This window comes from Dromiciops gliroides, chromosome 5 (genome assembly GCF_019393635.1).
Source record: "Dromiciops gliroides isolate mDroGli1 chromosome 5, mDroGli1.pri, whole genome shotgun sequence".
NCBI lineage: Eukaryota > Metazoa > Chordata > Mammalia > Microbiotheria > Microbiotheriidae > Dromiciops > Dromiciops gliroides.
In genome coordinates, this window is record NC_057865.1 from 5,438,874 (window position 1) to 5,572,034 (window position 133,161).

Below are 133,161 nucleotides of genomic sequence, written 5' to 3' on the forward strand. Positions count from 1 at the left end.
GGCAACAGCTTGTTTTCCATATTGATCTGCCCAGGCCAGCGCCCTGGAGAGGACACTCCAGCTCCTCCTCATGGGGTAGATACAACACAGGAGGCAGCAGTTACCGGTTATAAGTCACTCAGGAGATGCGGCTCCCGTATCGGACTGCACAGTCACACTGTGTCCTGTGACTCTTCAAGGTGCTGATCCATGGTCATCCTCGACTGGTGGAGGCCTTCTACTGGAGGGTATTAGGTCTTCTGAGGGGGCAGCCCTTGAACAGAGCCCTGCAGGAAGCGGGGAATGAGAGGAGGGCTTGGGAAGGGAGGGAGGAGGGAGAGTGCCTCCTGAGCCAAGCACAGGGACAGTAGAGACAGGGCAGCCAGTGGGATGAAGTCCTTGCTTCATGAAAAGGAATCATCTGGATGATGAGAATCTGAGCGGGGGCAGCAGCCCAGGATGGGGGGGGGAGAGGAGGGAGGAGGGGGGCACATGGAGGGATGAGACTCGGCGGCTTGGCCATGGGGAGGGAGGGAGGATTGGATGATGATTCTGAGGTCAGCGTGACCTTCGGCCACATCAAAGGAGAAATGGGCACTAGAGAGGCCGTGCTCAGTCTGAATGTAGCTGAGCCTGCTTCTGACTTCTGCCCTTGACCGGCGTCCAGGCAGCCTGACCAGAGCTTCACTCTTTCTGATAGGTAGGATTGTAGGCCCTGCTTGGACCTGGGATTCCTGCCATGATTATTCCTCTACAGGCTTCTGACTGGCTAGAACCTGGGATGGAGGCCTCCCTCTGCTCTGGGGGTCACAGTCATGCAACTTCTGAATTTGCACCCATTCAGGCCTCAGCCAAGGGCTCATGACTGGTTCTCCCCCTCGTCAATCCCCCCCTTGCCTATCACCCCCTCGTTGGTCCCCCCCTCATCGGTTCCCCCTGGATCTGTGACCCCAGGACTGCTGGGTGGCAGCTATTCCTGTGCCCCACACAAGTCGAGGCCCCTTTGACCTGGACCTGGGGGTTCTTCTCTCCATGGTACCTGGCTTTTCCCTCTTCTCAAATGTCCTGAGCAGTCACTCTTGGGGATGCATCATCTCTAGGGTCCACAGACTCCACTGGCTGTCTCCTGTTGGACAAATGACACTGCCAATTTTTTCTTCAATTTCCCACTCAGGACTCAGTCTGGTGCATTGTCTAGATCTCTTTGGAAGAAGTATGGAGTAGAATACAGCCGTACTGTCTTGGCCCTCCACCCTGCCCTCAGCCAACTCTATTCTTGATCATCCATTGTGCTTCAAGTGGTTTGTTTCATGGAAATCAGGCAAAACAGGAAGGTCAGAGTAGAGTCGTGTGAATGAGGGCAGCGTTAGCCAAGAAAAAAGTGCATGGGAAGAGTTGCAAAAGTCTCCTTATTTGGGATTAATTAATTTCTTGGATTTTAAATTAATCCTTCATCTCTGACTTCTCTGACTTTTTCCCCAAAGACCATGGGGGAATGTTGACAGTGAAATGAAACTACTTCTTGGCTAATGGCCATATTCTCAAGCAATGTTGAAGGGAAAAAAACAGCTTGGTTTTCCTCATCAGGGATGGAGTCGTGCCTGTAGAAATGGTCCTCACACTGAGGATATGACGTGAGCCCTAGGAGTTTGCAAGAAAGAAGAGCTTTGAGTCGCCCTCATTTTCTGTTGTGACATTTATGGCCTTGGACATTAGAGCCAGGGGTCAGCACACTTCCACCAAGGCACCCCCTCCCCTCAGCTTCCAAGGGCTGCTAGTTACCCAGGGCCTGGAGATGGGGACTTAAGGGCTGCGTGGACACATCTTTGTCCCCCTATAAATCTCTTAACTAACTCAAGCACTGCACTGAGGAGTGTTTTCCCCATAAGCCTTAAAGAATAGAACAAGGAATCCCGTTTAGTCACAACAATGTCATGAGAATAAAGTCTAATTATTTTGATCGTCAATTACATTTTGCCTCACGGTTCCATGAATTCTTGTTCATCCTAAAACCTCAGTGCAGAATTCTCATTGGCTGTTTCTCATCTTCTCCCATTAATTTACTTTAAGTCTATCAGTTACCCAATGATTGTTTGTTTTTGTTTTTTGCAGGGCAATGAGGATTAAATGACTTGGCCAGGGTCACACAGCTAGTAAGTGTCAAGTGTCTGAGGCCGGATTTGAACTCAGGTCTTTCTGAATTCAGGGCCGGTGCTTTATCCACTGCGCCACCTAGCTGCCCCCAGTTACCCAATTATTAATTCATGTCAGTGGCTGAACACTGTAGCGTACAACTGAGTTGGTGCCCGAGGTACCCCGGCCATCTTTGACAGGGAAAGCAAAGAGCCCTTGGTGAAGTGGGAGGAGGTCATCAGGAGTCTCTCTCTGTGGCTGTGGCCAGGCCAGCCCACCCTGCCTTGCTCAGCCTTAGTTTTCATCTGTTGGATGAGATGCCCACTAAGCACCCTTCGAGCTATCCAGTTCTACTTGTCTCCTGAGGCAGCATGGTATAGTGGGTGTCAGGAAGAACTGGGTTTGAATCCTGTTTCAGACACTGCTGGCCGGGTAACCCAGGGTAGTCGCTTCATGCCTCTGGGCCTCAGTTTCTCATCTGTAAAATGAAGAGGCCGACGCCACGGCACTTAAGTTTCCTTCTGTAATTCTCTAGTCCTGTGATCTTGCTCCATCTATAAAGCATGAACTAGGAATGACAAAAGATAGCCATAATTATATGTTCACATGGGTCTCCGGTCTCCTTATTTGGGAGGTTCTCCAACAGGGCAGGTCCCAACTAGCCCATATCCACCCAGCCTGTGTCTCTGTGTGTCCATCTTCTCCCATCAGCTTGTCCTGTGGGACCCATCCACCTGTTGGGGATGGGGTGGGGCTCCCTTCCTCTTGGAAAGACTCTAGCCCTTCGTCTGCCATCTGATCAGCCTGTCTTCTCTTCCTGCCTTAATGCTCCCTGGTCACATCTTTTGCTTCCATTCAGTGCTGACATGTTGCAGCCTGCTTACACAGTTCTGATTTCAGATTCAATTACATTAGGCTTAAGCTATAACTTTTAGAAATCTCTTTGAAAAAGCTTCAAGCTATATCTCAGTTCCTGTGATCTTATTAATGTATTAATTATTAATGGCCAAGGAATATAAAGTCATCTTTCTGGTTCTAACTATCCGAGAAGCTGGAAGAATGTGCTAAATGCACCAAATGCTCATGCGGCCAGTGGCATTAAAAAAAAAAATTCTGGGCCAAGGTGACCCAGCTCCATTCCTTCATCCTTCTGCCAGGCCATTGACTATGGGATGTACCCTGCTTTTCATGGAATGTAAAGTCAGGTAGAGTCCCCTCTGGGCAGGGCAAGAGATGAGGGGGAAGGTTGGAGGTCTTCTTGCCCATATTATTGCACAGGTTTTATTTTATAGAAACTGTGTAGTTAGAACTAGGACATTTCCATCCAATTCACTTTATGAATTCATTAAGCATTTGCTTTATTAAGGACTCAAGACAAAAAGCATCCTGGCATAGGACACAGCTCTATGACCTCAAGGCTGTGACAACAGGCAAGTCGTCTGAGCAGCCTCTGGAGGGGCTGAGTCACAGATGAGCCATTCATTTGTAAAATGGGGCACTGACCCTCCCCTGGTTCCTCAAAGCTCATTCTAAATGGAAGGGGTGGATGGTTGTGGCATCTGGAAGCAGCATCATGGCCCTTGCGTTCGTCATTAAGAAGTCTGGAATGGGATTTCTTTTGCAAGCTTAAGTAGAAGCTGAGCACAAACTTGCTCTGGGGGCCTGGTATGTCCACCACAAAAGGCCTGTTGTTCGAGGTGGTCCGGTTGTCATCAGCATCCCTGGAGCAGGATGTGCTTCTGAAAGGAGACCATTTTTCATAAATAGAACCTGTTGTCAACAAGAATGGTTCTGAGGAGGGGAGCCAAAGGCCCTCATCACCCCCAGGGTTTTGTTTCCATCCAGCGTGTTCAGGAGAAGAAAACTCCAAGGGCCCTGAGGAGGGGGAGTTCAAAAAGTATTTGTGAAAATCTTCTCAGGCATGATTCCTATCGACAAACCAAGCAAACAGCAAAACCAAAAGCAACGGCTTCACCCATGAGGATGGGATTCTGGGATTGGGCAGGCAGTGAACCTGGGGAGAAGCAGGGGAGGGGGCTCCAGGAGGGGTCCAGACTCGTGAATTTCTGAAGTGAAGAGGACTTCTGCTGTGGAAACTCCATTCACTGACAGAGCTCAACTCCAGCCCTGCAGCCCCTAGTCTTAGAGAATTGCTGTGAGCCTTGGGACATTAGGAGAAGTGAAGTCAGTAGGTATCAGAAATGAGACTAGAACCCGGGACTTTCTCATTCCAAGGTTGCCCATGATCGGCAATCACCCTGCCACTCTCTCCAAACATGAGCTTGGCTTTTTCCATTGTATTTGTATGTGTTGTTTTGACCCCTTTTGTGTTTAAATCACAGTCATCCTCACCCTAACCCCTGTAGAATAGACAAAATAAAACAAGTAAGCAAAAACATCGGATACAAAAGCCAGGCAGGGCTGCACACAAGATATTCTCTTTTAGTGACTGTCGATTTCTACATTTCATCATCTTTTCCCTGGGAACATCAATTTTTTTTTTCCATTACTAAAACTCATTTCCATTTTTTGTTTCAATAAGTGCATGAGTTAAAGGGCTCTGTTCTATCTCTTTGCCGGTAGAGTTCAATCTGCCAAAGAAGGTAACTTATGGTCTTGTAAACCAGTGGTTAAGTGTCAGGCAGCTTCTACGGGGCCCACCCAGGGGTGCCTGGGGCAAGCTCCAGGGGCACAGGTTATAGAAGCCTTGCCCAGGTTTCTTCCTGGCCCATTGGTGCCCCAAGACCATCAGTGATCTCCCGTTGCATCCAGGATCAAATACAAGCCCCCTGCGGGGCATTGACGGCACTGCCTTCCTAGCCCTGACACACCCCACTGATGGCAGGCTCCTGGCCCTTCTCTCCTCTTGTGTTCATCGTCTCCCACTCGTGTGTTTCCAACTGGCTCTCCCCTCTGCTTACTGCTTCAAAGTACAGCTCACCTCCACTGATAAGCCTTCCCTGATTCCCTCAGCTTAAAATGTTCTCCCCCTCCTCGAAAGGTCTTGGATCATTAGCCCTCCTCCTCCTCTTTATCTCTTAGCTGTTCCCCATTTTGTGTTTGTAAGGAAACTCTCGAGATATGCCCTAACCTCACACATAGCTGTATGCAGCCAGGGGATCTTATATTTTTAATGGGCACATCTTTGGAATACTCAATCGCAAGGAATATTTCTATTCACTAAAGAAGCTAGAACTTAAGTGTTGTTGAGACATTAGGATGTGCCTGAGTGCACGCATGCACACACGTGCACGCACACACATGTGCACGCACACACGTGACCACGCCGGTAAGCATGCCTAGGTGCTTTCTGGTCAAGCAGGTTATCCTCCTTTGCAGACCTGGCCACGAGGGGGAGCCACCTCCCTGGTGCCCTCCTCCGTGGATGGGTTCTGTGCACTTCCCTCTGTCTCAAACCCTATAGGCCTCCCCATGTCTCCTTGAGATCATCTTCTTTATCTCCTGCATCATGGCAGCGGTCCAGCACTTTCATGCACAACAGCCATTCCCCAGGGATGGGCATCCCCTGAGTTTCCAGCTCTTGGCCACCACAAAAAGAGGTGATCTAAGTGTATTTATATTTATAGGACCTTTCCTATTTCTTTGATTTATCCTGGGTATAAACCTGGTAGGGATGTAGCTGCCTCAAAGGGCCTGAACTGGTTAACATTTGGGAGGCATAAACCCAATCGCTTTCCATAATGGTATCGCCATTCATCTGCCCACCAGCGGTGCATGGACACAACTCTTCCTATAGCCCTTCCAGCAGCGATCATCTTCCTTTTTTGTTGGCTTTGACGCTGCTGAGTGGGAGGTTGGATCTCAGAAGGACTTTAATTTGTGTTTCTTTAATTAGAACTCTGTCCATGTATTAGATTGTGAATTGGGCAATGTCTCTTATTCTTGCTAATTTGAATCCGTTCCTTAAACAACTTGGAAATGAGAGACTTATTGGAGAAACAAACTTGTCTCAAAGGTTCTTCCCATTTGATTGTTTCTCTTTGTCGGCTTTGTACAAAAACTTTTTAATTTTTGTTTTTGTTTTTTGTTTTGTGGGGCAATGAGAATTGAGTGACTTGCCCAGGGTCACACAGCTAGTAAGTGTCAAGTGTCTAAGTCCAGATTTGAACTCGGGTCCTCCTGAATCCAGGGCCGGTACTTTATCCAGTGTGCCACCTAGCTTCCCCCTTAATTATTTATAATTACACACAGTGAGGTGGCACCATAGTGCATAAAGTGCTGGGTCTGGAGTCAGGAAGAGTCCTTTTCTCAGACACTTACTAGCTGTGTGACCCTGGGCAAGTCACTCCACATTTGTCTGTCTCAGTTTCCTCAGCTGTAAAGTAGAGGATAGAGCCTACCTCCCAGGGTTATTGTGAGGATCAAATGAGATAATATCTGTAAAACACAGAGCACGGTGCCTGGCACATGGGAGGTGATTGTGTCTGTCCTTTAGGGGACTCTCTAGGATTCTTTAAGTATATCATGATTTCATTCTGCAGCAAAAGCAGTTCTTAGGGGAGGTTTTCTATCTCTTCGCTTTCCGATGTCCTTTTCCTGAGCGTCTCCCTTGTCTCTTTCTAGTTCATTCACCCCTGGCCTCTTATTTGGTGACCCAGTCTGCACACTGTGGGTCTCGTCTCATCAAAGGGCGGCTTAAGATGAAAACACCAGAGACCCTCTAGTGACTCTCCAGTGTCAATATCATGCATGACAGAGCTCTGTGACGGAGGGAATGACGTCAGCCTGGACCTGCACCATCCTACCCTCCGATTCTGGCTTTCTAGGTCAATAGGCAGAGGCTGGGTGGCCACTTGTTGGGTCTCTTGTAAAAAGCATCCTTGTTCAGCACGAGTGACATCAGATGATGAGATCTGTGCAGATGTGGGTGAGGAGGGTAGAATCCACAATGTTCCATGAAGCCCAGTAACCTCCCTGACCCTCAGTCTCTTCATCTTTAAAAGAAGGGGGTTGGAGAGATTGTTCCTTCCCACTCTCAATCACTTGGAAGAGCAAGGAACGGGGATAAATTTGGTTCTCACTTGGGGTGATGGTGAATCAAGGTCCAGATGAAGGAAAGGGGCAGTCGGGGCCTCACAGAGGAGATGCTGACATTTGCAGGCACAAGTGCAGTCGGTGTCAGAGGAGTCATTCCTCATCTGGGACCCTGACTCTTCCTGGGCTCATCAGTCTCTTTCTCACCACTGCCTCTCGGCTGCCCCAACTCCCTTCCAGACTCCCTGCATAGCCCAGCCCTCCTCCCGATCTCGTTGCCCCCTTCTGCCTATGTCTTGTAGCGACCTAGCTGTCTACATGTTACTGCTCCCATGAGAATATGCTTTCCTGCCTTTCTTCATCCCCTTAGCTCTTAGCATGGAGCCTGGTGCATAGCAGTAAGTGCTTAATGAAGGCTCTTGATTGATTGATTGAATGAATGATTGATTGATTGAGATCAGGAAAGAGCAGTGAGTAGATGTGGAGAGTAGGAAGCTGTTGGACTGAAGACATTCAGAAAGGAAGGAATGTCAGCATCTGCTGACACATTGGAATGTAAAGGAGCAAGGGCCAGCCATGAGATAAAATGAATTCCAAGCCTTTTTGCTGGCAGGGACAGAGAAGAGGGCATCGCCCTTGGCTCTCAGTGGAAAGCTAGAGGGAAGGTGAGAAGCCACGACCTCCTCTAGACCATCTTCCTCTAGACCGAGGCTATCGTGACATGCAGGAAGACATAAGACAGGTGCAGAGAGAGGCTGGGGGGCAACAACACAGATAGGGTGCTGCCGTGTGGGCTCGATCATTGCGCCGTGGCTCAAGTCTGTGGTATTTGTGTTAGGATGAAGACACCAAGTTTCCAGGTCTGTCAGGACAGCACAAAGCAAATGATTTCTAAGGGCAGGTCCCCGGGACCTAGAAATGAGTGGGTGGGACCTAGAAATCCCCTGGTCTGCCCTCCTTGTGTGGACAAAGGACTGGATCATGGTCACACTCTGGGAAGCCAGAGCAGAACCAGCCTCGTGCCCGGGGAATGCTCTGTGACCTCCCTTGGCCCAAAGGGAAGACTGTACAACTCGGCCATCTGGATCCAAAACTTTAAAGTTGCCCTCGCCAGAACCAGACCAATACAGCACAGAGAAGAATGCACAGTGATCTGAGTGGCTGAACCTCAGGCTCCTGCAGGCAGACTTGCGCTGCCTGCCTCTGCCCGCCTCTGCTTTAGGGTAGAGGGGGCGCTGCCCAAGACTCCAGAGAGCTGCCATTCTTGGATCCAGTGTCCTTGAGAGAGTCACCCCCTCCCCCCGAATCCATGGGCACACGTGAGTGTAAAATGAATCCACTTCTGCCTGCTGACTCTTGCTCCAAGGTGAAGGGTTCATTAATTCATTGCATGGTGCTTAACTCAGTACCCTAAAGCCTGTTACATTAAAGTCCTTCTGTGAGACATGGACATGCCCCATATCTGGCTACACAGGTAATAGTGCACTTGCGTGGGGGGCAATAAAAAGCTTTTTTTCTGAATTATTCAGATGATGACTCCAATCCTTTAGAGACCAGACCTATGGATAGGAGGATGAGTGCCAAGATGTCAGGTCATTTCCCTGAGCAGCAGAACTTTTCTCCCAGTAACATGAAAAGAATATTATCTGCTAATGAGGAACAAGTTAATGACATTAGGCATGACTGATTACCTGTCCAGTTTGGCTGAATAGGGGAGACTTTGAGGAATGAATGCTAATGCCCTGATTACACCCTTGGGAGCACAAACAACCGTCCCCCCCACAGCCCAACCCTACTTTAAATACAGGAGTCCTTGACTTCAAACGTGAGGACAGTAATGAGATGATAAAACATTCCCCTTGGTCATTAGGCATAGGATAGCAGGAAGACCATGGCTTTGAGTTTTAATCGAATTTCCGTGGTAATTTCATTCTTAATTTTCATACTTGATACCTAATTTCAAACTGTCTTTAAATAAAGGAATGCATTTGATTGCATTACATTAAAAAGGGTTTATACAAATTAAAACCAATGTAGCCAAGATTAGAAGGAAATCAGAAAATTGAAAAAAAATTCTTTAGACAGTTTCTCAGATAAATGCCTGATCTCAACTGAGTCAAATTTATAAGACGAGTCATTCCCCAATTGATAAATGGTAAAAGGAGATGAACAGGCCTTTTTTGGAAGAAGAAATCAAAGCTATATATAGTTATAGAAAAGAATGTTCTAAATCATTATTGATGAAGAGAAATTAAAATTAAAACAATTATGAGATACCATCTCATACCTATCAGATGGGATAAAATGATGAAAAGGGGGAAATGAGAAATGTTGGAAGGGATGGGAAAAAATTGGGACAGTAATACACTATTGGTGGAACTGTGAACTGATTTCACCATTGTGAGAGTAATCTGTAATTATGCCCAAAAAATTACAAAACTGTGGCTACCCTTTGATCCAGCATTACCACTATCATTTCCCAAGGTGATCAGGAAAAAGGGAAAAGAACTTATATGTTCTAAAATAGTTATAAACAGCTCTCTTTGTAGTTGCAAAGAACTAGAAATCGAGGGGATGCTCATCAATTAGGGAATGGCTGAACAAGTTGTGATATATGATAGTGATGGAATGCTACTGTGCTATAAGAAGTGATGAGTGCAATGATCTAGAAAGACATGGAAAGACTTGCATGAAATAACACAGTGCAATAAGCAGAACCAAGAGAATGTTGTAGACAATAACATCAGTGTTTTTCAAAGAAAACCATGAGTGACTAAGCTATTCTGAGTATTCTATGAAAATCAACTACAAAGGACCTGTGAAGGAAAAGGCTACCCACCTCCAGAGAAAGAACAGATATGTGGAAGGATGGATTGTATTTCCAGTTCCACATATCTTTATCCAATGTTGGCCTTCTCTACTGCAGGCTGGGGAGAGAGAGACAAAGACAAGTTACATTCAGCGGTTTGTACAGTCTCAGTTCCTGGGGATGAAGGGTACGAATGTCCTTGGTGACGGTGACCAGATGTTCTTGGGGCACAGAGAGAATTGGTTTTGCCTTTGGGGCATTTTCCAGATCTCTTCCTTGGCCCCTCCCTGCCTATGTCCTTTGATCCTGGGCCTGAGGCAGATCAATGGCCTTTCTTGCTGCCTCCCTGGCACGCAGAATTCCTGACAATTGCCTCCAGACAAGGGCTCCCATAGCAAGCTTCAGGAGTTGGGGAATGGATGCAGGGAGCCCAGAGCTCTTGCCTGATCCTCGTCAAAGTCATTGGGATCTGGAGCTTTGGGATCAAGGACAGGATCAGGTGACTTCACATGACTTTGCTTGTGAAAGAGATGAAGCCTGCTTGGCACATTTCTAACAAGACCTGGGGTCAGAGTGGACATCTGAAGAAATCAGACTTTGGTCCATTTTGTATTTACTGTCAGAACACATGAGTGATTCTTTCTGCAGATGGCACCTGTCCTCAGTTTGGGTGTCTGCATTTGAAACACCTTCTGCTGCCATTGGGAGACCAACATTCTGTCTTCTGAAAGATAAAGAGAAAATTCCCAATGGTGAATTAGCATTTCTCAACCACATGATCTTAATTCTTTTAAGAACAAGTTCAGAGTCACAGAATCTCCACAGAGATTCAGAGACCAAGCACAGAGACCAACTCTACCTGAACAACAGTGCCCCCCACCTCTGAGGCTTATCCAGCCTCTTGCTTAAAGCCTTCAGAGGATGGGGAGCTCACTGTCTCTGGAACTAGCCCCCTCCACTGCTTGGAGAGTGGATTGTGGGGGAGCTCTCTCTCCAGAGGACCCTGATGCTTCACCTCATTAGCTTTTCATAGGATGTCAGTAGCATCCTACTGACATAAAAACATGGATACTTTGCATTCTCAAAGTCTTTGTTGTGAGCCATTCACTACTTTGAACAGTTTACAGATGTCTTTTTAACAAGATAATTCATGTTCGATGAAGCGATACAACAATATCATTGAGTCATAACCAGTGATCTAATTCTATCCCTTGCAGTTCTAAAGCACCCCAGGGCATCCAAAGAATTGTTTTCCCTTTCCCCATTAGTCCCGTAGGACCTATGAAACCAACCACCTTCCAACTCATACTGTGGGTCCACTCAGATCCAGATACCACCCAGCGCCATCTTTTTGGTCTCTCTTGGGAGGTGGGTATGGATCTTTGAAAAGGTTATGAACAGTTTGCCACACTTGCTCAAGCCTCCCAAAATACATCCCTTCTTCAGCAATTCTTACATTTTTAACTGCAAAAAGTGCAAGCTATACACATATAATTTCGAAAGCCTGGCTAGATTGCAAGCTTGGCATCAGGCAAGCCTCCTGAATCAAAGCTGCAAACGAGACGGAAGTCACAGAAATATCATCGTGGCCTGACCTTAATCCACACAAAGCATTTATTCTTAGAGGGGTATTTGTTGTTCTTGTGGGCTTATCAAGGCTCTTGTTTCTCAATAACTAGAAGGGGCATTAATAGGCAAAGTTCTTTAGCTTATTGAGGGCTTGTATTTCAGAATCCTCGGGGATTTAAATGAAAACCATTTAGAGTCCTTCTATGTTCATCAAAAGGCTTCTTAGAAATCTGGTGGGCTGGTGTCGAGCAAGGGGGCTTCGACTTGGGCTCAGAAGAGCCTAGGCTGAGTCCCAGTCCAAAGGGCCATTGAGACGCTAGAAGTCACCCAATCGGATCACCAGATTCTCTTCATGGGAAAACCGAGGCCCATGGAGGTCGAGGGGTTTGCTCAGGGCCAGAGTCAAGAGTGGCAGGGCTGGTCTGAGGCCTTTGGTGCCTCCCTGGGACTCGCTGCCTCTGCATAGGCGGCTTCCCCCAAAAGATGAAAGCCGGGGAGTGGAGGATGACTCAGGTCCTCGCCGGCTTTCATATGCCAGGCCACAGGACCTGCGATGGCAACAGAGGTGTGAGCAGCCACGAGGTGTGAGCCGGTGATTCCCAGACAGGCTTGTGAGAACTTTGCCCCAACGACCGCACAAGAGAGAATCGTTTGCTTTGTCTGGACACCATCTGTGACAACTCTCCTGGTAAAACGAAGTCACAGAAAGTGCTGGGGAGCTGGAGTCAGGAGAGCCGGGCTTGACTCCAGGCTCTTCCACTTACTGGCGGGGTGACATGGAGATGCCGTGGACACTCTCTGTGCCTCGGTTTCCCTCCCTGTATAATGCAGTGATGCTATCTGCACTGCTGACCTCCCAGGGCTGCCCAGAAGACTAAGTGAGGTCCTGATGTAGAAGATGGGATGACCAAGGACACTGAGGTACAGAGGGGTGAGGTAACTTGCCCAGGGTCACCCAGTGAGGGCTTGAATTCAAGTGATGGGGCACCTAAAGCCTCCTGGGAGAGTGAAGAGAACCTGGGCAGATCCGAGAAGGCCCCTTTTCATTGCCGCTGTCACCCCCGAGGTCCGTGATGACCACATTATCTACAGCTCAGAGATGCTCAGCCACCCTCCCTGGAGCCTGACCGGCCCTGGTGGACACACTGGCTTCTGCCATCGCTCCAGCAGAAACAGGGGACCCAGAGTGCCGATGCTCCCTTTGTGTCCACAGGCTCCCCTCCTCATTCTCCTGCCCTTGCTTAGGCCCATCACTACTGCTGAGCTCAGGGTGGTGCTGGCCAGAAAGAAGGCGTGAGGGGAGGAGACGGCCGGCGAGGCTGGAGTTGGCCTATCACGGAACAAATCCTCCACAAGATTTTGTTCCCAGAAGGGCATATTTTATTTCTTCAATTTTTGTTTGTTTGTTTTGGTGGGGTAATGAGGGTGAAGTGACTTTCCTAGGGTCACACAGCTAGTAAGTGTCAAGTGTCTGAGGCCGGATTTGAACTCAGGTCCTCTTGAATCCAGGGCCGGTGCTTTATCCACCGTGCCCCCTAGCTGCCCCCGCATCCCCTATTTTAAAAGGCAAATGCGAAGACGGATGCCAAAGCACACCCACCACCCACTGCCCCTCCCCAAAGTGCTTCGAGATCATTCTGTGGATCCCTGTGGCCCCAGGTCCCCTTATGAGCATGCATGACTGGGAGCTGCGTGTCCAGCGAGAAGGCTCAGGCCTCCTTGTGTCCCTGCTCTTTAGCACAGAACAATTTAAGACGCTTCAGCCCAAGTTCAGGCGGGTCTCAGGCTGGTCCGTAAAGTCTTTGACTCTCGGCCCTCCAAGTCTGCGGTTTTTATCGTGGGCCTTGAAGCTGCCTCAGGCCTGTAGTAAGAGGCAGAAAACAAGGGAAAGTCAGAAACTGGACATGCCTCCGCTGCGAGCATCCAGTGACGGCTTTGGAGGCCCTAGGGCCAGAGTCTGGACAAAGCTCCGCCTCCGGGGCCCCGAGGGAGGGGCCGCCCTCCGCGGACCCGCCTTTCCTGCAGATCTCGTCCTGTTTCCCTTGCGTTCCCGGTCTGATCCCAGGCCCCAGAGCAGCAGCTGCAGCAGCAGCAGCAAAGGAGCCCCCACCCCCACCCCAGGCCCAGCAGGGAAGGGAGAAGCCGAGGGAAGGGCCGGAGTTCCCAGAGGCCCGAGCGCGCTCAGGATTCAGCAAGGACTGGAGGCTGGGCGGCCCCTTGGGCTTTCAGCGCCTTCTGCCCAGACAAGGGCTTTGGTTCCCAGCTTTGGATCTTTCCCCCGGCACCTGCCCCTATCCGTGCTCTTGTGTCTCCGAGAAGGCGCCAGTGAGGAGGCGGCCTGGGCCCCGTCCTCCTGCCCTGAGGAGCTGGGGGCTCCCTGTAGAACGCGGAGTCCTGGGAATCCGGCCCGAGAGCCGGGACGCGCCGTCTGCATCCTGATGCTGCCCGTCGTGGCTGCCATGTGTTGTTCAGCCTCCTCAGCCCTGTCCGCCTCTTTGGGACCCCCTTTGGGGCTTTCTCATGGAGCCACTTCCTTCTCCCGCTCATTTGACAGATGGGGAAACTGAGGCAAACAGGGAGAAGGGACTTGCCCAGGGTCACCCAGCCAGGAAGGGCCGGAGGCCAGACTGGAACGCGGGGAGATGAGTCTTCCTGGCTCCGGCCCGGCGCTCGAGCTGCTGCACCATCCAGCTGCCCCAGTGCCTGTGGTTGCAACAGCTTCCTGAGCACATGGCTTGGAACGATTCCGGAGCCTTCACTTGGAAGGCCAGACAGAGTGCCCAGAATTCCTCTGGCCGCATCGGCAGCCATTCTCAGCCCCTGCTCTGACCAGGCGGGACCTCCCAGAGGAGGAGACGTTCAGGACACAACCACAACAAATGCACTTTCGGGAGCCGTCCCCGTCACGGACGCCCCAAAGCTCAGCATCCCAGGTGGAACCTGGTCACTACTACCCAACTGTGGAAGAGAGGATGAAACTTGGGGCCCACAGTCAGGCCCAGAGAGTGCTGTGGTGGTTAGGGCACTAGGTGACCCGGCCTGGGTTTGAATCCCAGCTTTGTCATTTGCTGCCGTGTGACCCTGGGCAAGTCACTTGATTTTGTGGGCCTCAGTTTCCTCAAGTTTAAAATGAGAGTGTGGCACTAACGGATCTCTAAGGTCCGTTTGTGGTGTTAGATCCTGGGGCAATGAGAAGTAAATATACTGAGAGACACAATGGAGACACCTTTGCCTTTGGCATGGTTGCCTACCTGGGCCTTTCTTCTCACACCGGGCTCCCGTGTGGCCAAGCCGGCAGGCGCAGGTGTTGGGGAGGACACACCTCCCTCCATGCAGACACATTGGATCACAAAGGGCTGCAAAACACAAGGTTCTCCCATCATCGCAGTGTGAGGGGGGCCCAGAGAGGCTTGGAGTGCTCAACCAAGGTCCCTAGCAGTGGGCCCCCACACACCTCCAGTCCACCTTCCCCTCACCTGCCCCAAGAAAAGATCCCCATCTCAATCCCCACGTATTTAATGGCATACCCACTGCAGGGGCTTAGAGGACAAGGAAAGGGGAAGACAAGTCTCTGCCATTAAGGAGTTCACACTAATGGGAGAGAGACCTGCAGGCGCCAGGCACAGACAGGGTGTGTGGGGAGGAGATGGAGCTTTCTCTGTGGCATTCACTATCGGTCTGTGGAGGGCTCGAGGACAGCCCAAGGTGGAGCCACCCCCAGAGGTTGCCCCACTTTTAGGGGAGAGAGGACATGGCTCCCCATTTCTGGTAATGGTGCTGGAAAATAAAAGTTGAACATTGGGAGTTTGATCGTTTGTCCCTCACGCTTGAAATAAGGGTGTTTTAAAAGCTGAAGGATTTGGCGCAGTTCAATAAACATTGACCAAGTACCCACTGTGCGCACTAGATAAGCGGTGAAGGGAATGCTCCTTTGGGTTCTAGAAGGAGTCCCCAAAGGGCCCCTCTTACGTGAGCTGCATCTCCTCCCTCGCCACCCGGATGGACAGGAGCAGACGTTGGGCCTCACACACCTGCCTCCGTTCATGCATGCAGGTTCACACATGCCTGAAGGCAAAAGCATGAGTCGTTGAGTCATTGGCGTCAGGCAGTGCCCAAGGACTGTTTCCCCTTCACCTCTTCACTGGCCCAGCCCCAGCTTACTTTTCTGGCATCTCTGTCCGGTGAACCCTTCAGGGCACGAGCAGATGTTATTTCTCATGCAGTGGCCGCCATTTTTACAGGGAGGACTGCAGATTGCTAAAGGAGCCAATAGAAAATGAGCAAGTGGTGAGCCTGACAGCCGGATGTGATATTCATCAGTCTGCCCCCCTAAGATCCAGGAAGAAAGAACTCCCAGCGTCCAGCCGGCCAGGAGGGACCCAGGCATCATCTAGCTGTGTAGCCATGGACTAGTCATTTCACCTCTCTGAGTCAGCTTCCTCATCTGTGTAATGGGCACAGGGGTCTCTCTAGTCCCGCAGTCTCAGGGATATGGTGAGGCTCCAATGAGAGTGTGCCTGCAATGGGTTTTCAAATGGCCAAGAGCCTAGTAATGTTGGTTATCATCACTAGGAAGCAGGATGGTATGGCCAGTGTCCTCACCAAGCAGAGACTGTGGTGCATGTGGAGAGCAGACCCTGCACAATCCATGTTTACTCTTTACCACTCATTCTTCAGAGAAAACTGTATAGGAGGCCCAGTGAAAAAGTCTTCCTTTCACTCAGCCGATTTTAGCTCATTTCTCCATAAATCAGGGCATTCATTGGGAATTCTAATCCCAGGGAAGGGTCAGATTCCTCAGCAGATCAGCAGTTGGAAATGGGCCATTCAGAGGGGAGGGCATCATAAAAGGCAACACCCGAAGTCCCCATTTTAAAAGTCACTAAAAATTCACATTCTTCGTTAGAGAAATGGATGTGGGCACCTTGAGACTAAGAACCCAGCTTTTAATTAAATTTTGCCAGTCATTGAGAGGCTCCCTTTTCAATGTTACAGCTCTCCCACCATGAAAGGGGACATTTTCAGTACTAAAGCATGTGGCAGAAGCCAGTTAAATGAAAAACTTGTGGCCATTAGCCCAGTTCCAGACTCATCCCATTGCATCAGCGCTTGGGGGCTTTCCAGGGAAGCCCAGAATCTCACATGGCCAGGGGCCTCAGGGGAGCAGAGGCCAGACTGTTCCTAACCAGGAAAGTTAAATTTGTCACGTTGTCCCAGAATCCCTAAATCTGACAGAACGTCAAAGACCCTGGTGTCCAACCCCGGCGCTGTCCCTCTCCACAGTGTTGGGTCGGATTGCTTGTGTTTGAACCTGACTTGGTTCATACTTCTAAAAAAAAGTAAAAGTAAGGATTACTGTTCTGACACCTCAAACCAAAGAATCCGGGTGGGCAGAGGCAGGTGCTTGGCTTGTGGCAGATGCCGCCGTTGAGGCACACTGGCTCACACAAGGCTGGAGAAGAGTAAGAGAGAAAGAGATGATCAGAGAGCTCTTTCATGGAAAAAAATAAAAAGGAAAAAGCAAGCTGAACAGACATATCTTGCAGCAGATAATGAAATACTTCATTTTTACCACAAGTAAAGCCCATAACTGATAATTAATTTGACTTTACTGAACATAAAAGACAACGAATGAAATAACTAGATAATGGTATAGGAAGTTTGCTCATTAATTTTATAGATAATGCTATACTAGGAACGTGGAGGATGGGATTAGAATTCCAAATGACCTTGTTTAATTGGAGAAATGATCACAAAGCAACAGAATGGAATTCAGTAGGGAGATGACCAGGGTAATACAGAGATAACTGAAATATATAGAGGAATCCCAGGTCTATAGTTAATAGATGTCACGGGGCCCCAGTGGTCCTTAAATTGAACATAAGCCAATAAGGTAGCACAGCAATCAAGAAAATATGATACCCTGAGGTGTGAAGAGAATCACATCATGGAAGAGCTGTGTGTGCACTTCCACTCAATTCCACACTGAGCAAACTACAGTCCACTGTGAAATCTGAAATTTAAGGGGGCCATGCAAAATGTAGAGAGCGTAAAGAAGAGTGTCATAAATGTATGAAAGTGTAAATAAGACCTATGAAAATCATTATGGGAATCTTGGGGAATCTAGACTGTACGATAGACAATTCAGGAAAGAACTGACTTAAAGACAAGGTATGGTGATGCATAAAAGAGACCAAAGATCTCCATGTCTACTGAAGAGGGCAGCTAGGTGGCACAATGGATTCATCTTCATGAGTTCAAATCCAGCCTCAGACACTTGCTAGCTCTGTGACCCTGGGCAAGTCATTTAGCTCTGTGTTTGTCTTAGTTTTCTCATCTGTAAAATGAACTGGAGCAGGAAATGGCAAACCCCGCCAGTATCTTTGCCACGAAAACCCCAGAAGGAGTCATGAAGAGTCAGACTGGACTGAAAAACGACTGAACAAAACCAGAACTGATGAAACAATCAAAGGGGGGAGACAGACATGGCAGCATCAAGGATTCAGTGAAGAGAGAAGCCCAGTGATGAGTGGGGTGAAGAATCCGAGTGGCTTAGCGGGGAGGCCGAGATCCCTTGTCTGGGGGTCTTGGCTTCCAGTTCCTCAGCTATAATAAGACTCCACAAATACTTGGGGGATGTTTCTGTCCGTTCCTATTTTCACACTCACTTACACACGCACACAGATGCACACTCATACACATGCACGCACGGTCTGTCTCAATCTTGGTCTCTCTCTTCTCTTACCCCCTGGCCTTTGTGGTGGGCCCTGAACATTCTGGAAGGGAAAGAGAGAGCAGGATAGCCGGTAAGGACATGAGGGTGTCCTCTGGTCTAAAACAGGCTCAGGCCCCCAGGAAATGGGCTCCTTTTCAGTCTGTCCTTCCCGATGGGGCGTCGCCAGAGGACCTAGCTTTACCTGTAGCACAGGTCGGGCCGAACCATCCATGGGGACACTGGCAGACATCTGGGGTGAGGCACCGCCCTCCGTGCTCACAGTGCCTGTGACAGACCACTGGGACGAGAAGGAAATGAGAAAGAGAAGGGTAACAGACGTGGAAACAGCCCAGCTTGGGGGCTTGGGCTACATTCCAGGACTGGCCAACACTTGTGCTCCTGAAGGATTCTGAAGGCCCCTCACGTCCAGCCTTGGCGTGCCACGGGACACTCGTTTCTCCGGTGTCACTACACTTGGTGCAGACCACCTGTCCCTCTGAGCACTTCCGTGGGCATCCTGGAGAGGCCTCTCAAAGATAGTCAAGCACTAGCAGACCCCGTGAGGCTAGGGGCTCCTCTTGGCACAGGTCCTGGCACATACAGGGGGCTTGATGGTCAGTGACTGACTTGGGGGAACCACGGGCAACAGATAAAAAGCGAGTGTGTCCTTAGACCCCGGGCTACACAAACAGAGCATGAGGTGGGGGTGCTCTCTGTGTAGACTTCTTCTATTCTCCAAGAGGTAGAACACTCTGAGCCCCTTTTGGTCTGATCAGCCATAGTCGGACACTAACTAGTGATGTCATTTCGGTCCTCTGAGAACAAAGAACAACCACTGACCGAACGACCCACTGATATCCAAGAGGGGATCCAGGGCAGTGACAGGAAGATGCCAAATGAGAGTGGGTGCAAGACATCCCTGCAATGACCTGGTGATCATCGACTTTGGACATCAAATATAAAACTCTCTGGGTTATCAATAGTACGGAGGGATGATTCATTATGAAATGGTTCTCACGGAGGCCACTTACTTGTCTCACACCTTGGTCCTACAAAGCCGTAGGGACACGTGCAGAGATTTCGAGCCAAGCATGTCCCACCATGCTGACAAGGGGGGCTGCAGTGAGCTGTCAACAGATATGCCCTTTATTATCAGATCGATTTTCATAGGGATTTTAAAAGCTTATTTTTTCATACAAGACCCACAATGCCCTTCCCTCAGGGATGGGATGGGGCTTGTGGTCAAAGAGCAGAACAGTGCCTGAGGACAGAGAAACAGCACATTGTGGGGGGAAGAGAAAAGCAGGGACTGAGGTGACCCAGTGTGGACTGTACCTTCCTCACAAGTCACTCCACCAAGGCCTGGAAGACACTGGCAGAGCCCGGGCTTGACACATTTCCCATTGTTCTTACAGCTGGGGTGACACAGAGCTGTGTTAAAGGGAGGCGAGGATTTAGAAATGGGGTGCCCCCTCCCGAGGAGTCAGGCAAAATCGCCACCCACCCCGCTCACCTGTCTGGCAGCTGGGGCCAGAAAAGCCAGTTTTGCACCTGCAGACATTGGGCCTGACGCACTCCATGCTCCTGCCACAGGGGTGCCTGCAGGTGGCTGAGGAGGAGAGAGGATGTGGCAGAAAGAACAGGGCTTTGGGGGCTGGCGAGGCAGGCACAAGACTGGACCTGGCACTGGGGAGCTGTGGGACTCTGAGCAAACGGCTGCCCCTTTCCCACTTTCCTTACAGTGAAATGGGGCTTTGTACCAGGGGTGCCAGGTGGGGCCTCCGCTCTCAGATGTGGCCCCTGCGTTGGTTGGGAGGGAATTGGGGAGGAGCACGCCATCAGTGAGGGCGATCAAAGATGAAAAGCATCCCCTTGTCTAAGGAAGCAGGCCAGGTTTGGAATCAGAGGGCCCGAGTTCAAATCCCATCCTGCCCCATTGCTTCCTATGTCACTTCTCTGGCCTCGGTGTCCTCTTCTATAAAAGGAGGAGGTAGACAAGATGACCGAGGGCAATGTAGGAGCCTCTGGCCTTTGTACACCGCTATTGACAGAGCAGTGAGACCTAGAAGCTGGGGTCAGGGCACTGTGGTGGTCAGTCCTGGCTAGATTTTCCAAGGAGTCTCCAAGGCCGTAGGGGTAGTGACTCTAGGTACCTTGCCTTGGCCACCAAAGGCTTAGACCAGACAGAACACCCAATTTTAGATTGTATTTCCATTCTTACAGACAAGCAAAAAAGGGATTGCTGCTGGTTAGCAGATGGGCATCAAGGGGCCACATACCACATCCATGCCCCCGTACTCTTGAGTTAAGGCTGCATGAATACAGCCAGCAGAAAAGAGTGTGTGCCCCATGTGAGCAAAGGCGAACATGAAGATGGAAACAGCTCCCCCAAAATGGCGGTCATTGAGTCCCATGTGTCAATGAGGGATGTGTCATAGGGATGACCTGTTATTGAGCCTGACCCTGGCATCTGGGAGGAGAGGGATGAAGGATGACAATAGTAACAACAGCTTCTGGCGCTTCACATGTATCTTCTCATTTGAATTATGTAAAGCAGTCCCCATGTGGCCTTAGGTCAGCATTGGGAGGCCATGGGGTACAGTGGGAAGTCGGCTAGACTTGGTGCCAGAAGAAATGGGAGCTCTAATCCTGCCTTTAGCCCTTCCTAGCTGGGGGATCAGGACCCAGCCACATAATCCTCTGGAAACTCAGCTTCCTCCCCTATAAAATGGGGGTGCTGTCACCTCAAGAGCTTGCCTCAGCAGGGATCTGGGATGCTCCAAGAAGAGGGTGCTGTGTGACTGTCATCACTGAGGAGGAGGGGAAGGTGCCAGTGGTTCCATCCAGAGTCCCAGAAGGGCACCCCTGCATTGCAGATTCTGTGGGTGCTTAATAAGGGGGGAAGGTGGATCAAATGATGCCCAGCCTACCTTTGCAGGCCACCCCATCTCCATAGTAACCGAAGGGGCAGCGGCCACACCGGAAGCTTCCATCGGGGGCTGGTGCACAGGACACGCCCCGAAAGCAGGGGGAGTTGGCACAGGTGAACAGCTTGGCTGGGCCCAGGCTAGTGGAGCTCTGGCCACTCGTGGGCATGACTGCTGGCGTGGAGATCATGCCGGCCCCCAAAAACGCCCTCTGGAGGCTGCCTGAAGGCCAGGAAGCCGGAGAGCTGGAGCGTCCAGGCTGAGTTTGGATGGGGCTCGCTCTGCCCGGGGAAGGGTCTGGGCCTGTTCTCAGAGCGCCACCATCCTCAGCGGGCGTTGGGCTCAGGGCCAGGCTGGCAAGCGGGGTGGGATCTGCAGCTGTGCTCACTGAGGGCCGGGCAGCCTTCAGAGTCACAAAGGACTGATCCTGAAGGCCCCCCGAAGGGCGGCTTGCCACGGCCACGGGTTCCTCAGCAGATGGTGGGACAGGAGCGAAGTCTGTGGCACCGGGTGCCTGGGGCTGCTCGGGGGACAGTCGCTGAGCTGCTGCGTCTAAAATGACAGGAAAAGCAGGCCCACAGGCAAGTCTCGGTGGACGGCCACCGAGCTGGGCAGCTAACATTCTGTGACTCAGCCGGACACTTCGGGGGTCCCTGTTATTTAAGGAAAGTGGGCATTTCCCAAAGCCTTTAGGGTCTGCAAAGTTCTTTTTTTTTTTTTTTTTTTTTTTTTTTTTTACGGGGCAATGGGGTTAAGTGACTTGCCCAGGGTCACACAGCTAGTAAGTGTCAAGTGTCTGAGGCCGGATTTGAACTCAGGAACTCCTGAATCCAGGGCTGGTGCTTTATCCACTGCGCCACCTAGCCGCCCCTGCAAAGTTCTTGACAGACATTCTCTCCTCTGGACTGCACAAGAACACTGCAGCAGAGCAGCTGGAGGCCAAATTATCCTCAAACCGGGGCTCAGCAACAGGCAGGAACGCCCGGCCTTTGGGGGGGTGTTGAGCCCATTGGCCCTTGCTAAGGGCAATGTTCTTACACCACAACACGCGATATTTCACCCATGATTTCCTGAGTGTGGCTGCTGAACACAGACTTAACCCCACAGGTGAGTAAGTCAAGGCCACAAGCGTTTGTTAACCACCTGCGATGTGCCAGGCATTGTGTTGGGAGGTGACAAATGAGTTAAGGTCTGGAAAACACTGCAAACAGCAAAGGACGTTATTGTTGTTGTTGTTAGACAGATTTTTAGAATTGTCACAGCCAAAAAATCACACCCCACCCTGCCCTGCCGCCATGCTGAGCATGAGCCCTGAGGCATCAGCGAAGCTGGTCTGACACCCCCTGCCATGGTAGCCCTGCTGTTCTCCACATGGTAGGTCCTTGCTACTCTACTGGCAGAGCCTGGGAGGGACCGGGGCACCTCCCTGCGACCGTGAGGCATCCATGAGAAGGGACCATCCACAGAGGGGGGGCGATCAGACGTATAAAATGTGAGCCCCACCCTCAAAGACCTTCGACTCTCTTTGGGGAGAAAACGAACACAGGAAAAGATGACAAGGGTTAGTAACAGGACGAGGCCACCCCAGAAAATGTCAGTGAGGATGTGGGATGAAGAGCTGGCAGGAGGAGCCTGGGCACCGGGGAGGGGCAAGAACTCCCCTAAGTCCTCTCGGGAGCTCCTTCCTGTGGGCCTGGGCAGTGTCAGCACTGGGAGTGCTCCCCCTGTGACAGGTCAGGTGCTGCTGGGTCTGTGGTCAGAGAGAGCATCAGGCGGCAGATTTCTACATCGCTTAAAGGTTCGCCCAGTGCTGGGCTTGAGTATTAGGAAGAGTTGGGTGCAGATCCTGCCTCAAATACTTAGGAGCTGCCTCAGCCCGGGCAAGTCACTTACTCTCTTCCAGCCCCCTGGGAAAGGGATAGCATAGGATGTTAGAGCTGAAGGTGGAAGGAACCTTTGAGGCCTGATCCTGGACCCTCTGAGGAAGAACGGGAGACTGCAGGAGGCGAAGGCCTTCCCCAAGGTCAGAGCTAGAAAGTGTCAGGGGCAAGATTCAAACCCAGCCTTCCAGCCCTTTGTGCTGTGATGTGCCAAAGGCACAGGCTCCCATGGGATAAACTCCCAAGCTCTGGTTCTCTTATTTTCCAGGCCTTACTTTCTCTTGAAACAGCTCCAAAAACCACCACTTTCAGGTCACTAGGGGGCGCCGTGGAGTCAGGAGGACCTAAGTTCAAATCCAGCCTCAGACACTTGACACTTAGTAGCTGTGTGACCCTGGGCAAGTCACTTAACCCCAACTGCCTCACCAAAAAAACCCCCAAAAAGATAATGAAAACACCACTTCCCTTCCCATCCCTGTCACCTGGGATTAGTGTAATCACTCATCAGGATGCACTGGGAAACTGCCCCTCCGCCATTTCTTTTCCCCTCGTCTCTGCTCCCATTCCCCCTTGAGTTTCTCTGTCCCTCATTGCATACTCCACAGGCACACCCAGCATGCCTTAACCCAGGATGGTTAAAATGCCCGAAGAGCCCCAAGGAGACACGTTCTGCAACCAAGCCCAGCTTGGAGGGCGGCTCTGCTTCTATAGGGGAATGGTCAGGAAAGTTCTCCCTATGGCCGGCTCACAACACCCAGCCTGAGAGTCAGCGTCCACGAGTTCTGGCTGTTTTCATTGCCTGTGCATCCTTCTAGTCAGGCCCCACACCCCAAGAATCAGGATGGGCTGAAAGGGCAGCCGTGCTGGGTTTGGAGGAGGGGGGGTCCATCCAGAAGAGTTTAGAGATGGGGATAAAGGACCTCAGGAGGAAATGGGGGCACTCTAGGTAGTAGTGTGTGTGTGTATGATGTATGATACAGGTATTGGGTGTTGTGTATGTGTGTATATGCATGTATTGTATGAGTATGCATGCTGCATTCTTGTGTGTATTATGCATGCATGTGTTGTGAGCTGTGTCTGCATGCATGTGTGCATTATGCATGTGTATGTATGCATTATGTATGTATTGTGTGATGGAGTGTGGGTGTGTGATGCATGTATTATCTATTATGTTTGCGTGGTGTTTTTTGTGCATGTGAGTATCATGTGTGTGCTGTGTGCACATGTGTATGCATTTATGTATTCTGTATGTGTGTATGGGGGGACAGAATATTCCCACTTCTCTTTCAGAGAGATTCCATGTGCTTGTGGCTAATGCCATCTTACTCCTCATTCTCAGACACCAGACTCAGCAACACAAGCTACCCAAAGCTGAGAGGAAACAGCGAGCGAGCGTGGGAGGCAGTGGGAGGGTCTTGCATCTGCCCTTGGAATTCTTGGGATCAGCCCCATTCCTTGGGGCCTCCCTGGAGCCCTGAGAGGGTGGACTTGTTGATGTCTGTGGAGGGTCCCCGGAAGCTCTAGGTTCTAGACCAAACCTTTCCGTTTGTAGAAGAGGAAAGGTGGCCCAGGGATGCTGGGGGTAAGAGGAAGAGCCCCCAGACCCCCAGACCCCCAGACCAGCCTTCCTCACCCTGCCAGGGTCAAATCCTGCCTGGCCACTAAGGACGGGTCCTGAAGCCTCGAAGCCTCAGTTTCCTTGCGTGTAAATAACGCCTTGCCACCTACAGCACTTTGCCAGCGCTAAAGCTCTGCAGAAATGGGTAAAGACCCACCTTTTGGGTTTCTATGTAAACCCCAACCAGGGAGATTTCTTGGTGGACAACTGCCCTCTTGTGGCACTTTGGGGAACATGCTTCTTTTTATTTTTCCCTAACGCTAAGAAGAAGCTGCCGACAGCCTTATTCAAGACTCAGAGGAGACCCCCGGGCAGCACCGAGGCAGAGGAAGATGCAGAAAGCACTGAGTACTGGTGAGCCAACCCACCAGTACCACCCTACTGGCCACACCACCTCTGAGCCCCCTTCCCCAGCTTGGCGTCCTCGAACTCTCTATGCTCCCCCAACTGCCCCAGCCCCTGCACCCCTAAGGGCTCTGCACACAGCACTATAGACTGTGCCAGATGAGGAAATGCCTTGAAACAACACTGGCATCATACTGGGACAGCGGGTGCTCTGCCTTCGGCTGGTTGCCCTGCCTGCCTTCCTCTGCAGTGACCCCCACTGGCCACTGGCTGGGTGGGGTCCCAGGGGGCTGTCAGCACTCCAGGAGTGTCTAGTCTCTACTTTCACACCTTCTCAGACAAAAGGCGGCTTTGGGATTAAAAAGAGAACGCTGGTGTCAGAGGTGCTGGGTTTGGACAGTGCCTGGTATACCGAAAGCACCTAATAAATGCTTGTTTATGTGACAGAGGATGTGTCACTTCCCTCCCTGGGCCTCAGTTCTCCCCTCTGTAAAAGGGGGCAGTCAGACTCTAGGACCGCCACAGTCCCTTCCAACGGTCTCTGTAACCCTGTGATTTCTAAGTTCTGTTCCTGCTCAAAGATTCTTTAAAATCACCACAGATATTCCCGTTCCCGCTCAGCCACAACATCCGGGTGAGCAGCAAGGGAGCCGGGGCACAGTCAAGAGAGCCCTGAGCTTGGAATCAGGAAGACCCGAGTTCAGATTCAGCCTCAGACACTCACTAGCTGTGTGACTGGCAAGTCACTTCACCTCTGTCTGCCTCAGTTTCCTCAATGGTGAAATGGGGATAATACCAGCACCTCCCCGCCACCAGGGCTTTTGTGGGGATCCCTCCAGGGAGATCACTTGTAAAGTGCTTAGCACAGTGCCTGACACGTGTAGGTGCTTAATCAATGCTTGTCTCCTTCTCCCCCCCCCCCAAGAGAGAGCCTGAGGCTTGTCTCGGACAGTCAAGGGGCAGAGGAAAGCCCAGGGCGCCTTCTCTCCCGGGTGGGCAGAGCCGTTCTTTAGACGCCGGCCCCGTGGGCCTTGCTGACCAGCACTGAACACTCCATGGCGACTTAGGATTGAGAAGAAACCTCACCAGTGCCCGCGTCAGCCGGGCGCTTTCCGGTCACTTCTTTCTGCCCTTCTTTGGACTCCTTCTCTTCAGAGTCCTTGGGGACCGCGGGGTGGGAGGGCAGCTCACCGGTCAATGTGGCTTCACCTGTGACAGAAAGCACACGGCCCCAGGGGCACTTGTTCAGTTTAGCCCAATCCCGACCGCCTGCCGGGTGCTGCGTCGTAGCCTCTGCCCGGGAGCCCACATTCCCTTAGTGGGGGGCACCCCCACGTATGCAGATAGATCTGCCCCTAAATCTGACGACCTGCGTGGGCCACACAGACAGAAGATTCTGGGATTCTGAAGCTGCCACGAGGTCACTGGCCTGAGGGTCCAACGTCATCTGAACAAGAAAACCCCCCTCCCCAGTGAAGGGGAGGTCCCACAAACTCCAGATCTCGCTACATAAAGTCACGTCGTCTCCGAGTGATTCCCACTGTTTCCACTGTATCGTGTGCAGCTCCGACATAAAATGAGGGCTGTGTTCAATTAGTGGACAGTGGTGGATTTGTAGCCAGGAGGACATGAGTTCAAATCCTGACTCTGACCCCTACAGACTGTGTTGCCTTGGGCAAGTCATCAAACCTAAGAAAGGGGATGATAACAGCACCTGCTTCCCAGGGTGCCTTCAGTGGTCAAATGAGTCCATATCTGCAGGGCTCTTAGGGGACATGGAAGGCCCATCTACAGGATGGGCATTATTTTTGTCATTGTTCCCTTAGACACAGGACGTTCTTGCCTTTATCCCTGGCACAGCTGGCCTGGGAAGGAGAGGGATCTGGGGAGGCCCAATGCATGTGGTGGGCACAAATGCCCGGGGGCACTGCAGAGATCGACCCCCCGCCCCTGCCTACAGCCACTTGAAGGCTGGCTGGTGGACACCCCCCAAGACCTCCCAGCATGGAGGGGACAGGAAAACATCCACAGGGAAAGGTGGCCAAGAGACAGAGGCAGCGCCATCAGACAGCACCGCGTGAGGGCTGAACATGAGGAGTTGACCTGGGCATCTAATGACGGAGCCACTGCCTGTGGTGGATGAGTAGGGGGCACATGGGGGAGGCATTAGATGGGGGAGAGTGGAGTGCCTGGGCAGGCTGGAGCCACAGGGTCAGGCACATGGTGAAGGAGGACTAGACACCTGAATGACAGGAGGCCTTGAATGCCGTGCTAAGGAGCAGTGGCTTAAACCTGCAGGGGGTGGGTGGCTCTGAGACGCTGCCAGGCTGCTCGGTCTCTGGACAAGTCCTAGGGAAGCTGTTTTGTCTCTTCCTAAGAGATTCGCCAGCAGTGGAGGAAGGTGCCAGGGATGGATGGTGCTGGCATCCAGGTCTATGCCCTTGGATGGGCCTAAAAGGAGCTCCGTCAGGCCTCATCCCCTCCTTGTGTTTCCAAGCAGGCCTGATCTCTGTCACTGAGCAATGAAATGTTGGTTATAAGATACCCAAACCAGTTCCCTCACTCAGTGAGAAAGAGCCCACGGAGACAAAGGTCAACACAAAAGAGCGTCTATACCATCACATTCTATAGCACCCTAAAATCCGCCAAACACCTTTCGACCCTTAGTTGCAGCTGAGCCCCTCCCCCCAACCCCTGCAGGGCAGTGCTACGGGTATCATTATTCTCATTTGACAGAGGAGGAAACTGAGGCTGAGATGCCCACAGTCACACAGAGAAGCAGTGTCAGGGGCGCTATTTGAAACCTGGTCTGCTGAGTCTCAGTCCACACACTGCCCACTATGACGCACCATCTCTAAGTGCCTATTTCACAGACTCACTGAAGAACTGAAGTGACATGTTCATAGAAACGGGTTTTGACAAAGAAGCCACAGCTCACCCGGCCGGTCCGTGGGGAGAGCAGTGTTAAAATGGAGGGTTTTACCCAGGCCTGCTTCCCCAGCGCCGTGCAGGTCTTTGGGACACGGGTCACAGCGATAGGAACCAGAAACGTTGACGCAGCGTCCTCCGGGGACCCGGGGGCTGAATCCGCATTCGTCCGCATCTTCCTGACAATTCGTGCCTGAGTGGAAACATTGAGTGTCAAGGGGCCAAGCTCTGAGAAGCAGGATGGCCTGCTCATCACGTGCCACCTCGCCTTACATTTATGGGTAGGGGTGTTACTGGCTTCCACAAGTTTGGAAACTCCCTGAGAACAAGGACGCCCCATTCTGTCCTTGAGTCTCCGGCCCGAGCCCAGAGCCACATGGGGAGCGTTAGCTCGCTCAGTGCCCACTGACTGAATTGTCATCTTTGCCTCGCCGGCCCCTTTCCTGGGGGATCGGGACTTGCCGCTTCTCTACACACATCAACAGCTCTGGACTCGTCTGGATGGTCACTGGCATCGTGTTCATGCAGCCCCTGCTTGGAAGCCCAGAGCAGAGGGCGCCCACCGCCTCTGAAGACCACCCGCTCCACTCAGGGATGGCTCTCATGGCCAAGAGTCCCTGAAACCTCCACCTGCCCCGTGGCATCTTCCGCCCCTGCTCCTGGTTCTGAGTCTGAGATTCCCCTTCCAACACGTGAAGAGGGTTCTCTTCACCCCCCTGACCTCCCGCCTTAGTGGGAATGGATGTGGTTTAGTTAATGGCCACGCTCCACAGAAGACACATCACCATCTGCCTTGCTGCTGCTACCGCTGGGCCTTCCTGTGGCACCTGTGGCAGACCCCTCCGTCATGCTCTCTCCCTGTCAGAATGATGGCGAGAGCCAGCATCCCTAAAGCGCTGGAAGGTTTGTGAAAGCATTCTGCCTGCGTGGTCTCATTTGACCCTCACCACCAAGCTATGGGTAGCCGGGTCATTATCCCCATCTTACAGGTGGAGAGACCAAGGCAGGGAGAACCTGCCCAAGGCCACAGCTCATAAACGTCTCCTCCGGGATTCAAACCTGCCTTCCCGACTCCCAGCCCCGCACTCTCCACTGCACCATTGAGTCGCCAGGTGAGTGGGCGCTCCCAGAGAGCAGGGGCCACCCTACTTCCCTCTCTGTATCCTCAGTGGCGGCTGGGTGGTGCAGTGGGTAGAGCCCCGGCCCTGAGGTCGGGAGGAACTGAGTTAAAATCTCACCTCAGACTAGCTGTGTGACCCTGAGCAAGTCACTTAACCCCAATTGCCTCAAACATCCGGGGTCTTCTCCAGTCTTCCTGAGGTCTATCTTGCCACTGGCCTCAGAGGACTCTGGAGGAGAGAGTGGGCCAGGTGACCTCGCACCGCCCTCCCTCCAGTAGGTCCAGTTCGGTGTAAGTCATGACGTCTCCTCCCCAGGTCTTGGTCCTCTCTGAGAATGCAGGACAAACAGCTTCCCACACAGTAAGAGCTGGATGGAGGCTTCTTGGTTCACGTGGGCATTTCTTCTGAACATCCCCGCCCCTTCCAGTGATTCTCCCACACAGAAGCTCAGGCCCTCGAGCGTCCTGGCTCCTGCCCAATGAGAGCTCCCCCATGGGCCTGTTCAGTCGTGTCTGACTCTCCTTATCTCGGCAAAGACACTGGGCTGGTTCCATCTCCTTCAGGGTGGCCCCATTTTCCAGATGAGGAACTGAGGCAATGCCCCAAGTCACATGGCTCATTAGTGTCTGAGGCTCCATTTGAACTCAGGTCCTCCTGAATCCAGGGCTGGTGCTCTATCCACTGCACCACCCAGCTGCACCCCATCCCTGCCACCCCAGTTCAGTCCCTGACGTGTTCATGCAGGAATCATGGCAATCAGAGATGTTCCTCCAGGATGTTTAGATTTCCAAAGCTGCCCCTGTGTGTGGTCATTCTTGATGCTCACAATTCTGTAAAGTCCTGGCATCATCTCAATTTGATGGGTGAAGAAACTGAGGCAAGGTGATCCCTCCCTCCCAAGTGTCTGAGGTGGGAGTCAGACTGGTCTTCCTGCTTCCTACTCCAGCCTCTGCCCACTAAGCTACCCTGCCCCTCCAAGAAGACAGGATGATTGAGCACTGACCTGTCCACCCCACTGGGCATTCACAGGAGTAATTCCCAGCCATGTCCCTGCATCGGCCAGGACCACAGGGGTGAGGCTCACACTCATCGATGTCCACGTCACACCGGGTACCTTCAAACCCAGGCGGGCAAGAACACCAGTGTGGCCTGTCTCCTAGGGAGATGTCACCCCAGGGCACACAGGACCCTCCATTCAGGCAATCACAGGGCTTCACAAACACCTGAGGAAGAAGGCAAAGGAAAGCGTCTTCATTGAAAACAACCACATCTTGGGAAGCTAGGTGGCGCAGTGGATAGAGCACCAGCCCTGGATTCAGGAGGACCTGAGTTCAAATCCGACTGCTGACACTTGAACCTTACTAGCTGTGTGACCTTGGGCAAGTCACTTAACCCTCATTGCCCCACCAGAAGAAAAAGAAGAACAGAAAAGAAACAGTCACGTCTCCTTAGGTCCAGAAAAAGTCTTGGGGACATGTATTAGCTGGGAGTGTGGGGACACCTCTGACCCATGAGCTAGTCACTCACAGGGTTTATCTTTTTAAATGTCCCCCTCAAAAAGAGAGCCCATGTTAAGTGGAGTGAGTGGAGTCCGGGGCACCGGGCCTGCCTAGAGTCACAGACGAGGCTGCTTGCAAGGTCCCCTGGGCACGCTGAGCCTCAGCATTCTCACCTGATCGCTGGAGGACCTTAAGCCGTTTGGCAGCTGGGACGAGATCGCCTTTGGGAGGTGTCTTACAGACTCAGAGGACTCTAGAAAACCCTCCATCACCCTCACTGAGGAGAGACAAGAGCCATCTCTGGGGCACTACCTCCATGGTCACTCTGGCCTCGGCCTTGCAGTCATCCACGGCGCTGATGGTAAACGTCTGTGCGCTCCAGGACAGCACTTTCCATCGCAGGACGCCCCCAGGAGAGACACTCGCTCCCTCCGGGCCCGAGGTCAGGCTGAAGAAGACGGCAGAGCCTTCTGGGTCCAAGGCCACCAATGGGTACACAAAGATTTCCCCATAAGACGTCTGCAGCCTTTCCTGTGGTTCCTGGAACTCTGGGGGTCGGTTGTCTGGGACGGAGCAGACACAGACTTACTTCTGTAGAAGCCAGGTGAAGGCCAAGCCTGACGGATCTCGCCCAAAAGAGTCTCCGGATTCTGCCGTGTGGCGCCCACTGGATTCTCCTGTGAGTCGTTGGAGTCAACACCCCCTTCCCACCCCACCAGATTTTTTCCCAGGTCTCCAGACCCCTCAGGAGGGGGGAAGGAGTGAAATATCCAGCTCTTTGTACCCTCCCCCAGGATTTCCTGGGGTCCACCAGGAGCAGGGAAGGGGGAAGCCTGGACATTGTTTCCCCTCCCACTTCCTGTCCCCCTGTCCTGCTTTCCCTGCCCTCTGACCTCCTGAGCCAGAAGAGAAAGGGCAGCTTTGCTGGCATCCGACTGCTCCAGCATGGAGGCCAGGGAGCCTCGGAGAGATAGCGCGGCATTGACTTAGCAAATGTGGAAGCGGGAAGTTTGTTGTCAGCATGTCAGCGGCCGGCAGGCCAGATGAAGACAGACATCTGCTATTCTCAGCATAAGCCCTGGATGCCTTTGGGACTGCACATTGCACACGGGCCGCCCTCTGGCCTCCTGGGGAATGGTTCCGGCTGAAGCAGGCACCGAATGCCGGACCTTCCTTACCTTCAGAGACTGACCAAGTCCTTTGGGAAAGGCCACTTCTGCAGAGCAGGCAAGGGCTCGTCGGGCTGGGCTCCCCGTCTCCATAGCAGACGCCATCCAGGTAGCAATGCTTTTCCTAAACAGAAATGAAAAACCCTCAGCACAGAGGCGGTTGTCCATCACCGATGGCCGTGGGCTATTAGGGCTAGGAAGCCATGCGCGCCTTAGGCAGGTAACATGCCTGTCAACCTCCCAGTGCCATTTCCAAGGGGAAAAAATCCAATTATCATCTGGGTTTGGAAATATCTTCCACTAATGATCCGCCCTAATGATCACTTTGTCCTAGAAAACCAGGTATTTCCAATCAATAGGAATTTCTGCAGAGCTGGGCAATAAGAGGGGACCTTTCTTAAACAGGTGGAGATATTTAAAGAAATAAAGAGGCAAATGTGCAAATACCAGAAGAAAATCATCATGGGTTTGTTCTTCCCCTTAAAAACCCTGCATGCCGCCTCCCTCCCTCTTCCATGTATCCCAGGGAGCCGAGAGACACTGGCTCTCATCTGTAGCGTGTCCGTGGTCAGTCATGGCTGGTGATGTGGGGGAGGAGTGGTGTGGGGAACTGCAACTCGTGGGGAGCCAGTGGGGTCAGAGCTGTCCTTGGGGTCACAGTGCTTAGAGCTAGATGGAACCTGAGGGGTCAGCCAGGTCACCCCCAGTGCCCTTGACAGAGTGAAGCGATGAAGTAAAGACCCCCGTGAAGGAGATGCTGGGGACATGATGACCATCCGCAAACACAGGAAAGGGGGATGTGATTCATTCTGCTTGACCCCAAAAGGAAGAACCAAGGGCAGTGAGGAGAAGCAGCAGGGGCAGAAGTCAGTAGAGGGTCCCTGGAAGCCAGTGCCCACCCAGTCTGAGGAAGGACCCATCCCTTCTCTCGGCCTCTCCCAAGCCGGAAGCAGAGGAACCAGGGGGTCAATGAAGAAGCCGGAGACTGGGCCCCATTGCTCAGGGAGGGGCCGGGGAGCGAATGATCCAGCCTGCTCCTGACACCCTTGGGAGCAGGGGGGTCCCTCCCAGGCATGGCAGGAGGAAACAGCCAGGAAAATGTGCCGGTGGAGCCAGGCTCTCCCTGCCTCAGGTGCGGGGCTTCAGACACAGGCTCTGTCCTGCCTGCGGTTCCTCCTTTCTCATCTGTCCGTGGGGAGAATGCACCCACCAGTGGGAGGCCCAGCCCCCAGAGCCCCCGGTCAGACTGCAGGAGCTGCCCGGGAGCAGGAGGCTTGGTGAGGCATCTTTCTGCAGCCAGACACACCCCACATAAGAATCTCGGTGTGGGAGCCTGCTGTTCACTTCCTCTCTGGGCACCTTCCTTAGGCTCATGCTGGAGCATACTAATGGCATGGATGGTACGTAAGAGCATAACAGCCAGTGAGGCGACACCCTGGGTTCAGAGGACCTGGGTTCAAATCCTCTCTGCTCCTTACAGCCTCTGTGTCCTTGGATTACTCCCTTTGTCTTGTCTTCAGTTTACTCAGCTACAGAAGGAGGACAATAGCAGCTCGGTGGTCAGTGGGCAGAGGGTTGGGCCTGGAGTCAAGGAGACCTGACAGTGAGTCAGTCAAGAAGCATTTCTGAAGTGCTTCCTACCTGTCAGGCACTGTGCTAAGTCCTAAGACCCAAGTTCATACCTGGTTTTAAACACTCACTAGCAGTGGGACCCTGTGCGAGTCACTTAGCTCTTCTTGCCTCAGTTTCCTGAATGTAAAACAAGGGTAAAAACAGCACCTGCCTCCCAGACTTGTGAGGATGGAATATTTGCAAAGATCTGAGCATAGTGCCCAGCACATAGTAGGCAGTATATCAAGGCCAGCCATTAGCACAATGCCAGCACATAGTAGGCAGTATATCAAATCCAGCCATGAGCACAGTGCCAGCACATAGTAGGTAGTATATCAAAGCCAGCCATTAGCACAGTGCCAGCACATAGTAGGCAGTATATCAAAGCCAGCCATTAGCACAGTGCCAGCACATAGTAGGCAGTATATCAAGGCCAGCTATTATAATCAGATAGTCCCAGTTACAGCACTAGCTGTCTGAGCCCACATATGACTCCAGTGGGCCGTCCCCCAAGTCCTGAGAGTAGCATGGTGCATGCTCAGCTGGACCAAGGTACAAGAAGGGTCTGTGACACAAGACTCCCTGGGCCCTGGCATTTTGCTAGTGAAGCTAAGTTTACATCTGCCCACTCAATCATCTGAGCTGTCTGTGCTTAGCAGCGAGGATGCCTCTGGGCAAAGCCATTGATCCTCTCTCGCCAGTCCATCATGAAAGCTGGGGGTCTGGGGGTGAGAAAAGAGCCAGACTGGGGTGCTAGGCTCCCATCAGAGTAGCTTAGCCTCCAGAGAGGTAGAAGGAGGGGCTGCAGACAGGACACAGTGGCCGTGTTCACGCATCTGAAGGACTGTCCATCAGAAGAGGGAGGACATTTGTCCTGCCTGCTGCTGGGGCAGAGTTGGGATTCTGAGCAGAAGCCACAGAGAAGGAGACTGCACTGAAGTTCAGGAAAAGCTCCGGAGTGAGGGGACTGTGATAAAATAATGGAATCTGGCAGAGCCCAGGGGCCCCACCTGATAGACTTAGTATTGTTTGAACTGGGTGAGAATGAGAAACCAACTAAGTGCCTACTTGGGGATGATTAGATTAGGCCACACCTGGCCTGCCCTGAGTGACAAGTACTGCTGACATCAGCAGGGGGGGACCACTCTCAGCCATGCAACTTGAAGGACCTCCCTTTGGGGGAGAGAGAGTAAAAGTAGAAAAGGGAATGCTCGCTCAGAGGAGCTCTCTCTTTCCTGTTGGTGAGCTTCTGAGAGCAGACTGGCGAGGGGCTGCACAGCTGACCCCCATAGAAACTACGGACCCCAGGTGATGAGTTAATAGAAACGAAGCCAGCTCTTCGAATTAGCTGAGCTGGAAGCAAGTTTGGGAATTGAGTCAGTCTTTGCTAGAGCCAGGGAGCTTATCCATTTTTCTCTTCCCCTATTCCCTTGTCCCTGGCTTTATTAACTTCACCTTTGTTGTATGTTTTATCCCTATGAATAAAACCTGGTTTGATGGTAGAAAAGAGACTGTTAATCTCCTTTCTTATTAGCCTGGGAGAAATAGCTAAAAAAGGCAGTTTGGAAGAGAGAAAACTTTGGACCTAGGGGTCCCTCATTATTTTCTGAACTCCGATATTATGTCGAGTCACCCAATTAACTCTCCACATATTAAATTTGGCCCTTACAGGACCCTCTCTAGCAGGGCTGGCTGCCTAGAGCACTGAGTAGGCAGGTGACCTGGGCAGGGTCACTCAGTATGTGTCGGAGAGCAGACCTGAGCCGGGCCTTCTTCTTCTGAGGCCAGTGTGCAGACATTGCTCCACAGCTGCCCCAGAATCAAGGAGCCCAGCTCCTTTCTATGCAGGGGGTTTCCTTTAATAGAGGTCTCTAGGGGGAGGCTGTGTGAGGATTCCTGCTCAGGTTTACATGCTTACGGGATTAAAGGAGTTGGCCTCCTAGGCCCCCCTGGCCAAACCCAAACCATAAAGGGGATACCTTTAATGTGCAGTGTCCCTCGGAATGGGGCTCACACGTCTGACAGGAACCATCATAGATCATCAGAATCTGGGGGTTACTGAAGCGAGAGCCATCATTAGAAACCTATAAAAAGGAATGACAGTATATGAAAAAGTGCTCCAAATTAAAACAACCCTGAGGTACCACCTCTCGACCATCAGAATGGCTAATGTGACAGAAAAAGGAAACAACAAATGTTGGAGGGGATGTGGGAAAACTTGGACACCAATGCACTGTTCGTAGAGTTGTGAACTGATCCAGCCATTCTGGAGAGCCCTTTGGCAAAGGGCTAGAAAACCATGTGTATGCTTTGACCCAGCGATACATTACTAAGTTTGTATCTGAAAGAAATTAAAAAGGGGCGGTGGAAGGACCTATTTGTGAGCAGTATTTATAGCAACTCTGTGATGGCAAAGAATTGGAAATTGAGGGGATGCCCATAAACTGGGGAATAGCTGAACAAGATATAGTCTATGATTGTAATGGAATACTGTTGTGCAATGAGAATTGACAAGAGGATGCTCTCAGAAAAAAAAAAAAACTGGACTTACATAAACTGATGCAAAGCAAAATGAGCAGAACCAGGAAAACATTGTACACAGTAACAACAACATTGTACTATGATCAACTGTGAATGACTTAGCTATTCCTAGCAATATGACCGAAGACAATACCAAAAGATGAATGATGAAGTGTATTATCTGCCTCCAGAGAAAGAACTGATGGAATCCAAATGTAGATCAAGGCATACTATTTCCACTTTCTATATTTGTGTGTGTGTGTTTTTTCTTTGAGTCTGTGCCTTTCACAACATCACTAATAAGGAAATGTGTGTTGTATGACTGCTCTTGAGGGAGGGAGGACGAAAATTTGGAAAATTCTTTTAAATGAATGCTAAAAATTGTCTTTACATGTAATTGGGGAAAAATAAAATATTATTTTTTTAAAAGATGAAATGATATGTCAAATGGCTTGTTCTCAATGGATTCTGTTTCACCACCAGGTCTCGGATATTTTCTTAGAGAAACGTTCTTGGTTATGGTTGTCTTTTTACCTTGATTTGCCACTTTGCAGTTAGCCCATCCCCCCTCAGATGCATTGTGGGTAACGTCTGGACATGGGCAGGCAGCAGGCAAGTGACCATTGTGCTGTTTTGAAAGATGACCTCTGTGTATACGGGGGCTACCAGGATGCCTTGGCTACTATTATACTAGAGAAATAGAAAGAATATTTCTCCTTTTCAAAAACAGAAAAAATTCAACAAGAATCAATTTTCACTTCATGAAATCCTTAAATTGAAAACATTTTAGCTTGTTAATGGCACATTGTGCCCAGAAATGTATTGGTTTTTCATTTTAAAACTTTATTCACAATCTATACCAAGAAATAAAAATAAAACATTTTGCAACACCAGGGAATTTATATACTCTATAATTTGTATCTTTTATAAACTTCATAAGACTACTGAGATGATTATTTCCTTCTTTAATTGGAGGAAAGGACCACCTTAATTTGACAAGATGTGTTATAATTTGCTGTCACTGTCTGATAAAGCTCTCAGTGGGAAACACAAAATGTCGGCTCTTTACATCTGCTTATGAAGGCACGGGGCAGACAGTGACCTTGGAAGGACTGAGTTGGAGGGACAGCTTTGTTGACAGGCAGGGATGAACCCATCATAGACCGCTGAGCAACAGCTGGTCACGTAAGCCCCCCACTAGCACAGGGACAGGGTTAGGAAAACCCATGGACAGACATGTCGAGGTAAAGATGCCCAGGAGTCCCCATACTCTAGGGCACCACCTCGGGCAGGGAAGCCTCCTCCCACTTGCCTCTCTGGGAGCCTGAGGCTGGCTCCTTTCTAAATCCCATCAGAGCCGGGCTAGTTTCTGCCTGATTAACTACACTGTCTGGAACCAGCTCCTACAGGGCACCTGAGGATGCTTGATTCCCCGCCTCCACCTCCCCAGGAATTTGGCCAGGGTGGGTCCTTCCTGGACCCTGTAATACAGCTCTGCTGCCTACTCTGATGTGCTAACACAGAGTCGTCTACAGTGACAACAGAACAGCCTAATTATTGGAGCTGTTTGAAGCCAAAACAGGACAAGGAACACGGCAAGTGGGGGACTCCTTGAGGTCTGGGGGGCCTTTCACCACATTGTGTTGGAAGACCTTTTGCCTTTTCCGTGCGGATGTGATTGGGGCCCAGTCTGACATGTATGGCTTCTCTTCATCCCACTTCAGCTGTGTTTAGAAGAAGCAGGTGAGATGCAGGGAGACAAAAGGCAGGCAGTGACGGTGATCTCGGGCCAGAGCATCAGTATGTGGCATGCCTTCCCAGACAGCACAAATCTATTGGGCCCAGGCTTGGTGAGCCACTAAATGATGTGTGATGTCACTCTGAGAATCTTGCCAAGACCAAGACAGCCGTACTCTCCCCTGACTCAAATTAACATGGTGAGCACGGCTGTCTTTTTCCATTACTGAGTTTTATTGTTTCACACACTGTCTTCTTATGAGGGTGTCAAAAGTTCATAAATTCATGGCTTGTTTACACAGGCTGTTAGGGCAAATTCTCTGAATAATTGTAGTTCTTGGGAACCACTGTCCTTGGGTACAAAGACAAGCAACCTTCCTTGCTGTACGATGTTATTACAGGAGAGACTGGGGGTCGGCTTCATTCAGCTGGATTGATTGCAGACACAGAATGTCAGCTAGAAGACAGCTCAGAAGCCATCTAGTCTAAGCTCGAATTGCTTCTAAAAGACCCACTAGACCACAGCCAACAGATGGCAGCCAGCCTTTGCTTGGAGATGTCTGAGAGGCAATCCCTCCCATTTTTGGGCAGCTCTTGTTTTTTTAGGAAGTTTTTCCCCCCTGACACTAAGCCAATTATTACCACTTTGGGACTTCTACCAATTGCTGCTGGTTTAATTTTCTGGGGCCTTGGATATGTCTTGGATACCTGGATAATTCAATGATTATGCATTCAATGGATAAGTGAGAGTAATGTTAAACCATGAATTAATATGTTAAAGGTCAAATCACCCATGAAAACAATGACCTCCCAGGTTTCAAGTTGGTTTATTGCTTGTTTTATAAATGGAATGTGATGTGAGCAAAGAACCAGGTGGGCCAAGTGGAAGACTGTAAAATACCAGAAGTTACTGGACACATCTCAGTGTGTGCACACACTGAACCCAGGCCCACCTCTTCCAGCCACCTGCCTTTATTGAGGGTGTGCCGAGGTATGAGGATACTGAGACAAAAATAAACTAGTCCCTGCCTTCAGGGAACTGACATCATACTGGGGAAGATGTAGGATATCTAAGGTGAAGGAGGACCCAAGAGGTTGGGGAATAAAGGGCAAGTCATGAGGAGGAGAAGCCCCTCGCCAATACTGAATGAAATCAACCTACCTGCTGTTGGGTTATTTCACATTTCATTGTTGGTGACTCTCTGAATCCGTGACCCAAAACTCTCACCGTTGTGCAGCCATTGGGGTGGATGTCACATAAGCCAGCATTCTCAAGCTCTGTAATTTCTGGAGCCTGGTCTGGGAGCAGGGGAAAGTATATCATGCATGGATAGAAAGGTTAAAAATATGTACTTTGTAGGAAAAAAATGATTTAAATGGCCCAGTTGAAATGATATGTAGCCTCTATGTGGAGATGTGTGCTCATCATACTCATTGGAGATTCCTGAAATCCGGTAAATAGTGAGAATTGGGCGGCATGAAACAAAAGCGTTCCTAGGGGATGAGGTGCAGCCACTTAGCACTGCTGGGGCCCCAACTCTCCCCGGCAATGCCAAAGGCATTTTTCTTCCACCTTCATCCCATGGTGGCTGCTAAGAAACTCCCTCTTCTGTTACTTTTCTCCCTGTCCTTTCTATGCAGAGAGCACTGGTGACCCAGAGCCAAGAAGCTCAATGAGAACAAGGGTCCCCTTTGAGGTTGTGGGGAGAGGCTGGGACTGAGCTTTCCTGCTCCTATGATCCATCAATCAAGTATTGATTAAATGCCAGGCACTGTGCCAAGTGCTGGGGACACACGTACCAAGAATGAGATGGCCCCTCCTGATGGGGGGGGGCGGGGGCTTATAGTCTAATGTTGGAGACAACAGGGACACAGTGAAAAATGTACAACATAAATATAAAGGGAATAACTGACAATGTATATGTACACAGTGATTAAGCACAGGTGTTGTAGTGGGTAAGCGCACTAGACGTGATGTTGGGAAGAGCTGAGTTCAAATCCTGATCAGACACTTAGTAGCTGTGAGACTGTGGGCAAGTTATTTAACCTCTGTTTGCCTCAGTTTCCTCCTCTGTAAAACGGGGGTGAGAATAACAGTACCTGCCTCTCAGGGTTGTTGTGAGGATCTAATGTGATAATATTTGTAAAGTTCTTTGCAAGCCGAAAACACTATCCAAATGCTAGCAAATATTAATAAGGTAGTTTGGGAGAAAGGCATCAGCAACTGGGGGGGGGGTCACAAAATGCCTTGTGCAGAAAATGGTCCCTTAGCTTAATCTTAAAGAAAGTGAGCAATTCATGGAGGCCAAGGGGAAAGAGGAGTGCATCCCAGGCATGCCGGAAGGCCAGTGGAAAGGCCTGGAGAGTCATGGGTGAGGAACAGAGAGAAGGCTAGTCTTGCACGATCACATTTTGCCAATTGTTCAAATTTTAGCAAGACCATTTACACCTGTGTAAATGCTACAAATAAGGACTTGATTTATTATTTTCTTGATTTTCTAGACTTAAGAAACTTATAGAAAATATTAATGATATAAACTAAATTGAAAAGTGTGTTGTGTGTAATTTTTTTCTTTTTTTTTAGAGAACTAGACGCTAAAGGTTTACCAGCCCACCCCTGTGAAGTTGAATAAGGGATCACATTTTCAGATCCACCCCTAAGGAAAATTACTTTGGCAGCAATGGCTAGGATGGACTTATGGGTGACTGGGCTTAAGAGGCAAGTGAATGGTCTTGGGACAGAGCTTCTCTCTATACGATGCTGGTGTTTCTTGAATGAATGAATGAATGAATGAATGAATGAATGAATGAATGAATGAATGAATGAATGAATGAATGAATAAGAAATTGAAAGAACAAAGTCAGAAACTCTGTATCTACTTCTTTCCATCTATAAAATGAGGATGAGAGATCCTACTTCACAGTGTTGTGAGTATCCAATAAGAGAACATGAAAAGCCCTTTGTAATGCTTAAAGCCTTGTGTCAATGCTGTCATGGGTTACTCACACCTGAGTATGCTTTGTTTCCCACAACAGAGGAAGATTCTCGAGGGCAGAGGGACAGCGCTCATTTCTGTCCTGGTGCCCTTTGCATCCAACATAACATCCAGCACAAAGAAGATGCTTTAGAGATGCCTGCAGATTGATGGCGGCCTGTTTTCTTTGGCGATGCATTTGTCCATGAAAAGGAGGGTAAATCCTATGATTCCTAGCTCACTAGGTAACTTATTAGATAATGTGAGGGAGTGGGCTGCAAAGGATGCTCTCTCTCTCTCTCTTTCTGTGTATGTGTTTGTGTGTATCTCTCTCTCTCTCTCTCTCTCTCACACACACACACACACACACACACACACATATCAGGACCAGGACACCAAAGGACAAAAGCATCACACTGAGGTTTTCCAGCTCTTTTACTTACCAGACGAGACTCTGCAATCATAGGAAGTAAAGCCTTGTAGACACTCACAGCCCCAGTCCGTACACTCTCCGTGTCCACTACAGAAATTGGGACATTTCAGCACTAGGAGAATCTCTTCAATGTGCGGACCATAATCTTTGCTGTACTTTCCTTCTTCCAAAATTCTCTTTTCACATTCATTTTCTAAGAGGGCCAAACCTGCTTCTGCCCAGCTCAGGTCATCTTTCAACAGCACATCCTTCACACAAATCTCAACCACACTGTCTATTCTCTCACCGAGAAACTCGGCACAGGACCTTGCAATGCTTGAGTTAGCCAGGGTATGGTGGCAGACTTCCAACACATGGGCTTCCTTCAGCCCAGAAGGTGTGGGCCATGACAGTACAAACTCTTGGTGTACGTAGGCAACATGGTCCTCAGGAAAAAAATAGCTTAATCCTTCCAGGTCAGCAGGGCTGAGATTTAGGAAAGAAAAGGTGGGAGGATATTCATGCAAATGTTGTCTTTTCTGCCTGTTTTGGACAGGTTGTCTTTCTTGGGGATGGTGGTCCCAATTCTGCACACGTCTCGTGATTTCCAAAGGCACTTTGTTGCTGTTGTGACGAATGGGTGCTTCTGAATCTACTTTTGTTAGATTAACATCTTTTTCTTGACTTGAAGAAAAGGAACCTGGATTTTTTTCTTCTCTCACTGAATGCTTCTTTAAGCTTCTGTTCAGGTCCTCAGCATTGCTATGCTCTATAGTGATGTCTAGTTCTGGTATCAAAGAAGTACGTCTGCCATGTTCACTGTCATGGCAGCCTGAGATGATTTCTGATTGGGAGTTACTCTCCAGAGTATTGACAGATTGGGATCCAGCATTGTCTTCTGCACAGCTGCAGTAGGAGATTTTTCCAGGAGATTTGAAAGAAACTGGAAATTTATCAAACATGCTCTGTCCTGGTGATATCCTTCCAAAGGATAAAAAGACAAGACAACAGAATAAAATGGAAACACTTTGCTCACTGATGTGATCACACTGCAAAAGAGCCAGGGTGTGGAAATGAGCTACACAGAGCATGTTAGGGCTTTTAAAGATGTGAATGAGGGGCAGCTAGGTGGCTGAGTGGATAAAGCAATGGCCCTGGATTCAGGAGGACCTGAGTTCAAATCCGGCCTTAGACACTTGACACCTACTAGCTGTGTGACCCTGGGCAAGTCACTTAACCCCCATTGCCCCACAAAAAACAAACAAACAAACAAAAAGATGTGAATGAAGCATTGAGTATGTACCGAGTAGGTACAAAACTTTGTTCTGGTAACTGACAGGCATCCAAGGAAAACAAAGGACCTTCTTACCTCCACTCATTACTAAAAACCAGGTACGGGTTGGAATGGTCCTTGATCGCAGTGCCACGTTTGTCGTGGAAGTCGTTCTCTGGGTCTTCATCAAAGGTGCCGCAAAGTCCCCGGGTGTTTTTGTAATCTGAGCCAGGAGACTGGATGGTCAAACTCATGCCCCATTCACTAAGATCAGCTCGGATGAAAGCTCCGGAAGAAAAAATGATCTGGACCCAAGAACAGGGACAAGTGAGGAGCAGCGTGAGAGGCAGGTGGGGGCAGTGTTCTGACACCCAAGACTACCCACTGGAGCTCACTCATTGCTTGAAAGGTCCAGGTGAGGGAATAAGTGCTAACTCCGAATCATTGGTTTACTTTTTTTTTTTTAAGTGAGGCAATTGGGGTTAAGTGACTTGCCCAGGGTCACACAGCTAGTTTGTGTTAAGTGTCTGAGGCTGTATGTGAACTCAGGTCCTCCTGACTCCAGGGCTGGTGCTCTATCCACTGCACCACCTAGCTGCCCCCTGCACATTTTTAACAGTAATAATCTCCTGACGATATATCTGGGGCTCAAGGGACACAATGACTCAAAATTGCTGTGACCCACAGGGCAAAACAGAGACGATGGATGGTAAGTGTGGAAGTTGGTTGTTGCATATCACTAATGACTTTTGCACAAGAAGGGGTGGAAAAGACTTCTGCATGCACAGGCGTGACCAGAAAAGGAGTTAGGCTGGTTCTGCTGAAAGAGCAAAGGGGAGAGATGGGCAGCCCAACCAGCAAGCAATTATTAAGCACCTACTGCATGTCAGGCACTGGGCTGATCCAGGAGATGAAAAGCAAACACGAGTCAAGATATTTACATTTTATAGAACGACATAGCACAGTGATATAGAAGTACATACAAAATAAATGTGGGGGCAGGGAGATCCCCATAGTCAGATGGGTCAGAAAGGGCCTCATGCACATGGAAGTGTGGCTTCTACAGAACAGTTTTTAAAATCCAGAGAAAGGCTTCCAGTCCACTGAGGGGCAAATGGTCTTGTGGGATTGGTGGAAAAACATGGAAAAGAATCACATGGATGAAGGTGATCCCTGTAGATCGAAAGCTCTTTGCAGGCAGGGACTATTTCATTTTTTTTTTTTTGCTATAATTTCTGGCGCCCCTTACATTGTAGGGAGTAATTGGTACATATTGTGCTGAATTTCTACATAATTTCTTTATAGTCCCATGAAAGCATCAGATAACTTGCCAGTTTCACACCAAAACTAAAATGTTTGTGAATACTAATTGGGGAATATTTACCAAATTAACCTTCTGGTTACCCTTGTAATCTCCAGCTGTGACAAAGTAGTTATGAGATTCCAATTTCAACATTTTTCTATCCTCACTAGGAACAAGCACTTTATTTTACCCCAAATAAGGCAGTTGTTGATTTTCCTGATTCAAGTTTTACCCTCAAACAAATACCTGTAGGAAAGAGAAGAAATGCTTCTGAAGATCAGAGCTGATCGTGCCTCTGGTGCTGGACGATAGGATCTGTGCTATCTTAGAGTGGGAAACCCTCTGGATGTGAAATGACCACTTTTACAGGAAAATGAACATGAGGAAGGAGGTGCTTGCAGCAAATTCCGCCCCTTACCTACCGTGACTTTTCTTCCTAAATAAGACTCCCTGATCTTGAGATGGCTGCTGGGATCTCTGCTCTTCACAAATAAATAGGGCTGTGACTTGTGGAGCTGGTCACTGCACATGTCCAGCGCAACCACGTCACCTCCTTCTTTGGCCACAAAGCCGCAGTTACAGGACCCTGGATAGTGGACATTCCCACAGTCCCACTGGCGAACGTGGACTTCAAAGTCCCGTGACAGGCTCTTGTAGAGCACAAAGGTTCCGGTCCTGAAGTGCTCGTAATGCCTGTCAGCAGAGAAGAGAAAGGTTTAGGCTGGAGAGAATTCTACCTCAAAGCATTCCTGCTGTGGAGGTTACTCAGGTACAAGAAAATCTTAGTCATCCTTCCTCTTCCTGGGTCTCGGCTTTCCCATCTATAAAATCAGGAAGTTGGCATGGTCTCTGCCTCCCGCTAAGACTCCTTCTGTTGTACAATAATGTGCCCGGTAAAATAGAAGCCCCTTGAGGACACGGCCTGCCTTTTGCCTTTCTTTCTATCCCCAGAGCTTAGCATAGGGCCGGTACACAGTTGGTGCTTAATAAATGCTTGTTCTAGACAGACTAGGTGGGTCTGCTCTTTTGTTCTCTGTGAACATTAGCCAGTCCCACCTTTGGATAAGATTCCAATAGCCTGAAGATGCCCAGGAGACAGGCGTCCTCTGGTACAAAGAACAATCAGATTCCTCTTGTTCCTTGTGGCCCCAGTAGCAGGAAGCCAACGACACAGTGAGGATTGTCTCCTAGGACATGAAATGTCAAGTGGGGATCCTCATTTTGAGGAAACAGAGCTCATCCCTCCTTCATGGCAATGCAAATCAAGATTTAGGGGGAAATATCCAAGTTTGTCCACCACTCAAAGGATACAAATGCGATAAGAAATCGGGGTGACCTTAAATATGCCCCCACTGACCCTTGAGGTTTTTTATGGTATATGGAGGGAGGGGCTCCACACATGAAATAACCAAACGATTCTGCTGACCCACTAAATTTCACAAGTCTCTATTCCACTCCCCCAACCCTGCAAATTAGAAAGTTACCTCCCATCCAATGTAATGATATGAGGGTCAGTAAAGGAATAGCAATTGGCTGTGGGCAGGTCCTTTACTTTGATCTGGAAAGCAAAGACATTTTCAGTAAATTACATCATTGTTTGTTGTCTTATGAGAGACTAAATCATGCGATAATCTCATCGAAATTGATTTTTCTATTTGAATTATTATTCTTATTGTTCACATCTCTTCTAAAATGCTACAGAAAATGAATCACAAATAGAGTAGGTTTTTTTCAACTAAAAGTCTCAAATTGTATTAAATACACACACGTTTATGCATTGATAATGTACTGTCTCTTCCTATTTTGTAGCCGAATACAGCCTGCTAAAAGTTTTAAAAGAAACTGTTATTCTGAATATTTTTCTTAACCCTTAACAAAATATTTATATTATATTATATATAATATAATGATTGATATAATAATTCTTAATTACATGATAAATTATATGTAATATATACTATTTGATGTTATATGATATAATACATAATAATTATATGATATAACTAACTTTATTGTAACTACCATATATTGCAGATGTGGATTTGGGATCAAATTTAAGTTACCTAACTATAGACTGAAAATAAGAATTTGACAGCTTATTTTAAGATGAGATTTGTAGATATATTAAAACAAGGGCATTTTGCTTTAATCTATGAATACCTGTGATATTCCGATTTCTTGTTTCTTTTCCCTTATTGTTGAGCAGTGGCTATATTTCAGATATCAAAAGTATCATTGTGAGGGGCAGCTAGGTGATGCGGTGGATAAAGCACTGGCCCTGAATTCAGGAGTACCTGAGTTCAAATCCGGCCTCAGACACTTGACACTTACTAGCTGTGTGACCCTGGGCAAGTCACTTAACCCCATAGCCCCGAAAAAAAAAAGTATCATTTTGAGTAACTAGCTATGTAAATACATTTCAATTCATGGGTGGAGATTCAACAGCTGGAGGTGACTGAAAGAAGCTGAGTGTCATCATGTATTGGAGGTGATTCTTCCTGTATGACAATGAGCAGACTCAGAGAGTGGGTATTCATATGTCCTGTGTAAGTGACAGGTGAGGTCTCCACCCCCACCCAAGTGTATTGTGTTTTATGAAAAGAGTGATATTTTAAATCTCTATTTAGAGAGATGTCTTGGCTGTGTGTCCACCTGTACACTTTCAGGAATGTAGCTGCTCCACAGGAAATTCACACTGACAATGGGTTCCACAACAATTTCAGTAACTCTGTCTCCATCCCGTGAAAAGTCTATTATTGCTGTGAAATAAATAACCGCCTGGCTGCATGTTCCATTCTCACAGGATGATGTCTCGGGAAGGTCCACGTGACAATGAGAAAGAGCCAAATTGTAACCTTGTTGTTCGCTACCTGTTTTAATGAGAAAAAAAAATCATTAAAGCTTCTCTTTAAGACGGATGCGCATATGGCAAAGAATTCTACAAGTGATAACTGTTGGCATGCCACACACCAACAGACAGAACTGGAGCCCAAAAGCGTCTCTGTCCTTTACAGAAGGTCACCCTTTCGCTACAAAGCTGCCGGGCAATGGCTCTTTACTAAAGATGAGACAACTTGAGGGTATGAGAAAGGCCTGGACATCCCTTTCCCAGGCAGGAAGAGATCCCACCCCACCATCTTGCTTGGCCTCTCGGGGCTCATTCAAGGAGTCCCCTTGGAATTGATCCATCTAAAGAAATCCAGCCTCTTTCATCTGACTACTTGTGGTTGTTGTCAAGAGACCTTCCTCAACTTTCCCACCAAGTACATCAGGGAAGGAAATGTTTGGACCTCCACTTGTTTTGTTACAGTCTAGTTCGTCTTAGCTCTTTCTGTCTTAGCCACCATCTAATATGTCCAATTCCTCATATACCTGGAGAAATTTACACAGTGGGGAATAAAAATCATGCATCAAAGCCTTTTATGTACTCAATCTATCTAGTGATTCTGGCAACAAAAGAACCTCCCGAGAAGCACTGAGCCTTCTTTGTCTAACGCTGTGAATCACCGTTCTGCTCGGGAGGCAATATCCAAGGAGTCAGGGAGTTTATCCACTGTCAATTCATTGGGCTAAAATCTGCTTTTAATTGTGTGTTGTTGGTGTTTTTTTCTTTATAACAAAGTTTACTGGCTAAGCCGCTGGAGGTAGGGTGTGCGGGAGAACGAGGGGAAGGGAGAAGTGAGGCATTCTCTCACCACCTCCCCCATTGCTATATCTCCATCCTTCAAAGCTTTACAGAGAAGAATCTAAAAAAAGAAAGAGAAGCAATAACAAAGAAGGAACTCTCCCACTGAAAGCCTTTCACGATGACTCCAGCCTAGTCTGGTTTTCCAAATATTTCCTATTACTCCCCTTCATAAACCCAATGTTCTACTGCTTGCTGTTCCCAGCTAGTCTCAGAACATTATCTCCTATCTATGTGTCTCTGTACTGGCCAGAGCCCCTCCCTGGAATAGGCTTCACTTGCTTTCAGCCTGTAAGAATCTCTAGTGTCCTTTCCTGGGTCAGCTCATGGGCCACATCCTATGGACAGCATTTCCTGAGGCCTCTCACCCTCCTCCAATTGTCACATATATCCTTAGTGAGAGAAATGATTATTAATAACTGATGATTTGGGAAGAAGGATCCAAGCTCCCCCTTTTTCTAAAGTCCTCGTCTCAAAGTTCAGTGTCTGAAGGATATAACTGATAATGAAATTGAATTAATTTTCTCCTAAATCTTGTTCAGACTCCTCTTCCCACCCTTACCAGGAACTTATTCTAAGGTGAAACTTCTGGACCCATTGTGTTCTGCTCAGGTTTGGGTGGGGAGATTGCCCAAGACTGGGCAATATAGAAGTAAATGACATAATCAAAATGAATAGTTTCACCTCTCATTGTAATATATATTCTCTCTCTTTACTTGTTAAGCAGAGTTGATTGACACTCTCAGGAATACCCACTCTTCCAAGGGCATATGAACTGTGAACCCACCACCATGAGGGGTCTTTGGCATTTGAGAGTGTCATTAATCCTTTTATTAATAACATGCATTATTAATCAAATGATTCATTACCCAGAAACTATGTCTCACTATATTTTTAAATGTCACAATAGGTTCAGTTTTAGGCCCATGAACCTACAACATTATGGCCTTCTCTTGTATTCTCAAAGTAGAATGTGAGCTCCCAAAAAACAAGGGCTACTCTTCATCTCATATCTACAGGGCCTATTGTCTGGTAGGTGCGTATGAATATATGTTAGATTACACTGGACTGGACTGGACACTTCATATGTGAGAGGTGAGGTATATGCTATTATAATAATAATAATTATTATTATTATTATTCCCAGTTTACAGATAAGTAAACTGAGGCTGGGAAAGATTAAGTGATTTTCCCAGGGTCATGCAGCTAGGAAAACATTTGATTCAGATTTTGAACTTTGGTCTTGCTGACTCCAACTCCACCATTTTATGAATGGCACCATCTCACTGACCATGAGGGTAAGGTATCCTGGCCGTCCCATTGTGTCAGGACTGCCAGCTTCATGAGAATTAGTCCAAAACTGTGGCTAGCTCTTTGTACTCATTTACTGGTGGGGCATTTTTGTTTAAAAAATATATAATCTACTGTCGTTCTTGGGAGTCAACTAGACCAAAACCTAGCTAGAATCTTTTCTTTTTTCCCCAGTGAGTACAATGAAATTGTGATAAAATAATGGAATTTGGCAGATGCCCAGGGGTCCCACCTGATGGATTTAGTATTGTTTGAATTGGGTGAGAATGAGAAACTAAGTACCTACTTGCAGATGATTAGATATGGGCCACACCTGGCCCGCCCTGAGTGATGTATACTGCTGACATGGGGGGGGGGACCACTCTCAGCCATGCAACTTGAAGGACCTCCCTTTTGGGGGAGGGAGAGAAAAGTAGAAAAGGGAACGCTCGCTCAGAGGAGCTCTCTCTTTCCTGTTGGTGAGCTTCTGAGAGCAGACTGGTGAGGGGCTGCACAGCTGACCCCCATAGAAACTATGGACTCCAGGTGGTGAGTTAATAGAAACGAGGCCAGCTCTTCGAATTAGCTGAGCTGGAAGCAAGTTTGGGGATTGAGTCAGTCTTTGCTAGAGCCAGGGAGCTTATCCATTTTTCTCTTCCCTTGTCCCTGGCCTTATTAACTTCACCTTTGTTATATATTTTATTCCCATGAATAAAACCTGATTTGTTTGTGGAAAAGAGGCTGTTAATCTCCTTCCTTATTAGCCTGGTAGAAATAGCTAAAAAAGGCAGTTTGGAAGAGAGGAAACTTTGGACCTAGGGGTCCCTCATTATTTTCCGAACCCCAATATTACAGCGAACTGCCCAATTAACTCTCCCCATATTCAATTTGGCCCCTACAAAATAATGGAGGCTGCCTAAGTCCACCTTTCCTTGGAGGGCCTGTTGTCAGACCTGCAGAGATGACTGAGCAGCAGCAGCTCTCCTCCCACAATGAGATGCCAGGTGTTGCTCATTACCAGCCCTCTTGTACTGAGTCCAGAGGTAGATGTCTAAAACCTTGGCTATGCTTTTTGTTTTTTTTTTTTTGAGAGGCAGTGGGGGTTAAGTGACTTGCCCAGGGTCACACAGCTAGTAAGTGTTAAGTGTCTGAGTCCAGATTTGAACTCGGGTCCTCCTGAATCCAGGGCCAGTGTTTTATCCACTGTGCCATCTAGCTGCCCTGGCCATGTTTTCTTATGGGTAAAATCTTGCTCATTGGAAATTATTTTTTTCCATGAAAAAATACACTTTGAAGTTTGAGACTCAAAGCAGAAAAATATTTTTCCGTGGGCAGAGAGAACTTTGAACAATGTGGGGAGGGCACCTTGACCTTCCATCATGACAAATGGATGCAGTTCCAGAGGGCACAGTGAGCTTCCATGTGTGACCTCAGCTTGTTCACTCCAGTTGGAGGTGTAAAGAGGGGGTAGACCAGGCTTAGGGATAGGGGCACAGACTCCCTGCCTATGTACATGGGGTTAGCTTCTATTCGTCTACAAGAATCGTTACCTAAATGGGTCTTGTGAGAAAAGGCCTCTCACTAGACCCCCGGTGCCCTTTTACCCAGAGTTTCCAATTCATTTGGAGCCAAAAAGTAGTTATTTCTGTGAATGCAGAAGCTGAGCCTGCACTAAAAGGTGGTAGAGCCATTTAAACATTGCCCCTAAAGTGCCTCAGGTGGGGGGCCCACAGAGAGGCCCAACAGTTGGAGCCACTATTCCTTTGGGGCTGCTTGTTTTTGCCCCAACAACCATCTGTCCACCTCTGGCTACTGGAAACAGGTTCCACCCAGAGGGTTGGTGTGACACAGCCTCCAGAGAGATGCTGCCTTACCCTGGTCAATGGTTTTCAATGTCAATGCCACTTTGCACCCTTGGCTGAGCTCAGGACAAAGGATGGGAACTGTGCTCTGTATCCTCAGCCGGTACTCTTGCCCATCTTCAGAGATAGTGCTTACCTCTGGCTGGAGCTGGTGTGGGAAGAAAACAGGAATACCGAAAATATAAAATAGAATGGTACCTGCCCCAGAGTCATTGCTTAATTAATGCCTTGTGATTGATTACTTCCCTTAGAGGAGAATGAGCTTAAGGGGGAATTTTTCTGCTAAATCATTTTAATCCCAATAACATGCACAGATAAGGAATCATAACAAGCATTGGACTAATTGGAAACACTTGATTGTAAACTCCTTGACAGCAGGGACTGTTTTTGCCTTTCTTTGTAGCCTACAAATGCGCAGTGAGTGGCACATAGTAGGTGCTTAATATGAATGTTTGTTGACTTGACTTAACAAGCAGAGTATTTTGTATAATAGAAATGACTAATATTTGTGTGATGTTCTAAGATTAGCAAAACACTTTACATATCATTCAATCTTCCCATAATTCCAAATAGATATTTGGATAGTGGTTTCCCTATTTATACAAATAAAGAAGGTGGAACCCAGAGAAATTAAGGGGCTTAATATCCCCATTAAGTGTCAGGGGTTGGATTTGAACCCAGGCCTTCATGAGGCCAAGACCAGGGCTCCAGCCACTATCCTAGATTGCCTCGCCACAACGTGAAACCGTGCCAAAAAATCCACCTGGACTATCATGAGACGGGTGTTGGTCAGCTTGGAGAACAGACTACTCAACAACTTTCCAGTCTTATAAGGCACTAAAGTTCATTTCGAAATGAAAAAGGAAATGGCGGAGAGGCCCCCAGGGACCTCCCAAGTAGGAAGGCCCCATGATGACCCACACTCTGACCTCGGCCACTCCAGGCAGAGATCGGCCTCTGGGTGCACCTTGATCTAAACCACTGAAAATGTCAGCTTTTCGAAGGCAGGCCTTGGTATTGTAAGGGTCTGCCACGAAGTAGGGAAGCTTAACAAATGCTTATTGCTTTGAATTGAATTGTCATTCACTATTTGTTGGCATTTCCTTGAGAGCCAGGGGCAGCTAGGTGGCTCAGTGGATACAGTCCTGGGCCTGGAGTCAGGAAGACCTGAGTTCAAATTTGATCTCAGACACTCACTAGCTGTGTGACTCTGGGCAAGTCACTTCACCCTGTTTGCCTCAGTTTCCTTATCTGCAGAACAATCTGGAGAAGGAAATGGCAAACCTCTTCAAGTATCTTTGCCAAGAAAACCCCAAAGGGGCCCACAGAGAGCCGGACACAACTGAAATGACTGAACAACTTCCCCTATGTATGTACAACACTGGTGGGGGATCAAACAAGGGGCACGTGAGCAAGAAGCTGTGGAAACTGGGTATTCTTTTTCTTTTCAAATAAGACAGGTGCGAAATGTCCCTGTTCTTAATTTCCCATTTGAATCAAAATGACAAAAAAACTCTTCCATAAATGCATCAATGGGCCCATTATATCCACATTGATATTGTGCTTTAAGGAAACAGGAGCAAACAGGTGGACTGACGGCATGGCTACTCAGCTAATTAGTGACAGTGTCAATGCTAGGACTTGAACTCAGGACTCCTGACATCAGGGGCAGCATCCTTATGAAAGCTCACAGAAGATTACCACTCTCCCTTTCCTTCCCCATCCTGCCATCCTCCTTTACCCCTGACAGCTCCCAGATTTCTACCCCCCATGTACCTTGATGCCAGCAAAGAATTCTTTACTCTCAACAACCACACTTTGCATGCCTGGGTCTTCCCGGGAAAAGGCAGATGCGCTGCAGAAAATCTGTTGAGAGAGTTGTTGTCTTAGCAATAAGCCTTTTGAGGACATTTGCCAAAAGCATTTAGTTTGAAAGTTAATTAACTCTTTAACTGTAGGGAAGGTAGAAAAGATCACAGACCTGCTCCTTCACCCTAGGTTTGACCCTGACTCCTTGGTTGGCCCTAGAGCAGCCTTCCTGCAGAAGTCCCAGAATCCCAGTGTCTCAGAGTGGGATGAGAGCTGAGAAAGTGTCATATGCAACCTGTCCCAGAACAAGACCCCCTTCTACATAGTCCCCATTCATAATGTGGTATTTTCGAAAGCTTCCCCTATTGGGTAGACTTTGAGATTAAGTGAAACTGGAAAAATAAATGTGTTTAGGAGATAAGCTTTCTCTTTAAGATCTCATGGGTGGGGCAGCAAGGTGTGGCAGTAGATAAAGCACAGGCCCTGGATTCTGGAGGACTTGAATTCAAGTCCTGCCTCAGACACTTGACACTTACTAGCTGTGTGACCCTGGGCAAGTCATTTAACCCTCATTGCCCCGAAGGAGGAAAAAAAATCTCATGGTCATAAACACCCTTCAGGAATGATATGATCTCTACTTCCAGGGTCCCTATTAGGGGAGGGGAGGTCATGGACATTTTTGGATTTTGCCCTCTAAAATGTTGATTTTTGTTATCAGGAAATAACAAAGTCTGTTTTCTTACAATGAAGAAGCATACTTGGTTTTTTAATCCTCACTCAATCCACTGCTTACTTGGAAAATGGCATTTGAGAGTTATCGTGGCCCCCAAATTGTCTTCCTTGACCAAGCAGGTGATGAGCCTTTCCCAGCTAAACAACAGAAACATTTGTCCATAGCTGGGCCCATAAATGAAGCCTTCTCAGTGCTAGGAGCACCTACAAGAACTTGTTCTCCGGGAGCATAGTCCCTGATCACCTACGGTCACCCCTACACCATGAAGTAGCACCAGAACAGGTTGTCAGTGTATACATTAAAAAATATGGTCTGAGGTAAAGGTGTGAAAATTGGGAAATGATACAAGGTATGTGGGGGTGTCTATTCGAAACACAGAAGACAAAGACATTCACCTGAGAGACACTGACAAAAACCTTGAGGTGGATTTTGTGGAGAATGACCATTGTCTATATTCCCACATATTTCTACCTTTACCCACTTAGAACAGGAAATATCATGAATGCCAAGGGAAATCATTACAAGAACCTCCCTCCTCTCTCTGTTGGAGACAAAGACACATTTTTTAGACAACGTGAGAAATTCATTCAGAACAAGACAATTCTTCAGACCTACCCTATCTCCAAGTCTAAGGTTTATGCCATCAAGTTCTAAAAGGGAGGACTCCTCAACTGTGGTTTCCTGCTTCAGCTCCTCTCTGAGTCCTCCAGAGGAAAGTCTGGACCAAGCAACAAGGAATCCCAGGGAGCCGCTTGTGGGGGACGCCTCAAAGGTGCACTGGAGAAAGATCTTGGTTGCAATCAACTTGATCTCAATTTCTGGAGGGGAGGGTGGTGATGGGGCAGCAGGAGGACCTAGTAGGAAAAATATCTCAATGTTGCTTAGGTTCTCTAAAGAAAATAGGAGCAGGGGGAAGACAATGACTCTGCTTCAAGATTTACTTCATTTAAATGGCTTTTTCTTACTAAAATTATCTCCATGCAATTAAAACATGGGAATTAAGGACATTGTAAAACATTCCAAACATGGTGGGTCCTAAGAAACTCTTGAACAAGAAGCTGGCTCAATTCATTGATATGGGAGACAGGATCACAAAAGACATGACCTTCAGAAAATTCAGGGAAGACACTATAATTTTCTAGTCCTCAACAAGGTGGAAAATGTTCTTTTTTGATGGATTCCCTCTCAAACCCCAATGCAATAGCAATTCACCATGACAGCATGGTTAACTACCAACAATGCACATTTATTGTTTCTATTCATGAGAAAAGTTCACTGAATGAGCATTAAACCAACTTCTGTCTCGAGAAGCAACGGCATTGTTCCAAAGGATGGCCGAAAGACATAAAACCTCCCCCGTTGTATAACATTACCATTCCACAACTTACCAAGGAAACAATTTCCTAATTAAAAACCCAATGACACACTATTTCACCAGGATGCTCTGTTACAAGAACTGCTCTTTCGAAGAGTAATGCCAGTTTTTTAATGAAATGCTAAGAAACAGCCGGCCCAAGTCTTTTGTCGCACAGTTGCAGGAGCATGCACTCTCATTACCTTCAGGAAATTGAAGGAGGATTTTACAATTTTAAATTTAAAAGTGATTCCATGAGCTGGAACGTTTGTAAGAGCCTCACTGTTTTGTTTCATTTTGTTTTAAAGAAAAGGAACAGGTGCCTTATTAAGTGAGCATAAGGATTTCTGAAACATTAGGAAGGTTTTTGATTCATGCCCATGTGCTCCAAAAGAAAACATTGGGCTTCTAAATTTGGGACTTGGGTTGGAAGATCTGCTTTGAGCCATACCCAAGTACAGGGAATCTGGGCCAACTTGAAACTCTGCCATCATGGACACAGCACAGGATAACTAACCCAAACCACAGACTATCCTGAGAATCGACTGGAGCGGGCCAAGGAAATTGAGCCCATCATGAAAAGCCAAGTCTGATACATACCTTGACAGGCACCGCCAGCATCTGCTTCATCAGGGCCACACGTTGGTGATGTTGGGGCAGAAATAGCTGTAAGAAAAACATCTTAATATAGTCTGTTCTTATAAAGGAGCCTAAGAATAGGATATAGAACATTAAGACTTCACCTGCTAATTAATCGGCCAGTCAAGTATTTATTAAACACCTGCTTAGTGCCCAGTATTGTCATAAACTTTAACCCAGAGTGAAGAAACCCAGAGCTGAGTCCACATGGATTCCAGACAAGTTATTTTCCATCCTGGTTCAGATAACATCACATCTCAACAAAAATAAAATAAAATTAGTGACACTCTAAAATCTTAGGTAATTCAGGTGGAGCCTCAGTTTCTACACCTGTAAAATGATATCATATTAGATGTGTGTGTGTAGGTGTAGATGTATGTGTATATATACATTTATATAATACATATATACATACAAATATTCATGTGTGTGTATGTGTGCTTGAACATGTATACACACACACACACACATGCATGATGTAAAAGACCCAGACTCAAACTCAAAAGCAATGGGCTCCCACTGGCTGTATGAGAAAAGTGGTCTTAGAACATAAGGCTGAGGGAGCAGCTAGGGGGTGCAGTGGATAAAGCACCAGCCCTGGATTCAGGAGGACCTGAGTTCAAATCTGGCCTCAGGCACTTGACACTAGCTGTGTGGCCCTGGGGAAGTCACTTAACCCTCATTGCCTCCCAAAACAAATAATTAAATAAATGATAAGATCACTGGAAGTTAGAACTCAGACTCATCCAACCTCTCAAAGCTCCAGCTTCATAATTTTTTAATGGGGAAAATAAAATTTAGTATCATAGGATTTTGTGATGAGACCTTGGCATTATCTCACTCACGCTCTTATTTGTGCAAATAAGGAAACTGACACTCAGAAAGTGACGTTCCCAAGGTCACAATGAATGGGATGACAGAGTTAGTCTTCCTCCCACTGGGCAGCACTGTCTTGTTCACTATCTGGAATAAAGACCTGGCTCTTAGACTCTCCTGGGCTGCTCTTAAAAATTCCAGACCTATGGTGACGTCAGTCAGTCCTCCTCTTCACATTGGGTGGGAGGCAAGTGATCAGTCACCATTATGAAGTGATTGCTGTAGGCCAGACATCATGCTGGGCTCCAGTGATACAAACACAAGGACCTAGCGAGTTAACTGGTTAATAGGGAAGAAACCAGCTTTCCTGTGGAACTCAGACTGAGCAACGTGGGAGTTTGCTCCTCTTGACCAAGCGTGTTTGTACAGGTCTTGTATTTCTTTTTCCCCCAATGAGTTAAAGTGGAAGGACAAAAGGGAATAGGAAGAGATGTGTGTGTGTGTGTGTGTGAGAGAGAGAGAGATGTGTGTGTGTGTCTGTGTGTGTGAGTGTGTGTGTGTGTGAGAGAGAGAGATGTGTGTGTGTCTGTGTCTGTGAGTGTGTGTGTGTGTGTGTGTGTGAGAGAGAGAGATGTGTGTGTCTGTGTGAGAGAGAGAGATGTGTGTGTGTGTGAGAGAGAGAGAGATGTGTGTGTGTGTGTGAGAGAGAGAGAGAGAGATGTGTGTGTGTGTGTGAGAGAGAGAGATGTGTGTGTGTCTGTGTGTGTGTCTGTGTCTGTGAGTGTGTGTGTGTGAGAGAGAGATGTGTGTGTCTGTGTGAGAGAGAGAGAGATGTGTGTGTGTGTGAGAGAGAGAGAGAGATGTGTGTGTGTGTGTGTGTGAGAGAGAGAGAGAGAGGTGTGTGTGTGTGAGAGAGAGAGATGTGTGTGTATGTGTGTGTGTGTGAGAGAGAGAGAGAGAGAGAGAGATGTGTGTGTGTGTGTGTGTGGGAGAGAGAGAGAGAGGGGTGTGTGTGTGTGTGTGTGTGTGTGTGTGTGTGTGGGAGAGAGAGATGTATGTGTGTGTGTGTGTGGGAGAGAGAGAGAGATGTATGTGTGTGTGTGAGAGAGAGAGATGTGTGTGTGTGTGTGTGTGTGTGTGTGTGAGAGAGAGAGAGAGAGAGAGAGAGAGAGAGAGAGAGAGAGAGAGAGAGAGAGAGGGAGAGGTGGGGGGAGACAGAGAGACAGAGAGAGAGGAAAAGAGGGGAAGGGAGGGAGGGAGGGAGGGAGGAAGGACATCATCACCACAGCTGACATTTATATAGTACTTACTACACAACAGGAATTATGCTAAGCCATTTTATAATTATTATCTTATTTGATCCTCACAACAACCCTGAGAAGTAGGTGCTATTATTATCCTCATTTAATAGTTGAGACAACTGAGGCAAATAGGGAATAAATGACTTGCCAAGAATCACACAACTACTAAAATGTATCAGGATGAATTTGACTTGGGTCTTCCTTGAGGCCTGGTAGTCTATTTACTGAACCATAGGAAGGAAGGAAGGAAGGAAGGAAGGAAGGAAGGAAGGAAGGAAGGAAGGAAGGAAGGAAGGAAGGAAGGAAGGAAGGAAGGAAGGAAGGAAGGAAGGAAGGAAGGAAGGAAGGAAGGAAGGAAGGAAGGAAGGGAGATCAGTCACTGAGACATCCTTTTGAAAATCAGGAGAAATGAACAGAAAGGTGAGGAAGCAGCAAAACAAATTTGAAAGTGAACAGGTCAAACATATATTTTAAAAGGACAAGTGAGTTTTACATACTAAAGGCTTGCATTTTCATGTCCACAATCCTCTTTTTCTGTTCTCCTATGTCTATACAAATACCCATTCTATCTGATAGTTAAATTAAAAAGAAAAAAGAAAATAATTTTAAGAAAAGAAAAAAGTAACTAGGCTAAACTAATGCCTAGTAATGTAAGCTATGAAAGCATTTCTATGATGTCACACATTGAGCCTGACTATTAAGCAAGAATGAAGAGGATATAGAAATTTACACATTCAAAATTCCAGAAAAAAAAAGGAAAACACTATAAAACTTCTGCCTTTCTAATATAATCACATTCCTTAAACACATTTTAATTCAGGATATATGACCAATTTATCAAATAAAATTTGTAGTTAGAGTACATATCTTTTTTTTTCAGTTCAGAGCTTCCCATCACACATAGTAATTTGCCTTTAAATGGAATGTAGCCCTGTAAGCATGTTCCAGTAGCAAGATGTTTTTCCATTACGAAAGCAAATGATGTGCTATAGGAAAATTCAGAAAATAATACAAGGCAGAATGAAGAAAACATTTCTTCAGAGTTTCAATGATTTTCTAAATTGCTGTAGTTATTTCTTCCAATACAAAAAACAACCAATATAAATAACATCATTCTGCCTTCCTAGGTGTAGAGACTACATTCAGCACCTGCCAGGCATGGAATGTTGGGCTCTACCCTTCAAAATATGGAATGAACAAAAGAGAACTGTTTTGCACCCAAGAATTTAGTAAAAGAAAGTTCATCTTGAGTATATAAAACTTACATTAGAACAGTCTTGAATACAATCCATAATCTTGAATTAATGTCATCATCAAAAGATATTTTAGGAATGTCTTTTCTTTTTTCTTAATAATTAATTTGAAAACAAACACTGTTAGCATTTTAGTGTCTTTTTACTCATGTTCTTCATTAATTGATCAAAAAACAAGTTTGAAACTTGGAGTCAGGAAGACCTTAGTTCAAATACCACCTAGGATACCTTCTGATTGGTCACCTTGGTCACCTCGATTCAGTTTCTTCATATAGAAAGTAAGGATGACTATAGAACCGACCTCAAAGGGTGACTGTAAAGAGCGAGTACTCAAATGCATGCAAAGAACTTTGAGAGCTTTAAAGGGTTGCATAGATATACTTGTTAAGATGTAGAAGAAAGAACAGGAAGAGAAGGAGAAGAGCAGAAGCAGCAACATCAACAACCAGACCACAAACAAGAAGAGCACAACGCTGCTACTGCCTCTGCCGCCACTGGTGATGATGGTGGCACACGTGGCCATGGTAACAATGGTGCCTGCTTCCAGACCCTGGAGGCACAGGTCGAATGCTTTGCATTGCCTCAAAGTGTCAGGACCTGCTTTAAGAGCTTGGAATCCCCTCTCAGGGCACTCTTCAAAGGCTGGACCATCCAGGAGGATATTGGAGAGCTGACTCTTGCTCAGGCATGGGTTGGCTTAGAGCATCTCAACATGAACTCCATTCCAACACAGATTTTTGCCTCTGCTACCGGCTTCAGGAGAATGTGATGCAGAAAAAGGATCAAAGGGTTTGTATAGACTCAGCATGCCTCTAATTACTTGGCCTCTTCTCTTAAGAGTGCCACGGAAGGAAGGGCTGATGCCAAGTGACTTTTAATGGGTTCTCAATAGCTACGGGCTCTTTCTTCTTTATTGTGACATAAATGCAAATGTGGAGGTGTCTAAATTGAGCCAACAGAGCCACATGACAGAATGATTAAGCAAGGGGGGAGGGCACAAAAGGAGGAAAGTGTAGGTTTCAGGATCCCAATGAAAACGATGCCAAAAATAAGCAATGTGTGTGAAAACCACAGTTAACGGACATGGAGGCATTTCAAGAATTTGTCAAAGTGATCAGACTCTGAAGGGTTCACAGTGAAATGCACATTGAAAAGGTGGGTAAAGGGAAAGGTCACTGGGTTCAGTGTAAGAAGAATCCTTGGGTTCTAATTCCACCTCCACTGATTGATAGCTAACTGAACCTGGGAAGGCATCTATCTACTTTAAACCTTAGTTTCTTTATCTGTAAAGTGGGAATAGCAATATTTTCTATGTTCATTTCACAGAATGATTGTGAGTAAATCTCTCTCTCTCTCTGTCTCTGTCTCTCTCTATACATATATATACATATACATATATATATGTCTTCATATTGATTCAAAAATATATGAAGCACCAACAATCATCCAGGTGAGCAGTGAGAAGGACCTGAACTGGAGGTGGGGCTGGGGTGGGGGTATGGTGGACTGAGTGAAGATAAGAGATGCTACAGAAGGGTAATTGACAAGCCTTGGCAAACCCAGTCGATGTGAGAGGTGGAGATGCAAGGTCAAAGCTAGTGGTGCCCCAACAGGGAAGTCTGAAAGGTGGGCAGGCTTAGGGAAAGAAGGCAAGTTCCATTTGGGATGTGTTGGTTTTCAGGTGCTGCTGGGGTCTCTAGGTGAAGATAGAGTTATAGATTTATAGAGTTATAATTACATACATGATATAGCCAAAAAGTGATGCAATGGTTTTCTGAGACTTAGGGTAGCTAGTCTAGTCACTTTATAGCTTGTAAGTCATTCTAAAAATTCCTTCCCCAGTGGATCTTATCATTGTTCCGCTTGTCAGTATGTAAGACATGGTGGGATGGAGTGTTCTCCCCCATTTTTAGCATTCATTATCCCAGTGACCCTTATCTGAGGTCCCATGGCTCCTATCTGGATTCATTTGGAGCTCTCTTGTTCATTATACAAGTTGATACTAGTCTTTTTTTATTCTATTATGGATATAGCTCAGTCACATCTATCTATCTACAGTGTCTTCAGCTAGCCAATGAATATGTTCCACATCCTGGGTTCCATCTAGTCAAGCCTTGGGTGGCCTGCCACCTTTTTTGTATCACTGGCTCATCTAGGGATTGCACAAAATATATCCAACAGGGTCACCAAAAACTTGACTTTCTACCTGTTTCATGAAGGGTTCTGGTCACTTCACTACCTATTCTACTAATTCCTCATGTTATCAGCCTTGCCCCTTCCTGGGTATCCTTCACCCAGCCACCTTTATATTCTGCCTTCTTCCATGAGAGTGTATGCTCCCTGAAGGTAGGGGGTGTCCTGTTCACTTGTATTGTATCCTCAGGGCTTAGCATAGGGCCCAGAACACAGTAAATGCCTCATAAATGCCCTTCTTCTCTTCTCTTCTCTCTCTTCTCCTTCCTTCCTTTTTATTTCTCTTTCATCTCTCTTTCTTTCTCTTTCTTTTTTTCTTTCTTTTTTCCCATTTCTCTCTCTCTCTCTCTCTCTCTCTCTCTCTCTCTCTCTCTCTCTCTCTCTCTCTCTCTCTCTCTCTCTCTCTCTTTCTCTCTCTCTCTCTCTGTCTTGCCCCCATCCATCCATCCATCCAGTGGAAGATTGGCCAAAAAGGGTAAGGAAACCCAAGATATTGCAATGTACCAGGGGCATCTCCATAATGCACTTTAGCCTGGGACTCCGCCAGAACACAGGAAACCAGGTTTATCATCAGGTCTCTAGTATTTTCCCCACCTCCAGTTTTGGAGCTCATCTCCCTGATCTGCTCATGGTTGATGGCTTGGAGCAGAGACTAACTCAACCAAAGTTTGCGTGTCTGTGACATACATCTGGTCTCTAGCACTGAGCGGAGCACCTAGGAAATCCTTCCTCACTCTTGGTTCAAACAATGAGGTGGGGCAGGATGGTCCTGTGCAAAGAGCTCTGGATTTGGAATCAGAGCCCCTGGATTCAAAACCCAGCTGGCAGTTTGGGGAGCTGAGCTTTGCAGTGGATCTCTCACCTTCTGCACAGTACCCCATGCAGCCCTGGGTTGGCTGCAGAAAGTAGACCAGGAAGGGACTGCAGTTCCTCACGGTCACAGGAATCCGGAACAGGCAACAGTCCTTGGCAGCACCGAAGAACTCCCAGGAGGCACAGGCTGTCAACTGCACAACTTCCCCTGGCAGCGGCAAGACCTCACCTTCTCTCAGGGATAACCAGAGCGGGACCTGGGTACCACAGCGGTTCACCTATTCCAGGAAGGAAAAAGAGCAGAAGGCAGAGCAGATATTAGGGGAGAAGCAAAGCTGACCCCACACTAGAGCTGGGCCAGAGCAGATCCCTGTTTCTGTTTCTGTTTAGGAAGGGTTGGGGGAGGACCAGTGCACCCTCTGCCTAGCTGAGCCCCCTCCCCCAGCTCTGGGAGTCCTGGAGTCTTGGGCTGCAAATACTAGAAAGGTAGTACCATATCCTGTGCTTGTCTTTAATGGCAGCTTTAAAAGACCAAGCACCATACTCTGCCAGGCCCTCAGCCATCCCAAGCCAGATACACCTGGGGAATTCCCTTTGCACTTAGCTGGATGCACAAAATAAACTTCTGTGTTCTCTACAGGTTTCCAGAGGAACATGGATTCTCTGAATTGACACCATGTCAATAAGGGGATCTAGGGGGTGGGGGTGGGGGCAGAAGAAGGAATGACATTAGATGTAATATGATTCAACAAAGAGCTGGGTCAAATCCCATAATGGCCTTTACTAAAATGTGATTCTGGGAAAGTGGCTTAGCCTCTCTGTAACTCAGTTTGCCCATCAGTGAAATGTGGAGATTGAATTTAACCTCATTTTCACGTGTCGGCATGGTTATGCTTAAGATTTGACAAGTCACACTTCAGCAATAAGCAGTAAGGTGGTACAGTGGATAGTGTCCTGGGTCTGAAGTAAAGAATACCCTTCATGAGTTCAAATCTGGCTTCAGACACTTTGTAGCTGAGTGAACCTGGGCAAGTCACTTAATCCTGTTTGTCTTGGTTTCCTCATCTGTAAAAATGAGCTGGAGAAGGAAATGGCAAACCACCCTAGTATCTTTACCAAGAAAACCTCAGATGGGGTCACAAAGAGTTGGACATGACTGAAACAATTGAATAACAAGGCTTTAGCAATATGTGAACCAAGAATTACCAGAAGAACAGACTCAAAGAGGCAGAGGAACTAGAGACCAAATTGCCAACATTCCCTGGATTATGGAGAAAACAAGGGCATTCCAGAAAAACCTCTACTTCTACTTCATTGACTAAATCCATCGACCATATAGATCACAAGGAAATATGACAGTTCCTCAAAGAGACGGAAAGACCAAATCATCTTATTTGTCTCCTGAGGAGTCTTCATACGGGTCAAGAAGCAACCGTTAGAACCAACCATGGAACAACTTTGGAAAAGGATTCTGACAAGGTTGCATATCGTCACCTCATTTATCTAACAAAATGCCAGACTGAACAAATCTCAGATATGCAGATGATACCACTCTAAAGGCAGAAAGTGAAGCTATTAAGAAGCCTCTTGGATAGGGGTGAAAGGGGAGAGTGTAAAAGCTGACTTAAAGCTTAACAGAAAGAAATAAAAAGATCTCGGTGACTGGTCCCACCACTTCCTGGCATACAGGGGGACGAGCAATGGAAGCAGCGTCAGACCTAATATTCTTGGACTCAAAGATCACTGCAGATTGTACAGCCATGAGATCAAAAGATGCTTGCTCCTTGGAAGGAAAGCTCTATCAAATCTGGGCAGACTAAAAAAGAGAGACATCACCTTACCAACAAAGACTGGTGTCATTACAGCTACAATTTTTCCAGTAGCAATGTATGGCTGTGAAAGTTGGACTACAAGAAAGGTTGACTACCATGGAATAAACATTTTCAAATGATGGTGATAGAGAAAACTTTTGAGAGTCCCTAGGACATTAAGGAGATCCAATCAGTCCATGCTTAAACAAATTAATTCAGGGGGCAGCTAGGTGGCACAGTGGATAAAGCACCAGCCCTGGATTCAGGAGGACCTGAGTTCAAATCTGGTCTCAGATACTTGACACTTAGTAGCTGTGTGACCCTGGGCAAGTCACTTAACCCTCATTGCCCTGCAAAAACAAACAAACAAAAAGAAAAAAAAAGAAATTAATTCAGACTACTCATTGGAAGGACAAATACTAAAGCTGAAGCTTAAATACTTTGGTCACAAAATAAGAAAACAGGATTCACTGGCAAGATCCTGATATTGGGAAAGATTGAAGGCAAAAGGAGGAGACAGCAGAAGGTGAAAGGGAGGGATAGTGTCAGGAAAGCAATGCCCATGATCTGGGACACCCTTTGGGGGATGGTGGAGGATGCTGTGATCCGTGGGCTCACGAACAGTCAGCCATAACTGAGTGAACAACAAGGACCCATGCGTAGAATGAAATGTAGGTGGTGAGGGCATCCTTCCCTTCAGGGAGGCTAGCCTGTCTCCTGGAGCCCTGCCTTCCTCCCCACCATCTCCACAGCTGCCATAGTCATTCCCCTGGTGTTTGTTTGCCTGACGGAAGGCACCACTGAGGAGAGCTAAGACTCTTGGCTTCCAGGTCTATGGTTCCCTTGGGCTGTAAATGAGTGCTGTGCTTTCCTGGCCATTTTGCTTAGTCTGTAGCATCCCATCCCTTCCCTTCTACTCCATCTTTGTGCCCAACAAATCCAAAGGACATCATGATTCACTGGACCATGAAAAAAAACATGACATACCCTGAGCCCTTCTGTGCAGAGACAATGTGACACAATACCTCCACACATGTGGTTGGCATCTCTGCAGGTCTGTCTGAGATCAGGAAGCGGTACCATCCTGGGCGGAGGGAATGGTCACAGATCAGCTCCACTGGCTGCTGCCTTTGTGATGGGTCAAAGTGCACACTCCTCCGAGGGTTCTTTAGGATCTGGTGACCTCCAGGAGAGCATTCTTGAGCTGGGGACAAGGGTGAAGCTTCAAACTGCAGTCTGCTTTGTACCCCTGGGGGCATGCTTAGAAGGAGCCCTGTTTTCAGGGTAAGCTTAGGTGTCATTAAAGCACTGCACCACTTCCCAAAGGTGCCAGCCAACCCCCTCCCCTCTTCCAGCTCCTGCCCAGGAAATGGCCACGGAGGGACCAACTTCCTGGGCTGTCCATCCAGCTGGACTTCAGACTTTTCCTAAAACAAAGGCCCTCTTTTCTACTATGGATAATGTGCCAGGGATGCTGGCTTTTGGTGATAGAGTACCATGGCCCCTGAAAAGTGAGAACCGAGGGTTACCCAAAGGGGAATGGGGAGGGGCATGGCATCCATGAGTCTCCTGAGTGCAGGAGAAGCAGTAGAAAGGGGGCTGTCAGAGTTATCATGGGGAAGGAGGTGAGCCAGTCCCTTAGAGAGAGTACGGGACAGCCCGTGTTCTCCCCTGGTGGTCGTGCAACACCAAAAGCCCAGGACTGCCATAGAGGATGTAGACATGAACAAGATTCAGCAAGAGGAGAGGACAAGGATATCCAGGTCTATCATCCTCGTTTAACAAATCAGACCACTGAGGCAAACAGGGTCCCGTGATGTGCCCAAGGTCACACAGCTAATGAGTTTCTGAGACAGGATTTGAACTCCCAGTCAAATACTCTATCCAGAGGTCCACTCATGGCTCCCCTTAAGAGAAACTCAACAGAAGACTATGGATCTTATTCTAAATGTGATGGAAGTCTGTAGAGGTCGACCTTCATGTTTGAGAAAGCAATTGGCCCCCATTTCTGTCAAGCTATGGAATATATTGAATCTCCCTGTGGATGACAGTGCTTATTCTTGGGCCCCTTTCTCTGTTGCAACTTCATTGACCATAGAATTTATTCCATGGATGTGAAGGATTTTACATATGAGACATTTAAAAAATGTTTATGTAAATCGATCCTGATCAAACAATTTACACAGTAAATGTATTGGGCCATTATATGTGCATTAGGTACTCTATAGAATAGGGATTATTAACCTGGGGCCATAAGTGTGTTTTTTAAAAATATCTTCATAACTGTGTTTCAATATAATTGACTATCTTTGTAATCCTACATAATTTGTTTTATAAATTAAAAATATGATTCTAAAGAGGGCTTCATTGGCTTGGTGGAAATGGGATCATAACACGCAAAAGGGTAGAAAAAGTACCCACTGTCACTGCTAACTTCCCTTCAGTTATGCCTTAAGAAATGAACAAAATAATTCCTTTACATCCATTAGGATTTCACTTCTTGGATATATTTAATCTACTAGGAGAAAGAGAAATCCATAATCCTAAATTTATAAAAACAAATTTGAGGATGAGACAATATCTCAAATGTTCAGCCATTTTCTTCTGGGGATCAAGCAAGTGTCTAGTGAAGTAAGAGCCAGCCTTAACTCGAGAGGGATTGAATAACATTCAGCATCGTAAAGAAGAGATAAATGGGTGGTGACTTTATTTGACACCAAGACAGAAAAAGAGTCATAGGTCTCTTGTAAGATGGTGAATGTCATACTTACAGATATTAACTAAATCTGAATCAAAAGTGCCTTTCCTTACCCCTCCGGCCCCCATGCAGATAAATACAAAAAAAACATTAAGAGGAAGCCATGGTCCTTGACTTCCTGGAGATTGGATCCTTCCAAGGACAAGATAGGAATGGATACCGAAGAGTTAGGTGTTTACTGAAATGCAAAAGCGAACATCACAAATGGAAATTAAAAGCAGTCCGTGATTGCTGCTTTAATCACCAGCCTTCCCGAAGCATAAACTCAATTCATGGGTTCTATAAAAGAGCAATTCTGAAAGTAATAACAGGGTGTTACTAAAGCTGCTGACTGTAAAATCACATCTAAGAGCAGAGTAGCGGCCCAGTTAACAGAAGTTAGCTTGGCCCCACTGGCTGGCTGGCTTATTCTTGGAGGTTTTCCTGAACTCATTCCCTAAACCGAGTCAAGGAACAAAGTGAGAACAAGAGGGAAATTACCCAGACAGCTCCTCCTTTGTCTGGCCCCACTCCTTCCCAGGGAGCCCATTCCCCCAACTAGCCTTCTGGGATGTTGAGGCTAACTCAGAGCTTCTCACTGGGGCGATCTCCTCTTTCTTTAGAGTCAGGTTTTTCATAACACATTTTACAAAGGGCTTAAAAAGAGGTGTGGACCATGACTCTGGGTCTGTTCTGAAATTTCAGGAAAGGCTGAAAGGACCCCCCCCCCCAACTTCTGGGATGGGCTACACATTCTCAGGTAGACAGAAGTGCCTTCAGCTGCCCTGATTAACCAATCAATTTGAGAAAAGCATCAGAGGACAGGGCTGGGCAGGGCAAGGCCCCAGGCTGAAGAGGCTGGATTAGATCCAAGAAGTAGTACCCTACTAGGTGAAATAAGGCTATCTTAAGAGTCTTACAAGGGAGCTGACCTTCCCTGTGACCCGACAGGCAGAAATGAATACCAGGTAAGAGCCAGAGTGCCCCCTCCTCCTCAAAGCATAATTGCATCAACTCTCCCTAGAACCCCCAGAGTCTTGGGGAGAGGCAGAGGCTTAAGCATAGGGACTGGAAAACAGAAGCCAGTCCTGGTTTGTTTGCTCATCAAAGTATCCTTAAGCCTGGTTTCCCAGAAGGACTGAGGGCAGCTTGTTATAGTGGGTCGAGTACCCTCAGTTTCCTCAGCTTTAAAATGGACTTCACAGGGGCAGCTAGGTGGCACAGTGGATAGAGCACTGGCCCTGGAGTCAGGAGTACCTGAGTTCAAATCCGGCCTCAGACACTTAACACTTGCTAGCTGTGTGATCCTGGGCAAGTCACTAAAAAAAAAAAAAATGGACTTCACAGATTTGTTGTGAGGCTCATTAATGACTCACATGGTAACTTTCACCTTCCCATATGAGGTCAGAGCAGTGAGGGGTCCTCCAAACCCCAGACCCAAAACGCTGTCAGGCAGTAATGAACAAGGAACCCCAGAAGGCAGGTCTAGCCAGTGTTGGCCAGAGTTCCCTGGCCACTGTGATGGCTTGGGGGCACCCCTTCCCTCCCCCTTGCTCTGGGGATCTGACTTAGTACCTTTTCCCTTCAGAGATGGGGACAGGGAGTCAGGTGGCCAAGCAATAGGAGATGTCCTTCTCCTGCCCAGGATACTGAGGCTAGCTCAGAGCTGCTTAATGTTTTACAGGGATGGATTCTTCTGGCAGAGATGGACAAGGGGTGTCCTGAGGGTCACAGAGATAATGGTGCAAAGCACTTTGCAAACCTTAAAATGCTCTATAGCTGCCTGTCATTAGCCTAGAGTCACCAGGCCTCTGGTCTGGTGGTGTCTTTGTTCCTAGAGCCTCCTACTGCCTCCTGCTAAGTTCAAGCAAGTTTATAGAGCAATATAGGGTGTGCTAGTAATGTTTAACAACCAGGCTCTCCAGAAGAAAAAAAAGTTCAGAAAGCACAGGCACACACTTATTTTACCTGCGTTTATCTGAAGTCTGGACAGAGAACAAAATAATATATTGGGCACTGATCTGTGGCGATTGTAGATTCTGGGGTGTAAGTGCTGAGATTTTAACAATAGTGGAAACCTTCCTCTGGTCAATTTGGGGCTCATGAAGAGGGCACCTTGGTGGGGGGGGGGGCTGGGAGTAAGAGAGATGTGGGCCTGACCTGGCAGAGGATTGAAAGCACTTGTGCTCCAGACAAACACACACAAAGAATCCACGCTGAGCCACGACCCCTGCTCTGCTTCCCATAACCAGAGGGATCTCTGGGCACGTGTAACAGACGTCCTGGCTGGAACCCTCCCCTCCCCTCCTCCCCCCCTAGGGTGCCAAGACAGCAGGATGGCTCTTACCTTGACTGCCCGTCTCTGCTCCCACAGATGCCCCCGGGTCCACCATCCAGGAGCAGATAACAGTCACCCAGAGCACCGGGTAGCCTCCAGCCGGGGTCCCCAGACCCATTGTGATCACCAGGAAGCCCGAAGTTCTCAAAGAGCCAGGCTGGGGGAGGAGAAAGGATGTCCAGCGCCCCTCCCTCCAAATCTCCTAGCCACGAGGCTCTGTGGCACTCCTTCCCCACCTCCCTGTCTGGCGAGGATCTACTCTCCTGCCTTCCCACCAGACCCGTCGTCCTGCAGAGCTCAGGCACCACTATGGCTTTGCTGTGGCCTCTGGGTGGGACTGGGGATGTCAAGATGCTCTGGTCCCCAGCCCTGGCCCCTCTCTTTTCCCCTCCTACCACTTCCTCCTCCTCCTCAGCCCCTAGGAAACAACGACTTGGGCCAGGATGTCTGGAGGCATTATCCCCTCCTCTCTTATTTTCTCTCCTCCCCCTTTCCTGCCCCCTCCCCAGCAGCCACCCTGTGCAGAGAACAGGAGCTACCAGAGCTGGGAGGTGGGTCCAGGCCAGACCTGCCTCTATACACACAATAAGCCTGCCCCTTAAGGCGGGAGATGCCCTCTTCCCCCACTCCCCCAGGGTCCTGGGACCGGGAGGAGCAAACAGTGTCAAAGGTGGGAAAGGTCTAGCTGACTGCCACTGGGGAGGCCCCTTCCAGGTGACAAAGCCCCCCTTGCGCAGTCATAGGGTAGGGCTATAAGAATCACCTTCATTTTGCTGCAGAAATCATTGAGGTTCAAAGAGGTCATAACAGTTTATAAGATGCTTACTACATGCCCAGCACTTCACTTCACAAAGCTGGTCCTTGTAACAACCCTGGGAGGCAGGTGCTGCTGTTATTATCCTGATTGTAGAGATGAGGAAACTGAGGCAAACAGAGGCAAAGTGTTTTGCCCAAGGTCATGGAGCCAGTGTGTGGTTTGAACTCGAGTCTTCTTGACTCAACTTTGTCATCTACCTGGGTCCTGGTTCATTAAACTTCCCCAGAGGCACGGCTCACAGATCCTCTGAAATGTGGGTGCCCTCACACTCTGGCTAGCCTCATGCAGAGCAAAGTCTTGAAGGAAAATGGGGACTTATATATACCTGTGTGTGTGTGTGTGTGTGTGTGTGTGTGTGTGTGTGAGTGTGAGTGAGGGGGGGGGTGGGGGGAAGGAGGGGAGAGGGGACTAATCCAGAGGAGGGGAGGGATTTTATATAAATGGATGTCCAGACAATGTAGAGGGTCCCCACTGTGGATCTTCACAGCAGATTTATTGCCTCATCACACCCCCTTTCTAGCACTTATGAGAACTAAGAAGTTGGCTCCTGTCCCCAGAGTCAGTCTGGGTGCCACCTTCTTGAGAATTGGAGACGTTCAGCCCCCCCCCCCCTACTCTTTCCCCCGGGACACTGTATATTGGTGGAATAGCGCCCTAGGGTTATGGGGAAATGTTTTGTAACCAAGGTTCTTGCCATTTAACTAAGAGTTTTATTCTTCTCTAAAATGAGGGAGGTAGACTAAATGATCTCTCAGGGTCCTTCCAAGGTAGGTCTGTGACCTGTGACCTCTGAGTCCCATGTTCCTCATCTATACGATGGGGACAACAATGCTTGCATATCTTCAACCCCAAGCTTCTTGTGAGGAAGGAGCTTCATAAGCCTTAGAGTGCTCTAGAAATGGGAACGTTGACTATTGTCATCCATCCTCCATCAAGGGCAATGTCACCATAATCACTTGTCAGTAGTTGTGTCTGCACAAGTCAAGTGAATGGGTGGCTTCAGAGCCTCGCAGTACACGGGTTCGCTGTGGAGATGAATTCTTTCAAGTGAATTGGACCCATCATTTGGACCGCAGTTGACGTTTACACATGCCAGAGGGCAGTGCCCACATGGGTCTCCTCCTAATCACCCCCTCTAACTGCATGACCTCAGAGCAAACACATCTTCCAGCCCAAACCAGCCAGGATGTCCTCACCTTCCTACATCTGTAAATGGCTCTGATGCTCCCCAGTGACCCAGGCTCAAAGCCTCGGACTCTCTGGGACCTCCTCCTTCTGCCTGCCTCCCTATGGTCAGTCAGTCACTTTGTCTGAAGGAGTCTCTCTCCTCAGTGTCCCTCCCCATGGCTGCCATCACTACCCTGGGCTCCCATCTAGTACCTTGTGTGCTGCAATGGCTCTTACAGGCCCCCCAGCCTAGAGGCTCTTCCCTTCAATTCCTCTGCATGCCATTCCCTTACAACTGACCATCAAGGCCATGATCCTAACAAGAAACTCCCCATGGCTGCCTTTGGCTTCTGCCCTAAGGACCCTGGGATCTTTCCACCCGACTCGATGGGAAAACCTCCCCTAGCTGAGAGCACTGACTGTCTGCTCTATTTGTTCCCCTGCATTTCACACACAGTGGTTAATCAATACGTTTTTTTTTTCATTTCTTTGGCCCTGTATGTGACCCCTTCACTCAAACCACACTAATGTCTGTGGCCTGTGCTTTCTCCCCTTCTCTCTGCCCACCCATATCCCATCCATCTTTCAAGGCTCAGATCCAATCCTACTGTTATCTGTGTTTAACTCCCAGAACTCTTCTTTTTGGTACCAGTTATTTGTACTGGATACACGTAATGAAGCTGGATACACATCCATTAAGGAGAGATGTAGGCTTGAAGCTTCCTTTGGACACTTCCTCGCCATGTGACCCCACAGCTAAGTTTGGACCTCGGGTTCATCATCTGGAAAAGGAAGAGCAGGAAGAAAGAGACATGCAAATTCTTATGAATTCTCCTTCCCTGCTGATTTCCCTTGTCTTCCCGAATAGACTTGCACCTGCAGACTCAAGGTCAGTCAGTTATAGGGTGATAAGACACAGACATACTGTCCCCACGTTGGCTTATTGATAGTAAATCAATTCAAATTGTTAAACGATCCTTAATAGTGGCCATGAGAGCGCTGCATAAAACACACCCGAAGGAAAGAGAAAACTTGAGGGCGTTAGTGACGCTGCAAGTAGAACCTTACCCTGGGGCTGGGGCCAGGCGGGTAACAGTGATTTCTTCAGATGAAAAACCTCATGTGGCATAAAATCACGGTGGCCCAGGATGAGCTCAGTGGAGGAGTGAGGGGGCCCCACCCTCTCAGTTCTGAGCAAACAAACCAGGACTTACCTTCATGGAGAAGCAAACTGGGATGTGTGGGGGAAATTCTACAGCTGCTCCCGGAATTGTTCTTCCCTCTGTACAGGACTTCCAGCCAGATAAGTCTATTGGTTGTTATGCAAATTTGTCACTGCCCTTCCTTGATGTTTCTGCCCCTAGGATCCTTGGGATTTTCCAGCCTCCCCTCACAGCCTCCTGGGGGACCGGCTTCCGACCTTCCCGGGTGTTAGGGCCTTCTTGGTCTTCAGAAATCCGTGCATGTGTGTGAAGCACTTGGAAAACCTCAAAGTGCTACAGTAACACCGCCAGTACTATTATCGCTAGCACCATTGTTAACACCCTCCTTGTCACTGGGTGTTTCTCTGGCTTCTTGTCCTTCCTGGCAGGATGTAAACTCCGTGAAGGTGGGGACTGTCATTTTTGTTTTCACTTTGTATCGGGGCCTAGCATATAGTAGTCACTTAATAAATGCTCGTTGGAGTGGAGAAAACGCCTGAGAAAACCATGGCAGAGTGTAGCCACCTACTCTGCTACAGCCATAAGGCTGCAGATGGCTAGGTCACAGCCAGGACAGGGTCCTCCACTCCAGCCCGGCCCAATGACAGGCTTCCAGTCTAAGCACTCTCGGGCACAGCCAGCCTCAGGGGTGACAAGAGGGACCACCCTTCTGTTGGCTGCCCCTAAAGGAAGTTATCATGGCCTGAAGGAGATGCAGGAAGCAATCCCCCCTCCCCCACCAAGGTAAGGAGAACCAGGGACCTCCCGAGGGGGTCCCTTTCCCCCTGGCTTGGAGATCTGAGGACAGCACAAATGAGCCCCGTGAGGGATGATGAGGACACAGAGGAAGTGTCCAGTTTGAGCTCGGAGGCTGGTTCTGGGGCCAGTTTACTCAGCTTTTCTGCTGAGAAACAGTAGAGAACAGGACTCACCCACACCAGCTGCCTGGCCTTGTGCCTGGGAAAGGGGAGGATCGGGAAGGGACAGGAAACAAGTTTGGCTTGGAAAAAGGCAAACCATCACATCGGGGAGATGTTGTGTGAGGAGCGGACCCCCGCCCCAGCTCCCCTCCCGATTTCACACCGAAAACACTCTCCGCTACAGCGGGAGCTAAGCCCAGGCCAGTCCGGCCTGGAGGAGACTTGGGCGAGTCGGCGCCCCTGCGGCATCCCTTGGGGATGCACGTGGGGTGGGGTGGGGGGAGAGGATGATATGGGGCTGGAAAGGTAGATTTGGATCAGGTGGAGGCGGGATCCTTGAATGCCCGAGGAAGGAAGATGGACCCAGTGGCTCAGCAGTGAAGCAGCAGGAACAAGGCGGACCCAGAAACAACCACACCCACGTCTGTCTTAGCTTCTGTCATTCTGTTTCATGGCAGATCATGTCAGGAGGAAATGTAGAGAAAGTCCGAGGTGGAGGTTGGAATGAACAAAGCCTTGGAACCAAAGTGAACCATGCGCTGGCTGTCTGCTCATCGCTGTGCTCCCACGTGTGAGTCTGGGACGGTCGTGCTGGGTGTGAAAGGTAAGGAGTCCGGTGACCATCCCAGTCCCTGCCAGTGTTCACAGAGCTCACAACCATCTTATGGGGAAGGTACTTTTTTATTCCCATTTTACAAATGAGAAAACTGAGTCACAGAGAAGTTACGAGATGTACTCAGAGTCACACAGATAGGAAGTCAGTGAGGGAGAATCTAAACTGAAGTCTGTGACTCAGGAGCTCAGTCCTCCATCCACGGAGCCATTGATCTGGGGAAGTGTGGACACATTTGTCATGTATATTGCAGATGGGATCCTTGTTTGGGGTTCCCTTCTCCCTTAGACAGCCTGTGACTCTTTGGGGTGCCAAGTGATGCCAAGAAGTAGAAAGAGAATTGGGACCATTCTCTCACTACAAATTCCCCTTCCATTGAATTCAGCACTTTTGTTTAAAAGGATGGATTTCTAGCTTGGGTTGGGTTGGATTTTTCCATAAAACAAACCTGATCTTCTGTGCCCTCTGGTTGCCAGTGTAGACAACGTAGGGGGGTGGGGGGACCTCCCAGGAAGCAGCTGCTGCAGGGATTTCTCAGTAAAACATCTCTTACAACCAAATGACTGACTTTGCACAGACTTCCACGTCCATTTCAATCGACCATGTTTCATGCCGACATAAATTGGAAGTCAGGCCTTTTTAAAAGATGAAATGTCTCTTCCTGGACTAAATTAAACACATGTGTTCAAAGGGTTTCAAAGGCGTTTTCATTCTTAAACATTGTTTATAACTGGAGTATACTTTACAAAATGCCTTGTTAATTGAAGTGTCTGCCTGAGACAGGATTTCTATCATTTCCCTCATGACATATTTCAAGGTCTTTAATCCTGCAAATTCCTATTTGGTTTTTCCCCCCTCACGATTCTTGACTGTGTTGGAGTGTTTGATCTAGGTTTGTGTGACAGCTTAAACAGAGGTGTGAGCTAGGGGGGAAAGAAGCTGGGACGCTCTTGTCGCTGTTTCTGTCCTTTGTGATCCCATCCAAATCCCAAGCTTTCTGGAGCCTCAAAGTCATCACAAGGGTGTTAGGATTTGTTCTGTTCTCAGAACATAGAATCTGGGTAAGGGTCCACCTGAGCAGCAGCCTAGAGCTTGCAGTTAAAAGACAGTCTAATGAATGTCAGTGAATGCTGATGGTTTTTTCTTGGCTGAGTAATTTGAAACAACCTGTGGACGTTTAAAAGAAAACTTCCTTTTTGTTTGTGAGATCAGGTTGCCCAGGGCAAGCATCCCAGAATGGCAGCATTGACAATATCTAAACCACCCAATAAACAAATCCCAAATGCCAATTATAAACACCTCAACCATGATCAGCTAGCCATCTTGAAAACCTCTGAGGCTGAGAACCTCATTACTCTACACAAGAACGTAATTCCATTTTGAGATAGCTCCAAATTGCTAGAGATTTTTCCTTTACACAAACACTAATTCTGCCTCATTCTATTGTCTGGGTCTGACCAGAATGAAATAAGCAGTCTAGCCTCTTCCCTATTATAACTATTTGAAAACAGTTAGCATGGACTCGCTAAGATTTCTCCTTTCTAAGCTAAGCATCCTTAATTTCTTCCTAGCAGTTTCAAGTCTTTCCACCAAGGTCAATCTTTGTTCTAGGAATCATAGGATCTCAGATTAAGAAATAGAAAAGATGGGCAGCTAGGTGACGCAGTGGATAGAGCACCGGCCCTGGATTCAGGAGGACCTGAGTTCAAATCCGGCCTCGGATGCTTAACAATTACTAGCTGTGTGACCCTGGGCAAGTCACTTAACCCCAATTGCCTCACCAAAAAAAAAAAAAAGAAATAGAAAAGACATTAGTGGTCATCTTTGGTTGTTGTCTTTCATTCTTTTCTATTTTTTTTTTTTGGTGAGGCAATTGGGGTTAAGTGACTTGCCCAGGGTCACACAGCTAGTAAGTGTCAAGTGTCTGAGGTTGGATTTGTACTCAGGTCCTCCTGAATCCAGGGCCAGTGCTCTATCTACTGTGCCACCTAGTTGCCCTGTTGTCTTTCATTCTTGAAGAGGATCAACATTATATCACTGTGTTGGGGTCAAGGCACAGTGTGTCCAACTGTGGCTAATGAGACCAATGCAAACTCAGAAGGCTCTACACGGGTTGGGTACAAATAGTCCACAAGAACGTTTGTGGTAGAGATGTCTCTAAATGTACATATCTCTTGTTTCTTTTGAGCCACTGCAATTCTGCTTTGCTCAGAGCGCAGCACCTTCTTTGGTGTGAGCACACCATGCTGGGTGGGCCTGTAGTAGCGTTTTCCATATCTCACAATTGATTACAGTTCTTCTGAGACTTTGCAAGTGTCTTTGTATTGCTTCTTCTGCCCTCCATGTGAAGTCTTGTGACTTTCTTTGTGTGAGTTCTCCATAAAACAGGCTTTTAAGCAAACAGCCATTTGACATTCTAATAATGTGACCAGTCCATTGGAGTTGTGCTCTCTGCAGCTGAGTTTGCATGCTTGAGTACAGCTCAAGAAAGGACCTCAGTATACCTCACCTTGACAGGTGATCTTCAGAATCTTCCAAAGACAATTCAAATGGAAGGAATTCAGTTTCCTGGCATGGTGCTGGTAGACTGTGTAGGATTTACAGGCATACTACCATGAGGTCAGCACAATGGCTCTGTAGACCTTCAGTTTGGTAGTCGGCCTAATAGCTCTTCTCTCCCACACTTTGCTTTGGAGCCTCCCAAACACTGAGCTAGCTCTGTTAATGTGCGCATCAACCTCATCATCTATGTGCTCATCCCTGGAAACTATACTGCTTTACCTATAACATTCAACATCTCTCCATTTGTGTATGAGGTCATCCAAACACAGGAAAACAGCTCTCAAGCTGGAAGGGACTTCACAGGCCAACTAGTTCAGACTCCTCATTTCACAGCTGAGGAAATGGGGTCGGGAGAGCCAAGTGACTTTTCTAGGGTCACACAAGGAGTAAGTAGCACGGCCAATGTGCAATCTGGGGTCCTAGGAGTCCATCCTCAGTGCTCTTCCCACCTCACCACGATGTAATTCTGTCTCATTTTGCTCTAAAATATCACTCCCAGGAATGACTACAGCATCCCCCAGTGCTCTGACCAAGGCAGTGTACAACAGGACCAACATCTTCTTATTCCTCTCGGTTTTCTAGAGCAGCATCGGCTTTTTATGTATTGGCTGTCTCCTACCTTTATTTATCTCATGCTGAGCTTACAGACCTTCCCAACCATGTCCTTTTTCACACAAGCTACTTTCTTGCCACATTTCCACAATTTTGGACTCATGTGGTTCATTTCTTGAACCCCAAAGTGACTTGATATGTTTCTATCAAGAATGCAGGGGCAGCTAGGTGGCGCAATGGATAAAGCACTGACCCTGGATTCAGGAGGACCTGAGTTCAAATCCAGACTCGACACTTGACACTTACTAGCTGTGTGACCCTGGACAAGTCACTTAACCCTCATTGCCCTGCCAAAAAAAAAAAAAAAGAATGCAGAATGCCAAAAAATAGCAAGAAGAGATAAGAAAGTTAAATTTCTTAAATGAGCAATGCAAATGTGAGAAAATAATTATTAATAATGGATTTCTAGGAGAAACCTAGGCATTAGTCTTTGCTGCTCTCTCCCTCTCACACCAGAAACCAGCCCAGGATGAGTTCACCTTAACCAAAGAAATGCCGATTGATTCCTTTGATTAGCTAGGGGAAGACACATTTAGAACTTACTCTCTCTAAGACCACTCCTCCACTCATATCAGTCAATGGAGCTGAATGATGCTAACCATTGGCTTAGGTCAATGTGTGGCGATCGATCTGTCTCTACCAAAAGAGGATAAAGAGACTGGACCATGAGAAGCTTGCTCTCTCTTTTACTCTCCACTCGACTCCTCTCTCTCTCTCTCTCTCTCTTGCTGCTCGCCCTCTTGGCTCAATATGCTAGGTATGTAATTGTTTAGGCCTGTAAGTCTGTGGCTAGTGGGGAAGTCAGGGAGACACGTGGTCAGTGCTATTAACTAATAACAAATGCTTACTGCCCAAACTAGTATAATAGCCATTATTATATATAGCAATTAACATAGCAATAACAATAATCTCAGTACACCCAGCCTAATCCCTAAATAACTTAAATAACACACAAAGAAATAGAAGAAATAGAGGAAAACAATAAAATGGGAAAGACTAGAGAACTCTTTGAGAAAATTAAAGAAATCAAGGGAGTGTTTCATGCAAAAACAGGCGTTGGCCATCCCTCCCTATTTCCCATTATCTGAAAATGTGATGAGTATCTTAGTCCTTCAACCAAGACCTTGATGAAGATGCTGAAAAGAACATGGCCAAGGATAAGCCCTGTTCTTCTACCAGAAAAAGGAACCTTCTCCCTTATGTCGAGAAGGGGCTTTCATAAGAGGCACATTGGCGCTCACTGGTCAGATGGTCAGATTTGGCCCTGGATTCTTCCTAAGATGGGTGAATCCCACCTTTGTGACTCATGCCATGATCAAGGCCTCTCTTGGGTGAAACCTCACAATTATGAAAGGTATTAGCTATGTCAATGAGGCAGGTAGAGTTATCATAAGTAAAGAAAAGGGGGTACAGGACCTGTGTTGATTTCAGCTGAAAAAAGTTAGAGATCATGATGATAATCAAGGTATCCCCAGGATGGAATGAAGAATCAGACATCACGCCTAACATTATTTTCATTGGGCATTTGCTTTTTTTCCAGGACAAGTCAGCCATGGGCAAGCCTGGAACTTGGGGAGGAAGCTAAAATCTTCCGGGGTCTGGGGCTTAGTCAGAGGCTGAACTTTTCTTTCAGTTTGAAATGTTGGCAGAGGTTTTCTGAGCTCTTACACTGAAAACCTTCTTTCCCTGGGGAAACTGTAGCAAAATCATTTGATTCTGTGAGAGGGTACAGTCTGGGGTCATGCACATTCATAGGTGTGGCACCACGGACACCATAATGAATGGAAACAAACAGGAGAGCCAGAATTCAGGGGGAAGACATGATGACATGGACCAAGTTCCAGCCCAGAACTCTAGGCTTAGCTTTTAATTCTAATAAATTAGGGTCTATGGGCTTGAGGGAATAGGGAAAGAGTTCAACATTTCTCCAATAGCTATGTGCCAGGCACTTCACTAAGTGCTTTGCAGATGTTATTTCATTTTATTTTGATCTTGATATTGGCTTGAAGGAATAGCATTGGAGAAGAACCCCTAAATCCTCGGGGTATACTTAGAACCTGTGAGAAAACTATTATTAATAATGGACATTTTGGGGACACAGGGACCCCTCCACTCAAAGGTTTAGCTAATCCCTTTTAGGACCAGCCCAGGAGCCTAAGGGTGGATCTCCATAGAAATGGAGTTTGATTAGATGAGATTAGCTCCACCTGGACTTCATCTGCCTTGTCCTTCAGAGATGGTCTCTTTGCACACTGCCCCATTAAGTCATTATATCCTTAGGTCATTTTACATTTACATTTACATTACATTATGTCATTTACGTCATAAAGCTTATTTTAATATGGACCACCCTCGGGTCACATCAGGCCAATTCGCTTTGAGTAGAGTGTAAGAGCAGCCCCTGTTGAAGCAGGAACAGGGTGGACCACAGGAGGCTTGGGATGACTTGAACATTTGCTCCTGGGACCCCAAGTGGACTCCCCCATGACCCCTCTCTCTGGCCCCCTTCCTGGGACTCTCTCTTCCCCCTTTAGGTAATGTAGGACTTGAAGCAGTTCTGGAGTGGACGCTAGCTGAGGAAGACTCAACTCTCTCTCTAGGTCTTCTGAACTCTATTTTGGAGCCATGTGCTCGCTCGCTCTGTCTCTCTGTCTCTCTGTCTCTCTGTCTCTGTCTCTGTCTCTGGTGCTGGGGGTTTTCACCTTGTGTTAAATGCGGTCAACTCTTTACTAACATTTAATATGATTTAATAAATGCTTAATGCCCCAAATCGGTGCAATAGCCATTAATTTATAAGTAGCAATATATTTGAAACCCCAGCTAAGTTCCTCAATAATTTAGAACAGAGACGGGCTTCCCCAATATTTCAAATGTCACAAAACCTAAGGGAGAGATGCAGTCTTACTCATCAGTATAAGTAGATGGGATAAGGATGCCCAGGCTCTGTAATAGACAACACTTACACAGTACCTTGGGAATGCCTTTGGTCTTTTGTTGACACAGAGCTGCGCATGCCTGACCCACCTCTCTTTAAAGACACATTTTCTTTTGGTGATATATCTCATGGCTTTTAAAAATAAATTACTGGGGCAGCTAGGTGGTGCAGTGGATAAAGCATGGGCCCTGGAGTCAGACACTTGACAGCTGTGTGACCCTGGGCAAGTCACTTAACCCCAATTGCCTCACCAAAAATAAATAAATAAATAAATAAACAAACAAACAAACAGACAGACAGACAGACAGACAGACAGATAGATAGATAGATAGATAGATAGATAAATGAATAAATGTATAAATAAATAAATAAATAAATAAATAAATGAATGAATGAATGAATGAATGAATGACTTATACTCATCTATCCCTAATAAATGGTCTAATCCATCTTTAGAAACCACCACATTTGACTGAGAGGATGCTTCACTACCTTATTTGACTATGATGAAAGTGAGCTTCATGCCTTCATGATCCTAAAGGAAGAAATAATTGTTTTGGCTGATGAAACAGCAGGTTTCTTTTGAGGCAGTAATGTGTGGCCCTGGAATAAAAAAGTCCTGGATTCAATCCTTGCCTCTGATGGTGTGATTATGGGCAGGTCGCTGAACTTTACTGAGCCTCAGTTTCTTCCTCTATACAATGGGACAGTCCCAGCATCTGTACTTCTTTCCCAGATATGCCAGGAGAGAGAGAAAAATGGTCATGCGCTTCACGTTCTCTGAAAATGTAGTTATTATTACATGAGGGTTACTCACTTAAGTGGGCAGGTTGTATTTTAAAGAAATGATGAAATGTTAATTAAGAGAAGTGCTGGAAGGCAACAAGAAATAAATTCCCTGAGAAAATGAACTGACATATTCATTGAGGATCAGGCTCAGGGCAGAGGGAATGGGTCTGTGCCAATGCAGGTTGCCATCTTTACAGCTCACAGCCTTAGGAGGGTTGCCCAGAACACTGAAATATTAAGTGACCTGCCTTGGGTCACAGAGCAAGGATGTGTCAGAAATAGGGCTTATACCGAGGTCTTTCCAGCCTTCAGTACAGTACTCTAATAACTGTGCCACACAGTCTCTCATGTCACATGTTCATTTGATATACCTAATCATGGAAGATTGGGTCTGAAAATGCAAAGCCATGGATTTTGGTTGTAGAGGGTGCCCTGATCACCTTGAACACCCCAGGGAGCCCTCATAAAGGTTCATCGTGTCAAGAATAGACACTCCCTGAGTAGATGGCACTGAAGGTAAGGGTGGGTGAGCCTGTATCCTTCCTTCCATTTTAAGTCCCTCTGCCCATAGGGCTGTAAGGCACGACATTAGCCAACCCTTCATGGTAGTCCACAGGAGAACCTGAACTTCTGCCAAATCCTCTAGCCCCTGCCTATCCGGAGCATGTCACTCCCAAATTTAAAGCAAACAATTGTCTGCGTTGTGGGAAGCTTGTGGCTTCTTGTAGACTAGAGGAGGTAAATTTCTACCTCCGCTAGTAATGAGAGACTTGGGCTCCCCAAGAATCTCTAAATGACCCCTCTCTCTTCTTTCTATACCCCAAGCAAATACCACCTTAGCAGCAGGACCCTTGATTTCCCATCTGTCCCTTCCTGGCTCCCCAACCAGGCTCCCCTCTCTGACATTCTCCTCTTGCAGTAGCAGCAGCAAAAGAGAGGTTCTAATAAAAGGTGTGTGTGTGTGTGTGTGTGTGTGTGTGTGTGTGTGTGTGTGTGTGTGAGCAACCGACAACTTCTGGAATTAAGGAGAGAGTGGGGGGTGGGGGGAGAATGGGGGAGGGAGCAGATCAGAAGCAAATCTACTCCATACCCAGTTGTCCATACCTAGGGCATGTCATCCCAAGGGAAGGACAGGTTACGTCTTTCAGATATTTTTTGTTTCACCTCAGTCTGAACTCAGAATTCAGATGACCAACCCAATAGGGTGGGGGTGGATTGGTGACAAGCGTCAAAATAATACCAGCTGCACAGCTACTATCTCCTAATTCCCATTACCTCCATAACATCCTCTCCACATACCTTGGCATCTGCTTCTTGGGACTCTTTGCTTCCTTCAAGCTTCCTGGACCCTCTGACTGTCAGGCCCCCCCCCCCTTCTAAAAGTCCCTGATATTTAGCTATTTCTTTTATTCTTTAAATTAGGAGTGGTGGATGGAAGCTGCAATGGGGCAGGCTTGGTCTGCAGGGTAATAATTCCCAATAGTCAGACTACTAAAGAGTGGAGTACGACGGCTTGCAAGGTGATAAGCTCTCCGTCCCTAGATGGGGGGCGGGGCAGGATTACAGGAGGCTGGGTGCGAGTGGGGGGGTCGCACTCCTGTTCAACTCCAGTTTGGACTGGATGATCCTGGAGGTCCCTTTGTACAGAGATTCTGTGATTCTACTTCTTGTCCATAGATGGCAGCAAATCCCTAAAGTCAGGGGCAAGACATTGACACTGGGGTTTGGCAGAAGAGCTTTTCTGCCAGGAGAAATCCATTCCCTAATTGTCAAAATGAACCTTTAGATGCATGGTCATACACGAGTGGATTGACGACCATGCCAGCGCCGTAATCAGAGAGGTGGGAAAGCGGGCTGATCTGGAGCAGAGGAAGTCCCGCCTTCTCCAACGGGAGACCTTGGGCAAAGCTGCCTGAGGTCTCTGATCTGGAAAACCAGGATGACATCCTTCCTCTAATGAGGGTACGGTGAGGGAAGGGCTCTGTCCAAAAAAAAAAAGCGCCCCCATTCACTTCCCCAGGACCACGGCGAGCCAAGAAGTGTAAGTATTCTGGTTCCCACGGTATAGTTGCTGAAACCCAGACTACCAAGGTCATTCAGGGGCGAAGGGAGCTCTGGGATCGGGTCCAGGTCTACAGACTCTGGTCCAGCATTCTTAGCAGCACTTCTGCTGATTATTGATTAAATGCTTCGATCCATCAATCGATAAGTATTGTTGTGAATACAGCATTGTAGTAGGCATAATGGCAGGAATCAAAAAGTACATAATTGGAAATAACCAAGGATAATGGTCATATAATTCTATCATGAATATGGAAGCTGGAAACCCAAAGAGCATCACCCCTCCTGAGGTCTTTAGGAGAAAAGGATCAGGATCTTTCCAATTATGGTTTCCTTCCCCTGAGCAACAAGTTGGTTTTTCAGTTTTGACCCTTGGCTTGACCGTCACATGAACAGTTCAAGCCCAGGAGCCTTTCTTGAAGGAGTTCATGGTTCACAGTCACATCCAAATACCTGGGGTGGGATAGAATAATTATCACTGTTGGCTTCGCTCATGCTCATCCTGCTCCCCTGCCCTGCCCCTTCCCTCCATGTCCCACACAAATGACACGGCACAGGGTTTGTATTGAGGGAAGGGACAGTTGGCTATGGAGTCAGGGGACATGGAGGCAAACCTTGCATCTTACTCTGTCACCTGTAAAGTTTGGAGGTTGGATCAAATGACATTAAAGTTCCTTCCAGCTTCAAATCAGTTAACTGTGTGCTCTGATCCCCAACTCTAACACTGTTTTGCTGTGTGACCCTTAGATGATTACTTGGTGGCTCTGAGCCTCAGTTTCCTGATTTGTAAAATGGAGATAATAATGCTCCCAAACTCATAGGGTTGTGGTTTTAGTTGTTGGTGGTGATGGTCATGGTGGTGGTGGGGGTGGTGTGTGTGTGTGTGTATGTGTATATGTGTGTATGTGTGTGAGTATGTATGTGTATGTGTGTGTATGTGTGTGTTTTAGAAGTGCTTCACAGACCTAGAAGGACTGTGGAAATCGTGGCCCACATTATGAAGCTGGCTGATCCAAAAGGTCAGGCCAGACCAGGGGAGCCAAACCCACTTTATTTGTCAACTCCACTGCATCTCTAAGTATGGTAGAAACAAGCTCATTGACCTCTAAGTGAGAGAACTGACAGCAGCACTTAAACCTAGGAATGCATTTGTGGCTCAGCTGTCATTGGTGATGGGATCCCTTCGTACCGGACCCATCAAATGAAAGAAACTAGATGTTAGAGTAGATAGAGCTCAGGACCTGGACTATGTAAGACCTGACTTCAATTCCCACCTCAGACACTTACTGTTTGTGTAGCCTTGAGCAAGACACTTAACCTCTCAGCCTCAGTTTCCTCATCTGTAAAGTGGGGATAGTAATCTCTGCCTCACAGAATTGTTGTGAGGATCAAATCACATAATATATAAATACATATGATCCTTGGCAAACCTTACAGTGTTATACAAATGTTAGCAATTATTATCATCTGTACCCAAGTAGAGCCAACAGAGGGATCTCTGAGAAAGCCATTGACAAGCACCCTGCAGCCTCTACCACCGCCTGGAGTCTAAACCTTGACAACCATTTTACTAGGATCCCAATGTCAAGGCATATCAGCTTTCCTAGGTTTACATACAGAATTTGAATGGTCATAATTTGATTAAATCATGGCAAAACAGTATTAGACATGCATAAACCCCAGTCCCATAGAAATCAAAGAATACTCTCAAAAATTAGGACAAGTCAGTGAATGGTGAGAGCAGAGATGCCCCATGATGAAACCTCAATAATGTGATCAAGAGAAGCAGGATGGTTCCCAAAGTGAAAAGTGTGATTGTTCATGATAACTGAGAAGAAAATCCCTCAATCTCCCAGGTGGTCAAAGAGATAGAAATGAAAACAACTTCAAGGTATGATTTTACGCTCACCAAATGGACCAAAATAGAACATGAAAAGCCATGAAGCTGAATGCTAGTGAGGCTGTGATGCCCCAGGTCCCCTCCTCCATTGGTGGCAGAATCACAAACTTCTGGAATCTTTTGGGAGAGCAATATGGCAGCACACAGCAAAGCTTACCAAAACGATCATGCCCTTTGACCAATCCTTTCGTTGTTGGAAATATAGACTGAAAGCATTGTTAAGAATAAAGAAGGGACAGCTAGATGGCACAGTGGTAAAGTACCAGCCCTGGATTCAGGAGGATCAAATCCTGCCTCAGACACTTGACACTTACTAGCTGTGTGACCCTGGGCAAGTCACTTAACCCTCATTGTCCCACAAAAAAAAAATTAAAAAAAGAATAAAGAAGAGAGATCTGTAGCAACATTTTCATAAGTTCAATGGACTCTGCCTTACTCACCTCTCCCTCCCCATCCCCAAAGAAAACAACATTGAAAGAACCTGTGTCCAAAGGCAGAGGAATTGGGGTTAGTGGTACTACTGATTAATTGTGAAATATTGGTAGAATGGAATACCGTCCAACAAGCGTGAAGTAGACAAGAAAATCTCGAAAGAGCTCAATGAAATAATGCAATGTTAAATAAGAAAAAAATAATAAGGGCATTAATAATTAGATAATCAATTCTCTAAGATTCTGGGTTGCAGAGAAGGAGCTGATCTAAATTGGTAGAAGGAGTTTTCTTATCGTGAGTTCTCTATATTTATGACATCACACTTCTAGCATACTCCCTCTCAGCCCTAAAATATCCTTCTCTCATTTCAGCATTACAAAATACTCATCACAATTGTACGAGGTAAGTGGTTGCAGTATAATCCCCATTTTAAAGATGAAGAAATAGACTCAGAGAGGTTAGGCAATTTGTCCAGGGTCACACAGCTATTGAGTGTCAGAGGTAGAATTCTACGCCAGGTCTCCTGACTCTCCATTTAGCTATTCCTTAAACTGAATACAATTGTATTCCAGGAAAAGCTGACTATATAATTTTGTCTGTAATTTCAGCCTATCTATGAGTTTACACCATATCTGTCAGCATTTTAAAGACAAACAAAAAAATAATGCTCAGTACCTCTGGCCCTGTGTCATTATTGATACTAAACCATAGTGAGTAATGGTGGATATTGCTTCTTCCTCACACTCTCCTTTGCTTTATGCAGAATTAGTGGGACTCTGCTGAGACACAGGGATCAAGCATGTAAATGTGGAGGGTTACAAGATCCTCTCTATCCCTCACATATTTACATAGTGGAAGTTCTGCATTTTCCTGCAGCTCAGACTCTCAGGGCAAAAGGAGACTCAGCATGTCTTCCACACCAATGCTGGCTATTAAACATGCACACTGAGGTTGCACACCAAATAGGCAGTGGGATTGCTTAGTGTACTGGACTGTGTGAAAGTGCCCAACACTAAAAGGGACTCGAATATGTTCAGATGCTTTAAATATATTTTATTTATTTATTTTTTTAGTGAGGCAATTGGGGTTAAGTGACTTACCCAGGGTCACACAGCTAGTAAGTATTAAGTGTCTGAGGCTGGATTTGAACTCAGGTACTCCTGACTCCAGGGCCGGTGCTCTATCCACTGCGCCACCTAGCTGCCCCTGCTTTAAATATATTTTAAATGAATATCAATGTACTCGACCCTCTCTGAACTTCAATTTGCTCATCTTTAGAATGAGGAAAATAGTTCTTGTCTTCCCTACCTCACAGGGAAGAAAGAGCTTAATAAAGATAAAGATGCTTTACAAATGGGAGTAATTTGGAGAAATAGTGCCTTACTATGAAGGCCAATAAAAGAGTCACACACAAGTAGTGAACAACCATTTCCCCAAATCATTGTTCTGGTCTTTGCTAATAACTCCTAACACCCTGTCTCGATGTGGGGATAACAAGGTGGTGCCACAAGGCAGGCTGAGGATCCATTAATACCCCCTGGAACTATATCTACAGGACTCAAAAGGGCCATTTCCCTCATTTGCCAAATGTAACTTCTCATGATATCTTAGCCAAAAGTTTGTTGGGGCAGGAAGAGCAGAGGAACAGGTTTCTATGGAACCCAGGTAGTTCAGGCATTCAAAGGGATCATCCAGCCAAGATGCCTTTGATCTTTGGAACTCAATCTAGAGTAGAAACTTGTCAGCATGGAAGAGGCAGTTGAAAGTTTGGTTTGGAATTCTGAGCTATTTTCTAGCTGGAAGGGACTGAGAAACTGCCTATTAATACTGATTCATTTAACAGGGAAGGAAACTGAGGCCCATGTGGGCAAAGTGACCATCCTGAGCTAGTACCAGATAGTCCAGGCTGCTTATCAATAACTTGAGCTACTACAGACAACCTCTGTTCTCTAGGACTCCCCCATGACTGGAGCAGGAGTTGGGAAGGGGCTGCATTTGGGCTGTCCTTCTCTGGACAGAGTCCTCCATCAGGGTGGGCAAATTGATCCATCAGGGAATGCCAACGTATTATGTCATCTCCATTAACAGTCAACAAGCTAGGAACATGTATTACCTTCTTATGATGTGTCAGGGACTGTGCTAACCACTGGGGATACAAATACCAGCAAAAAGAAAGTGTTTGCCCTCAAAAAGCTTATGGTCTAATGTAGCAAAGAAAACCCAAAAAGGAACCTAAAAAGAGGAGGGGAATGAGGGTGTTCAGCACAGAGGCATGGTTCAGAAATCCCAGAGAGTCAGGAGCATCTGTGAGGGGAGTGCAAATTAACTGGCCTGGACCCCTCCACAAAATTGAATCCCCAAGAGGAATTGGAAAAAGGGAGCCAGATAGGTAGAGAGATATTCCAATTGAGAAGTCTATAAGGGGAGTTGGCTGTTCTAGGGTGAGAAGGCTCTAGGAGTTGGAAGAATTTACAAAATGGCACAGCAGTTAATTTGATTAAAAAGAAAGGAAACCAAATTAGCATTATTATAAATGAAGAGTGAATGCACCAAGAATGAAGATGAAATTAAAACAATTATCAAGAGTTATTTTGCCCAATTATATGCCAATAAAACCAACAATCTCAGTAACATGGATCAATATTTACAAAAATATAAATTGCCCAGATTAACAGAAGACAAAATAGAATAGTTAAATAGCCCTATCTTATAAAAATAAATTGAACAAGGGGGCAGCTAGGTGGTGCAGTGGATAAAGCACCAACCCTGGATTCAGGAGGACCTGAGTTCAAATCTGATCTGAGACATTTGACACTTACTAGCTGTGTGACCCTGGGCAAGTCACTTAACCCTCATTGCCCCGCCTCCCCCCAAAAAAAAAGAAAAGAAAAGAAAAAAGAGAAAAATAAATTGAACAAGCCATCAATGAGCTGCCTAAGAAAAAATCCTTATTTGCTTTTGAAAACCCTTTATAGCTCTTCCATGACTAGATACATATTTTTGTGACATGTGCCCTTTCATAAATATTCTCTGGTCACACATGTCTTTTACCCACTGACAGTGTGGAAATCTGTGAGAACATACATACATGAATAGGGGATCTTTTTACTTTCTTTGCCATGCTATTTAATCAAATGTCTTTTTCTTTGAACTGACATGTTCTTTGATTAGAAGGTAAAAATAGATATAGTGATGTGGGCTTGCAGGTTCTGTTTTAAGTGTTTGCCTGCCTCAAGCCTGGTGAAGTATTTCTGGGGCACCATTTATGAGAGGGTGTGAAGTCTAAGTATGATATCTCTACTTAGTTCATTCTCTCTCTTTTTTCCTCTTTCATTTTCAAGAGCCATAAAGTCCTAGAGTTACATTATTTTTTTTTCATAAAGGGATCCAAACTGTAAATCCCCTCGATTTCCTCATTTTGTTACATATTGAAAATAAAGGCAGCAGGAAAACATTGTGTGAATTACCCAAATGAAGATGCATCCCTCTGGTATGAGGAGAATCAAATAGGATTTGGCCAGTCAAGTCAGGGAGAAGATGTCTTTCTATGCTGCCCATAACTTTTTTTTTTACTTTTTTTTTTTTAGGGCAATGAGGTTTAAGCGACTTGCCCAGGGTCACACAGCTAGTAAGTGTCAAATGTCTGAGGTCGGATTTGAACTCAGATCTTCCTAAATCCAGGGCTGGTACTTTATCCACTGCGCCACCTAGCTGCCCCCTACCCATAACATTTTTACAAAGTGATTGTGCATTCAAGTCACCTTTCAGAATAAAGTCTGAAATGGAAATGAGCTCTTTCAAACAAGCCATTGGCCAAACAAGGAAAGTCCTGACACCCCCTTCCCCCAACCCCACCCCACTGTCCAGTACCTGGAAGCCTCAGTTTTCTCTCCCTTCAACAGCGTTGATTCCTGGAGACATCTAGGCAAGGACAGCCAGAGTGGAAACTGCCCTTGATGACAGACCCTCCCATTCACAAAGAAGCCATTGTGAAAAGAGGCTTTTCATTGCAAGAAGCGTGCTCATTTCATTTTCATCAGACCAGAAGATGTTACGTTTTTACGTCTGTGAAATTTAAACTCCAAGAAATGAAAGAGGTGATTAAAATCACAGGAGTCACTAAAGGAATTTTGGAACAACTGTGAAGCAAGGCAGGCCACACAATGGAGTCCAGCTGATTAATTTAGAGAAGTCCCCCTCTCTGGGACTTTTAAACAAGCTCTGTCTGAAAGGAGCCTCTTATCCGGCGCTGCCTCCATGACTTCAGAACACTGTGGAGAACCATCGCAAGCCACTTTCCATTGACCAGGTATGTTGGATCCTTCATTGACCAGTTATATTGGATCCTCCGAAGCTTAACAAAAACAGCAAAGATTTATTATGACTCTCTGACTCTGATACCACAGTCTTTCCCCTTTAATGAGTCCTCTGCTACTGAAACCTTTCTTGGGGAAAAAAAAATTAAGGAAAGTCAGCTTATATTGCAATGATGTCTGACAGTATAGACTACATTCCCCATCCATAGTACTCTCCCTCTCTGCTGAAAAGATAGTGTTTTCTTAACAGTTCCCCATGAAGGAGGCTGATCATTACAATTCATCAATCTGACTGCTTTTTGGTGTTCTTTTCCTTTACATTATTATAATCATATATAATGTTTTGCTTTCTTCACTTTTCACCAGCTATCAATTAATAAGTAAACATTTATTAAACTCCCACCATATATGTGCCAGACTCTAGATCAGGTGTTGCAGATACAAAGATCAAAATTAAACAATCCTTGGTCTCAAGGAACTTATAGGTCTTCCAAGGATTCTCTAATTTCCTCATATTCATCTTATCTTATAACCTGCAACTATATTTATTACACTCATTAGCCAATCAACAAACATTTCTATGAGCCAGATGCTGTGGAAAGCACTAAGGTACCAAATAAAACAAAAACCTGAACCCTGCCCTCAGAGAGCTTAGCTTTTAAGGAGGAGACATATAAATCATGAGGTACATATGGTGTCAATGGGATATGGATGTAGGCATCATCCTACATCATGTAGGTGTTTCAGAGGAAGGCATTAGAAGCTGGGCAAATTGGTAAAGGTGCCTCTTGCAGAAGATGAGATTTGTACTGTCTCAAAAGAATCCAGAAGAACTCAGAGGTGGAGGTAAAGAGAGAGAGGGAAAGAGGTGGGGAGGGAGGGAGGAGGGAGCACAAGAACATCCCAGTCATGAGGGACATTGTTCAAAGGCTGGAGGTGAGTGGCATGGGCGTAGAACAGCAAGTGGGCTTATGTGTCTGAATCATTTACTTCATGGAGGGGAGTAAAGTTCATGTTAAGAAGACTGGAAGTGTCAGAAAGGGCAAATTGTGAAGAATTCCATTTGTTCATCCATCTCCTGATCGATGGGATGCTCACTGTTTGATAGCATGGTTATTATGTTGGCTATCTTATTTATAGAACTTTCTGTCCTTGGATTCTTTTGTGTTCCCAGTAGCAGGATATCTGTGCCAAAGCATTCCTATAGGTAAGTGACTTTTCTCAGATTATTTCAAATTGATTTCCAAGATGTTTTCCAGGGATTTTTATGTTTTGTTTTTTGTTTTGTTAGGTTTAGTTTTTATTTGTTTTCTGCTTGAAAGCTTATGATTTTTTTCTTAAAGCTGCTAGTGGTCAATCAATTAATAACATTTTATTAAGTGTGTCCTATGTGCCATGTATTGTTCTAAGTGCTGGGGGTACTCAGAAAGGCAAAAACACAGTCTCTGCTCTCAAGGACAGATAGTATACAAACACCCTTGTACAAATCAGAAGTGATAACAAAAGGAAGGCCCTACAATTGGGAGGGATCAATAAAGGCTTCCTGTAGAAGGTGGAAGTCTGACTGAAACTTAAGAACTAAAGGAAGCCTCATAGAATATAAGTTACTTGTGGGCAAGTAGGGTCTGTCTCACATTCCCATCACTTGGTATAATGCCTTGCACATGAAAGACATTTAATATTTGTGGAATTGAGGAAAATTGAATTGAAAAGATTCAGATTCCTAAGAATTTGCTAGAAGTTGTTACAACTAACTGTGAATTGGTAATTTAACCCTCCTTTTCACTGACCTTCTTACCTCTATTTCTGGGAAGAAAAGTAGATTTTAAAGGTCGCTCATCTCTTGGCACCCAGAGCACCAATGTGACCATCCAGAAGGAGATGTACATAAATCAAGAATCCCCTAAAATTGGTCAAACCCCAACATGATCAGTATAAAAAAGAGGAGTTTTAGTGAAACCCACAGTAAGGCATTAATCTCTTTACTCTTTGGTAGCACCATCAATGAATAGTGAAATAGCTAGCCAAAGAAAAGAAGGAAGAGAAAACCACTGTTGGGACCTTTGGATAACTGGACAATGGAGTCATAAATGCATAGGTAAATAGGTGTTTTCATGAAGATAATTCAAATGGACAAATCTATAGCTGAAATTCTTGACAGGCTTGACTAAAGGATTATGTGTATGTCTCACACAGCACAACCAAGTTCTGATTTACAGAGATCCCCTCTGGAGAACTGTTGGTGAGAGTCAGATTCAGAATAGGGACTTTCCCCCACCCTTGTTTTTTTCTCCACTTTTTGCAGGATGAAATAGTCATTGAAGCAAGTCAAGAATTTATTAGATGCTATGCCTTTGGCAGAAATAGTTCCTGCAGATGTTTGGATCTCAAGGTTCCCCGTCACTACTATCTATATCTTGCGTGGTTTTATGCCAGTTTTTGATCAATTTCCCAAACTCCTCATCTATTTCTCTTTCTGTACCGGTGGTCTGTAGTCTCTTTCGATCACAGCATTGTTTCTGTTTTTGTCCATGATGATCTTGCTTCAGAAGAGACCCTGCCTGCCAATGCAGGGAGGCTCAGAGTGTCCACCATGGCCACTGAGATGTGCAGCTGGGAGAAGGCTGCCCCAGCAGCCCCAGTCATGTGCTCTGATAAGTTGGGAGCCAGAGAAGGTCCAACTACATCCCTCACCTGTAAAGTAACAGCTCTGTTTCTTCTTAGTTGCATAGACAGATTTTTCCACCTCTCTTGGAGGAAACTGCTTAGAAAGTTGTCAGTTCAGGATGTGCCTGAGAAAGGCATTCTTTTGGGTACTTGGCATGATGTGCAGCAAGTGTCATAGAGTGAGCCAGCTGGATTCCACAAAATGAAAGCCCACTTTTGTGTCTGTAGCCTCAAGCAGACTGGGATCCCTAAGGAACAAAAGGAAGACACCCCTGAATAGTGGGAATATGAAAATGACAGCTCAAAGGGAGAATAGGTCAGTCCTGGAATGGGAGCTCTAGACTGTGGTTAAATCTGGGCATCTTGGGCACCATTTGGACAATACCTGCTTCATATAAAATTTTCCTTTGGAAAGATAAACCCCCCAGAAGATCCTTCTTTCAAAATGCTGTCTCCTCTTTTTATGTGGGAGCCAGAGGATCTTTAGACAATGGTGGGCTAACCCAGGATACAATGTTTAGATGTGAAGAGTGGCCGTAGTGAGATGGTGATCATAGAATCCTGGATTTAAAGCCAGAAGGGACTGTCTAGGTCAATGAGTCCAACCTCCTCAAGGAAACTGAGGCATTATCTGCCATATACAGCAGGATGCCAGAAAATGGAGAGATCATGCCAGACACATGCATTTGGATCTTCCAGAGAGTTCACTTTGTTTATCGTGGCATGAAAACCAGACCAGGGATAGATGACACCTGGAAGTATTCTTATGATTTTCTTTGGGGGAGGGTTTTGTCTCATTCTTTTTTAATTCCTTTGTCTTCTCTTTTTCCAAACCTTGCTCTGAAGAACTGTCACCAATGTGGAAACTGGGAGGAAAGGGGCTCAAGATTTGTAATGACAGCCCTGATCACCTTTCATATCAGGGTGTCTGAAGGAGTGTTATGCTCCCTAGAGGCAAAGAAGCCTGAGGCTCTTCCTCCTCTACACTACATCCTCTGGGTAGTTGTAGGTGATGAGCCCAGGCTTTCATCTGTATTTGATCTTCCTGTCCCTAAAGCTGAGATGTTTCTTCTCTGTATAGAAACAGAGACCCATGGGAGAATGCCTCTGGAACAATGAATTCACAGATTTTATTTGATGCCTGTCCTTTTACCAGGAAGCACTGAAGGAAGGCAGAATGTGGTAGTAGCAGTGGGGCCACCCTCATGCCCACAGTCTTCTTGGCTACCTGGCAGCTCTTCTCGATGATGTCTATCCAATTAAGGATAAGTATATACCTGGAGAGGGTGGAGAGGGCTGCTGGCAGGGTAGGATGCTTGGGCCACTGGAGGTAACATCAAGAATATAGGATGTGGGGCATCTAGGTAGCGAAGTGGATAAGTGGATAGAGAACTGGCCCTGGAGTCAGGAGTACCTGAGTTCAAATCCGGGCTCAGACACTTAACACTTACTAGCTGTGTGACCCTGGGCAAGTCACTTAACCCCAATTGCCTCACTAAAAAAAAAAAAAAAGAATATAGGATGTATGGATAAAGCACTGGTCCTGGATTCAGGAGTACCTGAGTTCAAATCCGGCCTCAGACACTTGACACTTACTAGCTGTGTGACCCTGGGCAAGTCACTTAACCCCCCATTGCCCTAAAAAAAAAAAAAAAGGATCTTCCTCATTTAGTTGGTCATGAGTAAAAGTCTCTAATCCACTGATGGAAATGTGCAACAAGAATTACCCATTAATCATCAAGTATTTATTAAGCAGGACAGCTAGGTGGTGGAGTGGTTAGAGTGCTGACCCTGAAGTTGGTAGGACTTGAGGTCAAAACTCACCTCAGACACTTACTAGCTCTGTGGCCCTGAAAAAGTGACTTAATCCCAATTGCCTTAAACATTCGTGGACATCTGCAGTCATTCTAATGTATGACATCTTGCCACTGGACCTAGTTGGCTCTGGAGGAGAGAATGAGGTAGGTGACCTTGCACAGTCCTCCCTCACTTAAATCCAATTCAGTACAAGCCATGACATCACCCTCATGTCATGGTCCCCTTTGAGAATGAAGGACAAAAACCATTTATATACCTGGTACCATATGAGATGTTGGGCATAGGAAGGCAAAAATCAAGCAATCCTTGTACTTAAAAAGCTTACATTCTATTGGGGAAATGACAGGCATGAATGTAAACAAATACAAAATATTCACAGAGTAAATTAAAAGTAATCACAATGGGGGACAGCTAGTGGATAAAGCACCAGCCCTGGATTCAGGAGTACCTGAATTCAAATCCAGACACTTGACACTTACCAGCTGTGTGACCCTGGGGAAGTCACTTAACCCCCACTGCCCTGCAAAAAACCAAACAAACAAAAAGAAAAACAAAACAAAACAAAAGGTAATCACATTGGTGGTCAGGCTAAAAGCTGGGGACAGAGCAGTCAGGGAAGGCTTCTTGCAGGAAGTAGCATTTGGGCTGAGCTCTGAAGGAATCGAAGGCTCTCAGAAGGCAGAGCTGGTGTGGGAGAGCAGGAGAGGAAATGGGAGATGAAATTGTGTCTGAGGAGGAGCAAGAAGGTCATTGTATGAATAGATAGTATAGAAGGGAGGCAACAGTCAAGTTGTGAAGGGCTTTGGATGCCAGAGGAGGGGAGGGTGTATTGAGGGAAGCCTTGAAGTGACTCAAGCTGGGTCACATGGTCATTTCTCCTTTTCAGAAAGATCGCTTGGGCATCTGGGTGGAAAGGGGGCTATACATAGGTGCAATCTAAGGCAGGAAGATTAACAAGAGATTGTTGTAGGACTTCAGGCTTGCCTGAATTTTCCTTCCACTTGGAGGAAGTCATGTGGTTCTTTACTTCCTGAATGGAATTCAGTAATGTTCCCAAAGATGGCTTGGTCCCAATCAGAAACAGACTGGCCTTGGAGCAATAGAGAGGTGGAGAGATGAAGTTTGGCACTCTTCCTCATCTAACATTTAAAATCCTGAGGTAGGGAGGAATGGCCCTAATCTGCTGAGGATTCATGGAAGACAGGGATAAGACCTGCACAGGTTGGGCAGGTCTACATGAATTGTAATGCACTCCTTTGGAGGAATTGTCCATATGAGAGAGATCCATTAGACTGTTGGAGTGTGGAAAGTTCACTGAACCTATATGCAAAGCAATCCAATTATTACCAGAAAATGATGAATGCAAATATGGCCTGAGAATGCAGTAACTGGGTGGTCATTATGCCTTGGGAGGAAAGGGGCATGGATCTGGGAAAGTTCAGCACCTGTAGAAAGACAAAGAAGGGACTGGCATCTGGGGTTTCAGAGAACAAACAATTCTGGATAAATTCAAATTCCCAGATGAATCGGTTACCAACTCCCTGAAGCCCCAGCTGCACCTGGGTGAATGGGCCATGCAAATGCATTCAAGCTAACTCAGCTCAAAATACCAGGGAAGGCACTCTGCCAATGCTGATGGGCATTCACTCAGGCTTTCCCTGAAGGAGTGGGCGGCCTGGACAACATCATGCACGATTGCTTTATGCCATTGGCTTCTGGGGTCAGTTGATGTAGCCTTTAACTCTGAGTGTGAAAGACAGCCTGGAAGAGGGGCTGGGGAGCTGGCGTTGGACCCTGGAAGGCTTTCATTGGGTCTGCCTCTGGCACACACTGGCTGCTTGGATATGGACAAGTCAGTCGTCCACTCAGTGCCTCAAGTAACTCATTAAGAATGTAAGTGACTGAGAAGGTGTCAGTCCACAGCGACAGAGGGAGGTTCCCACATGGAAGAAATCACAGATCTGATTTAAACACACATATACACACAACTGAGAATTATCAATCAATCATCAAACATTTCTTAAGCCCCACTATGAGACAATGACTGCCATGATAGTTTTTTTTTCTATTGAATAGAATTTTATTTTCCAAAATATATGTAAAAACAAAATTTAACATCAATTTTTTAAAACTTTGTGTTCCAACTTCTCTTCCTCCTCCAGTCCCACCCCCCAACCACTAGAACTCAAGCATTTCAAAATAAGTTATACATGAGTAGTCATGGGAAACATTCCCACATTAGCTAGGTTGTGAGAGAAAACAGTCAAAAAACCCCAAAACTTCAGACTGAGGAATTGTCAAAGAGGAACAAAAAAAAAATGGAAAAAAATATGTTTCCATCTGTTTTCAGATCCATGATAGTTTTTATAGACCTCCCTAGGAGCTCAGCGGCACCACAGTGGACAGCACACCGGACCGGGAGTTAGAAAGATCCAATTTCAAATTTCACCTCAGACATTTACTGGTTGCATGACCCTGGGCAAGCCTGCCTCAGTTTCTTCATCTGTAAAATGGGGGTAAAATAGCACCCACCTCCTAGGGTAGTCATGAGGATCTTATTTATAAAGAGCGTAGTACAGTGCTTGGCACATAACAGATGTTTATAATTAATAAATGCTCATCCCCTTCCTTCCTCCCTCCCTCCCTCCCTTCCTTCCTTCCATCCTTCATTTTAGTAATTAGGGGTACAAAGACAAGAGAGAACCAGCCCCTGCCTTCCAGTCTAGTATTTGACCTATAATGTGAAAACAAGACCCCGGCTCTTTGAAAGAAGGCCTCCTGGAAGTTGTGAACACTGAGGCTTGTTCTCTCAGATCCAAAGGAAAGGGCTTTTAGGAAGTCTGTGCAAGGCCTGAGGACTCTTGTGAAGAGGTGCCAGCTGGCTCAGTACTCAGGTACAGTTAGAATGAGATGGGCAAGGGGCAGCTAGATGGCGCAGTGGATAGAGCACTGGCCCTGGAGTCAGGAGTACCTGGGTTCAAATCTAGCCTCAGACACTTAACACTTACTAGCTGTGTGACCCTAGGCAAGTCACTTAACCCCAACTGCCTCACTTAAAAAAAAAAAAAAAAGAATGAGATGGGAAAACAGGACTCTGTCCCAGGTGCTGATGGAGGGTGACTGCTTCTTCCCCGGGTGATAGCTCCTCATCTTGTCTGGGTGCAGTTGCCCTGTGGGCCTCAACAGGGGATAAGCATCTCCTCACTATCGGGGAGAATGTCCTCTGTGGCCTGACAGACCCCTCCCCCATCACAGGAGCACAGTGTCATTGATTTAGAGCTGCAAGGGGTCCCAGGTCCTCTCCAAATATAGTCTTCCCACTACACCCCAATTTCTTCTCTGCCCACCACAAGTGCCCTCTCCTTTAAACAAGCTCTTTTCTGCCTGATGCCTTCTAACCTCCTACACACACACACACACACACACACACACACACACACACACACACATACACACACTTAAAAAGATACACACACTCATACTCACACACATACACACACTTAGACAGACATACACACACTTATACTCACACACTCATATACACACTTAGACAGACAGACAGATACACACACTCATACTCACACACATATACACACATAGACAGACAGAAAGATACACACACACACTCATACTCACACACATACACACTCTTAGACAGACAGACAGATACACACACATACACACACTTAGACACACACACTCATACTCACACACACATTCACACACATACACACACTTAGACATGCACACACTTATATTCACACACATATACATACTTAGACAGACAGATACACACACTCATACTCACACACACATACACACACTTAGACAGACATACACACACTTATACTCACACACTCATATACACACTTAGACAGACAGACAGATACACACACTCATACTCACACACATATACACACATAGACAGACAGAAAGATACACACACTCATACTCACACACACATACACACTCTTAGACAGACAGACAGATACACACACTTAGACACACACTCATACTCACACACACATTCACACACTTAGACAGACATGCACACACTTATACTCACAACATATACACACTTAGACAGACAGATACACACACTCATACTCACACACACATTCACATATACATACACACACTTAGACAGATACACACACACTCATACTCACACACATACACACTCTTAGACAGACAGACAGATACACACACACATACACACACTTAGACACACACACTCATACTCACACACACATTCTCACACATACACACACTTAGACAGACATGCACACACTTATACTCACACACATATACATACTTAGACAGACAGATACACACACTCATACTCACACACACATACACACACTTAGACAGACATACACACACTTATACTCACACACTCATATACACACTTAGACAGACAGACAGATACACACACTCATACTCACATATACACACATAGACAGACAGAAAGATACACACATTCATACTCACACACATACACACTCTTAGACAGACAGACAGATATACGCACACTTAGACACACACACACTCATACTCACACACACATTCACACACTTAGACATGCACACACTTATACTCATACATATACACACTTAGACAGACAGATACACACACTCATACTCACACACACATTCACACATACATACACACACTTAGACAGATACACACACTCATACTCACACACATACACAGTCTTAGACAGACAGATCCACACACATACACACACTCATAGTCACACACATACACACACTTAGACAGACAGAAAGATACACACACACTCATACTCACACACATATACACACTTAGACAGACAGATACACACTCATACTCACACACACATTCACACACATACACACACTTAGACACACACACACACTTAGACACACACTCATACTCATACACATATACATACTTAGACAGACAGACAGATACACACACTCATACTCACACACATACACACACTTAAACAGACACACACACACATACACACACTCCTGAGTGTCCCAGACATGGCTCTGCCTAAGTATGGCTCTTATCACATATATTTGACTATGTTTGAACATGACCACCAGTGAGCATATCAAAGGTGGTGACCTAGCAGTGCTGGGGACCTGACATTTAGCACCTTCAAGAAGGAACATGAGGAAGGAAGGAAAGAGGCAACAATCCGGAGCGGTGTGCACTCTTAGAAAGAAATTCAGAATGAATTTGAGTGAGTCCCCCTCAGATACCATTGGCAAACAAAAGGCACCCATCCAGTCCCTCCCCTTGGCATTTGCATTCCTCCTGCTCCAGCAGGACATCAGGAGAGGAGCAAATGGCAAAAGACGTCTTTCTGACCTGTCTTCTCCCTGGCCTTGTCCTCTGGTCCAGGCCCTGGCTGAAGGGAGAGGCTGGCCCGTGCTGGGCTCCTATCAGTCGGATCTTCTACTCTGGGTTTTCGAGAAGTCTGCCAGGAGAGACTGGGATTTCTGGTAGGAAACATGACCTGCCTGTCTGAATTTGCCCACACCATAGTCCTGACAGCTCTGTTCATTATCGGGATTATTGGAAATGGGTTTCTAGTGGTCGTGAATGTTAGTAAACTCATTCAGAAGAAGAGGATGATCTCCATCGAACTCCTCCTCACCTGCCTCGGGATGTCACGGCTTGGCCTGCAGATTTTGTTGACACTTCAGGGTGTCCTCAGTATCTTCTTTGCCAATGTTTACCTGCGGAACATTTATGGATCTCTGTTCCTTTTCATCTGGATGTTTCTAAACTCCTCCAGTGTCTGGTTTGCCACCTGCCTGAGCATTTTCTACTGCCTTAAGATCTCTGGCTTCACACATCCCTCTTTTCTGTGGCTGAAGTTCAGGGTCTCCAGAGGAATGCCCTGGATGCTCCTGGGCAGCCTGCTGGCCTCTGTAGTCACTGCCATCTTGTGCGCCTGTACACTGGATTACTCCCTAGAGTCCTGGCCCAGCAACACCTCCCTGGACAGCTCCGACCCTGAGAAAGTGGTCGTCAGTGACGTGTTCCTGGTCAACCTGATTCTGATGCTTCCTCTGGGCCTGTTTGTCGTGTGCTCAGCGACATTGCTTGCCTCTCTTTACAGCCACACCCAGCGGGTGCAAAGCAGCTCCTCTACCTTGGGGAGCCCCAGCACAGAGGCCCACATCAAGGCCTTGAGGACGGTGACCACCTTCATTTGCTTCTTCCTTTCCTATTTTGCAGCCCTCATGGTGAACCTGACATTCATGGTGCCCTTCAGAAGTTTCTGGTTCTTCTTCGTAAAAGATGTGATGGCAGCCTACCCCTCTGGCCACTCTGTTATCATCATCCTGGGCAATTCCAAATACCAACAGCCATTTCGGAGGATCCTGGGCCTCACAAAGAAGCCATGAGGAGGACGGTCACAGAACCTTTCCAATCATTTCTGATTACAGAGAGCCAGAAAACTCGTACCCATGACTATCTTCTTCTTTCTTGTCATGGAGAAAGCAGGTTAAGCACGGTAGACAGTCAGCTATTATTAAAGGAATCAAGTCAATGAGTGCCCTAATGATTTCACAGGGTTCATCAGGTGGCTTTTTATCTTGCACTTGTGTGTTTTCCTTTGGGCATGGGAGAAGATATAAGCAGCTAGTTGTGCATGTCGATGGGATCAATGCCCGTGGACCCCAAGCCTTGGCAGACCCCATCAAGCTGGAGAAGCTTCTAACATGGACCAATGATGAGACTGATGGGTTGCTGTCAGGGTCAGCCAAGCCAAGCTCAGGGAGGTTTCTTGCCATGTTGACTGTGAGGGCAATGGTTTATTAAGCACAGCACCTCTGGGCGAGCATGTGCTGAGACACAGAGATGTTGTCATCTGTGCTGATGGGGGGAATGGTTGCACTGATGGAGTCACAAGTGTGTAAGGAAATTTTCTCACATAGACATTGTTGGGGAGAGCAAAACAACTGGGCACCATGGTGATGGATTTCGTGGAGGAATAAAAAAATTACTCTGGAGAACATTCTATTCATTTTATGTGAGGAATCAAGCAGAAAAAGCTCATAGCACGGTGGGTAGTGTGCTGGCCTTGGAGTTAGGAAGGCCTGAATTCCAATCCCAGCTCTGTTCCAATCCCTGGGCAAGTTACCCCTCCCCCAAGCTACTGGCAACTCCCTGGGAATGATCTGTCATATTTTAATCTGTGTAATCTCCTTGAGTGGCGAGAGTTCTCCATGCTGATGAAAGCACCACTGCTCAGCATCTTCATATCTGGAGAGCCAAAGTTTACTCAGGTTATTATTTTGCATTATTTCAAATAATCATCCTTCTAAGGGGAATAATAAAAGTGCCAATACTTTATTCACCCTTTTTACAGTGCAGAATTACTCCTAATGAGGTTTGCTATGATCACAGTTGAGGACCTTTCCAGGAAACCAACATTCTTAAGTTTTAGTCCAGTTGTGGAAGGAAGGACCATAGAATTCTAGAGCTGGAAAGCACTTGGGAGATACTTTTCAGACAAGGGACCTCAGTCTGTCTATTCCTTAGAAAGTGACAATTTACTTGTGACATGCAAACTTTGAAAAGTTCACTGAGCATGTTTGCATACATTTGTAAGCTTTGTGAGGACAGGGACTGTGTCTTGCACTATTCTGTAAGCTGTGCAATCTCTGACTCCTTGCCTTAGTATTTTAGGTGTTTGATAAATATCCATAAGTCCCAGAAGCTCAAATCTAGAAGGGACCTTGGAGCCATTCTGTCTTTGTGCCTGAACAAGAATCCTTTTGGATTTTTGCACCTAAGTGGGCATTGAGTCAAGATTGACTAAGATTTGACTAGTATTGGTGTGACTGTGAGTAAGTCACTTTATTCTTTCATCTGTAAAATGGACATAATGATGCCCACCATCTCTGCCTCACAGGGTTGTTGGAAATATAGAATGGACTTACTAGTCTAAGGGACCAAACATGACTACACAGGCATGAAGTTGGACACATCAAAGTCACAAGAAGTGGGGCATCAAGGTTCAAATGCCCATGATGGGTGGGAAAAGTCCTCTGCGATTATCACAAATTCATTTAGCTGATTAGCTGTTTGCAGTAGGAGTAAGGATCAATGAGAAGGACAGTAGTAGCTCCTGTTTGTATGGCCCGTTATAGTCTGTAGACCTCCTGAAGGAACTCAAAGGCAGAGGACATCAGTGGTTCAAAGACATTGCCTGAGAGTAATGGGGCTAAATCAGGCCATAGCCTATAGGTTTGGTCACTAGGAGTGGGTGCAGTCTAGTTTATCTTGGGGAATTGTTGTCATCATCCAAGACTCACCCCTTCCTGGAAAATGGGAATGGGAGCAAGTATAGCCCAGGCCTTGATATATTGGAAAGGGAAAAGAGACACGACATAGTACTTTAACAGGTACCTGCTGCCTCCCTGCCAGTCAGGACCCAGAGAGCCCCAAATAAAGCAGTTGGTTCCTTCCTGAACTCTGGCGTCTTAAGGAGAACTGATTCTCACTGTGGGAATAATCTGAACTTTTGAAAAGCACCATGGGGCTAACAGCCTGCTAATCCACCACTATTCCCCCACTTCCTGGTCCACATCCCCAGGGTCTTAGAGCTGCAGCATCCTTCTTCCTGGTTGGGGGAGCTAGAGTCCCTGGGACATGCCCTGTCTAAGGTCAATTCTCTCCTGTCCAACCTCTCCCTCCACCAAAATCAATCTTCCCCCAGCTGTAATTATAGCTGTTTGTGGTTCTGCTGATTATTAGTGACTGAACATTTTTAGGGGGGTTGCATTTCTTCTTTTGACCTGGTGACTTGGATCTTTTTACAGATGAGGAAACTGAGGCTCAGAGGGGTTAAGGGATCTACCAAAAGAATCACAACTGGTAAATAGGAAAGGTAGGATGAGCTTCTGAATCTGCCTTCTCCAAATCCTGTGGTCTTTCCACTGTACCACACTGCCCCTTAAGAAACGTTGATCAGGGACAGCTAGGTGGTGCAGTGGGTAGAGCACTGGCCCTGGATTCAGGAGGACCTGAGTTCAAATCCGGCCTCAGACACTTAACACTTACTAGCTGTGTGACTCTGGGCAAGTCACTTAACCCCAATTGCCTCACAAAAAAAAAAGAAAGAAAGAAATGTTGATCAACAGCAACAATACACCTTCCTATAAGCCTTTCTTCTCAACATTCCTGTGAAGCTGGCAGTGCAAATACTATTCTCCTTACTTTAAAGATAAGTAATCTGGGGCTCAGGGATGGGGCATGATATCTCAGGTCACACAGTGAGTAAATAAGTGGTAGAATCATGGCTATTGCTTAGGTATTCTGGAGCTAAGTCTAGTGATCTTCCCACTGCACCACACTGCCCTTGGGTAGGTAGGTAGTTGAGGGGGGAAAGAGACAAAAAAGAGATGAAGGAGGAAAGGAAGGAGGGGGAGGGGGAAAGAGAGACGAGAGGAGAGATACAAGAGGGAAGGAGGGAGAGAAGAGGGGGAGAGACTGGAAGACAGATAAGGGGAGATAAAGAGACTGTAGTTAGGTAGATAATAGATACAGACATAGGTAGAGAGATGGTAGACATATATATATACATACCACATTGTGTACGTATATGTACGTATAATCCTGAAGTTCAGTGAAGGCGAGCTCTAGAGGACCCTGCTCTCCAGCGGAGTCAGAAACCTCTTCAGGGCACAACAGATTTCTCATTCTCTTGTCCTGGTGCCCCAAGCCAGGAAACCTGAGGACACATAACGTGTCTCTCACAGCCACTTGAGACCCTTTTCAGGAGGACATTTCCCAGTGGAATTGTAGACTTAGCTACAGACCAGGACCTTAGATGTCACCCAGATCAAGCCACTCATTTGACAGCATAGGAAACTGAGGACCAGAGAGGCAGGGACCATTTCTGAAGTCCCACCATGGGTATTCAGGGGCAGAGGCAGGAGCCAGACTCTGGTATTTGAGCTTACAATCCAGGGCTTTTTCTCCTGTGTCTGCCCCCTTGGTGGTTCAGATGAACATTTTCTTTAAAGGAGAGAAATGAGTCTGATCCAATGTCTCAAGCATCCCCAGGTCCCCGAGATGTGGGAAAAGAGCCAGAGCCATGGCCCAGTCTCCAGTGTTGTTGGCTCTTGGGGGCTCTCAGGGCAACCTGGGCATCAAGTACAAAATCTGTGGGTGCTTAATGTAAAGACTGCACTGAATTCCTGTCTGTTAGGCTTGGGGGGGGGGGGGTGTCAGCCTGGAAGACTATGACATGCTGCCATCTAGTGGCAGGATTTTGCTAAAGATGATTACATTTTTTAACACAAGTTTGTTGTTTTTAAATCCACCCTGTCCTTACCTCCCTACTTAGACACACACAAACACACATTCATACACATACACACACACAATCATACACTCACTCTTACACACGCACACACGCGCACACACACACACACACACACACACACACACACGCACACACACACACACACCACTTGGGGAGATAGGAAAAAACCTATGCCCTAAAGTAATCTACCTCAAACACCAGGTTGATCCCCTGGGGATGCATGATCCTCTGTGATTCTCTTTGGAGTCTGGTGATCTCTGCCTATTGCCTGTTGGACTATATATATATATATATATATATATATATATATATATATATATATATATATATATATATTTTTTTTTTAGTGAGGCATTTGGGGTTCAATGACTTGCCCAGGGTCACATAGCTAATAAGTGTTAAGTGTCTGAGGTCGGATTTGAAACTCAGGTCCTCCTGATTTCAGGGCCAGTGCTCTATCCACTGCACCACCTAGCTGCCCCAATTTTTTTTTTTTTTAGTGAGGCAATTGGGGTTAAGTGACTTGCCCAGGGTCACATAGCTAATAAGTGTTAAGTGTCTGAGGTTGGATTTGAACTCAGGTCCTCCTGACTTCAGGGCCGGTGCTCTATCCACTGCACCACCTAGCTGCCCCAATTTTTTTTTAAACAAAATGCCTGTTTCTGAGATATTTGTTGCTTTGATTAACAGCCAATGGTGAGCACTGGGGGAGGACAAGGCCGTTGTCATTTACCCCTGGCTCTGACCTTGCAGCTGTCCCCAGGGCAGATGGGCTTCTTTGCAAGGAGATAATTGTGACAATAATTCATGCAGAAGCCCATACTCATCTTGTTCTTCATTTTTGGCCTCTCCTCCCATGGATCTGTGGGTTTATTGAGGCAGGGACTGTCTTCATGATGCTGATGAAAATCCATCCAATGCCTCCTTTCTAAGGCTTGTCCATTGCCTCCCACACCCCACAGCACTGGAGGATTTCCTCAGTGGCACTGGGCTGCTGGAGGTGCCAGGGCAGCTGCCAGCCTGCCCACCTGTCCCCCCACTTCTCTGGCCAAGGATAGCGTAGGTAACTATTTGATCTCTCCTTCGAGCCTGGCTGCCTTCACTCAATGATCTCTTTCTGTTTATGAATTTCGGGCTGCTTCAGAAGGGCTTGGCCAGAGCCAAGGGCCAGGCAGCAACGTTTAGTGTACCCAGATGGGAATGGGAGAACCTGGTGTTTTTATTTGGAGTCACAGGCAACATCTGCAGCCCTTTGTTTCTTTGCCCCAGGGAAGAGAAATATCTGAAAATGTACCAGCACAGGAGCTGAGGGGTCTGTGGCTGCTGTGGACATCTTGGGGGGAGCAAGAGAAAGGGCTCAGCCTGTGCCCTCGGGGGACAATGTGGTGAAGTGCAGGCCATGCAGAGTCTTGGGGTCTGGGCCTCGTATGGGTCCCTGGGCCTGTTGTTTAACACTCAGCTTCCTCCCCTCTGAAATGAGGACAAGCCGACAGACTCACAGTGTCCAGGACCTGCTGGGGCTCCAACTGCACCGTTGGCTCAAAGTGCAGGGTCAGGCACTCCACTAGAAGCTATTGTGGATTGATATAAATCAATAGGTATGAGGGTCCCCCCCAAAACTTCCAGTCAAACAAAGGAGAGGAGAGGGCTGGCTTTCAAACATGCATCGTCCTTGCATGACAGCTCCCCTCGGCTCCAATATTTCTTTTCATTCACAGATGTTTGCAATTGCCAGGGCATTGGTCAAAGGCCCTCTTGTGCCAGCCTCTGGGAGGCCCTGCCCTGCTGCCCTGCCCTGCACCCAGGAGCCCTTGATTGCATGCCACATGGGGACTGGCTGAAGGAAATGGGGATATCTAGCCTAGAGAGAGAAGACTTCGGGGGAGATGAGCACCATTTCCAAGTATTTGGAGAGCTGTCCTACCAAAGGCCTTCACCTTCCTGTCTGGCCTCACGGGGTATGGACATCAGCAAGGAGGAGGCAAGCTACAAGAGGGGATTGGAGTTTGATGTGCCAATGGGGCTGTCCCAGAGTGGAAAGGACTTCCTGGGGAGCTGGAGGGCACCCCCTAAGGAGGCCTTCAGGCAAAGGCTCGATGCCCACATGCAGAATAAGCGAGAGGGAGGATTCTCTTTTAGCTGTGAGTAGGCCTACATGGATGGCACTGGCATCTGCTTCCCCCCAAGCTGGAATGTTCCCCCTCCCCCAAACAATTACAAAATAAGAGGTTTTCAGGGTCGCCTGCTGACAGATTATTGAAACATGTTTTTGAAATGCAGGAAGAGGTTCAATGGAGAAATGCAGGAAGGCCCAAAGAAAGGACTTAAAAAGAAATAAAAGTTGTAGCAATAGAAGTTTGCAACTTCATGGACAACCCTCTCTTCTTTTCTCCTCTGTAGAGGAAAGTGCTCCTTTTAGTTGAGGTTTATTAAAATAGTTTGGGATTTTTTTAATGGGAAAAATAAAAAATAGTGACATATTCATCTTTCCACTCCACATAAGCACCCCTGACAACGCACCAGCAGAGCCCACAAACATATGCATACACACACATGCAACCTACACACCCTTGGAATTCACCGTGTTGAAAATGATTAGCCCCAAGGTAAGCCTGCTTGGGGGTCAGACCTGTGTCTCTTTTCATTTTTATATCTTCAGCTCCCGGTACACAATAGGTACTTAATAAATACTTGGGGAATGGAAAGAAGTTGTATCCTGGTCAAAGGGGTTGAGTTTAAAATGGGGGATTCTTCTCCAGAGAAATCGCTTTCTCTAACCACCAGATGTCACCCTTATAACAACATGAACATGAAGGGAGGGATTTCAGCTGACTCAGCTCTTGGAAGACCACGAATGGGCGTTTCCTATGGAGAGATGCTTGGTGTCTGTGTGCTTGTTTCACGGACCACAGAAAATGAGGCAGAAGTCATCCAGACTCTCAGGGCTGGAAGCGAACTCAACGGCGTCTAGTCTAGCCCATAGAAGGACAAGGATGCTCTCCAGCATCCCACACCTGGGTATCCAGTGGGCTCCAGGGGGAAGAAGGCATTTCCACCCTCAAGCCAAACTTGTCTTTGGGCTATTGGTCACTTGGGCTAAGCCGCGTGACCTGGGACGAGCCACTAATGCACAAGTATTCCTGAAGCACATGTCATACGTCAGCCACTGAGCATGAGTGAAAATATCTCTTCTCCCGAGCACTTGACATTCCATGAGGGAAGGTCACATCCATCCAAATAGAGACATGTAAAAAATAAAGGCAGACTAGACAAATCTGAGGCAGCCCCTTGGAGTTCTGGGATGGGGAAAGGCTTTATGAGGAAGATCAGGCTGGAGCTGCGTCCTTCATGAAGGGAGGGATTCTTCAAGATGAAGGCGAGGAGGTAGGACAAGGCAAGGGGGAGAAGAGAGTTAATGCTATTTCAAAGTATAGGGCTTTTGTTGGGGTGTGGGGGGAGGATTTGTCCAACACTGCAATCCAAAGATGGAGAGATGGAACTCAACAAAAGAGTGCTGAAAGGCTGGGCCTATGCCGCAAAGTGGACATTGGAGAGGTGACCACTGGCCTATAGAATCCAGTCCCAACTCAAGACTGACCCTCCAACCCATGGTGCTCTCAGCCTTTCTGGCCTCCTCATGGATGGCTCTTCTCCCTGGTCTGGTTCCACCAAACTGAACTATGGTCTCTTCCCCCAGACACACCTGCACTCTCTGGCTGCCTTCTCTTGTACCGTCTCCCATGCCTGCCATCTTCTCCCTCCCTTCTTCCCTCTATCTGTTGAGTCCTTACCCATTCCTCAGAGCCCAGATCAAAGGGAGCTCCTCCAGCACGCCCACTCTGATTCCCTGAAGTCACTAGCAATGCTGGGGCCTCATAAGGTGTTCAGTTTACTTCTCTCTGGGGACTGATCATGCCTTATTCTGCAGTCTTGCTCTAGATTTTTGCACCCAGTGGGCACTGGATAGAGGTTTCTGGAACTGAATTGCAGTAAATACCAAATGGAGCTGAGGCATGCTGGGCTCTCATTAGCCAGATATTTTCATCATGCAGTGGCTGGGCTTGACTTCCTTTTGTCTTTGGTGGGGCTCAAGCTGAGGTCAAGCTCAGCCTTAATTTGGTAATTTGTTATTTCTCTTTCTCTCTGAGTTATTTTTAAATGCTGTTAAGTCACCAGTGTGACCCTCTCTTTACCTTACCTATGGCTGTAAGTCACATAGCCACCAAGTTGATGGTGATCTTAGTCTGACTTGCATTGAAATGGCGGATTCCAGAGTTTCAGGGAAATCAAGAGGTTCTCTACATGCATAGCAATCACAGCCTCTTCAGAAGTTCCTAAAGAGGAAAAGTCCAGATTGACTCGCATGTCCCAGCCCTTGGCATTTGTAGAAATCCAGGTTCTGGGGCAGAAAGGGGCTCTGGTTGGGCTCTAATCACCTCACAGAGCTGTCATTTCCCACCCCCACCCCCAGGGTATGTGGGAAAGAGGAAATAAGGTCTTAAGGATTATACTGGAGGTCAAGAGAAGAAAATAAAATCGCCTCATGTTGAGAGGGTCCTTAATGAGTCTCCACTCTCCTGAACTTATCCTTCATCTGATGATTACAGTTGTTGGAACATGGATTCTTATTCCCATTTCTCAGGACAGGAAAGAGAGGAGTGGGGAAGTTCTGTAATTCTTATAAAACTGATTACTGACAGAACCAAGATGAGGAAACATGACCTCTCTCTGGTTAAGCCAACTCAAGGCTAAGACATTTTGAGAACATTTGAAAATTTAACAAAATTATAATCATTTTAGGGACCGTTTCTCCTATGGTAGGTAATACCCTATGAATCCCAGTAGGAAAAAAATGGCGCTCATGCTCAATGCTTGTTATTTTTGGCTAGCCTTTTTTTTTTTTCAACTTTCAACATTTTGGACAAAGGATTATAAATTGCATTGTGAAGGCTATGGATAGGATTTTACCTGATTGTTTTCCTTATTCTTTTAAATGATTGTTTGCAACCTTTTATCACTGTTACAAATGAGGGCCTATGAATGATGGCAGCACTTTTGGGCCCTGTGTTCAGAATCCACTCATCCACCCTTTCCCAGCTGTTAGGTGCTACCCAAATGCAGAGGGTGATCTGAGGCACTGAGGGCTTCTCTTCTCGTCTCTAACCCTTGGTGGGTCACAACACTGACCACATTGACCCAATCAGATGATGACCCAGCCCCTTTCCTACTTAAACTCCTCCTAGAACCCCATTCCTGACTCATCTCAGTGGAGTCACTTAATCAACACTATGTTAACGGGAAGAACAATCCATTCTGGTCGCCCACGCAATATGGGCATCTGTAGTGAGCCACAGGGTCCGGCCTAACTTCCCTTTCAACAAGCCATCCCCCAATCCAGGAGCTAAGAACTTGCCCCCAGCTACTCCCAAAGCCATCTAAGGAAGTGTCCAATCTGGGGTTTCTGCTCTGGGCAGACCTCCCAAAGGTGTCAGGACCTCAGGGTTGGTCTATTGTTCTTACCCAGCCCTCCACAGCCCCCTTTCTTGAACTTGGTTCTGCCAGCAGTCCAGGATGGACAATGCTTTCCTCTTCTAGACCTCAGCTCTGCCAGGCCCCTCTTTGTCCTCTTTCATGCTAAGTGTGAAAGGAGGGAATTTCTTTAGTACAGAAGCAGCCCTGGTCTCTGAGTCCTAAGAGGCTGGTGAGGGAGAATATGCAGCCTCCCCTCTACCATGGGCCATTTTCCCAAGACTCCCTCTCATTTTCAATTCATCTTCCCCTTTCAAATGCTTGTCCTTTGGCTTTTTCCCATCATTCCCCAGACTTTTCTGAGCAGGGACCCACAAATTCATTCTCTGCCTTGGCAGATTGCATAGACAATGGCCCAAATGTTTTCATGTAGCGATCACCTCTAGTTTTCTGGTAAAAATCAATGGGATGTATGATTTATTTCAATTCAATAAATCAACAAGCATTTTTACAAATGCCTACTATGTACCAGGCCCTTCATTAAGTGCTAGGGAGCCAGAAAGTCCCTTCCTTGAAGGGGTTTACATTTGTTGGGGGAGCAAGGGAGGAGGGTAATGGTCGAAGCCATCTTTCCCACCCCGTACATGAAGGCCTGACCACTGTGAGGTGGGAGGAGATGGAGGCTACTGGGGCCAGATGCTTTTCCCCAAGGTCTCCTCTAGGCTCTGGAGCCCTTGTATGGGGCTGGGGCAAATTACTCCGAGTGCTTTGGATATTGGAGGAAGCCGTCACGAGCAGGACACAGGGCGGGGTCATCGTAGGCGGCCCCAGAAATGAAATGAAGGAGCAAAGAAGCAAATTGTTCTAGTGTTGTTTGCTGAGAACTGGGCAAAAAGGCATGGTCAAGGCAAGTGCTGCTGCCCAGACCAAGCTGGGAAGTACAGTGGTGAAGCACTTTTCCATGCCATTCTCCTTCCAACTTCTCCATGACAGGGGAAAACAGGTTCCAAGCTCTGGTTAATCCTGAAGCTAAGGTGGTTAGAGCAGCAGGTCAAATAGAAACGGGGCCACCAAACTTACCTGAGGATCCCTGAGGGGGCAGATTGACTCTGAAAACCACACATTCACATTATCTGTGACCTATTGTGTTTTTATTGATTTTGTTAAATATTTCTCAATTCCATTTTAATCTGCTGTCCTCAGAGGATTGGCAGGCTTTGTTTGACATCCCCAAGTAGAGCATTAATGTTCCGCAATAGAGAACCACCCAGAGCACTCTTAGTTAAGCGAATCCACCTGATTTAAGTTATAAATATATTAAGGCTATTTAAAAAAAAAATTTGCAAAGTATCAGGAAATGTAAAGTATAAACTAAGAGGAATAAAGAGAAAGTATAACTCTAGTCAGTTTCTGTAAATTGTCGATGTAGAACATTCAAAAATCCCTAATGGAGTAAGGGTTTATGGAGTCTAATTATACAATCTCTTACAGAAGAGAAGAAGGAGGAAAGGATACTTAATAGAGTTAAATCAGATTAATTATTGAGTAATTTTCTGAAGATAAATGATTAAAATTCATTTAGTATAGAAAAACCATTTGAAATGCTAGAAACAGCTACAAGTGTTCATGGGCTTCTGTCCAACAGAGCATATCATGACAGCCAAAACACAGACTGAAATTAGGCTTTCTCTCAGGGAAAGAGGGACACCCTTGGGGAGGAAACATAAGATTTGTAGGGGTATACAGGAGCAAACTTGCAGGGAACCAATTATTACATTTTCAGTGTGAGCATTTATACTTTGAAAACTGGTTAACACAACATATTGGGGCTTGAGTTAATATTTTGTTGATAGTCCAGACTTAAAAAAGTAATAAAGAAACTCGAGTGTCATGACCTTCCCTCCCTCTTTTCTGGAGAGCTGGTTGTCAAACATTTGCCAGTGTACCCCTAGATATTTGGGTTAGAAATGGAACTGAAGCTTTAATAACAGTAGCAACTCCCTGAAGGGAAGAACAGAGTGGGGCTGTAACAAAGGCTCTGGGGCTTAGCATTTGGAATCATGCAAAGGATAAAAAATGATACTACCAGAAAGGACTTGATGAGAATGTTTAGAGAAAGTAGAAAGGTGGTTTGGTGTTGGTGGGACACCCCAATGAGTCTCTGCCAGTTTTTTTCTAATTTCTTATCCAGTGAAAGGATAAAATAAATGCCTTTTGGATCTGTAAATAGTCATCCTCAAAGACTGGCAGAGAGAGAAGTAAAACTTGAAGAATCAGCTGATGAGAGATTAGAGAAAGAGTGTTGAGGTGGGGCACATGCTCAGAGGCTGGAGGCATATCTGGCTGCACTTGGCTATGAGAAAAAGATGCCAGATTGTGCTGAACTATTGGAAATAGAAAACTGTGAATTTGTTGAAAATGCAAACAGCACCAGGACAAAGGCATCAACCCATGATGGTGCTGCCAAATTAAAGAAAGATATCATTTAGATTTAGGAGAAAAACATAGCAGCCCCCTCATTGCAGGCCAACCAGCAGAGCAGACCATTCCAAAAGTTCTAAACGGGGAGTAAGGTACCAAGGGTCTGGACCCTTGGGTGGAATCTTGCCAATAGTCCGGAACAAGCAAAGAAATAGTCAAGGTACCGCTGGTTATGTGTGGTCTGGATGGGCATAGAAATGAAGAGGGGAATCAAAGGACATAGTCAATACATTCCAAGGACATAGTCAATACATTCCACACCAATTAGATAAGAAGAAATAAATTTCCTTTGCGGAGGTGAGAGACATTTGGTTCAGCTGAGTTGAATTGGGCCAAGAGAAGCAAGGCGGAGGAGATGGGATTCAACTTTCTCAAGATAAGCATTGGAGACCAAAGAGAACCTGTCCTTAGACCTGTTTTCTATCCCTTTTGTGAGGGAAACCACAAGCTCAGAAGGTCTGTGAGCTCTCATCGTCAAGGCTGAGAGTAAACAAGTGCTTTTAGTCTGAGAGGATAAGGGTGGGGGTCATTTTCACAGGCTTCCCAAGGCCCTCCAAAGGAAATGTAGCCACTAAAGGAGCAGTTAGGGAGTGAGGACGATGGCTAAGTAACCTAGCAAAGAGTACTTCACCAGGGCAGGTGAGGATGGGAAGTGATGCTACCGTAGCAATCCAAGCTTGCTACTGGTGCCTAAGCTTGTAGGGCTCCTGGGATGATTGGATAGAAAATTACATACCAGATTAGTACACTTTAATTAACTTAATAAAGTATTGATTTGATTTATTAATTTCATTAATATAATTGAAGGAATTTCTGCTGGGAGAGGGGGCCCTAGCAACAGGGCTAGAGGAGGGATCAGTATAGACTTTCTGGAGGAAAGAAAACATGAACTGAGCCTTGGAGGAAGCTACAGGTTCATTGAGGCAGAGTTGAGAAAAAGAAGCATTGCAGGCATAGAGGAATGGCCTGTTCAAAAGCATGGAGGTGAGAGATGGAGTGCTGTGTGTGAGGATCAGCAAATAGGCCAGTCTGGCTCTTAGGGAGACTGTAAAACCCGGCTGTGATGTATTAGTAAGTAAGACATCATCAAGAGTTATGAGGCTCCAGTGTATCTAATGGGGCTTCAGGACAGTGGAGGAGGAGAAGATAGAGCAGAATGGTAGCTGAGGTCTTTGGGTTCCAGTCATAGCCCTGCCTTAAACGTGTCCTTTAACCTCTCTGCCTCATTTTCCCCATGGCTGAAATCTACTCACGGCAATCTCTTCCAGTTTAAATATTCTGTGTTTGGAGAAGAGCTTGAGGATAAGGATCAGACAAAAAGCAGGACAATGGAATCAGTAATTTATCAGATTCTTTTCATCTTTGATGATGCCAGGAAACTGAGGCTGAGCTTTGAGCAGTCAGTCCATCAACACATTTTGAGATTTAGGCATGGTAGTTTTCTGTTTGTCCTGTCACTCTGTCCATTGCACTGAGCTTTTCTGATAAAGCTAGATGCATAAACTAACTTTAATCTCTGTTAAACCTCTGGGATCTCAGGTAGAACCTGATGGAATATTAAACTTTATGGAACTTATTCGTTTGACTTTTTAAGTAAAGATCCTAATTCACAAGGGAAGAACTGTCACTGCTGGGAAAGCAGTGATTTTCTGCAAGACAAGGATCAGTAGCTTCCTCGGGCTTCTTGAATAAAGAAAACTACTGAGTAATCTGCATGTATCAGTGCTAGCTGCCAGGGGCATGTGGGAATTGAAAAGAATTGTGTTACCCAACTTTAATAGCAGGTCTTGAAGGATCACTGCAAGAGATGTAAAGTACTGTGAAAGATAGACTTGACTAACAATCTTCATGCCTTACTAGTTTCTTGGATGTACTTCCCCTCCCCATACTTTGCAATTCAGCCAAACGTTCCTTCTTTCTGCGTCTCTTCCCACATTAACCCTTCATCTTCCCTCTCCATCCCTTTACATCTGCCATATTCCATGCTTGGAATGTGTTCCCTCATTTCCTCTACTTCTTAGAATCCTTCCAGAATCAGCATAAACACCATCTTCTTCACAAACTTTATTCTGTTCCCTCAACTGTTAGTGCCATCCCTCCCAAACTTTTATTTATTTGTATTTATTCTTTTTTCTATGTATTTTCTTATTTCAATATATACATACATGTGTGTGTATGTATGTATGTATACAATTCTTATGGTCTTCCTTGTTAGAATGTAAGTTCTTTGCAAGTAAAAATTGTTTTGATGGTTCTACTTTTATCTGCAGAGCCTGAATTGTACTTGGTGCATCCTAAGTGCTTAATAAATACTTGTTAGCTGATTAATTTTGTTGTGCTGGCTGAGTGCAGCTAGGGGGCTGAGCCATAAAAGAGCTAAAAGCATTTTACTACTAGGGCCACAAAGATCTCTCTGCACTGTCCTCAAAGATCTTGCAGAGCAACTTCAGTTGAGAGAATAATCAAGAGATGGCAGCTCAAAGAAGAAAACATCCCTGCTGATGATATCACCAGACTAGCAGATGACATCAGCACTTCTCAGGCTATTATCTTACTACTTGGACCAAGCCCCAGCTGTGTGAGTGATTAGGACTACCCGTGATCCTTCTTCCAATAACATTCCCTTTCCTACTGACAGCTAAGGGATCTAAGGAAGGGCATGTGCCTGTTTGTGGAGTAGAGATAGGAGAGAGACAAAGATTGTCCTTGTAAATGACCTGGCTATTCAGTTTGAATCAAATTCCTTATGCATTTGCTTGGGGTGCCTTGTTTTGGTCTGGTAAATGAGAAACTTCCTTGGGGCTTCCAAGCTGGGGTTTGGAAGAGATACTGAACCAAGGGTTACCGAGAAGCACAGGACTGTTTTCAGGGTCCCATGTCTGAGCAGATCTCAGCTGGCTGTGCTCTGCAGGACAAGGCTGACAGTGGAACATCGGAGGAGCCTTATGTTCCCACCACAGCAACATCAAATTATGACTCAGAGCTGTTGGGAGGCTTTGTGGTTCAATATCAGTAAGATGCTTCTAAGCACCAGAAATTCATGTGGGAAAGAGAAAACCACAAGGATGTCTTGGGGTCACCTAGTCTGTTGAGAGAAAAACTCTACAAACACTTCCTCCTGGCCAGTGGCTGCAAAGCAACTGGTCAGGTTCCTTTTGTGCATGACTTAAAACAATCAAACGGCATTCAAGGAAATACCCTGTCATGTTGTAGTCAGCCAGTGGCAGCCTCCTTTGTTTTTTCTCCAAAGAAGACTTTTGTCTAGGGTGAAATGGGAACAATTATGGGATTACTTTACAGAAGACAAGCACGACTAACTAAATATAATCCTAAGCAGGAATCAGCTTAAAACACGAAAGACATTGTTTCCCAAGTAAGACATGTTGTTTTTTTACCATGTCATTTGTCTCACAGATTGTTGCTACAGGCAAGTACCTGGTTTTGTGCACTGTGAGCTCCTGGAAAGTGGGATGTAAATCAACTTTTGTCAGTCATACATACTGACCACTCTCTGTAGATTCAGACTCTCCCAAAAATCTTAGTGGGAACAGCACTCGGACTTTTAGAACACCCAGTATGTGTGTATAGATCTTGAGAAAGCCATTTACCCTGGTTTGCATCACTTCCTCTCCTCTCACTCTCTTCCAAACCTTCTATAATGTAGCTTCGGGACCTACCATTCAACAAAAACTGCTCTCTCCAAAGTCACCAGTGATCTCTTCCTTGCCAGATCTAATGGTCCCTTCTCAGTGCTTATCCTTCCTGATCTCTCTGCAGCCTTGGACATTGTTGGTCACCTTCTCCTCCTGCATACCCTTTTTGTCTGAGTTTCTTGTGGCACATCTCTCTAAGTTTTCCTACCTGTGTGACTACTCGCACACCCCATGCCTGCTACGTGTGTCCCTTGGGGAAAGTCACATCAGCTCCGTGGGCCTGAGTTCCCTTATCTGTTAAGCTAAGTCGTTGGTCTAGATGGCTTTTAAGGTCCCTCTCTGGAGCCAGGAGTCTATGTTCCTTTTCAAAATCTTTTACTGGGTTTCCATTCATGAAGCACCAACTAACTGCAAGCATGTCCCTTGGCTCTGGCTCCATTTCTCTTGTCTCTATATTCATTCACTTAGTGATTGCATCGGCTCCAATGTGTTCCATTATTTTCTCTATAAACATGATTCCTCATCTATTTATCCAGTCCCTGTCTCTGTCTTCAGTTCCAGTCCCACATCACCAAAGTTTGAATTGGAAGGTTCACAGCCATCTCACACTGATCACACCCCCAAAATAACTCATCTTTTTTTCCTCGATTTTTATTGTTCCTTTTGTTTCTTTATCTGAGCTTGGCAAACACTAAATGAAATAAGCACTTCCATCTACATTGTAGAAAAGGAGTGATTGGTCCATGAAACTGAGAATCTCTATTAGATAGGGATTGTTTTTTAAGTAAACATTTGGCCTAGAATGTCCTTGTCTGTGATTCTGTCTGGTCTTTCTGTTGTTCTTTTCTCTCTTTTTGGTGGCAGGGAGGAGGGAATGGTCTACCTATTCACTCTCTCACTCCAGCCCTGACTGGGGCAGGGGGAGAGGGGAGAAGAAAAAGAAAGTTCTTATAACAAATATGCAGCCAAGACCACAAATATCTGCCTCATTCTTAACTGAGTTTATCACCTCTTTCAAGAGGTGGGAAGCATATTTAATCAACAATCCTCTGAAGTCAATGCTGGTCATGACAAAAGTCAGAGTTCTTACATCTTTCAAAATAGTTTTTTCTTTCTTTCTTTTTTTTTTTTGTGGGGCAATGAGGGTTAAGTGACTTGTCCAGGGTCAAGTGTCAAGTAAGTCAGTAAGTGTCAAGTGTCTGAGTCCAGATTTGAACTCAGGTCCTCCTGAATCCAGGATCGGTGCTTTATCCACTGTGCCACCTAGGTGCCTCCCAAAGTAATTTTTCTTTACACTGTTGTCCTCCTGATTCTTACTCTTTTGCTTTGCATCAAATCTTCCCAGGTTCCTCTGAAAATATAGTGTTCCATCTGGTTCACATACCACATCTTATTCAGGCATTCCCTACTTGATGGGCACCCCTTAGTTGCCAGTTCTTTCCCACCACAAAAAGAGCTGCTATAAATAGTTTTGCATACATGGGCCCTTTTCCTGTCTCTTTGATCTTGTTGGGATAGGGCCTGGTCCCATTAGCACTGAATCAAAGGGTAAACACAGTTTAAAGATTTGGGGGCATTGTTCAAAATGATATCCAGAAAGTTTGGACCAATTCACAGCTTCATCAACAGTGACTTGTTTTCTGTCAGCCTTTCTTACATTTGACAAATGACCAATCTGATGGGCGTGAGACAGAACCTCAGAGTTGCCTTAATTTACATTTCTCAAATTGTTAGTGGTTTGGAACAATTTTTCCTATGGCTCTAGATAGTTTGAATTTTTTTCCTTTGAAAACTGCCTGTTTATTTCCTTTGATGATTTATCAGTCGGGGGATGGTTCTTATTGTTATAAATTTGAATGAGTTTTTTTACATATCTCAGAAATGAGACATTTATGAAAGAAACTTGCAATCAAAATTCTCATCCGTACTTAATGTTTTTGCGTTTTGATTTTATTTTGTTTGTCTCCTCATGAGTCAGATATTGTTTGTACAAAATCTTTTTAAACGTCAATCTAATAAAAATTGTTCCTTTTGTCCTCTGTGATCTTCTCTATCCCTTGTTTGAGCTTTTTCCTTTACCATAGAGCTAGTGGGTGATTTCTCCCTGGCTCCTCTAATTTGTTTATGATGTGACTTTTTAAATATTTAATCCATGTGTCCAATTGCTACCTATCTTGATGTATCAGACGAGGTGTTGGGATAAACTTGCTTCCTGCCAGGCTTCTTTCCAACCTTCCCAGCAGGGTTGGTACCCTGGGGAGTCCTTCCTTTCTTCAGCCATTAGGTGTTTGAATGGATTGAATTCTGGGCTCCTGGATTCATTAGCTTCCACATGAACCTCTTCTCTTCTCCTGCTGGCCCCTCATTTTAAGCAGCACCAAATGGTTTCATGATCACCGTTTTGTAGTCTAGCTTGAGATCTACTTCCACTGTGCCCCCTTCCTTCCTCCTGTTTTCATGACATCCCTTAAGATTCTTTGCTCTGTGTTCCCTCAAACATAGCTTGTGATTGTCTTATTTGATTTAGCTCAACAATACTCAGCAGACCCTGACTTTCTTCTCCAGAGTGCGAGCTCTTCCTCCCGGGTTGGATCATGTTCAATGTGATGAGCCACTAGGTCCTCCCTTACTGTCACCCTGCCAGTCTCTAGGATGTTGACCCAGCAGGTGGAATAAGGTTGAGGAAGACTGGGGAAGTGTAGACTGGAAATTTAATGCTTTTAACTCAGTCGACCGTGAGGGCAGTGCTAGCACAGGAGGAAACAAGGAATGAGATGCACTCTTCTTCTCCTCTTCCTCACTTCTAATTCTGGGGGTTAGGGCTTATTTGGGTCTTTGTTTTAATGGCAAACATAGTCATAAAGTAATAAGTCCAAGTCCACCCTTTAAAAAATAAATTTGGGCTTGGTTCAGTTTTAAACAGTATTTCATGATGAAGCATATTTGTTCAATGACATTTTTCAACAGAGAACTTTCTTGTTTTTTTCAGAAATCAGTCCCTCTCCTGAAGAGCCGTGTGTCTCCACACCCTTCTAAGGCATCCCAGTGACCCTGGCCTCAGTCTTGCCTCCAGTGGTTTCTGCCCATGTGATGTTAGTTGTCACTCAGCTTGACTTAGACCTCAGTTTCCCTTCCTGTAAGATGAATCCATTGCTTCCCATTGGTGACCTCTGGAGCTGTAGAACTATGACATTATGACCTCACTCTTGGACAGCTCTAATTCCTAAGAAATTTGCCTCTCCCCAAGCTCCTAGTTCTTCCTCAGGGGTCAGTTCTTCTTTCCCAGGACCCCTCTTCGCACATGAGGAGGGCTATGAGACCTCTTTCTGGAGCCCTCTGGTCTGTGGGGTACTGCCATCCTGAGGGTGATAGGAGTGGGCAAACACCACCAACCTGGTCCTGAGCAAGAGGTACAAAGCTGGCCTCAGCTGAGGACTGGGAAGGAAAGGGACAGGTTGGGGAGGAACAGGGTGTGACAGAGGAAAAACTCACCCCACCCTTCTATCTGGCCAACTTTCTATTTGGACTAATTATTTTTGTTCACTAGGGCTTCAGCTCTGGTTTCTATACAGTTGAGTATTGTCAGCACCCTGGGGCAAAGTTCCAGGTTCCCTGCCTTAGGTATGTTCTGCCGGGAAGGTTAAGGGTGTGAATGTGTATGTAGCCTCATGTCCACATTCATAACTAGCAGCTTGTGTTTTAGAAGCCCTACTTTCAAAACAGTTGGCAAGGCCCCAGGCTCATTTCTAATGAGCTTTCTCAAGTGTTGTTTTTTGGGGGAGAAAACTAGAGCTCTATCTCTCCTCCTCTGCCTTCTTCATGCCCCCTTTCTTCCTCCTTTCCCTCTCTCCTTTTCTCCTCCTTCCCTCTCTCTCTGTCTCTGTCTGTCTGTCTCTGTGTCTCTGTCTGTCCCTGTCTCTGTCTGTCCCTGTCTCTGTCTCTCCCTGATTCTCTGTCTCTGTGTCTCTCATCTCTCTCCTCTTCCTCCCTCTCTTCTTCTCTCCCTCTTTCTCTCCCTCTCTCTCTCTCTCTCTCTCCCTAAACAACTTCTACAGACTAAAGGACAGAGGGATCTTTGAATTCCCTGAAGAGACCTCCTGCCCCCTTTCTTCCACCTCTCTCTCTTTCTCCTTTTCTCCTCCTTCTCTCTGTCTCTGTCTCTGTCTCTCCCTTCTCCTTCCCTCCCTCCTTCTCTCCCTTCTTTCCTCTTTCTCTCCCTCTCTCTTTCCCTAAACAACTCCTATAGACTAAGGGACAGAGGGGACCTCCTGCCCCTTGGGAGGGAGGGGCAGAGCTGCTCCCTTAACAAAGACAGCACTGGGAGCATTTGCCCCCAGAGAGAGATCAAAGCCTTGACCAGCTGCTTTTTTAAGTGACTTGCCCAGGGTCACACAGCTAGTGTCAAGTGTCTGAGGTCAGATTTGAACTCAGGTCCTCCTGAATCCAGGGCCAGTGCTCTATCCAGTGTGCTACCTAGCTGCCCCTTGACCAGCTGCTTTTAATGCAGTTTTTAAACTGTATTTAGTCATTGGTGACCAATAGACGGGAGAGACCTTTAATATACAAATCAATCTGTGCTGAAAAATAGCGTTCTTCATCTCAGAGCTGGCCCAGGCCTAGCCCTGGGATAAACAGCCTGGGTTTGCACCAGGAGCCTGTCCTCAATGTTCTGGCCGTGGCTGCTCAGCTGGCAGGGAGGGCGCTTTTGAACACAGCTCCTTTTTATAGGAGACTCTGGTCCAGGGCTTGCTTCTCTCCTCTCTGAGCAGCCAACGGGATGAGCTCATTTCCTTGTGGGGCAGGCAGCCTGCTTTCCTCCCTCCCGTCCTTTTCCAGGACTTGTACCCCAGCTGTCTTCCCATTGAGAGGCCCTTCCACAGCCCCTTACTCTCCCACAGGCGGTCAAGAGCACTGGTGGGACCCTTCCCTATGCATTTCCAAGAGAAAGTCCAAGCTGGGCAACATCATGAGGCTGGGGCCAGACCCCAAGGGAGAACCGAAAATGACAGAGCCCTGGGGTGGAAATCAGTAGGTACCTGGGGCTGAACCCCGACTGTGTCCCTTGTTACCTGGCTGATTGTGAGCCAGCTGCTGCACCTTGGTGAGCCTCAGTCACCTCATCTGTAAAATTGGGGAATTCCACTGTATGATCTCTGAGGCGGCTTCTAGGTCAAGGTCAAAGCTTTGTATGAGGGGACTCTCACCGTGCTTTCAATGAGTGAAAAAATAAAGTGTCCTGCAATTAGTTTGACTTGGAAGAGTTACAGAAAAAACTTTCCCCTTTCAGATTTTCTCCACCTACAGGGGCTGGGGGGAGGACACAGAGAGACAGAGAGAGAAACAGAGATAGAGGTAGAGACACAGACACAGAGAGACAGAGACAAAGAGAGCATCTTTGAACACTCAAGAGCCCCCAAGCCAAAGGGATTTACTTCACTGGTCTAACATACTTCACATGGGAGATAAGTCCACCAGGCTACACTTTGGGTACAACAGGAAGCGTGGGGCTTATTGGATGGATGCCCCCTTGGTGGCAGGGTGCTTTGGCAGGGAAGCTTGGGCAGAGGCCAGCAGTCCAGGTGATAAGGGAAGGGCAGCCCTTGGACAGGGCCCTTTAACGTTTGCAAACAATGCAGTGTCTGACCCTGGGGGTTGGTGTCCCCATTTTATAGATCAGCAGTTGAGGCAGAAGGGGCTGCTCAGGGTCAGTTCACCATCCAGGGTCGGAGGTGGGATGGATGTTCCAAGTCCCGCTTCCAGGATGCCAGGATGGCCTCTGATGGGGAGAAATCTGGGAGCCGCCTCTTGCAGCTCTCGTGGCCAAGACAGCAGGGCTGGTTATCCAGAAAACAAGAGTCAGGGGTGGTGGGACTGTCCGAAGGTTTAGGCCACAGAGGAGGGATAAGCCTCACTCTGCTGGGAAGAACTGACAGTGATGGACAGAAGTTGTAAAGAGGTGAAACGTCCCCAAACTAGCGTTGTCCAAGAGCGGCACAACACAGGTGGTGAGCTCCCCGTCACCCATGAGGAAAGAGATCATATTTCTCCTGTCCTGGAGAAGCCCAATTCCTACTCGCGTCTTGAGCCCCTAGGGGGTGGGGGTGCCCCCTTTAGACAGCGCTGGGTTCCTAAGTCACACCCCGCTGGACGGTCACAGGGGCCACGTGCCTTTGTTGTCCATCTGCAAGGCATTTGGGGCCACCCTAGCACCTGCGTGACCCAGACCTTGTTGGAGAGCATCCTTTGCAGCTGCGCTCGTGTTCCTGCATCAGATGCTCTGTTCTACAGGAGTGAAAAATAAACCCGGGGGGTCTTGTGGGATCCCTGGTGTCTAGTCCATGCTGTGACCACGGGGAGGTGGAGGAATGGAGACCCGGGGTTCTTGGGTTTGTTTTTCCGCACACGACCCTGGGAATACGCGAATGAAAGAGGCACACAGATCAGGCATTTCCTGCCACACGCTTCACGACCCCCCACTTCCGGTTCCGTGACCCCCTGCCACAGTTTGAGAAGCTTTGCTGTAGAAAGTCATCCGCCAAAGACTGCTTCTTTTTCACCTTTGGAGTGTTGATACCTTTTAGGAAGGGATGGGTGATTTTCCCAAATGATAAAGTGGGCGAGGAAAGGTACCTGCTCCTTAGGCCTCATTTTTGGGTGGTGGGGAGGCAGTTCACAATACAACCCGTCGTCTGGGGGCTTTTTTCCTAACCTCAAAAACCCTGAGGTTATTTCTTTCTTTTTTAAAAAATAATAAACATTTTTATTTATAGTTTTGAGTTCCAAATTTTATCCCTCTTTCCTTTCCTCCCCTCCCCCTTCCCTGGGGCAGTAAGCGATCAGATGTGGGTCACACATGAGCAATTATTGTTAAACGTTACCATGTTAGTCATTTTGTATAAGAAAACTTGAATAAATGAAAAAAATGAAAGAAAGTGAAAAACAGCCTGCTTCAGTCTTCCGTCAATACCAGTTCCTTCTCTGGAGGTGGATAGACTGCTTCATCATGAGTCCTTTTGGACTGTCTTGGATCCTTGTATTACTGAGAATTGTTAAGTCTTTCACCATTCTTCCTCCAACAGTACTGCTGTCTCTGTGCGCAATGTTCTCTTGGTTCTGCTCACTTCACTAGACATCAGTTCATACAAGTCTTTCCAGGCCTTTCTGAAGTCATTCTCTTGTCATTTCTTAGAGCACAATGATAAACCATCACATACCACAGCTTGTTCAGCCATTCCCCAGTGGATGGTCATTCCCAGGGTTATTTCAGGGCCTTGCACATGCCCGGCACTTAATAAATGCTTGTTAATGTGACGTGACTCTTCCTCCCTGGGCATGGAGAGGGGCTGATTTTCTGAAGGTCTACAGCCTGAATGCCTCCCTCAATGTCTTCTTCCTTACTGGACAACTGGACTCCAATCTGCGTGCCCAGTCTCTGCACATTGGGCCCGACCAGTCCCATGGCTTGAAACGGGGATCTTTCTCCTATCTGCTTCTCTAGGTTTTGGTTTTCTTCAAGGACTAATTTGGTGCCACCTCTTCTAGGAAGCCTTCCCACATCCCCTCAGTCCGCACTCTCTCCTTGCCCCTTTTTCCTCAGTCTCAGCATGTCTTCCCAAGTGACCATCTCCTTGAGCTTGTTTTGGTTTGTGTCTTCATGCCCCCAGTACCTGCCACACGGTAGTCACTTTAAGAGAGGGGAATTGAAGTGGACTGACCTGAATCACTTCTGGCCTGGGATCTTCCAGCCTTGGGTCTTTGTGCTGAGAGGTAAAAGCAGAACCAGCCTGGGGTCCCAGCCCCTGGCCCAAGGCTGGAAGGAAGGCCCATTGAGCACACCTGGGCTCAGGCCAGGAGGCAGCAGCTCACCAGAAGAGGAGGACCTGGCTGAGACGGAGCTCAGTGTTTTAAAAAAACAAACCAATTTGTCTGAGTGGACGCCACCTCCACCAATCACTAAGGTGCTCAAGTGGAAGTGATGGGTGCTGGGTTCAGGTCCTGGCCTGTTGTTTTCTTGGAGGCCATGTTGTCCAAGCCCCTCATTTTACAAAGGAGGAAACAGAGACCTGGAGGTTAATGACTTGTTCAAGGCCAGGAAGACATTAAGTGGCAAACCCCGGGCCTCTGGCTCTTCCCCTGGATCAGTCTATTGTAAAATGGATCTGTAACAGAGGCCCATCAGTTTTAACTTTTTTGCTAATAAACAAACAAACAAATAAGAGTTTGCTGTTGGCTGGTGTCTTCTTCTAAGCACCCTTCTCAAACCTCACCCAAATAGCTGCAAAGAACTGGGGTGTTTGTGTCTCTTTGGGGAGTCATGGCCCAAGAATTCATCTCCTCTGGCCCAGCCTTGTAGGGGGAAGCATGAACGTATACAGCCAAGCTGGTCCTAGGAAAGGAGGCCCGGGCTGGTCCCAGGACCCTCCCAAAAGACCTTCAGGCTTGGAAGGGGGAACCAGAGCCTGCAACCTGGGGAGGGTTGGGTTGGGGGAAGAAGTGGGGGCGGGGGGGGAGGCTGCTCCCTCACCTCCACACTCCGAGGAGACATCAAGGATGACTGACACCCATGGAAGCCCTGAGTTCATGAGGCGTCACTTCCTTTGTGTCCTAGAGAAGGTGGCCACAAAGCAGACCCAACTTCCCCCGACTTCTAGTGATGAGCCTGTGTTACCCAAGCTGTCGGCCTCCCCCAGGCCCACGGCCTCCCTTTGGGGTTAGAATTGTCCATAAATGATCGAGACACACATTCTCATAGCCTCTCTGGACTAGAGACCTCGGTACCGAGATTGTGTTTGGTCCGGAGTGAGCCCGCTGAACCTTATGGCCAAAAGACTCTCCATAAAGATAGGAGCAGTGAGGGCCGCGGCTCAGCTGTTCTGAGTTTGAATCCTGCTCTGCTCTTTGTTATCTGGGAGACCTTGAGCAAGTCACTTTCTCTCTATGGGCCTTCATTCTCTCAAAGGGAAAAGGAGGAAGTTGAAGGTGGCGTTCTCCACCTCTTTGCCATAAATTCCTTCGGGCAGCCTGGCGGATGGAGTTGATATGGATAAGATAAAATGTGCAGAATTGTCAAGGAAATCAATGACACTGAAAGACAATTAGTGAAATATCTGTAACTCCCCCACCCAAGGTCACAGACCCCAGGGAAGAACACCTGGACTAGAGGACCCTTGAGAACGAGGCCAAATCCCACATCTTGGCACCCCAAGTTGGAATCAAGAGAATCTGTGTCTGGCCTTGGCTTATGCCCTGGGGTGCACAGGATTGCTTTGTAACGTCGAATAATTGCCTAAAGAGCTGTCAGGAAAACGATGCACTGATGCTAGAAAGTCCGGAAACAGAATTCAGCAAGAAAAGCAGCTTTGAGCGGGAGTTTTCAGGCTGCATCTCCGGCATTTCTGCGCTATTATTTCTTGATGCTTATGACAAGCTCTGCATCCAGCATAGACAGACACTCTATTCTTGGGGTCCCAGAGGGAGGCTAGATGCATCTTCCCCTAAGGGATCCAGGGGGGCCTCCCAGGGGCTGGGGTCAGCCCAAGTCCTCCTCTGGGGTGTTTTCTCCCACTGTTAACCCCCAGCGATTAGAGCAGCCAGCTCCATTTAACCAATTACCATTAATTAGCTTCTTGCAAAAGGCCATTTGCTGCAAAGGTTTAGGAGAACAGAAGTTACTGCCTTCCCTCCCTGCACCCGGGGGCGTCCCCTCCCCTACACGACTTGGGTCCCAGGAAAGGGTGGGCTCAGCCTGAACCCAGTTCTGCACGGGATCAGTCACCCCGAGTTCACATTGACACGTGACCTGGTGGATGCGGAGGGCCCAGTGCTTCTGTGGGCCGGGCTGGGCATCTCCCTCCTTCCTGTCTCCTTTCGGTCTGTCCTGGCACGGACCCTCCTCTCGAGCTTATAGTGGCCTGAGCTGCGCTCTCACCTTGCAGAACTCACCTGGTTGAAGTCTCATCTCCAGCCTCCTTCACCTAGAAGTCAGACAGAAGAAACGCAGCAGGCAAAGAACTGAGGTCCATGTCTGTGGCCTCTCCCACCAGGGTCCTGCCTCCCTCCAGAATCCAGGCAGGTGGGAAAGGGGCAGGCAAAGAGTAGGGGCCCGGCAGCCCAGTGCTTGCAGAGAGTGTCCCACTTCCAGCTATAGCCAGCCAAGCCTGACTGCTCCTCAGATGGTTGGTAGCTGCAGCCCCCATCTTTACGGCCCTCCATTTGGGGGTTACCTGTCCTCACAACTGTCGGGAGCAGGTTCCCCAGCCTCCTCCATGTGTGAGACTACAACAGCACGCTACAGCCATTGCAAGCAATTATTTTAATAGCATTTATGGAGCTCTCTGTCTCTGTCTCTGTCTCTCTCTCTTTCCTAATTTTATAGAAGAGGAAATTGAGGTGAAATGACTTGCCCAGGGTAACACAGCTAAGAAATATCTGAGGTCAAATTTGAACTCAGGTCTTCCTGACTCCAGGCCCAGCACTCCATCCACTGTTCCACCTAGCTGCTCCATAAATTAAAAAAAAAAAACATTTTGTTAAAAACAACAACAACATGTGTGATGATTTTCTAGCATACTGATCAATACGGTTTGGAATCGACTGTGGAACTGAAACCTGGGTTGAGAACATGAGGCAGCGGCATCTGGAATCATTGAAGAAAACGATTTTTCTGTTCTCAAATCCTTCTCCATTCACTGCCTCTCCTCCCTCTGCCCTCCAAGGACACTTCTTGGAAATAGAACCATTTCTCCACTGAGCTCCAGGCCTGACTACAACTCTTTTTACTTCCCAGAAGCCGATAAGGGGGCCCAGCTCCAGGAGCTCAGGGACCATCTTAGCTGGGGGGTCATGAGCCAGCTTTTGCAGTGTAGCTGGCTTCCCTCATCATGCTATGTATTTTATTGTATACATTTAAAAATTAATTCTGGGAAGGGGTCCATAGACTTCACCGAGGGTTCTACAGGCCAGAAAACAGGCCTCCAGACACTACATGACTTGCCCAAAGCCTTGGAGGTCGTAGGTAAGATGTGAGCCCAGGGTTGTGACTCCAAAGCCAGTTCTCTCCACCATGCCAAGGATGCTGGTGGGCTCTCCCTCCCCAAAGTACCTCACACACTGGGGTCTGGTTACACAGAGTTTCTTCTCAATAAGACTGATGGAGGCTCTTCGAGGGCCAGGGACTGTCTGCACTTGGCACAGCACTTAGCATATGGCAGACCCTCCATGGCACCTTGGCAGTCAAGCAGGCTTACAAAAGCTACTCTTTGGTGGAAGGTAGAAAACTGATAAAACCTGTTTGTGATCTTCTCTGAATGGTTCTCTGCATATGGTAATATGTGAATGTATGTGTATGTGTGTGTGTGCTGGGTCTGGTGATGCATGTAAGGGCAGGTATTTAAGATCTGAACACAGAGATTCAGATTTGGAAGGGACCCAGAGATCCTGCAGAATGCCCTGGCTGAATCACCTCCTCTATATGTAAGGAAGGCCGTCACTCATGGCCAACATCAGCGCAAGGATGAGGCTTGGAGTCACAGAACTTTGATGTTAGACAGGACCTTTGAGGAAGTCCCCCTTAGTCCAGTGTCATTTGTTACAGATGAGGTGAGTGAGATCTATCCCACCCATCAGAGTTCTTAAGTCTTTCAGGAGAGATAAAGACAAAGGGAGAGAATGAGAGCAAGAGAGAGACAGAGATAGAATCAAAGCGAGTCAGACACAGAGACAGAAGAAGAGAGAGACATAGCGAAAGGGAAAGAGAGAGATAGAAGACAGATAAAGAAAGAGAGAAGGAGGAGGAAGAAGAAGAGGAGACAGAGAAAAAGAGAGAGGAAGAGACAGAGACAGAGAAAGAGGGAAGAGACAGAGAGAGGGAAGGAGAGGGAGACAGCAAGAGTGAGAGAGGGAAAGAGAAACAGGAAGAAAAAGAGACAGAGAAAGAGAAAGGAAGAGAGAGCACAAAAGGCAATTTTCTTTATTGAAATAAGTATTAGTGCTGCCTTTTGTTTTTCCATCAGTCACCTATTTCCTGATCTACCACCCTGCCTTCCACTGAATTCTGCCCTTGGACTGAAGACAAGAGAGCAAAACCAAATTATAGCCCAGTCATCTCTGACAGCAAACACAACATTCCCCAGCAGCAGCTGTTCTCTGGACTCTTCCAGGGTCCCCAAACCCCCATTTCACCTCTGTTTGGCCACTTTCTAGCCCTGCTTTAATATATATGATTTTTTTTTGTGGGACAACGGGGGTTAGGTGACTTGCTCAGGGTTACACAGCTAGTAAGTGTCAAGTGTCTGAGGCCAGATTTGAACTCAGGTCTTCCTGAATCCAAGGCTGGTGCTTTATGCACTGTGCCACCTAGCTGCCCCTAATATGTGTGATTTTAGTGACTGTGCATAGGCTTCCCTTGGCCCTGCATCCATTCCCAGCAGCCTTGCCTGGTTTTCTGAATCCTTTTAGTCCCCCTTCCACATGGTACACAACCCAGTGTTCCTTTACATTTAGACAGAGAAGTGTCCTCTTATCTTCGCCAATTGTTGGGCACCCACTTTGCTGCCGGGCTTTTGCTACCTAAGAGGTCCTGAGGTGGAGATTTGGATCTATTTGGAACTTCTCTGTTCGTTTCCTCCTGTGGTTGTGGTTCAAAGGTCATGAACAGCTGACAACAACATTCCAACAGTTGGGTGACTTTTCTCCTAGAGTTGTAAAATGTTTTCCAAAATGGCTGGAACAATTCATTGCTTCATCAACATTTTGCTAAAGGCCTGTATTTCCCATAACCCTCCCAACATTGACTGCATTTTGATCTTCTCTCACCTTTGTCAAAATGATCAGTGTGAAGTGAAATCTTAGTTATTTTAATTTGTGTTTGTTCTGATCATTAGTGATCGGGAGCATTCTTTTCCTTGTAAATGCTGATAGTTGGAAATCATTGGTGACTTCTTTATAGAAGAATGCCTTTGGGTCTCAGGTGTTTGTGTTACTTCTCTATATATCCTGGATATTGGGCATTTCCTAGTGAAATTTGATGCAGAAGTATTTCCTTTGTCAGCAATTTCTCTTCTTATTCTAGCTGCATTGATATTGCTTCTGGTTAAAAAATGTTAAAGCTTTTTAGCTTTATATGACAATAATCCAGTTCATCTTTTTGTGATGCCCTTTATGTTTTGATTGATTATGAATTCATCTCCAATTCAACACATATGTATTAAGAACATACTATTGGCAAGGCACCAGGCAGAACTGAGGCTATCTCTGCCATTGATGAGTTTACCTTCCAAAGATGAGTGGAAGGAAAACACCAATGGTGCAGGTAAAGAAATGAAAGACTATATATAGTGACAGAAATTCATTTCAGGAGGGAGGGAGACGATGCTATTAACTAAACAGGGAGAGAGGAGGAAAGACCTTATCCAGGAGGAAGGACCTGAACGGTGCTTTTAAGGAAGCCAGGGAGTCTGTGAGATCAAATTTGAACTCAGGTCTTCCTGAAAGCAGGAGGAGGATCAGGCCACTTTGACTGCAGTGGAAAGAGCTGCAAAGTCTTCTTCTCTTCCTTCTATTTTTGGATGATGTGCCCCAGTGTATTAAGAGCCCCTCTCCATTCCTGGCTTAGGGTGGTATGTGGTAGAGGGAGGATGACCAACATGGAGGGGACATGGTTTGCTGCATTCCCCCATTTTAATGAAGGGATTGAATCATCCATCTTGATTCATTTCTTCACTGATTGTGTGGGATCTGCTAAGAAAGCTACAATATTGTTTGCAAATGGTGGTAATTTTGTCTCCTGACTGCAGATGTTGTTACCTTTAATTTTTATCTCTGATTTATTGCTATTAATAGTACCACAAGAACTATATGAAATAGTGCTTTGGAGAGGGGACACCCTCGCTTTACTCCTATACTGAGAAAATGTCAAGTGTGTCTCCATTGCAAATAATTTGAGCTCTCCATCATTGATAAAACTATTAAAGAAGGCCCATGATTTTTTCTTAGGATTTTTAAACAGAAAGAGTTCATGGCTTCTTCTGCATCTCTTAATATAAACACAACATTATTTTGTTGCTCATATGAGAAATTATGCTTTGTTTTCCTGATATCGAGCTGTTGTTTTATCCCCTTTGTAAAGCCAACTTTGTCACTGTGATTTTTTTAGATACATTGTCATAATCCCTTTGCTAAGGTTTTTTATTTAATTTTTGTTTTTATTTTGTTTTGTTTTGTAATCAATATTTATCAGTGAACTTGGTCTATTTCATTATTTTGTCCTTTCCTGGGGTATTAGGATAATATTTGTATCATATAAAGATTTTGGTAGTATGCTTTCTTTCTCGATTTTTATTAAACTTTTTATTGTATTGCTATTAGTTGCTCTCTTCCAGTGCTTAATTGAATTTAAATGTAAATAGAAACCTGGTTCTTTTTCCTACCATGATACTCTTTGGCCTATCTCCATAGAACAAGCTGATTAGAAGGGTCTCCTTCCTGAGGCCCAATCACTTGCTGCTGCCCTGAGCTCAGATGCAGAAGAGGTCATGTGTTCATCCTGCTGAACTTTTATTTGCAAGGAGGTATTTACACAAGATCATTTTAATTATCAATGATACTACAATGAAAGACTATTCATGTAAGAAAAGACAAACAGAAGATGATAGTAAAGGATTCTTGCTAAAAGGAAGTCAGATTCTCCTTGGTCTTTCTTTGTCTAAAACTCACTATCCATCTTAATTCAATCTTTATCTTGGATTTACAAGAATAATAATAGTAATAATAGCGACAAGCTTTTAACCCCCATGTAGGAGAAGCTAAAAAGAAGCAAAACATGGTACATGTTAGTCTCACTAACTTTGAAATTCTCTCTAATGTGGATTCAGGGGCTGGCAGAATCTCATGCCACTGAACTTGGTATTTTTAGATGCACAATTAAACCAGCTGGTAATAAAAGTCAATTAGTAACCCAGGTTTCCTAGTCAACATGAAATATGTCCCTGACCTATAGAAGACTTTCCTTTTCTCCATGAAAGATGAAAACAGAGCAAGGAGAAAGGATCCCCATTGCTCTGATTAAAGGCTCAGCAACACTGCTCGACCCACTCCTCCCCTGGGCATTCCAAGACCTCCCTAAGTGGGCTCTGGCCCGTCTTTCCGGAAGCATCGCTCACCACTCAAATTACAATGCTTTCTGTTTCCTAATCCTTGGCATCTCATCCCCTCCTCTGTACCTCCACAGAACCTGTGTGGGGGAGGGGAGTTAGAAGAAGGGGTGTGGGCTTATCATTGCTACATAGGAATCTGGGAGCCATTTCTAGAGAGATAATAGAACCCATAAGAGCTGACGAGCTCACCAAGAGAAAAGGTGGAGAGGGAGACAGAGTGAGAGACAGATAGAGACAGAAACAGAAAGACAGAGAGAGAGAGAGAGAGAGAGAGAGAGAGAGAGAGAGAGAGAGAGAGAGAGAGAGAGAGAGAGAGAGAGAGAGAGAAGAGACACAGAGACAGAGACACAGAGAGATGATGCCCCACTCAATGGTGGGGAATATAGGAGTATGACCCAGTAAAGAATCCTGAGGCAGGGTGGATAGGCAATAGCAGACCAAGAGAGAGCGATATCACAGAAGCCAGGGGAAACAGCAGGACACGGGACAGGGGTGGGGGGTAACTGTGCAGAGGGTCTGGGATGATAAGGACTGCAAAGAGCCATAGGTTGCAGCAGTGAAGAGCAGCCTCAGGGGAGTGATTTAGTGTGAGGCCAGATTACAAGAGGCTGAGAAAAGAGTGGGTGATGGGACTGTAGTTCCCTCTATGAGCCAAGTCTATGGTAATAACTATTAAAGCAGTGTCCTCAACACCTCCCAGCGATCTCATTTAGGTTAACCAATGACCAGTGGGAATTAGAGACAGATTTAAAGGCCAGGCACAAGGACTGGCTGGGTGGGATTAGGAAAGTTTGAGGCAGGGAGTGAGATGAGCAGCATTAGGTGATAACATCAAAATAACTTTCACCGAGGTGCTGAACAGCAGAGCGGCTATAATGGCTTCAAGGGCTTTTAAACAGTAAATGCAGTGAAAACAAAAGTCTCCAGACCGAAGGAAAAGTGCAGTTGGAAAGTCTTTTGGGCCAGAGAAATGAGTCCTTGCCAAGAAGCACCAATGTCTTTGGCATCCAGGTAGACCCGGGGCCAGAAGAATGTGCTTAGACCAGCCTAGACCAGTCGTTTGCTTCCACCTGGGAGGCTTGTCTGGGCACAAGCTCACCTGTGCTTTCACTTCTGAGGTGGGGCAACTCACTAGTTCCTCAAACCAGAGAGAGGCCAAACTGGCCAGGAAGTCATCACCATCAGGAGCGAGTTTTAAGGAACAGAAAGAAAGCACCTGCTCCTAGGTTTGGGCACACGTGAATAAGAGGCAGGAAATGCAGAATAAAAACACCTTCAAATCAAGGGTCCCCTTCCCCAGCTCTGGGAAAGGTCTGTCCAACTCTTCATGACTCCATTTGGGGTTTCTTTGGCAGACATCAGAGTGGTTTGGGGTGGCTAGGTGGTACATAGTGTACAGAGCACTGGCCCTGAAGTTGGGAGGATCTGAATTCAATTCTCACCTCAGACACTTCCTAGCTGTGTGACCCTGGGCAGGTCACAATCCCAATTACCTCAAACATCAGGGGCATCTCCAGTTGTCTTGATGTTTATCTTGCCACTGGACCCAGAGGGCTCTGGAGGAGAGAGTGAGGCTGGTGACCTGGCATAGCCTCCCTCCCTTCAATCCAATTCACTGCAAGTCATGCCAATTGCCCTGATGTCATGGTCCTCTTGGAGAACAAAGGACAAATGACAACCACCACCAGAGTGCTTGGCCATTTTTTTCTATGGATGAGAAAATGGAGGCTAACAGGGTTAAGTGCCTTGCCCAGGGTCACCTGGTTAGGAAGTGTCTAAGGCCAGACTTGAACTCTGGAAGCTGCATCTTCCTGACACCAGGCTTCGTGTTTTATTTCCTGAGCCACCTGGCTGCCTGGCAATGCCCTGTATGCCACTGTATATTTTTAAGAGTATCATTCTGAACACTTCATGTGTTTCACCAGAGTATAGCTGAAGGGTCCACAAAGTAAGAGAGAATTCCTGCCTAAAGCATCTATGCTTTTGTAAGTGGATTTTGGGGGGGAAAAACAATAGTTTGGATAGAATGAGTTTGTATTATATTTTTTAAGGTCAAATTCTTTCAAGAGGCATTAATTTGGAGCCAAATCATGCTGACAGAGTGAGTGGCTGGCTCTTAAGATTTAAAAGCAGACCCTGAGCACTCTCCCTGGCTCTGGACTCCTTCCTGTGGCCTTTCTTGGCATAAGCAAGGAGAGGCCTCTGCCAGCCAGGACAGAAGAGACAGGATTACCAGAGGCAAAGCCAGGTAGGGCTTTGGTCCCATGCCCATGGTCACCAGGTGTGAGCTGGGGGAAAACAAGAGAGGCTCGGAGAGGCCAGAAGTCAGGTAAGAGCCAGCCAGCTGTGAAATCAGTTACACAAACAACCCTCCCTCCCCAGAGAGAAGACTCAGGAGAACTTGTCCACTGGGGCTCCTAGCAGAGGGCAAGGCAGGGGCCCTTCTGCTCCTGCCACTGCAGGCCTCTAGGGATGACGAGGCCTCACTCGAAGCACAGAAGCTTCCAGGGTTTGCCTCTTTCCAGGAAATTGGACCCCTGGGACTGTGTGAGAAAGGTGCTTTCACTAATAGTGACACCAGCCCCACGGCGGACTTTGAAGGTGGCCAAAGACGCCCTCTGAGACTCCCATTGCCCAGGAAGGAAGCGGGGTCCGGGTTATTGTCCCAATTTACCGACGAGGAAGTTGACTTTCCCAGGGTCACCTAGCTGGAAAGCGCTGGAGGATTCGAGCTTCTCATGCCAAGCCGGGGCTCACTCCAGCGACCCGAGGGCTCTGCAGTTTGCAAGAAGTTATCACCCGCGATCACTGGGACAACTATGCCTGGCAGGGCCAATCTAGTATTAACCAGGTCTCGGTGACTTTAGCCCAAGGCAAACCAAAGACTTCCCTCAGCCGGAGGCTCCCTCTCTCCACCGTAGCCCTCTCCCGCCCCGCCCTTTTATGCGACACCCTCCCCCCCCCTTCCCCCCGCCGCCTGTAACTGCCCATAGCGCCGAGCTAGGCTACTTAGCAAAGGCAGAGGCAAGCCCCGTGGGAAGCTTCACGCTGAGCATCAGTCAGTCAGTCAGTCACTCAACAAGCGTTCATAAAGCGTCCACTCC

The 133,161-nt window shown here is 46.8% G+C and overlaps 2 protein-coding genes across 2 annotated transcripts; one reads left to right on the plus strand and one right to left on the minus strand.

Moving 5' to 3' along the window:
• Positions 1 to 15,155: 15,155 nt before the first annotated feature.
• VWDE (von Willebrand factor D and EGF domains) lies at positions 15,156 to 72,507 on the minus strand. Its single transcript, XM_043967467.1, has 36 exons — positions 72,422 to 72,507; positions 72,150 to 72,295; positions 71,868 to 72,021; positions 71,205 to 71,326; positions 68,428 to 68,570; positions 68,162 to 68,309; positions 64,103 to 64,281; positions 61,316 to 61,544; positions 54,852 to 54,917; positions 53,513 to 53,751; positions 52,132 to 52,221; positions 50,368 to 50,503; positions 46,171 to 46,388; positions 45,003 to 45,076; positions 43,941 to 44,211; positions 42,312 to 42,520; positions 40,974 to 41,923; positions 38,718 to 38,854; positions 36,353 to 36,508; positions 35,278 to 35,382; positions 31,697 to 31,811; positions 30,831 to 31,081; positions 30,036 to 30,242; positions 28,670 to 28,756; positions 28,305 to 28,626; positions 27,909 to 28,091; positions 26,057 to 26,179; positions 21,131 to 21,679; positions 19,714 to 19,809; positions 19,536 to 19,631; positions 19,232 to 19,327; positions 18,403 to 18,498; positions 16,842 to 16,937; positions 15,647 to 15,742; positions 15,377 to 15,550; positions 15,156 to 15,262 (listed from the first exon to the last, which is right to left on the minus strand). The coding sequence occupies exons 1-36, from the start codon at positions 72,505 to 72,507 to the stop codon at positions 15,156 to 15,158; spliced, it is 6,552 nt and encodes a 2,183-aa protein (XP_043823402.1).
• A 285-nt stretch (positions 72,508 to 72,792) lies between these two features.
• LOC122728658 (taste receptor type 2 member 8-like) lies at positions 72,793 to 99,370 on the plus strand. The gene is made up of 2 exons (XM_043967468.1): positions 72,793 to 72,862; positions 98,433 to 99,370. The coding sequence occupies exons 1-2, from the start codon at positions 72,793 to 72,795 to the stop codon at positions 99,368 to 99,370; spliced, it is 1,008 nt and encodes a 335-aa protein (XP_043823403.1).
• Positions 99,371 to 133,161: the final 33,791 nt, after the last annotated feature.

Coding starts and splice junctions, on each gene's coding strand:
- LOC122728658 (XM_043967468.1), top strand. CDS start 72,793: ATGCGCTGGCTGTCTGCTCATCGCTGTGCTCCCACGTGTGAGTCTGGG. Junction 72,863..98,432: donor GGTCGTGCTGGGTGTGAAAG/GTAAGGAGTCCG, acceptor GTTTTCGAGAAG/TCTGCCAGGAGAGACTGGGA.
- VWDE (XM_043967467.1), bottom strand. CDS start 72,507: ATGCCGCAGGGGCGCCGACTCGCCCAAGTCTCCTCCAGGCCGGACTGG. Junction 36,509..38,717: donor GTGAAATAACCCAACAGCAG/GTAGGTTGATTT, acceptor CTATTTCTCTAG/TATAATAGTAGCCAAGGCAT. Junction 18,499..19,231: donor AGGACCAAGGTGTGAGACAA/GTAAGTGGCCTC, acceptor TTCTCGTCCCAG/TGGTCTGTCACAGGCACTGT.